This window comes from Salvelinus fontinalis, chromosome 2 (genome assembly GCF_029448725.1).
Source record: "Salvelinus fontinalis isolate EN_2023a chromosome 2, ASM2944872v1, whole genome shotgun sequence".
NCBI classification, from domain to species: Eukaryota; Metazoa; Chordata; class Actinopteri; order Salmoniformes; family Salmonidae; genus Salvelinus; species Salvelinus fontinalis.
The window spans coordinates 50,616,105-50,758,604 of NC_074666.1; the positions used below are offsets into that span (position 1 = coordinate 50,616,105).

Sequence of the window (142,500 nt, forward strand, 5' to 3'; positions counted from 1 at the left end):
TAAGTTTTAAGAAATGTTTACAAGTGAATTAAAAAAAGAAAAGCTGAAATGTCTTGAGGCAATAAGTATTCAACCCCTTTGTTATGGCAAGCCTAAATAAGCTCAGGAGTAAAAATGTCCTTAACAAGTCACATAAGTTGCATGGACTCACTCTGTATGCAATAATAATGTTGAACATGATTTTTGAATGACTACCTCATCTCTGTACACCACATACAATTATCTGTAAGGTCCCTCAGTCGAGCAGTGAATTTCAAACACAGATTCATGCACAAAGACCAAGGAGGTTTTCCAATGACTCGCATTGAAGGGCACCTATTGGTAGATGGGTAAAAAAAAAGTTGACATTGAATATCCCTTTGAGCATGATGAAGTTATTATCATACTTTGGATGGTGTTTCAATACACCCAGTCACTACAGAGATACAGGCGTCCTTCCTAACTTAGTTGCCGGAGAGGAAGGACACCGCTCAGGGATTTCACCATGAGGCCAATGATGACTTTAAAACGGTCACAGACTTTAATGGCTGTGATAGGAGAAAATTGAGGATAGATCAACAACATTGCAATTTATCCATGATACTAACCTAAATGACAGAGTGAAAAGAAGGAAGCCTGTACAGAATAAAAAATATTTCAAAACATGCATCCTGTTTGCAGGCACCAAAGTAAAACGCCCAAAAATGTGGCAATTTTGTGGCAAACTTGATGTCCTGAATACAAAGTGTTATATTTGGTTCAAATCCAACACAACACATCACTCATATTTTCAAGCATGGTGGTAGCTGCATCATGTTATGGGTATGCTTGTCATCAGCAAGGACTAGGGAGTTTTTTAGGATAAAAAATACGGAATAGAGTTAAGCACAGGCATAATTCCAGAGGAAAACCTCTTTCAGTTTGCTTTCCAACAGACACTGAGAGAAAAATTCACCTTTCAGCAGGACAATAACTTAAAACACAATGCCAAATATACACTGGAGTTGCTTACCAAGATGACATTGAACGGCCTAATTACAGTTTTGACTTAAATTGGCATGAAAATCTATGGCAAGTCCAGCAATGAACCAACTTGACAGAGCTTGAAGAATTTTGGAAAGAATAATGTGCAAATATCGTACGTGTGCCAAGCTCTTAGAGACTTACCCAGAAAGACTCATACATGTAGCTGTAATCGCTGCCAAAGGTCCTTCTACAAGGTATTGACTCAGGGGTGTAAAAATGTACGTAAATGGGGCATTTCTGTATTTCATTTTCAATAAATGTGCAAACATTTCTTTAACTTTGTTTTCACTTTGGCATTATGGGCGATTTGTGTGTAGATGGGTAGAACAATTTAAATTTAATCCATTTTGAATTCAGGCTGTAACACAACAAAATGTGGAATAAGTCAAGGGGTGTGAATACTTTCTGAAGGCACTGTAGAGATAGTAATACAAACATAGTGGTGATAAATAATTGTGATATTTATTATAATTATTGTGAGGGCTGCCAATTCACGTGTGTTTATGATTAGTCCCAGAGTCCCTGTTTGACACAACTGATATGTTTGTGAAGCTACAGAATGGGTCAGCACAAAAATGTACACATCCAAATGTTTTTGCTGTCTCCGTAACCCTGTAATCATTTTTGTACAGAAAGGCTCTCCATTGTGTCACAACCGTTATGCCAAATGCGTTGTGCATTATTAAATGTCTATGGGGCCACATAGCCTAGGGACCACAGACAAAAAAAAACACTGGGATTGAAATTTGTGTCTGATGGCGCAGTCTCTATTGAACAGACTACAGAGATGAAATAAGACACAGCGCCTCGGTCTATTCTTATATAGACACTCCACCGCACTGAGAAGCAACATGTTAATCACGGCAAGCCAGATTATAGCCAGAAGTCAGAGCGAACAGGTGAGAGTCAAGCCAAAGTGTTGACAGACACGCTCCAATGGCAGCTCAGCTCAGCTCTGCTGTTGCCGGCGCCAACCTGGGATTGGTACATACATTTTTGTGCTTTTAAATATAACATTGATTCTTGAAGAATTTAACTTAGAACTACTTTCTGATCTTAGTACAACATGTCTTTTACTCTTTTACTCCCCCCAAAAATTATTCTAAACAAATAATCGCTTCAAAACATGGTTAAAACTATCATGTCGTTGTCATGGACTGTCAGTCCTTGCATCTAGAGCGCTGTCTATGAGTTTGAGAGTGGTTACAATTCCCAGCCCCATCTCTCAACTATACAAAAATAACTGGTGGGGCGGCCGGTTTCACAGACTGTCGCTTTAACGAGAGGGAGGAAGTCTCTCCTCCTCCTCGTTAGCTAATCCTCCACAGTAAGACCTTAACGAGGTAACGAGCTTGCACACCCAGTACCTGCTCACCCCTCAGAGGGATAGAGGAAGTGATGGGCGGGAGGGGAGGGAGGGGGGAGGGGATAGGAAAGGAAAGGAGGGGTGAGTGCAGAACTGGACAGAAAACAAGGACACGAAGTCGAACAACACAGATGCTGTTTACATTGTCAGTGCTAATCTGAGGATGGGTTCAATGGGGGCTGTTTCTTTTACAGCGACGGTCGACCGACCGCTATCCTGGACCCCAGAAATAGGGACCCTAGGTTAGGGTCCATTTTATTTTAGATTGATTAACCTCATCAGGCCCGAAGACCCCAGCAAAAACTATTTGAATTTATCTGCATGTCCAGCCCTTATATTTAGCATCACAATGAAGTGTTTTACCATTTGCTCTTCAGAACAACCAGAGCTACAAGTAGAATTCAAAACAATTTGACATAAACAGTTGCATTCATGAGCTTAATTGACAAAATTAATGTAAATAATAAGAAATAGGTCAGCCAAGCAAAAACCTGATATGAATTTATGAAAATACTGTACATAAATTCAACTCCCCAATCCAGACCTTATCCTAACCTTAACCATTAGTGGGGGAAATGCTAAGCTGACACAAAATCAGCGTCTAGGGGCAACTTCACCTTACTTCGGCTCTTACCTGTGGGGAGGGGGTAACCGGCTGGCAGGAGTGCAGCTCATGTCCAATGGAGAGTCCTGGCAATGGCTGTACGGAGACCAAATCAATCAGAACGTCACCCAAATACCGAAACCCAAGTCTGATGCTCTTTTGCGTTTTATTTATGCCTTTCTCCTGCTCTGTTCTTTACACTTATCCCTCTCTCTTCTCTGTCCCTCATACACTGACACACGCATACAGTATGTGCATACACCCTCATGCACACACACAATCCCAAGCCAGCTTTACCGACTGACCGGCTTAACGTCACCTTCAATTAAAAAAGAGCCAGTTACATCATGGGGACTGTATGGTTGCACGGGGTTGGACACATAGAGACCACGAGGCAAATGGCCACCGCAGACAGATAGTCCAGAGTAGTATTTATTCGTGCACAACATAGCAAAACGGTTTTGCAACTAAAAAATAAAACGTGTTTCTTATTGGACAAGTTCACGTCGTCCCTCCCCTTTTCAGCTGGTTTGCTTCTGTTTTGGGTACTCGTGAATACGACCCAGCTAATTAAACACTCTCTCCTTATATTTCTCATCACACAATTGACACAGGGTCTCCTCAAGATAACTGTGTTTGAAATACAGTATAGTATTGAGTGTACACTGAGTGTACAAAACAGCTCTTTCTATGACATACTGTAGACTGACCAGGTGAATCCAGATGAAAGCTATGCTCCCTTATTGATGTCACCTGTTATTAAATTCACTTCAATCAGTGTAGATGAAGAGGAGACAGGTTCAATAAATATTTTCAAGCATTGAGACATGGATTGTGTATGTGTGTCATTTAGAGGGTGAATGGGCAAGACAAAATATTTTAGTGCCTCTGAACGGGGTATGACAGTCGGTGCCAGGTGCACCAGTTTGAGTGTGTCAAGAACTGCAATGCTGCTGGGTTTTTCATGCTCAACAGTTTCCCGTGTGTATCAAGAATGGTCCACCAGCAAAAGGACATACAACTTGACGCAACTGTGGGATGCTTTTGAGAACTTGTAGTCCATGCCCCGACAAGTTTAGGCTGTTTTGAGGGCAAAAGAGGGTGTTCCTAATGTTTGGCATACTCAGTGTGTATATATATTTCTTAATTTCTTTCTTTGTACATTTTTGATTATGTGCGTATTGTTTTGTGTTGCTAGGCATTATTACTGCACCGTTGGAGATAGAAACACAAGCATTTTGCTGCACCTGAGATAACATTTGCAAATCTGTGTACGCAACCAATAAACTTTGATTTCATTTAGATTTGATTTCATTTAGAGTTTCTCAGCCCAATACAGTTCAATTCATGGGTCATTCTTACTTTTGGCCACATGGGGGCACTAGTACATGTGACTGAAACTTGTTGCAATGTACAGTCATGGCCAAAAGTTTTGAGAGTGACACAAATATTAATTTTCACAAAGTCTGCTGCCTCAGTTTGTATGATGGCAATTTGCATATACTCCAGAATGTTATGACGAGTGATCAGATGAATTGCAATTAATTGCAAAGTCCCCCTTTGCCATGCAAATGAACTGAATCTCCCCAAAAACATTTCCACTGCATTTCAGCCCTGCCACAATAGGACCAGCTGACATCATGTCAGTGATTCTCTCGTTAACACAGGTGTGAGTGTTGACTAGGACAAGGCTGGAGATCATGCTGATTGAGTTCGAACAGACTGGAAGCTTCAAAAGGAGGGTGGTGCTTGGAATCATTGTTCTTCCTCTGTCAAACATGGTTACCTGCAAGGAAACACGTGCCGTCATCATTGCTTTGCACAAAAAGGGCTTCACAGGCAAGGATTGCACCTAAATCAACCATTTATCGGATCATCAAGAACTTCAAGGAGAGCGGTTCAATTGTTGTGAAGAAGGCTTCAGGGCGCCCAGCAAGTCCAGCAAGCGCCAGGACCGTCTCCTAAAGTTGATTCAGCTGCGGGATCGGGGCACCACCAGTACAGAGCTTGCTCAGGAATGGCAGCAGGCAGGTGTGAGTGCATCTGCACGCACAGTGAGGCGAAGACTTTTGGTGTCAAGAAGGGCAGCAAAGAAGCCACTTCTCTCCAGGAAAAACATCAGGGACAGACTGATATTCTGCAAAAGGTACAGGGATTGGACTGCTGAGGACTGGGGTAAAGTCATTTTCTCTGATCAATCCCCTTTCCGATTGTTTGGGGCATCCGGAAAAAAGCTTGTCCGGAGAAGGAGAAGACAAGGTGAGCGCTACCATCAGTCCTGTGTCATGCCAACAGTAAAGCATCCTGAGACCATTCATGTGTGGGGTTGCTTCTCAGCCAAGGGAGTGGGCTCACTCACAATTTTGCCTAAGAACACACAGCCATGAATAAAGAATGGTACCAACACATCCTCCGAGAGCAACTTCTCCCAGCCATCCAGGAACAGTTTGGTGACGAACAATGCCTTTTCCAACATGATGGAGCACCTTGCCATAAGGCAACTAAGTGGCTCTGGGAACAAAACATCGATATTTTGGGTCCATGGCCAGGAAACTCCCCATACCTTAATCCCATTGAGAACTTGTGGTCAATCCTCAAGAGGCGGGTGGACAAACAAAAACCCACAAATTCTGACAAACTCCAAGCATTGATTATGCAAGAATGGGCTGCCATCAGTCAGGATGTGGCCCAGAAGTTAATTGACAGCATGCCAGGGCAGATTGCAGAAGTCTTGAAAAAGAACGGTCAACACTGACTGACAACACGACTCTTTGCATCAACTTCATGGAATTGTCATTAAAAGCCTTTGACCCTTATAAATATACTTCAGTATTCCATTGTAACATCTGACAAAAATATCTAAAGACGCTGAAGCAGAAAACTTTGTGGAAATTAATATTTGTTTAATTCTCAAAACGTTTGGCCACGACTGTATGTAACATGATTATAGAGGTTGGAGAGGTTAGGAGGTTGCAGGTTTGAATCGTACGACTGACAAGATTTCAAAATCTGACAAGATTTCAGGTGCCAATTACTACCGTTGTGTCCTTGAGCAAGACATTGAACACCAAACCCACCCCAGGGGCATTGCACTGCACAGCTAACTGTGTGCTACTCCCAGCCTGCCATGTGTGTACAGTATGTTTGTGATTGGTGTCAGCAAAATGTCACATTTCTGTTGTACTGGACATAAAGATATATTCTATTCTATTCTAAATATCTATTCTATTTTCTTATGTTCTCCTCTATTCTGTGTGTGGGGGTGCTCTATAGTAACTGAACAGCACTGCTGTCTCCTGTTATACATTAGACATAGACACAATGTCTCACAGTGTGCGCTTGATAATGGATGCATCCAAAATTGCACCCTATTCCCTTTATATAGTCAGATATAGTGCACCTTGGTTAAAAGGAGTGAACAATGTAGGGAATAGAGTGCCACTTGGGACACCTCCAACAACTCATCGGCTCTACCGTCCGAGTCACATACTGTACTGTGACATTGTGGCTCACGTGTTTAGACGTGTCACTCAAACCTCTCACAGAGCACTAACTCCTCTTTTCAAAATCCTGTCTGTATCTGTGCATTAGCGCCGCCCACTCTGTGCCTAGATAGAACGCTCTGATGACGATTCATGTCGAAACATAAGCTCATTGTTTGTTTCTCCCGTCAATAAATCTATCAGATTTACTGAGTGCTCTTTTTGATTTACTCTCCTGGATATCCTGGGGTAAGTTTTGGGGGATTTTCAAGTCCCTCAGTTGAGCACCTGATCCCCCCCCCTTTTTCGTTTAATCTTGGCTGAAGCACGTTTGGGTGTATCTTTTTTCAGATTACCCTCCCCTAATCCTAACCATAACTATTTGGGTTGAAATGTAAAAACAGATCATAGGTCAGCATCTAGAGGGAACTTCACTTAACTGTTTGGTGTCTGTGTGAGCACCAACCAAGGTTGGGCTCAATTCCATTTTAATTCAACTATCCCAGGAGGTAAAGTGACAGTGACATTTTGTCAACTGAAAACATTGGGACTAGAATTGGAATTTCAGTTTACTTTCTGAGATCACTGAATTGAAATGGAAATGCAAAAACTGACCGTAGATCAGAATTGGGTCTGACCAGGGGGAAGCTAGCTGCCCAGCGTTCTGTGCTGTGCCCTGGCGTGTCCCAGAGTGCCACTTCCTTAGGAAAACATTCCACTTACACTGTCTGCACCACACTACCATGTGGTTATGCTGTGGCTCCCATACACAAACACAGACACTCACATGGACACCACACACACATTCACTAAGTCTGAGATATGCTATGCACACATCAGTGGAGGCTACTGAGGGGACACACATAATACAAACACGCTGTGCACATACTGACATGCTAGATGTGCACCAACAAAAGACACAAATGTATGTAGACATAGGAACGTACGCAGGCACACCTGTGCTCTACATGCACAAACGCCTAAGTGCATGAGCTCAAATACGGATGTACATCAGGGAAAACACACATAGACAAGAAACACACTGTCATATGTGTGCACAACATGCCGGCTTGCACCCACACAGGCACACATGCCCGACACTGTCACAAACACAATTCAAGCACACATATCAATATGGTGTTCAAATGAAACATACATCAATAAAAATCACGCGTTCGGTAGAATTTGCTATGAAAACAATTAAATATTGGAATAAAATGGAGAACAAATTCAAGACAATGAGAGGCCGATTTGAGGCAAGGGAGGCTGGAGCAGTGCATAAACAGAAGAAGAGAGGAAGGGGGCAGTTCAGTGGAGCAGTCAAAACAGAAAAGTTGTGAGGAGAGAGACGGAGAGGAAAGAGGGAGAGAGGGAGAGGGAGAGAGAGAGAGAGGAAAGAGGGAGAGAGGGAGAGAGGGAGTGAGGGAGAGAGAGAGAGAGAGAGAGAGAGAGAGAGAGAGAGGAAAAAGGGAGAGAGAGAGAGAGAGAGAGGAAAGAGAGAGAGAGAGAGAGAGAGAGTAGAGGGAGCAAAGCTTACAGGCACACAATGAGCGACAGACAGCGGGGAAGTGGAGAAGGACAGACAGACAAAGAGAATAAATGTATGGACAGACAGAGAGTGGAGGATTTTCAGAGCCAGTGAGCTGGACAAGAAAAGTGGACAACCACTGTGCCTCTGAAAAGAGTGAGTGAAGGAGGGAGAGAAAAAGGGAGGGAGGAGGGCTGTGGAGACAGAAGATGAGAGAGAGGTGAGATGGAGGGATCTGCAAAGGTTGAGGGACCAAAATAGCTCATGGACCGTGGACAGTTTTGTAACAGTCGTGTGAGAATTGTGGAGACAATAAAGCATGTACTGTACCTGCAGTACAGAGTAGTGTAGGTTTTGGTTTGACCACATACAGTTCTAGAACATGGAGCTACAATTCTGTGAAAGAGGTGAACGATTTTGAACTTTGACGTTTTGGAATGCAAGTATTGACGAATGAGATGGATGAGAGAAAGACAGACTGAAAGACTGAAAGATAGAAGAATTATAGACTGAAAGAGAAGAATTAAGAAGTGGTAGAAGTGAGACAAAAACAAAAACCAAGAGAGGGGGCCAAAGGGTAAGAGAGAGAGAGACACACACACACACACACACACTTTACAGCGTGACGAACGAACAGATGAGAGTGGAGTAGCGAGTGGAACAGAGCAAAGAGAGAGGGATCAAGAGAGAGAGAAAGAGGGAGGGAGAAAGAGAGTGACAGACAGGGAGGAAGAGAGAAAAAGACGGGGCACTATAAACTACAGGAAGCCCCAGTGTCAAACAAACAGGGGACTAGGAGAGCTCCAGTCCAGAACCAGCCACCAGCCTCCAGTCTCCATTGACTTCAGGGAGTCGCAGCGCCTGCTGGACAGCATGTCGGCGAGCCCTGGGCCTCGTGACTCAGACCGACTGCTGTTGGAACTCCAGGCCCCAGGGCCGGTGGGACTGCAGACACTGTTGGACCTGCTAGTGGGGGTGTACCAAGAGTTCCGCTTCTCACCCCTTGCCAGGGAGAAGTACGTTGCGGGCTTCCTGCAATGGGGTCAGTCCCTTACTTACAAAGCCTTACTGTGTGTGTGTGTGTGTGTGTGTGTGTGTGTGTGTGTGTGTGTGTGTGTGTGTGTGTGTGTGTGTGTGTGTGTGTGTGTGTGTGTGTGTGTTTGTTCAGATGTAACCTTGCATGGCTACTCACTGGTTTAAAACCTGCCTGTGTTTCAATTTGCTTACATGCATGCCGGGTGGGCCGAGTTTGCGCTTTTGGGATTATCCATAGGTTCTATTGCCCCGGGTAAACTAAATTAAGCACAAAGTATTTGAATGAAAACGATTACACTCCCCTACGTACTTATTTGTAGAGTGAAGCTACAACATTAAATGTAATACTCCAGCATTTTGGATTTGAGATCAAATGTTTTATATGAGGTGACAGTACAGAATGTCAATTTTATTTGAGGGTATCATACATATATGTTTTACTGTTTAGAAATGAAAGCACTTTATGTATCTAGTCCCCCCCGTTAGAAGGTGTTATAAGAGGCATGGACAAATTCACTTATAGTGTATTAAATGAAGTCAAAAGGTTTAGTGTTTGGTCTCATACTCCTGGATTTGAGATCAAATGTTTTATATGAGGTGACAGTACAGAATGTCAATTTTATTTGAGGGTATCATACATATATGTTTTACTGTTTAGAAATGAAAGCACTTTATGTATCTAGTCCCCCCCGTTAGAAGGTGTTATAAGAGGCATGGACAAATTCACTTATAGTGTATTAAATGAAGTCAAAAGGTTTAGTGTTTGGTCTCATACTCCTAGCGCGCAATGACTACATCAAGCTTGTGACTCTACAAACTTGTTGAATGCACTTTGTCTAGGTTGTGTTTTAGATTATGCTGTGCGTTAATTGAAATGAATGGTAAATAAGGTATTGTGTCATTTTGGAGTCACTTTTATTGTAAAAAACAATATAATATGTTTCTGAACATGTCTACATTAAAGTGGATGCTACCATGACTGCGGAAAATCATGAATGAATGGCCAATGTACAAAGATCATACCCCTCAGAAAATGTGCGTGGTTTTGGAGACATGATCTTTGTGTATCTGTAACTTTTTGTGGGATATGGTTCCGTCTTGACATTAGACGACTTTAGAAGTCTGAAAACATCGGACAAACTTCGATTCGAAAGTGTAATGTCCCTCAAAATGGACAGCATTACGACTAGTTCTATGTTTATAGAGGGCAGTCAACCCTTGGTTGTGGTGAGTGCATGTGACGTGTTCCCCAGAGTAGCGCACTGAGTCATGTTGTGTTCTAGTAAGGGCAGGAGAATAAAGTGTCCTCACAGTGTAAAGACTGCAGTGAAAACACAAGGTCATGTAAGCCAACACCCCTCTGTTAACCTTCTTCCAGCCCTCGTGAGCCCCCATGATATTTCAGCTGGTGTCAGCCTGTTAAGCCCACCAGCAGTCACAAACACGCACACACACGCACACACACACACACACACACACTTTACAGCAGGAAATCACAGGACTATTTGCTGATTGCCTGCCCCCCCGGCTACTAAAACTGAGTACTGTTTGATTGGGAACATTGGCCTCACTGTTGGACATAGACTATGTGAAAAGAACTCCTCACATCTTCACATGTTTCTTTTCAACCTTTCATCGTTTATCCTCCAATTCTGACATGTTTAATTGACCACAAAATCAGTCTCTGGACTTGAACCCTGTTGAAAACCTGTGGTTTGAATTGAAGATGGCAGTCCATAAGACCAGACGAGGATATCAATGATCTGGAAAGATTTTTTATGGAGGAATGGTCTAAGATCTCTCCCAATGTGCACTCCAATCTCATAAAACATTTTCGAAAAAGGCTCAGTTCTGTTATCCCTTCAAGGTGAGGTATTGAAAGATATTGAAAACAGAGGTGGCAATAATTTTGACCCTTATCTTTTAGTGATGTTTTTTATTACAAAATCTTTTTATTTTTAAAATTGTGTATAAAATAATATTGTCACGTTCCTGACCTATTTCTGTTAGTTTGTTGTATGTGTTAGTTGGTCAGGACGTGAGTTTGGGTGGGCATTCTATGTTGTCTGTTTCTATGTTGGTTTAAGGGTTGCCTGGTATGGCTCTCAATTAGAGGCAGGTGTTTGGCGTTCCTCTAATTGAAAGTCATATTTAGGTAGGTTGTTTCACAGTGTTCGTTGTGGGTGGTTGTCTCCTGTGTCAGTGTTTGTATGTTACGCCACACGGGACTGTTCTCGGTTTGTTTGTACGTTCGGTCTTTTGTGTAGTCATTTTCCTGTTCGTGAGTTCTGCGTTGTATGTAAGTTCGCATGTCCAGGTTTGTCTACTCCGTTTTGTTGTTTTGTTAGGTTATAGTGAAGTTCGTGTTTTTGTCTTTTCTGTAAATAAATATGTCAACTTCAGAAGCTGCGTTTTGGTTCAATCCATGCTCCTCCTCTTCGGATGAAGAGGAAGAGGAAAGCCGTTACAAATATGTTCAAATTGTTTTGGGGCATACAATACAGATCAGTATTTGTATTTTTTATTTTATAGTATTTTTTTCTCATTTTTATCAAGGATGCCTTAATGGACCAGACTGTATATTCCATGATACTTCAATAAAAAATATGTGTATACATGTATACTGTAACATATATGGTGAATGGTTCCACATGTCCCAGTATATACTGTACAATGCAGTGGCGGTGAGTGCCGTTTAAGATGAGGGAGGAAGATTTTTTCTCTGGCCTTATTTCTATTACAGCATATTGGATGACACTCATTCATATTCCATTCACCCAGTTCAATGTAACAGCGATAGGTTCAGACTACTACATGATACTGACATTTTCCCTATACCCATCATGCGGTGGCTACAACCCAGCCTAGGTTGAGGTTGCTACAACCTAGCCATAAGGGTGTTTCAGTAGGCTAAACTAGCTTGCTGCATTTGCTAGCTAAGTAAGTGATACCGAAAGTCCGAAATAATGCCAAAATCTCTCTATCAATTTTTCTCTTGCTTCTCCTTCATTTTGGAAGAAATGAATTTGTTAAAAACTGTTCAACTATTGTCTTTCTCTCTCTTTGAGTCAACTACTCACCACATTTTATGTACTGCAGTGTTAGCTAGCTGTAGCTTATGCTTTCAGTACTAGATTAATTCTCTGATCCTTTGATTGGGTGGACAACATGTCAGTTCATGCTGCAAGAGCTCTGATATGCTGGAGGAAGTCCTCTGGAAGTTGTCATAATTACTATGTAAGTCTATGTAAGGGGGTAAGAACCACGAGCCTCCTAGATTTTATATTGAAGTCAATGTACCCAGAGGAGGACGGAGGCTCGCTGTCCTCCGGCTACACCATGGAGTGCTGTTGAGGCTACTGTAGACCTTCTTTGCAAAATAGTGTTTTAATTTGTTATTTTGTGTCATGTGATTATATTCAGGAAAGTTTTATCTAAAAAGGATAACTTTTGAAATGTTTTACAATTAACATTTTAATGAAATTCACTGAGGAGGATGAACAATCCACATCTTGTCAGATCTGTGCTTGAACTTAATTTCTCCTGTGCTCTTTTGAATAAACTCTTAGTGTACAGTGTTTCAAAATGCTTCGTAAATATGTGATGCGACTGAGTGAGTGTGTGTGTGCACAAAATGTTGTGTACGTGCGTGTGCATGCAATTGCTCATGTCCTCCTGCTTCTGTGTTTTGCAATTTAGTTCAGTGGCCGAGGGATATCATATGTCACAGAGATGGAGGTTCCTATTTTGGTCTTAGCATGTGTCCAATCTCGCTCAGGGATGAGTGTACTGTAGAGTGTCAGATGTGGGACGTTGACCAGTGATGCAGCAGGTTCGTGGGATTAGTGTAGGCTGAGTGGGTTAGACCTCAGTTCATCTTTGCTTAACACAGTCAGCAAGGTTCGAACAGGCAGAGAGTCAAGGACACCCTGGTTGGTTGTGGGGATCTAAAATCCCCTAAAGTCCCCACAAAGATAGTAAATCAAGGAACATTCTCCATCGTGTGGACATTTCCCACATCTCTAAGAGGATAAAGGCTATTTTAAGTTTAGGGGTTAGGATTTTGAATGGAAATACATTTTAAGTCCCTATGAGGATAGATTAACATAACATGTGTGTGTGTCTGTCGGTCTGTCTGCCTTTCTTTCTTTGTTTCTCTCACTGTACATCTTTCTGTCTGGATCTGTGTGTATGCCCTTCCCTCCCTCTCTCTTGCCTTTTTCTCTCTCTCTCTCTCTCTCTCTGTCTGTCTCTCTCTCTCTCTCTCTCATGATCTCTCTCTCCATCCCTCTCTTTCTGGCTGGGTTCTGGTCTGGTCTGGTCACTCCCTACATGGCATTCATAACAGAATGAGTTTTCGATGGGGACACGGCCAAAGTCAACATGCACAGGAACGGGCTGTGGCTCAATCACCCTCCTTTTCAGCTTTCAGACTTTTTGGACCTGAAAAATGTAGTTGACAACAAGTGCCGGTCTTGTTGGCGTGTAGCTCAGGTGGACTAGAGCGATGCATGTCTAAATCTGGGTTTTGTGTCTTATTTAACGACTTATTCTTGGTTTTTTCTTCTTTTGAATTTTCAATGTAGACACTGCATGCAACAAGGGGAGAAACATATACCATCATTGCTCACGCTTTGAGAATGCAATGTCATAGTTGCCTGCAAGTGTATTACATGAATCATGTAACATTATATCTCTTGGAATGACTGTGGCAGCAGCTACAGAGGAGCATTAGGAGTTTTCAACTTGGGATAGTTCCTTATCCTCTTCATGATATTAGTCTTTTGCATCATTATTTTGGGTTATTATGTTATCTACCAACAAATCCGGATCTGTGTTTTATGGTGCCAAATAGAGGAGGGTGTAACGGCTTTCCTCCTCCTCTTCATCCGAAGAGGAGGAGCAGGGATTCGACCAAAACGCAGCGTTGTAATTTGACATGATTTATTTTAACAAGACAAAAAACGAACTATACTTGATAAACTACAAAATAACAAAACGATGTAGACAGACCTGGACACGAACTTACATATAACGTGAAGAACGCATGAACAGGAAACAGACTACATACAAAACGAACGAACGAACAAACGATACCGAAACAGTCCCGTGTGGCACAACAAACACTGAAACAGGAGACAACCACCCACAAACAAACAGTGTGAAAACACCTACCTTAATATGGCTCTCAATCAGAGGAAATGAAAACCACCTGCCTCTAATTGAGAGCCATATCAGGTCACCCTATTAACCAACATAGAAACACATAACATAGACTACCCACCCAAACTCACGCCCTGACCGTCAAACACATACAAAATAACAGAAAACCGGTCAGGAACGTGACAGAGGGGTTGCTTAGATGCTGTAAAAAGTCATGTATGCTGTGTAGATGCTGTAAAAAGTCACCTGACTTACCCATATGTCACTCAACCTTATCAAGTCAGCTCCTCCACTTATTTTAAGTTATTAAGAATCTTTCTTTCCAAAACACGTACACAAAAACATAGCAACAGGTGTGACTCACACTCCTCCTCCCTCACACGCTCTATTTCCCTAATTTTCTCTCTCTGACTCTCTTTCTCTTTATCATAGTTTTTTTCTTTCTCTCTCTGTCCCTCTCTTTTCAGCTCCCTGTCTCTCTCTCTTTTCCTGTCTCTGTCCATCTCCCTGGAGGAAAGACATTTACATTTACAGATGTAGGATCTTTGAGCCAATTTGAGCAAGTTTGCTACAGCAGGAATATAATCCTGCAGCAACAGGAAATATGAATTATTATGTGTATTATAATTCATGTACTTTTTTCAGGGGTTGATACATTTTCAATTAGGGCAAATAAAGTCTGAAATGTTGAAGTGGAAATTACTAACTTGATAAGCCTTTTTAAATATTGAATACACTCAAGATAGCAGTACAATTCTCATCAACAAATGATACAATTAAGATCCTACATCTGTATGAGACAGTTGGATGGGTTGGCACAATTTCACCAGTAAAGGACTGGGGTAAACAACACAGGCAGGCAGAGGAGAGGAAAGAATCTCATCCCACTCCATACCATACCTTCCATCAGGGCCCTGTTCTCTGTCAACCTGTGTGTGTGTGTGTGTGTGTGTGTGTGTGTGTGTGTGTGTGTGTGTGTGTGTGTGTGTGTGTGTGTGTGTGTGTGTGTGCGTGCGTGCGTGCGTGCGTGCGTGCGTGCGTGCGTGGGTGCGTGGGTGTGGGTGGGTGGGTGGGTGTGTGTGTGTGTGTGTGTGTGGGTACACAGTGTGTCAGTGTCAGTGTCAGTGTCAGTGTGTAAATGGACCCACAGGAGGCCCTGGACATGTGTCTCCCAAACAAGCATAGGCCTGCTGTGTGCATGCAGAATAAAATAATAACAGAGCCATGTCCATGACTTCTACAATGCCATCACTGAGAGGTTCACCCTGAATGACAGATGAATGGACTTCATTTGCAAGTAAAGGTAGGCCTAAATGGATTTTCCTAGGCTACTGTTGAATGAACATGGGAATAGACAACATCTCTTCGATGCATTTGATCTCATTTTGATGAGACACTTTTGCAACGTTTTGAACTGTTAATTGTTGATATGGACATTTCGTTTGAACCTTATTTATTTTATACAGTATGTGTGTATAGTAACATTTGACATAATAATATTATTGTGTGTGCAGTGCATTGGAAGAATTGTAAATCCATTGTGAATGGAGTTTGCTTTGCCACCTATTCAGATGAATTGTGTCCATATATTGGTCTTTTAGTGCCAACTATTGGTTGTAACTTCGGATGCTACATCGCTCTACAGCTGAGCTGAGTTGAGCAGTGTGTCATTTTGTTGGATGATATGAAATATGCCACCATCAGAGACTATCGCTTGCGTGTCTTTGCTAAATTGGTATTTACATTGGTTGGGAATTGTTTATCAATTTGTATGGTTGTATGGTTAACTTGGGTTTCATCAAGGTTTATTGTGAGTAAATCTGTCTTTGATAATAGCCAGTTCCTACCCAGCCACCGACCTCACCGCATGTCACTGGTGTATGTGTGTGTGGAGACGGATACAGCTGATCAGGATGGGTGGAAATCGAGAATGATGATTTCTGACCTCATATCCTCTCCTGTGGCATTACAGTCATCATCTCTTTTAACCAAGCATGTTCTGCTGACAGGGACACATTCCCTGACACTCCAGAGTGAAGTTTCCCATAGGAACAGATCTGAGATCAGCTTCCTCTCCGCCAATCTGAACCTGAACCATTATTGCAGAAAATGCTAAACCGACCCAAGATCAGCATCCAGGGTATACTTCACCCATAGCCATTCTCTGAGAGGTAGTTAGAGGCTAGTGGGTTCCTACACAGTGAATCATGAGCTTGCCTGGCACAATGGAACATTTGCAAACACGGCACATCTGGCACTCCAGGCTGGCTAAATCAAATGCTGGTGGGTTCAGGATATTGGAACCCCTATGGGCTATTAGTAAGGTTAGAAACTCTATCATTGACCACATTTACAAGCACACCAATATCCTGGTATTATATCCCATTTACAATAACCCGAATAAGATTCCTGGAATATTGAAACAATAGCTGTTGATGACTTTGCAAATGCTATTTAGGCCTAAATAGTCAAATGTATGATATATGACTTATAAAGTATGGTTACGTTTAATTTGTATCTGTTAAACCTACCCTTTGCGGAAAGAAATTATAGCAACAGTGACTATATTTACTTATTAAAGCTGCAACATAACTTTTTGGGCGACCTGACCAAATACACATGAGAGTTATAGATCTGATACTCGCATTGTAAGCAGGTCTAAGAAGTGGTAGATATGTTCTATGTGCGCTATTTCTATGCTTCCTGGCGGCCCGCGGGTGGTTTTATTTGGGACCCCAAGTTTTCTGAACAAAAACATTTTTGTTATCATTTTTTTTAAATTATAATTATTATAATTTTTGGGACATAAGACTGTAAAAACAACAGGAAATGAGCTCCAGGTGATTTTAATTTAAGAAATCTGTTCCCAAGTATTCCCACGCATAATAGAGAGACACGTGATAGTATACAAATGTAAGCAAGGTTTGAAATGGTTATGTTAAAGTCAAACATTATATCTGTTTGGGCTTCTTGCAGTCAATTTGCAGTCTACAAAATATTTGTAATTATAAACTGGGTGGTTCTAGCCCTGAATGCTGACCATCTGCTCAAGATAAAATTGGGTTATTGATCCCTGCTCCAGGAGGTGCTGCCCAGCCAATAGTTTTTTTTCTCTTCTGATAGTGGATATAGTGTTGAAGACATTGTTTCAGAGGTACAAATAAAACACTTTTTTACAAGGTTTTTCTATGTTGAGAATTCATTATAATGATGACATAATCCTGTGGTTGAAATTCCACCCTCAAAACAACAGTTTACATGGATTACTATGCGAAACTGACCCTACGCATACCGCGTAAAACAACAGTAAACGGGATAAGGTGTTTGCATGCCACAGTATCCCCTCTAAGATCAGCATATTCCAGGAATCTTGGTACAGAGTCAATGTGCGAGGGCACCGGTGTCTAAATAATTCAGGTAATATGTACATGTAGGTAGAGTTATTAAAGTGACTATGCATAGATAATAACAGAGAGTAGCAGCAGTGTAGAATAGGGGGGGGGGGGGGTCAATGCAAATAGTCTGGGTAGCCATTTGTTTAGATGTTCAGGAGTCTTATGGCTTGGGGGTAGAAGCTGTTTAGAAGCCTCTTGGACCTAGACTTGGCGCTTCGGTACCGCTTGCCGTGCGGTAGCAGAGAGAACAGTTTATGACTAGGGTGACTGGAGTCTTTGACAATTTTTAAGGCCTTCCTCTGACACCGCCTGGTATAGAGGTCCTGGATGGCAGGAAGCTTGGCCCCGGTGATGTACTGGTGTAGCTGTAAAACCTTTTGAGGATTGAGGACACATGCCAAATCTTTTCAGTCTTCTGAGGGGGAATAGGTTTTGTCGTGCCCTCTTCACTACTGTCTTGGTGTGCTTGGCCCATGTTAGTTTGTTGGTGATGTGGACGCCAAGGAACTTGAAGCTCTCAACCTGCTTAACTACAGCCCCGTTGATGAGAATGGGGGCTGCTCGGTCCTTTTCCTGTTGTCCACAATCACCTCCTTTGTCTTGATCACGTTGAGGGAGAGGTTGTTGTCCTTGCACCACACGGCCAGGTGTCTGACCTACACCCTATAGGCTGTCTCATTGTTGTTGGTGATCAGGCCTACCACTGTTGTGTCGTCTGCAAACTTAATGATGGTGTTGGAGTCGTGCCTGGCCATGCAGTCATGGGTGAACAGGGAGTACTGAGCAGGCACCCCTGAGGGGCTCCAGTGTTGAGGATCAGCATGGCGGATGTGTTGTTGCCTACCCTTACTACCTAGGGGTGGCCCATCAGGAAGTCCAGGATCCAGTTGCAGAGGGAGGTGTTTAGTCCCACGTCCTTAGCTTAGTGATGAGCTTTGTGCGCTCTATGGTGTTGAACGCTGAGCTGTAGTCAATGAACAGCATTCTCACATAGGTGTTCCTTTTGTCCAGGTGGGAAAGGGCAGTGTGGAATGCGATTGAGATTGTGTCATCTGTGGATCTGTTGGGGAGGTATGCACATTGGAGTGGGTCTAGGGTTTCCGGGATGATGGTGTTGATGTAAGTCATGACCAGCTTTTCAAAGCACTTCATGGCTACCGACGTGAGTGCTATGGGGCGGTAGTCATTTAGGCAGGTTACCTTCACTTTCTTGGGCACAGAGACTATGGTGTTCTGCATAAAACATGTAGGTATTACAGACTTGTTCAGGGAGAGGTTGAAAATGGCAGTGAAGACACTTGCCAGTTGGTCCACGCATGCTCTGAGTACACGTCCTGGTAATCCGTCTGGCCCCGCGGCCTTGTGAATGTTGACCTGTTTAATGGTCTTGCTCACATCGGCTACGGAGAGCGTGATCATACAGTCGTACGGAACAGCTGGTGCTCTCACGTATGCTTCAGTGTTGCTTGCCTAGAAGCGAGCATAAAATAAATATAGCTTGTCTGGTAGACTCGCGTCACTGGGCAGCTTGCGGCGGGGTTTCCCTTTGTAGCCCATATTAGTTTGCAAGACCTGCCACATCCAATGAGCATCAGAGCCGGTGTAGTACGATTCAATCGTAGTCCTTTGTGGGGTATTGTCTGTAGATTGTTGAGATTTTTTTAATCCATTTTAGAATACGGCTGTAACATCACAAAACTCAAGAGGTCTGAATACTTACCTAAGACACTGTATAGGGAATAGGGTGCCATTTGGGATCCAATCAAGGAAGCAATAGGACTCTGCAGGATTATGTTGTTTCCACAAGAAGCCTGAAAGGCTAAGTAGGTCTGGAAGTTTCTCTGTCACGTTCTGACCTTTATTTCCTTTGTTTTGTCTTTATTTAGTATGGGCAGAGCGTGAGTTGGGGTGGGCAGTCTATGTGTGTATTTCTATGTTTTGCTATTTCTGTGTTTGGCCTGATATGGTTCTCAATCAGAGGCAGCTGTCAATCGTTGTCCCTGATTGGGAACCATATTTAGGTAGCCTGTTTTGTGTTGGGTTTTGTGGGTGGTTGTCTTCAGTCTTCGTGTGTCTGCACCAGACAGAACTGTTTCGGTTTTTTCACATTTGTTGTTTTTTGTATTTTGAGTGTTCACTTTTATTAAATCAAGATGAACAATTACCACACTGCACATTGGTCCTCCGATCCTTCTAATTTCTCCTCCTCAGACGAGGAGGAAGACGAAAGCCGTTACATTCTCTCTCTCTCTCCCCACTAAAAGGGTTTACAATGTTGCCTTGGTCTTGCAAGCATTCCTCCCCACACAAGAAGGCTTGGGAGAAAAAAAAGAAAAATGAAGGGGCTGAAATACTTGCCTTAAAAAAGTATTAAACGGTGGTGGCTATTCTTAGACACACACTTAGACTACTTCAGACCACAAGTGTCTTAAAGGGGAAGTGGGTGCTTGTTACCGTCATAAGTGCATACATTTTTCGGATGGTGGCCCCAGCAGGAATTAAACCCACAATTCTGGCATTACATGCTCCATGCACTACCAACTGAGTCACAGAAATACATGTGTTGTCTGTCTCTATGTTGTATTTCATGGGAGGCTGGTTGACCCATGACACTTAGGAGTGTTTGTATGAAAGGTAAAAGGAAACGGACGGTTCTTGCCAGCATGCCCGGATGCCTTCTTGTTAACAGTGTGTGTGTCAGGCTTGCTTTTGAAGGACATGTGTTGTATAAAACATTTTCTCCATACAAAACACCATCAATAAAAAATGCTGGCCCTGATTAGCATGCCATTCTTTTTTCTCCAACACCCTCTTTCCTTTCTTGTCCAATAACAACTCTCTATCCTCTAATCCCAGTGGAGCCCCTGGTGAGGCAGGTGAAGAAGACGCGCATCAAGAGGGATGACTTCCACATCTTGAAGGTGATTGGTCGAGGGACCTTCAGTGAGGTGAGAGGACACCGCACAAGGTCAAGGTGCACATTGGACAATTGAATCTCGTCTCCGTGGTGACATGTTTGTGGTGCTGTATTTACAGGTGGCTGTAGCGAGGATGCGTAGCACACAACAAGTGTACGCCCTGAAGATTATGAATAAGTGGGACATGCTGAAGCGAGGAGAGGTCAATATAAACACACACACACAGGAACTTTTGAGTATACTGTATACTCACTACTCACACAACGGACACATTTTGTGTCAGCACCGACTTCCTTCCTTTGTTGCTTCTGGCTTCTACTGTAAAACAACACGTGACGTCATCCTTCTTTCTGTGTTGCGTTTGTGTGTGTCTGTATGTACGTCCTGTAGACAGCGTGTTACCAAGAGGAGAGAGAGGTTCTGCTGAAGGGTGATCGACGCTGGATCACCGAGCTGCACTACGCCTTCCAGGATGACAATTACCTGGTGGGTATCAGTAACAAACTCTCAGTTATGCGGGTCACTTCGACCTTCTAGTCTGACACAGTCTACCTTGTGTGTTTCAATGGCAGATTCTTGTCTGTTCTGTTCATCAGTGTCATTTCAGGGAAACCCCCTGTGTACTTTGACTGAAGCTGTACTGTCCTTTCAGTGTAAATGTAGCTGCCCTCAGTTTCTTTCCCTCAAAATACACCAAGGAAAAAGGAATTAACTTCTCGTTCACTCTCTTTATTGGCACTATCTCTCCCCTTTGACAATATCTCTCTCTCTCTCCCCCTCTCAGTACCTGGTGATGGACTACTACGTGGGTGGTGACCTGTTGACCCTGCTCAGTAAGTTTGGCGACCGTATCCCTGAGGACATGGCGCAGTTCTACCTGGCTGAGATGGTCATGGCCATTGACTCCATCCACAGGATGGGCTATGTGCACAGGTTAGTTAGTCAGATACACCCGGAAAGACGACGTCCTTCCAGCAAAAAAAATTGGTGGTGTTCCTAGAATGACCCCCTAAAGTTCTGAAAACAGTCATGTTTCTGGAAGGAATGTTCGCAGAACACTCAGAAAACAGGGAACATACTCCGAGTTTGGTATTCATGTCATAACAAGGAATTCCTCTTGACCACGCCCACAAATTGGGGAAAACAATCATTCTTTCGCAAAACTCCCACGTAGGGAAATAGAACCTTGTGGCTTCAGGGTATTCAGTGCGCAAGAGTGGGAAATTGTGGGGACCCGGTTTTGGAGCAGACTAGACGTATGTGTGGACCGTGTGGAAAACATTTTATCACAGGTAAGACATTTAACTTGTGTAATATAGTATGTTTGTAACTCCACTTACTACTCGAAGCATTATAGTCATTATTATTTTCTTGTGTACTTTTCTTAAATGTAGCTTTGTAATTGACTTAAAAAAAACAGAGAACAAGAAAATGGTGTTTGAAAAAAGGTTACATTTTTCGTTGTGAGACAATGGGGTAAACAAGGCAACCACAGGTTGTTTTCCCCACAGGTGGGTGGGGCCGAACGTCCATTTAATACCAACTGGGACAATTGTTCCTTACTTCAGAACACCTACAAGGGAAGTTCAGAGAACATTGTTGACTATAGAATGGATGAATATATCAGCATACAATAACTTGAAAACACAATTTTTTGAGTGTGGACCGTGTACTGCATCTAATGGTTAATTTTTGGTCCATGCACCTCAAATGAGTGCAGGATTCCAAGAACCATGGCAACATTAGTTATGCAATCCCATATAGATGGCCTGGGAACGGGAAGACCTTTGAAAGCGCATAGACAGATTGGCATCTTTTACTCTCCCTTCTGCAGGGACATCAAACCTGACAACATCCTGCTGACGGCAGAGGGCCACATCAGGCTGGGGGACTTTGGTTCCTGTCTGAGGGTCCAGGAGGACGGCATGGTGAGAGGCCCCAAAGGGCTGCAAAACACTCACAATTCACTCCACTGTTCACAATAGTGCTTTGCAAAAGTTACAGACTGGGTATCGAACCTGGGTCTACTGTCACAACCCACTGGGCACACCACATCATTTCAATGTGGATAATTGAGCATTTCGTTGAGACATTGATTAATGAGATTACAACCTATATTCACCCACTCAAAAAGACAACTAATAGTTTGTTGAATTCCCAATGCGTTATCACTATGCTTTCAACCATCTAAAAGCACAACCTAATTCCAATGGAAAAACAATATCACGTTTTTGGTGTAGTTGTCACCCAAATGTTTATCACTGCGCTTTTACCTATTTGAAAGCACAGCAGCGTTCAAATGGAAATACGATGTCACATTGTTTATTTACACAGCAGATTGTGTTGTCACTGTGCTTCATTTAATAGCAGAACCAGAATGACCTGGATTGCAGTTGAGATTACACTAAAAGTGCACGATCAATGCCAGCGATCAATGCCGTTTGAGATTCTGTGCAGATCATTAAGATTAAGAAGATCTCTACAGACCTGCAACGACCTATGCATGCTATCTAGAACATGCACGCTTTATATGATTACATAAGAAGACAATTATAGTTACAGGAACCTCAAAATGTGACCATGGATGTGTTAAATAACATGGTACTATGGTATAGATACAGATACTGTGCCTATCGGCATCTTGTCTGGTGACAATGGGGTTACCTTGGCAAACATGGCAGAGCGGTCATGTTGTATATGTGGTGTCCCATATACAACAGGATTTTCCTGATCCCGGTGCAGAATACACAGGGTTTCTCCCTCTCCATATTGACTGATACCATTCAATTCAATAATAAAAAAAGAATACAAGTAAAAGTTGTGTCTAGTAAGTGCCAGGTCTCTCTCCATTTTGAGACATCAGTATCAAGCCCGTCTGTCAGCCTGGACATCTTGCAAGTCTCCATTTGTTGGCTCCATAAATGTTTCTGTGAACACATACACATATGGTCACTGTTCTATTACCAATTACAGTTAGGATTGGTCATATCTGACACACAAACAGGTATTATGTTGAAGTTTGAACAGGTCAGATAAAACCTACCCAATAATGGTTTCCCCATCAAACGGCCAAAGCTGGCATCTGGCAAAAGCATCTACAGTCCTCTCCATCTGTAGAAATAGTCAGAGTAGAGGCAGAGTTCGTCAGTGACACATGGAATGAAAGTGTCACGTCTGCTCCCTCTCCCCCCCTGGCGCTTGAGGGCACCAGGCAGCCCTGCACCACGCACTCCTATCATCCATTACGCACACCTGCCTTCCCTCGTCACGCGCATCAGCGATATTGGACTCACCTGGACTCACCTGTTATTACCTCCCCTATATTTGTCAGTTCCCCAGCTCTGTTCCCCGCTTCTGCATTGATTGTTTTGTCTTTGTTTTCTTTTATGCTGACGCTGTTCCTGTCTCGTTCCATGTCCGTTATATATTAAATGTTTGACTCCCCGTACCTGCTTCGTCTCTCCAGCGTCAACTCATGTGACGGAAAGGATGTTGCAAATACTGGACATTTCTGCTGTGCTGTATTATTAGTAATTACCTTCAGTCCCACATTGTGAATGTGTTGAGTGCTAGGTCTCTCTCCATTCAGAGAAGTCAGTATAAAGCCTGTCGGTTGGTCAGGACTCCATCACATCATCTTGCAAGTCTCCAAGTACTAGCTAATAGATGCATCTATGAACACATACACAGTCACTGTTCTATTACCAATGGCAGTCAGGATAGGTGAAATCTGAAAACATATACAATGTTGAAGTTTGAACAGGTCAGTCTAAACAAACCTAATTCTGTTCTCACCATCGATCACCTTTAGTGAGCAGGCAGGAGGTGAGGCTGGAGGTAAGGTCTTTGCTAGTGCCCCATTAATGGGCATGGCAGCTCAGATCAGCTCATTATTTTAATTTAACAAAAATGTAACCTTCATTTAACTAGGCAAATTCTTATTTACAATGACGGCCTACACCTGCCAAACCAAAGCGACGCTGGGCCAATTGTACGCCGCCCTATGGGACTCCCAAATCACAGCCGGTTGTGATACAGTCTTGAATCAAACCAGGGTGTCTGTAGTGACACCTCAAGCACTGAGATGCAGTGCCTTAGACCGCTGCGCCACTTGGGAGCCCTAGATTAAAGATACTGCTCGGTCACACAAACACACGCACAAAACACTGATTACATTATCAATGGTGGTTATGATTAAAATGGTGGAACCAACCTGATTGCTGCACTCACCTTTCTATTTCACCTCAGATATCATGTGAAATAGAATGGTAAACGCAGCAATCGGGCTGGTTCACCAGACTGAGTCATGAAGGTGAATTGGGACAAATCTCGAAACTATTTTGACCTTTGACCAAGTAAAATGTCACCAACTTGATTCAAGTGTCTGCCCTGCTCACAGCGAGTACATGTCTGCATGATGCTGAGGGTCCCTTGCTGGTCTTGTCTATGTTGTATGTTCGGCTGCAAAATTGACATCTCTCAAACAACTGCAGCAGGCAATCCTCATAAACAATTGACTTTCTCATCTTATGAGGTGGTGTTGACTGAGAGGTCCTGTGACAGGGGGATACAATAGACAGCCAAGTGGTAAATTGCATTTTACTATAAAGAAAGGACAACACTTTCACAACCATAATGATTCTACCCACTAAGCATTTCACATCAGGGGACGCAGACCGTCCTTGATTCAGCTCAAAAATAGATGTCTATAATTGGTTCAGATTTGGTCTGGTCTGGGACATCTATGTTCACAAGTTTGGACAGCACAGTACAGCTCAGTACAGGAGAGCACAGTAGAATACTCTGATTAGGTATAGAAGTAGGCCTAGTCTACCTGGCCTGCGTGTAGATGTAGGCCTATAAATGTGCCCATTTGAGGATCTGATACTATTTCTGATTGTCTTGACTCACCATCACTGTGTTTTTTGTTTTTTATTTTACCTTTATTTAACCAGGTAGGCCAGTTGAGAACAAGTTCTCATTTCCAACTGCGACCTGGCCAAGATAAAGCAAAGCAGTGCAACAAAAACAACAACACAGAGTTACACATAAACAAACGTACAGTCAATAACACAATGGAAAAAATCTTCTCAAAGTAATTTTTTCTTCGCCTCAAACAGCAAGTAAACAAAGTCTGTTTTTACATCCATTGAGAATGAAAATAGTTCCCCTACGTAGCTCTCTCCCTTTCGATAACCACTCAGCATGTAATGCTCTGATCCGGTGGAAACGTCATAAAATAGGTCTACCTGATTACTTCTTATCCCTTGCGCAAATATCCTACAGCTGTCTCTGTCTGTCAGGAGCTCACTGGTGCAGGACACTCTGAGGGCCCAGAATATTTTATACAATGTTGCAAGTTTGCTAGCACGATCAGGCTGGACCAAGTTCATAGTTGAACTTGTTTTAAGTTCCTTGCAGACTGGCCATGCATAGCCAATGTGATTCATAGGATACTTATTTTCCTCAGGATATTTTCTACCTGCAGGCTGCAATGTTTTTATTTGTTGGTTTATGTTGGCAATTGCAATAGAAGTTACTTTTAGATGTGTATCATTTTCATTTAGATAGCATTTTGTTTAACCACATTACATTGATTTTGAGATATGAAGACTTTATTATAAATGAAATGAAACTGTTCCACAAAAATGTGCATATGAAAATCATAACTGGCATGCAGATCAGTAGAAATGGTATGATAACTTGGCACTCCAAATGGAAAAGCTTGCTTACAGCTGGTGTAGCCTATCACCGGCAACTTTTAGGAGCCTAATGTCGGAATCTGCGAAAGAGGGAGGAGATGGGTTGGAACAGGTTTTATTCTTCTGGTTAGGATATATTAATCTCTGTCTCCCGCTTTAGTAATTTTTAATATCAGTGCTTAAAGCATCAGACAAGCTCAGTAGCCTACATATAGTTGATTTTATTCAAACATAGTGTGTTTCTATTATAGAAAAATACACATTTAAACATTTCAACCAATCGATTGGTCGAAAGAACAGATGACTCTCGGTTGACCAAGATTTTTTGGGGTCATTCAGCAGAAGCTCTTATCCAGAGTGACTTACACTCAGTGCATTCAACTAAGGTAGATAAACAACAAGATATCACAGTCATAGCAAGAAAAAAAAGCATCTGTAACTATTACTTAGAATGTTATTGTAGCTGAAGTGGTCTGTTGGTTTATTCTGTATGTTGGAGTACTTTGAACATCATCACTGCCAGTTAAGTGCATGTGATAGATGGGAGTAATAATACATATTTAGTTGCAATCTTCAGTTGTCTCCTCTTTCTAATTAAGAGGTGTGAAAAATGGCGATATAATACTTACGTAAATGAGAATGTAGCAGTTTAAATTTGGCCATAGAATCAATGACAACAGTGAAGAGGCGCCTCCGGGATGCTGGCCTTCTAGGCAGAGTTGCAAAGAAAAAGCCATATCTCAGACTGGCCAATAAAAATAAAATATTAAGATGGCAAAAGAACATAGACACTTGGAACTCTGCCTAGAAAGCCAGCATCCCGGAGTCGCCTCTTCACTGTTGACATTGAGACGTGTTTTGCGGGTACTATTTAATGAAGCTTCCAGTTGAGGACTGTTTCTCAAACTAGACACTCTAATGTACTTGTCCTCTTGCTCAGTTGTGCACCGGGCCCTCCCACTCCTCTTTCTATTCTGGTTAGCATACATAGCGTTGTATGAGATCTTCAGTTTCTTGGCAATTTCTTGCATGGAATAGCCTTCATTTCTCAGAACAAGAATAAATTGACGAGTTTCAGAAGAGAGTTCTTTGTTTCTGGCCATTTTGAGCCTGTAATCGAACCCACAAATGCTGATGCTCCAGATACTCAACTAGTCTAAAGAAGGCCAGTTTTATTGATTCTTTAATCAGCACAACAGTTTTCAGCTGTGCTAACATAATTGCAAAAGGGTTTTCTAATAATCAATTAGCCTTTTAAAATGATAAACTTGGATTAGCTAACACAACGTGCCATTGGAACACAGGAGTGATGGTTGCTGATAATGGGCCTCTGTACGCCTCTGTAGATATTCCAGCTACAGTAGTCATTTACAACATTAACAATGTCTACACTGTATTTCTGATCAATTTTATGTTATTTTAATGGACAAAAAGTGTGCTTTTCTTTCAAAACAAAGACATTTCTAAGTGACCCCAAACTTTTTTTTTTTTTTTTACTCTCCGCTTGTCACGTTCCTGACCTATTTCTGTTAGTTTGTTGTATGTGTTAGTTGGTCAGGATGTGAGTTTGGGTGGGCATTCTATGTTTTCTGTTTCTATGTTGGTTTAAGGGTTGCCTGGTATGGCTCTCAATTAGAGGCAGGTGTTTGGCGTTTCCTCTAATTGAGAGTCATATTTAGGTAGGTTGTTTCACAGTGTTCGTTGTGGGTGGTTGTCTCCTGTGTCAGTGTTTGTCGCACCATACGGGACTGTTCGGTTTGTTTGTACATCGTTCTTTTTGTGTAGTTCTTCGTGTTATATGTAAGTTCGTATAGTTCAGGTCTGTCTACGTTTTCTTTTCGTTATTTTGTTAATTATTCAAGTGTTTTCGTTTTGTGTTTTTTACGTCTTGTTTAATTAAAATATGTCATTTCACAACGCTGCGCCTTGGTTCAATCCATGCTCTTCCTCTTCGGATGTAGAGGAGGAGGAATACCGTTACAGAACCACCCACCAAATAACCAGAACCAAGCAGCGGTGTAACGGGAGGAAGGGACAGCGCAAGAAGGAGGAATGGACATGGGAGGATGTTTTGGACGGTAAAGGTTGCTACACATGGGAGGAGATCCTGGCTGGAAGGGATCACCTCCCATGGGAACAGCTGGAGGCACTGAGGAGAGCAGAGGCAACCGGAGAAGGGAACCGGCGTTATGAGGGGACGCGTCTAGCACGGAAGCCCGAAAAGCCCGTGAGTACTACCCAAAAATTTCTTGGGGGGGGGGGTTAGAGGTAGTGGGCCAAGGGCAGGTAGGAGACCTGCGCCCACTTCCCAGGCTAACCGTGGAGAGCGGGAGTACGGGCAGACACCGTGTTACGCAGTAGAGCGCACGGTGTCTCCTGTACGTGTGCATAGCCCAGTGCGGGTTATTCCACCTCCCCGCACTGGTAGAGCTAGATTGAGCATTGAGCCAAGTGCCATGAAGCCGGCTCTACATATCTGGCCACCAGTACGTCTCCTTGGGCGGCTAGAGCCATTCGTCAGTCAGGATCTGCCAGAGCCGCCAACCAGACAGGATCTGCCAGAGCCGCCAACCAGACAGGATCTGCCAGAGCCGCCAACCAGACAGGATCTGCCAGAGCCGCCAACCAGACAGGATCTGCCAGAGCCGCCAACCAGACAGGATCTGCCAGAGCCGCCAACCAGACAGGATCTGCCAGAGCCGCCAACCAGACAGGATCTGCCAGAGCCGCCAACCAGACAGGATCTGCCAGAGCCGCCAACCAGACAGGATCTGCCAGAGCCGCCAACCAGACAGGATCTGCCAGAGCCGCCAGCCAGCCATGAGCGTCCAGAGCCGTCAGCCAGCCATGAGCGTCCAGAGCCGTCAGCCAGCCATGAGCGTCCAGAGCCGTCAGCCAGCCATGAGCGTCCAGAGCCGTCAGCCAGTCATGAGCTGCCCCTCAGCCCAGAGCGGCCATTAATCCAGAACTGCCCCTCAGTCCAGAGCTGTCTGTCTGTCCGGAGCTGCCTTTCAGTCCGGAGTTGCCCCTCTATCCTGTTTCACAGTGTTCGTTGTGGGTGGTTGTCTCCTGTGTCAGTGTTTGTCGCACCATACGGGACTGTTCGGTTTGTTTGTACATCGTTCTTTTTGTGTAGTCTATTTTCCCTGTTCGTGCGTTCTTCGTGTTATATGTAAGTTCGTATAGTTCAGGTCTGTCTACGTTTTCGTTTCGTTATTTTGTTAATTATTCAAGTGTTTTCGTTTCGTGTTTTTTCCGTCTTGTTTAATTAAAATATGTCATTTCACAACGCTGCGCCTTGGTTCAATCCATGCTCCTCCTCTTCGGATGTAGAGGAGGAGGAATACCGTTACACCGCTTGGCGGAGTCTCACTCTTCCATATTATAGCTGTGCATTTATTGGCTGCAATGACTGCCAATTAATGAATCTGGTTTTGCTACAAATATTAACTGGTAGAACAGAATCATCTCCGAGAAGAATAAGGGAAGGATCTAGTGGTACTGTCATATTAGTGACCTGTGATAAGATCTGAATAATGTCTTTCCAATAATTGCTTAGTTCAGGGCAGGACAAAAACATATGCATAAGTGTGCCCACGCCTGTTTTACACCTTGGGCAAAATGTTGAATATTTAGAATTGATCTTGTACAGTCTCTCTGGTGTGCAGTAGACCCTATGTAAAATATTGAATTGCATCAACTTGTGCCTTGTGTTAAATGAAAGACGCTGAGCATCTAAAAAGAGCGTTCCCCATTTCTCATCCTTAAAAATGAGAACAAAGTCATCATGCCACTTTATGCATGATTTCAGAGGTTCATCGTTCCCCCGACAGAGCTTGAAGACCAGAGTACACCTAGGAAATGAAACCTTTTACCCATTTCCTTTCCAGCAAAAGTTTACCAGTTTTAGGTTTACTCATGGGCTGAATCTTACCTCCCTGCTGAGTGGTAGTGTAATGCCTGTAGGTACATGAAGAAATGAGTTTGAGGTAACTGAAAATGAGATGCCAGTTGTTAAAAGGATAGTAGTTCACCTTCTCTATATAGATTACCAAATGTTTTAATTCCTTTGTTGAACCAAGAAAATGTAATACCATCTCTCAGGGCTTTGGGTAAGATGGTGACCCCAAACTTTTTAATGGTAGTGTATTTTCAACGTCAGGAAAAGACGTCTTCTAAATGTTCATTCAGCACCTGAAGTGTACTTGATGTCGACGTCTGGAAAATAACTTCTAAAAGACATATTTCTAACGTCATTTTGGGTACTACTTGTATCTGCTTGGCTGGTTAAGGAACCTACTAGTTAATTTTTTTGTAAAACTTTTCACATAACCGTTAGCCGTCTGTGCCATCAATGCAGTAACTCTGGTCAAGCTAATTCTTTGCTTTACATTGTACACTGACTGTAGCTCCAGATTGGATTAGATTCAGGCCGGTGACACGGTTACGGTTCGTTTTGTTGCTCCTAGTTCACTGTATTAGTCAGACTTAGACATGAGTTAGCTACCAACATACAGTATCCGCATCCATTATTTAGGTTTGCCCTAGACAATACAGAATACTTTTATGAGCTACAAACTAACTTTCAAATCTGACTTGTAAGCTAACGTTAGCTAGCCTGTAGCTAGCTAGCCTGCCATGCTAGCATTATCCAGTATAGATACTTTTTAGCTTGTGTTGCCTACCACTTCATGGTTGAGCCGTTATTGCTTCTAGACGTTTCCACTTCACAATAACAGCACTTACAGTTGATCGGGGCAGCTCTATCAGGGCAGAAATTTGACAAACTGACTTGTTGGAAAGGTGGCATTCTATGATAGAACGGTGCATGTTGAAAGTCACTGAGCTCTACAGTAAGGCCATTCTACTGCCAATGTTTGTCTATGGAGATTGCATGGCTGTGTGCTAGATTTTATACACGTGAAATAGCCAAATCCATTAATTTGAAGGGGTGTCCACATACATTTGTATATATAGTGTAGATCAATTCTCCAGGAGGAGGTATTGCCCAGCCTATAGTTTTTTTTCTAACAGTGGCTAAAACGTTGAAGATCTGACAATGTTTTAAATGTAAAAATTCAACATTTTATACAAGGTTTGTCTATTTGGACATAATTCTCTGGTTGAAATTCCATTCTCAAATATATTTTTTCAAATCAAATATATTTTCCACGTAGAATCTACGTCACAATACGTTAACAAACCACATAGAAACAATGTTTATTCAACCAGTTTGTGCCCAGTGGGAAGGCTGTGTTAGCCCTCTGAGCTAAAGCCAAGGCTCAGGGAGCTAACGCAAGTCTTTAGGGCTCAGGTAGGGTTACTTACTCACTAAACCACCTCGGTGACACAAAGCTGTACTCCTCTGTGGGACAGTGTGGGACTTCTGTTGCTACTAATGAGTTAGAACTACTACTTTCTGTGAGGGAAGGTTTCTCTCTTCTATAATGTGAACGTATTGCATCCCAAGGATAGAATCCTACTTTTGTCAATGCATTTCTGTGTGTTGACATGTCACTGTGCATTTGCAGGTGCACTCGTCCTTGGCAGTAGGCACACCCGACTACCTGTCCCCAGAGATCCTGCGTGCGGTGGAGGGAGGGGGAGGCTATGGCCCTGAGTGTGACTGGTGGGCCCTGGGGGTCTGTGCCTACGAGATGCTGCAGGGGACCACACCCTTCTACGCAGAGTCCATCTCGGAGACCTATGCCAAGATCATGAACTTCCAGGTAAGATGGCGACTGAGAGAAAGTCACTTCACAAATTGAACAGGAGAACATGTTTTAGAGTCATCAGAAAATGTACATATGTATCTGTACATATCGGTGCCAAGAGTGGTGGGAAATCCGAGGAGGAAGGGATGTTTAAAATGTAGCTAATATTCAATAGGGCTCAATCCCAAATCGACCCCTAAGCCCTACACTCTATGCACTTGTGGAGATCTTAGATAATTTGATAAGCAATATTGTGAAACTTCCACCTAGCTTCCACTTATCAGAGGGCAAGGTTACGATAATACGATATTGCTTACACCTGTCAAATCCAATCAGGTCTACACAAGTGCATAGAGCGTAGAGGTCGATTTGAGATTTGGCCATAGTAATCTTTGTGACCATCTTCTTATACATCTGCAAAGACTGCAAAAATGTATATATTGAGCTCAAACCTAAAGAATTGTGAAGAAGAGCTGCAAGCTTGAACTGTAAGGAACTAACCATTATGTCCCTCCAGGAGCACTTTGACTTCCCCCCGTCTGGCCCCAAGGTTTCAAACATGGCCCGTTCCCTCATCATGGGGCTGATCTGTGAGAGGGAGGATCGTATGGGGGCTGGGGGCTCAGGGGACTTCAGGGGCCACCCTTTCTTCTGTGGACTAGATTGGGGCTCCCTGCATGAACTTCCAGCACCCTTCGAACCTGAAGTCTCCAACGCCACTGACACCTCAAACTTTGACGTGTTGGACGACTGCCTCAGTGAAATGGTATGAATCCGAAAAGCCCAGGATCGAATATGATCACACTATAATGTAATGACACCAAGATGTTGTCTGTATCATGTAGTTTACAGATCATAAAGTCTTACAGGAGGTGTATATACGCCTTAAAAGTGCCTTAAATGGTTTGTGATACAAATGTATAAAAGCATGTCAAACATCCTTCCTCACAATGAAGTTTCTATGTGAGAATTCCCATAACAATCTGAGATACCAAGAATATTATCCGTCTGCGCTGGCATGGAATTGCCCATTCCTGACATGCATATAAAGCACACTAGATGTAATGCTGTCTTTTGTCCTGCAGGAAACACTGAGTGACGTGATGGACAGGGCCCCTATCGGTGTTCACCTGGCTTTCGTTGGCTACTCATACACAGCTACAAGGTCACATTCATATCATATACTGTCTCAGTATCAACGTCCCTCAAATGAATGGGGTATCATACAAAACTATGTCAAAACAGTTATGTTTGTTCCGCCAATTGTTCAATCTCTTACAGACAGACAGGTGCCTTGGACCGCAGTTGTGACATCATGATGGAGATTGACCACCAGCGGCATCAAGGGTTGCCAAGCCTCAATTTCCAGGACAAGCTGGTAGGTTGAATATCCACACTAGCGACTTGCTGAGATGAGTTGTAATAGTCAAAACTAAACTAAATACTAACCACTAGCTAGGCTAGTTAAGTCAATTGGAGTGGTCTCATGTAGCCGATATGGAATCGCTAGCTAGTTAGCTGTAGCTCTGTTACACATGTACATGTCAGTTTGTTTATTCAGGAATACTAACTGCTATAGTTAACCTCATCTCAAGTGTGCCAGTCAGCTGTGACACAAATGCTTCGTGCTTCTTGAGCTAGCTGCATCTTGAATGTCTGATGTGTTCTGTGGCATGCGTCAGAGAGTTAGGCATGCAAGAGATATTAACGGCTGCTAGATTGTTATTTTCGGGGAACTGATATGTTTTACTTTACCATGCCGTGTATTTTTGACACTGAGTGGGGTGGTGTGGGCTTTCAGAGTCAGATGTGGCAGCTCAGAGACGCTCTGACATCAACTGACAGCCTGCCTGCCCTGCTTGAGCTCCCCCTAGCCTTGGAGCAGGGTACTGCAGAGTCCACTCACACCACGATAGAGGAGGACGAGGAGGAGACAGACCAGAATTCAGGACTTGATGAGGACCTGCACAGGTTAGATGAACCCTGAGTGTGAGGACAGACAGACAGACAGACAGACAGACAGACAGACAGACAGACAGACAGACAGACAGACAGACAGACAGATACAGGTACGTTGATATGGGGCATTTATTGCAGTATTGCTCTACTGCTAAAAATGGGTCTCCCTCACCTTTCCCTTCAGACTTGACAGCTCTGACATCTAGGTAATGTACATGTATGTTATGATGTAATTTGATATTCAGCTACATATTCATAGCCAATACCAGAGCTGACCGTATCCACTTATCTCCATAGACGGCTACATGAGGCAGAGAAGAGGAATGGAGAGCTGGAGAAAGAGATGGAGAGTCTAAGGGTTGAGATCGGGGGCCTGAAGTCCTCCAAGGAGACAGGCAAGGGACACAGCACTCATCCCTCCTCATCTCTTCTTAAAAAAAACAAATACCTGAATCATTGCCTGTTCTATCATCCTCCCTTGGGTTTCTGTTCCATCCATTTGACAGATCATTTTGAACCTGCGGCCTCTCTCGTCAAGTTCAGTAAGATAAGGTCTGGGTTGTGTTTATGAAGGCACACAACGGGAAAAGTTTTAAATCGCTTTGCAACGGAAAACTAAAATGAACATTTATTTTTGGACACATCCAACTAGCCCCTCCCTTTTTCAGTAAGTGTTCTTACATTTGATGCCTAATGAACACAACCCTTGTATTGTGTACAGCATTAACTCATCCTGTAGACATCTATTGGATATAGCATCTCTTCACAAGCAGCAGTGTCTAACATCAAGACAAATGTGAGATGGTAGAAATTCCAGACCATATGAGCCACATACTGTGAAAAAAGAGTGTTGCATAGCAGGAGCATAGCAGGAGCAGCATCTGCTTATGTTGGAACCTTTGGCCAGAACAAAACGATAAATATCCCTTCTAAAAATAGGTCTGGTATGCAGTCGTTGGCCCTCCCTGACAATAAATCAATGCAGCATTATGAGCTTTATAAAGAAGCAGTATTAGGGGGTCTCCCTCCTCTCCGGGGAAGGTTTCTAATGGATGAATGGCTGGTGGGGCAGACCTTTGGTAGGGCAGGTGCTCAATGTGGAAAAAGCTCCCCCCCACACACACACAAAACAAGTTCCATTCATAAAAAAAATAGTTTTCTACTACTCCTGTAGCCAAGATCTCCAATATTTTTAACCCATCACATATTGTAGGCTAAGCAAGCTAGAACCACCACAGTAGCTCTCAAACTCTAGGCGGCATTCTGCCTTCTCCCTACAGTTTTCAGCCATTAGCTTCGCCCAAGACTACCTCATGTGAACTACAATCCCAACGCTGTCTAGAAACGTCAAATAATCATCACTTGCGATATGGCTTTCGAAACACATGGCCCTTATCTTTCATCAGCAGGAAATAATCCTTCAAATAAATAAGAGGTGTTCAAAGCATGCTAGATAGCTAATTATCACGGGTGGTCGCCTCTTGTCTTCCGTAAAAAAAAGCGTTGTAACATGGAGATATGGCCGTGTGGGAACACTAACCCTATAAAGGTGTGTATAAATTTAACCTTTAGGTTTTTTTTTCGTTTTTTTCTCTCGCTTATATGAAAGATAAGGTCCTTCTGCTTACAAAACCGTACCGCAAGAGACGTGTGCTAATGTTCAGATTCAGCGATGTGGCTCTTAACAAAACTCCCCCGTACAGAAGACGCCTTCGTCCAATGACTCTTATGTGTAATGTACTAGAACTGAGTGGCATGATCGGTGGGCTACAGCTGATGTAGCCCACCACAGTAGTGTTTCTAGCAAAGATCGTTTAGTTTAAACTAACTTGCTTTTACCTGTGGTTCTAGCCCTTGATCATGACTCTCAATTCCACTACATTCCACATAAGAGTCATTGGTAGAGGTCTTCTGTAAGAGGGAGTTTTGTTAAGAGCCCTGACTGCCACGCCCTGACCTTAGAGAGCCTTTTTATTTCTCTATTTGGTTAGGTCAGGGTGTGATTTGGGGTGGGCATTCTAGTTTGTATATTTCTTTGTTGGCCGGGTAGGGTTCCCAATCAGAGGCAGCTGTCTATCGTTGTCTCTGATTAGGGATCATACTTAGGCAGCCCCTTTTCCCACCTTCAGTTGTGGGATCTTGTTTTCTGTTTAGTGTCTGTGCCTGACAGAACTGTTCGCTTTCGTTTTTTTTTGTCTTTGTTATTTTGTTTTGGTGTCATCAATAAAAAGATGACACCATGTACGGACGATGTACGCCTACCACGCTGCGCCTTGGTCCACTCTTCCTTCTACAAACGAGAGCCGTTACACCGACGCTCAATCTGAACATTAGCATACGTCGCTTGCAGTTCGGTTTTGGAAGCAGAAGGACCTTATCTTTCATATTAGCAAGAAATAATTTTCAAAACACAAAAGGTTGAATAGATACACACCTTGATAGGGTTATGGTTTCCACACGGCCATATTTCCATGTTAGAGCGCTTGTTTATGGAAAACAGACAGAAGGCAGAGTGGACTACCTGTGCTAATTGTAGCTCTGTGTCTCCGAACACCTGTGTGTAAATGAACGGACACCACAAACGTCTTGTCACTGAAAAATACTGTCGGTTGTAACTAGGTTAAAACTGTGCAGTAAGTGTGTGTTTTGCATTGTGAAATAATTCTGATGTGATATGAAAGTAAAGGGGTTTATGTTTCTAGAATCGTACCGCAATTGAGAATCAATTCACGTTTAGATGGAGTATTTGGCTGTTTTGGCTTCCAGAGCCAAATCGCCTTTAAACAGAACATGTAAGGGACTATAAGGAGTAACGTTAGGCTCCTTCGTCCATTATTGGGACACATCTGCTGTTCATCGCGAATGTAGGCTAGATGAATCAGCTTCCCTGTCCCTTACCATGAGACAACATATACGTAGGTACTAGCAACTCCAAAGTAACCTACTACTGAAGATCACTGTGTGGGGATGAATGGAGATAAGATGAAAGAAGATGGTGGACAAGGAAAAACTGAAAAAAGTGGAACATATTATGAATAAATATGGAGTGGGGGATTACATAAGCCTTCTGGAAGATCTGGTGAAGGAGAAGATGGCAGATAAGGAGAAATGTGGAATGTGTTTTGAGGGAATGTGGAATGGAGGATCGCACAGAACTTTTGGAAGAGCTAGAGAAGGAAAGTGAACGTGAAGAGAGTGAGGGGGAATCCATTGTGGTGACAGGTGCAGTGATGACCGCCGAGAAGGAGCTGAGTGTAGAGGGAAGCAGTGTGGTGTGGAAGGTTGGCACCAAGTGCAAAAAGAGGGATACGTGCTCCAGTAGCTCATAGATGGAACCTGCGGTGAGTAAGAAAAGTGCTAATATTATTTTGATGAGCTACTGACATTGACTTGGCTGTAGCAAGCAGCCTGGCAAGACACATGTTAGCCAAATGATTTATCAGGGACTAGAGTGGCTAACGTCACTTAGCTAACATTAGCTGGATAGCTAGCTAGTGACATCAACATGCAAACATAGATGTGGATACTGTAGTTGAAATGTCAAACACAGCTGGGAAACCATCATTTCTGGAGACATGTAGGAATGGCGTGTCGCGTTGAATGACAAAGGAGCTGATTAACGGGCACTGCCATTCCAAAATGGCTGCTGTTGCTTCTGCACGAGGACAAAAAGGAAAGTTTTCCAGTAAAAATAGCATTCCTTCAAGTCCGTCAATCATCTCAGTGTAACAGTTGGGATAATGGGACAATTCGGAGTACAACGCATTTCTCATCCCTGGATTGAGGCATGTTTTTCAAGCCATCCGTGGTGTCTTAATATACACAGTAATGCTGTCCGGCCCTAGTACAGCTGTAAGCAAGTGGGTCAGATCTGCTGGCTAGCTATATTATAGGTTACTGTGCAGTGAAGTTAATCCATATGAAGTAGAAAAGTTCATATATACCTCAGTGTGTACAGTAAATCTCTGCTTTACCAGTACTATCTAATGCTACTGCACAGCCTTTGTTACCAAATGCGAAGCTGTCTCCAAAACTGTCTCTACAGTAATAATCCTAAGTGATCAAAGCGAGTGTGTGCTTGCTAGCCAATGTGATACAAAATCCTGCAAATTAAAATCAAAACGTGCAAACTACAGTTCAAATAAAGTTGTAAGTATACAACATAATTATGTTTTAATTAGCTAGCTAGCTTGCTTTCAAATATGATAAATTGGGTGTATATAGCTAGTGAAATTAGTTTATCCCTCAATTTTGCACTTCTGTGTCTAGCAGAGTAGCATTCTGTGCTATCTAACAGACACCAAATGTGAGAACTAATATTATAGTTGCCTATATGGTATTTTGTCTTAGGCTACCCATCCAAGCCCCCCTCTGCTCTGCATGGCCACAGAAGGGAAACCATGGTCAGACAGACTCCATGCAAAATCTTTTCAGCCTCTTGAGGGGGAAGAGGCGCTGTCGTGTCCTCTTCACAACTCTATGGGTGTGTGTGGACCATGTTAATTCCTTAGTGATGTGTACACCATTGAACTTCAAGCTGCATACCACCAACTGCTGGCTTGCCTCTAAAGCTAAGCAGTGTTGGTCCTGGTCGGTTCCAGGATGGAAGACCAGATGCTGCTGGAAGTGGTGTTGGAGGGCCAGAATGAGGCACTCTTTCATTTGGTAAAAAAAGATATAGATATCCCAATGACCCAGGGCAGTGATTGGAGATGTTGCCCTGTGTAGGGTGCTGTTTTTCAGATGGGATGTTAAACGGGTGTCCTGACTCTCTGTGGTCACTGAAGATTCCATGGCACTTATCGTAAGAGTAAGTCCGTTAACCCCAGTGTCCTGGCTAAATTCCCAATCTGACCATCATACCATCATAGCCTCCTTATTATCCCCAGCTTCCAATTTGCTCATTCATCCCCCCTCCTCTCCCCTGTAACTATTCCCCAGGTTGTTGCTGTAAATAACAATTTATTCTCAGTCAATTTACTTGGTAAAATAAGAGCTAAATAAAATGAAGCTCTCGACCCGCTCCACTACAGCCCTGTGAATGGGGGCGTGCTCGAAGTCCATGATCAGCGTCTTTGTCTTGCTGACGTTGAGGGAGAGGTTGTTGTCCTGGCACCACATTGCCAGGTCTCTAACATCCTCCATATAGGCTGCCTCATCATCGTCTGTGATTTGTTCTACCACCTTCGTGTCGTCAGCCATCTTGATGATGGTGTTGGAGTCATGCGCGGCCACTCAATCGTGGTTAAACAGGGAGTACAAGAGAGTTATAAGCACACAACCCTGAGGGGCCCCCGTGTTGATGGTCAGCATGGCGGATGTGTTGTTGCCTACTCTCACCGCCTGGGGGCAGACGGCCCGTCAGGATGTCTAGGATCCAAATGCAGAGGGAGGTGTTCAGTCACATGGTCATGGTCCTGAGCTTGGTGATGAGCTTAGAGGGGACTATGGTGTTTAATGCTGAGTTGTAATCAATGAACAGCATTCTTACATAGATATTCCTTTTGTCCAGGTGGGTGAGGGCAGTGTGGAGTGCAATAGAGATTCAGACATTTTCCGTTAGCGAGCCAGAGAAATGTTGAGCAACATTAGCCAACATAACTGATAAAATAATTGAGTTTATTGTGTGAAAATTAGCTGGCTAATAAAGTCAGACAGCTAACATTAGCTAGCTAACGTTACAACATCAGATGAGCTAACGTTAACATTAGTAACTTACAGTGGCTTGCAAAAGTATTCATCCCCCTTGGCGTTTTTCCTATTTTGTTGCATTACAACCTGTAATTTCAATGGATTCTTTTTTTGAATTTTATACAAAATAGTCCAAATTGGTGAAGTGAAAGGAAAAAAATTACTTGTTTCAATAAATAAAAATAATATAAAAAATGGAAAAGTGGTGTGTGCATATGTATTCACCCCCTTTGCTATGAAGCCCCTAAATAAGATCTGATACAACCAATTATTTTCAGAAGTCACATAATTAGTTAAATAAAGTCCACCTGTGTGCAATCTAAGTTTCACGTGATCTGTCACATGATCTCAGTATATATACAAATGTTCTGAAAGGCCCCAGAGTCTGCAACACGACTAAGCAAGGGGCACCACCAAGCAAGCGGCAGCATGAAGACCAAGGAGCTCTCCAAACAGGTCAGGGACAAAGTTGTGGAGAAACAAACTTTGAACATCCCACAGAGCACCATTAAATCCATTATTAAAAAATGGAAAGAATATGGCACCACAACAAACGTGCCAAGTGAGGGCCGCCCACCAAAACTCACGGACCAGGCAAGGAGGGCATTAATCAGAGAGGCAACAAAGAGACCAAAGATAACCCTGAAGGAGCTTTAAAGCTCCACAGCGGAGATTGGAGTATCTGTCCATAGGTCCACTTTAAGCCGTACACTCCACAGAGCTGGGCTTTACGGAAGAGTGGCCAGAAAAAAATCCATTGCTTAAAGAAAAAAATAAGCAAACACGTTTGGTGTTCGCCAAAAGGCATGTGGGAGACTCCCCAAACACATGGAAGAAGGTACTCTGGTCAGATGAGGCTAAAATGTAGCTTTTTGGCCAATAAGGAAAATGTGATGTCTGGCGCAAACCCAACACCTCTCATCACCCCGAGAATAACATCCCCACAGTGAAGCATGGTGGTGGCAGCATCATGTTGTGGGGATGTTTTTCATAGGCAGGGACTGTGAAGCTGGTCAGAATTTAAGGAATGATGGATGGTGCTAAATACAGGGCAATTCTTGAGGGAAACCTGTTTCAGTTTCCAGAGATTTGAGACTGGGACAGAGGTTCACCTTCCAGCAGTACAATGACCCTAAGCATACTGCTAAAGCAACACTCGAGTGGTTTAAGGGGAAACAATCAAATGTCTTGGAATGGCCTAGTCAAAGCCCAAACCTCAATCCAATTGAGAATCTGTGGTATGACTTAAAGATTGCTGTACACCAGCTGAACCCATCCAACTTGAAGGAGCTGGAGCAGTTTTGCCTTGAAGAATGGGCAAAAATCCCAGTGGCTAGATGTGCCAAGCTTATGGAGACATACCCCAAGAGACTTGCAGCTGTAAATGCTGCAAAGGTTGACTCTACAAAGTATTGACTTTGGGGGGATGAATAGGTTTGCATGCTCGTTTTCAGTTTTTATGTCTTATTTCTTGCTTGTTTCACAATAAAAACATATTTTTAATTGTCAAAGTGGTAGGCATGCTGTGTAAATCAACTTTAAAAAATCTAATTGTATTCCAGGTTGTAAGGCAACAAAATAGGAAAAATGCCAAGGCGGGTGAATACTTTTCGCAAGCTCTCTCTCTCTCTCTCTCACTTTCACTCACGCAATCACTCACTCCTGCTGAAATTGTTGTTGCTATGTCTTTTTCACATGGATGGCAAAGTCAGCTGGCTCATCAGCCGTGCTCCCACCCAAAACAGTCGCCTGCAACAGTGACGCTACATAGTCCTTTGCCACGTCCAGTAGGCAAACGTTGTGGAACGTTGCAGATAGAAATGTCATGAATAGAGCTGACACGATAGAGCTAATCCCCAATTCTGGGTGACAGACAACCATATCTGTTCTATAACGTTCCTGTAACGTTTCACCATCCTGAACAGGCCCCTGCTCTCTTGGTCTGTTCTAATACACCTCTCTCTTCTCCAATCACAGAACTGCGTGTCTGCCCGTCATCTCTTTCTCTGCCTGCCCACTGTCTGGACAATGTAAGCCTTACTCACGCTCTCTCTCTCACTCTTTCTCTCTCTCCCTCTGAGATTATCAAAGGCTTTCTGAGGGCATACAAAACACATGTTTGGCTGTCTGTTCTGTCAGTTTGGAAACGTCTTGTTTTATCAAGTAATATTAGCCCTGTTTGGGGTATATACAGAGAATGTGTGTACATTTTCATGAGGATATAGAGGTAATGTAAAGAGAAGAAAACAAGCTCTTTCCTTCCTCACAATCGACACCAACCCCTATTTATGCTCCTGCAATGTATCCCACTTTATTTGGATAGTCCTCTATAGATGGTTCATACAATTTGCTGGTCTGTACCACTTGATGGTGTTAGGGGTAGGGTGAGATTGGATAAATGTGGCCTGTAAACCATCTGTAGGGTACTATCGAAATAAAATGTTACAAATGCAGTCTTTTCCACGCGTCACAGCATAGCATGCCACACTCGCCTGGGTCTAAATTGCCTGGGGGAAAATATTTTGCAGCATTCAATTGAATTCACCATTGCCACGTGTCTTCATCATCCCCAGGGAAATAAAAATATATTTTGTGTCTGCCTTTCTTTCACGGATTTTGTCCCAGGCGAGTGCGGCATGCTGTGCTGTGCTGTGCTGTGACTCGCACACAAAAAAAGACTGCATCTGTACCCTGGCCTGCAATCCTGTTCAGTGGCTGACTGTGAGTGTGTTTCAGGGGAAAAGATCACCCCCTGCCTGTCACTACCCGCTGGTGATCCCTCTCCACCGCCACCTGCTGCTGTTCCACAGGGTAGGAAATTCTAGTCTACATGGGGACTAGAAACAATGCTTTCATCCTAAATGATACCCTATTCCCTATTTAGTGTGCTACTTTTGACCAGGGCCCATAGGCGTCTGGTCAAACGTAGTGCACTATATAGGAAATAGGGTGCTATTTGGGACACACAGTGATTCAAATCTTTAGAGTGATATATGCTTGATGAAAAAATGACTTATTTTCTCTTGTTTCCTCTTCATGTTCTCTATCCCTCCCTTACTGACTGCATCTTTTCTTCTCTGCGCTCACTTGCACTCTCTCCCCATCCTTACCACAATGTCTCCACCTTTCTCTCTCCCTCTTTTCTGCCTTTCCCTCATGTTTTTCCCCTTGTATGCCCCCCTCTCCCTCCCCCCTTCTCCTTTCCCTCTCTCGCCTCCTCTCTCTTCATCTCATTCTCTCTCTCAGGTGCGCTGGCCACAGGAGAGGACTGAGTCCTACCTGTTGGTGTGTGCGGAGGGGGGAGAGCCCCAAGCTTGGGACAGACACTGCTGTGCTGAAATCTCCTGAACCCCCCACCCCACCACCCCCACCCTCACTATAGTGGGGAATGACAGACTTCTCTATTCCAACGAGGAGTCCTATTACAGTATCTTGGAATGAGAGAGTTTTGAGTATGGTGGGTGGGTGGGTGCTAAAGAAAATGCTACTCATGGCACTGAGCAGAGTACTGGGGCATAAATAAACTGAGAGCAATGGGGACAGCAGAACTGGAAACTTGCAGGCAGTTGGACAGACATGGGAAAACTAATGACTGTCACTAGAAGGAATGAGGAGATGTAAATAATAAAATGAAGGACATCTCCTGAACTACCAATCGGACAGAGGTAAAAGTGAACACTGAAAACAAAGAAAACCCCATAGGAAAAAGACATTGCTGGTTTGAGTGACAGCCAGAGGGGCCAATCAGCCTCCTCCATAAGCCAACACTCTCCAGCCCACCTGGACATTGATGCATTTTGCCCAATATTAGTGGCATGACTTATTAACAGCACCATCTAATGGTTATTCACTGTTTGAGTTTTCCTTTGTACTTTGTATCTATGCATCTAAGAGTGGATTGTGTTGAGTCTGAGAGATATTTGTTGCACTAATCTAGAGGCTCTGATTTAAAGGCATTTTAGATAAGCCTGTTTGGAGTACATAAATCACAGCTACAGTACAATATTGAGCAAGCGCTGACTGAAGTTTAAGGATAGAGTAACCTTGTCCCCAGGCTATTGGGAGCAGCGCATGTAAGCCTGGGATATCAACGAGACTTAAACACCGCGAGACTTCCGGGAATGCTTGCCAAACAGACCAAACAAACCAGGCCGGGGGTTGGGGTTTGAGAAGAAAATGATTTCTTAGTTGTTCATTTTCTCGAAATCTAAAGGCACAACCTAGATTCGAGCCAATGCCTTAAGTAGTTGAACATGTTACTAATCCAACCTTATGAAAATGACAACTTATATTGAAGGAGTGGCTTTGATTTGACAGCCTGCACATGCAGTTCAGCCCGAGACGACCTTTAGACCTGGGCTGCGGTCCAAACACTTAAAAGATACATCCTCGTCCACTTACCCTCGCCTTAAGCCCTTGGGGGAATCCCTGTCGCCCTGTCGTCCGAATGATTAGCAAAGCAAGGGAAGTTTGCATCGTAAGCCCCTCAGCCCTCGTTTTTAGTCGGCTTTGCGAGTGTACAATTGTGTTCACTCCGGGCCCTGAAACTCCCCATAATTCAATTTGTGACGTTTACACATCCACTAAGAAAACTTAAAAAGAAACATCAATGGAGAAGTCGACATAAAAGTGTAAGTAAAAACGAATGCAAATAAGTTAGAAATTCTGCTACTAATGCACATGACGGCACAAACACGTCTCGTAAAAAGTAAATATGTTTTTGTTTGGTTATCTTTTGGAAATTGTTGAAATAAAACATTTTCCTTCAGAAGTTCCAGCCAGGTTAACGTTAGTTAGGTATTCATTTGCTAGCTATTATACAGTAGGCGTATATTAATAATTATATATTTAATATACACTACCGTTTAAAAGTTTGGCGTCACTTAGAAGTGTCCTTGTTTTTGAAAGAAAAGCACATTTTTTGTCCATTAAAATAACAGCAAATTGATCAAAAATACAATGTAGACATTGTTAATGTTTTAAAGGACTATTGTTGCTTGAAACAACTGATTTCTTATGGAATATCTACTGAGGCGTACAGAGGCCCATTATCAGCAACCATCACTCCTGTGTTCCAATGGCACGTTGTGTTAGCTAATCCCAGTTTATCATTTTAAAAGTCTAATTGATTATTAGAAAACACTTTTGCAATTATGTTAGTACACTGTTCTGATTATAGAAGCAATACAAGGGCCTTCTTTTGAATAGCTGAGTATCTGGAGCATCAGCATTTGTGGGTTCGATTACAGGCTCAAAATGGCCAGAAACAAAGAACTCTCTTCTGAAACTCATCAGTCTATTCTTGTTATGAGAAATGAAGGCTATTCCATGCAAGAAATTGCCAAGAAACTGAAGATCTCGTACAACGCTGTGTACTACTCCCTTCACAGAACGGCGCAAACTGTCTCTAACCAGAATAGGAAGAAGAGTGGGAGGCCCCGGTGCACAACTGAGCAAGAGGACAAGTACATTAGAGTGTCTAGTTTGAGAAACAGAAGCCTCACAAGTCCTCAACTGGCAGCTTCATTAAATAGTACCCGCAAAACACCAGTCTCAACGTCAACAGTGAAGAGGCGACTCCGGGATGCTGGCCTTCTAGGCACAGTTCTTCTGTCCGGTGTCTGTGTTCTTTTGCCCATCTTAATCTTTTCTATTTATTGGCCAGTCTGAGATATGGCTTTTTCTTTGCAACTCTGCCTTTTGGGTGGAAGTGTCTGGGAACGAGGTTAAGGATAGAGAGATCTGAGGCAAGTGTGTCTGTTAACATTTTCTGGCGTTGTCAAGTTAGAATTAGGTCTGGACCAGGATGTTACATGCAGCTTGCTGACACTGAGCCTTCCTACAAACAGGAAGGCTAAGCACCATAATGACCTGGACCAGAGATAGGTTACACTATAGATGATGTGTACTAAAAATACATGTTGGAGAGCTATGGGACATAAGTCCAGTATAGCCAAGTAACCAACACAAGGCTATTGGTTTGAATCTCAAACTATGTGTCCTGTGCTAGCTATTATGCTGTCAAAATACTTGTGTATACACTCCTTGCTGTTTGGTAAGCCATTTTAAATCATATAGGCCTAAAATGTTCCTTTGGACATTGAGGCATGTAAGAGAATTATACTGGATTTTGAGAGAAACCGTATAGAGTACCACAGTATGAGTCATAATACCCACAAAACCTAGTGGTCAAATAGGGAAATGGTTCCAATCGTTTTTTCCACCATTCGATTTTAGAAACACTTATAATAAGGGCTGTGTTTTGTGTAGGTTTACCCTGGCGAGACTTTTTGATAGATGTGTAAATCTCTCTAGGACAAGGTGACTTTTATCTTTCTATTTGCCTGTTTGACATCTAGGTTTGTGGGTATTATGACACCTTCATCGTGGGGCTGTATACTACAAAATATGCACTGTATACTGTAGGTTGCAAGGCCTTTTGTATTTGAGCAATACTTGAGATGTACATGAGGAAGAGCACGATTGTCACTCACTGGGTACTATAAAAGGTCATACATTTGTGACTACATTTTGTTTTCAATAGGTGTCATTATACACGGAGTATACAAAAGATTAAGAACACCTGCACTTTCCATGACATAGACTGACCAGGTGAATCCAGGTGAAGGCTATGATCCCTTATTGATGTAACTTGTTAACCTGTCTAGCCCCGGGTTGCCGCTAGCGGCACACCCCCCCCACCCCCACTGAAAAGGCAGAGCCGCGAAATTCAAAAAAAATATATTTTTTTAATATTTAACTTTCACACATTAAAGTCCAATACAGCTAATGAAAGACACAGATCTTGTGAATCCAGCCAACATGTCCGATTTTTAAAATGTTTTACAGGGAAGACACAATATGTAAAGATGTAAATCTATTAGCTAAACACATTAGCATAATCCACCATCTTTTCTTTGTCCACCAACACCAGTAGCTATCACCAATTCGGCTAAACTAAGATATTGATAGCCACCAACCAAGAAAAAACCTCCTCAGATGACAGTCTGATAACATATTTATGGTATAGGATAGGTTTTGTTAGAAAAATGTGCATATTTCAGGTAGATGTCATAGTTTACAATTGCACCCACCGTCACAAATGGACTAGAATAATTACAATGAGCAACGTGTTTACCTAACTACTAATCATCAAACATTTCGTAAAAATACACAGCATACACTAATCGAAAGACACAGATCCTGTGAATACAGACAATATTTCAGATTTTCTAAGTGTCTTACAGCGAAAACACAATAAATCGTTATATTAGCATAGCACATGTGCAAACATTACCCCAGCATTGATTCTAGCCAAAGAGAGCGATAACGTAAACATCGCCAAAATATATTAATTTTTTCACTAACCTTCTCAGAATTCTTCAGATGACACTCCTGTAACATCACATTACAACATACATATACAGTTTGTTCGGAAATGTGCATATTTAGCCACCAAAATCATGGTTAGACAATGAGAAAAGTAGCCCAGCTGGTCAGAAAATGTCGTGCGCCATATTAGACAGTGATCTAGTCGTATACATAAATACTCATAAACGTGACTAAAAAATATAGGGTGGACAGCGATTGATAGACAATTTAATTCTTAATACAATCGCGGAATTACATTTTTTAAATTATCCTTACTTTTCAATACAGTTTGCGCCAAGCGAAGCTACGTCAAAAAAGATGGCGTCCTAAGCCACTAACATTTTTCGACAGAAACACGATTTATCATAATAAATTGTTCCTACTTTGAGCTGTTCTTCCATCAGAATCTTGGTCAAAGAATCCTTTCTTGGGTCTAATCGTCTTTTGGTCGAAAGCTGTCCTCTTGCCATGTAGAAATGCACATTGCGTTCGGCATGAACTGGAACGGTGCCCAGAGATTCACAGTGGCTCAGAAATAAATGTCCCAAAATCGCACTAAACAGATATAAATTGCTATAAAACGCTTTAAATTAACTACCTTATGATGTTTTTAACTCCCATAACGAGTAAAAATATGACCGGAGAAATATAACTGGCTACACTAATGCTTGGAAAAACAGTAGGTCGGTGTCCTCCGCGCGCCTGACGCACCAAGAAAAGAGTTCCTACCTACAGGATTTTTTCATTTATAGTGGCTGTGATTGGGCAATCGATACCATTCAAAGCGTCATCACGTAAAGGCATCCAGGGGAAGACGTAAGCAGTGTCCGTATACTCATAGGAATAACAGTGGCCTTAAAACTGACTCCAGAACAGGGGCCAAAATGTGTGAAATCTGACTCCATGTCAGGGAAATTGCTGTAGAATGAGTTCTGTTCCACTCAGAGACAAAATTTCAACGCCTATAGAAACTATAGACTGTTTTCTATCCAATAATAGTAATAATATGCATATTGTACGATCAAGAATTTTGTAGGAAGCCGTTTCAAAAATTACACGATTTCCATAAATAGTGACAACAGCACCCCCTAGCCTTAACAGGTTTTAAATCCACTTCAATCTGTGTAGGTGAAGGGGAGGAGACAGGTTAAAGAAGGATTGTTAAACCTTGAGACAATTGACACAGATTGTGTATGTGTGCCACTCAGAGGGTGAATGGGCAAGACAACATATTTAAGAGCTTTTGAACGGGGTATGGTAGTAGGTGCCAAGCACACCGAATTATGGCAAGAACTGAAACGCTGCTGGGTTTTTCACGCTCAACAGTTTGCTGTGTGTTTCAAGAATGGTCCACCACCCAAAGGACATCCAGCCAACTTGACACAACTGTGGGAAGCATTGGAGTCAACATGGGCCAGCATCCCTGTGGAATGCTTTCGACACTTTGAGTCCATGCCGCAACGGATTGCGGCTCTTCTGAGGGCAAAAGGGAGGGGGGCGGGTTGCAACTCAGCATTAGGAAGGTGTTCCTAATGTTTGGTATGCTCAGTTTATATATATGTTGTATTACTGAGATGCCTTAACGTTCAATTGCACATATTTAATCATCTTTTGGAAACAATATGAATTATACTAATAAAATCTTTATTATGGATCTATCTCGCTTGGCTCATGAATGAAGTACGACATAGCCTATAGTGCCCCTATGTGGTCGAACAATTATGAAACGCTTTGTCAAGCATGCATATTTTTAAGGGAATTATTACTTTTTGCTGTGATAACTACAACACATGGCCAAAAGTATGTGCAAAAGCACCCCTTCAAACTAGTGGATTCGGCTATTTCAGCCACTCCCGTTGCTGACAGATGTATAAAATCAAGCACACAGGCATGCAATCTCCATAGACAAACATTGGCAGTAGAATGGCCTTACTGAAGAGCTCAATGACTTTCAACGTGGTGCCGTCATATGATGCCACCTTTCCAACAAGTCAGTTCGTAAAAATGTATGCCCTGCTGTAGCCTCCCCGGTCAACTGTAAGTGCTGTTATTGGGAAGTGAAAAACTCTAGAAGCAACAACGGCCCACCCGAGAAGTAGTAGGCCACACAAGCTCACAGAACGGGTCCACAGAGTGCTGAAACGTGTGGCACGTAAAAATCGTCTGTCCTCGGTTGCAACACTCTCTACTGAGTTCCAAACTGCCTCTGGAAGCAACATCAGCACAAGAACTGTTCCTCCGGAGCTTCATGAAATGGGTTTCCATGGCCAAGCAGAGGAGTAGCCTAAGTAGCCTAAGATCATCATGCTTAATGCCAAGCGTCGGCTGGAGTGGTGTTAAACTTGCCGCCATTGGACTCTGGAGCCGTGGAAACGCGTTTTCTGGAGTGATGAATCACGCTTCACCATTTGACAGTCCGACGGACGAGTCAGGTTTGGCGGGTTGTCACCTCTCAGTGTCTGTGGACCATGATTTATGAGCATGAAGAAGAGCAGGGAAGAGCTTAAAACGTAGATGATAGTCCACCGACGCTAAGACGTGATAGTCCGGCTTCCCATTGTAACATAGCTAGTGGCTCTGAGACCATCATCCATGGGGGATACACAACCCGAATATGCACCTCCCCATAATCCCCAACCAACGCGCCTGCGGTATGCGTCCTCTATTCATTTGAATGTGTTGACAGTTGAAAACATTGCTTGAGCTTTACTGAGAATTTGAAAAGTATGAAAGCCAATTATGCAATATTCTAGAACACTGCTGTGCGTATGCGTAGGATGAATTCGGATTTCCTTCTTCTGTAACCTGTTTCGACATCTATCCAACATATTAGCACACCACATTATACATTTCTGAAATCTTCAAGATGTTTCCTATGAAACATAATATTGGCAACTTTTTTAAGGATTTTGATGCACCAGTACATAAAATGCACATTTACATCACAGTTTGGCACAGTGCATTATTTATGTCAGTTTTAGAACCTTCTATAGAAAGGTTTGTGGTCATAGGCACATCCTTACAAATGTAGATGCTGGGGTAATAAAGAATACTTGCAAAGAAAAACTAGGAAGAAAATTGCCAACCATGTGGAAGTCAAAATGAATAGGTCTTTAATGTCTGTCTCAGGAAAGTCCAGGACTTCCCCCAGCCATCCTATGAGGGAAGAACCACCCTCTTTCTCCTCTGGGTCCCCAATGAATAAAGTGCATTTGGAAAGTATTCAGACTCCTTGACTTTTTCCACATTTTGTTACGTTACAGCCTTATTCTAAAATTGATTAAATAGTTTTTCCCCTCAACAATCTACACACAATACCCCATAATGACAAAATAAAAACAGGTTTTTAGATTTTTTGCAAATTTGTATTAAAAAGAAAATCTTGAAATATCACGTTTACTTCAGACCCTTTACTCAGTACTTTGTTGAAGCACCTTTGGCAGCAATTACAGCCTTGAATCTTTTTGGGTATGATGCTACAAGCTTGGCACACCTGTATTTGGGGAGTTTCTCCCATTCTTCTCTGCAGATCCTCTCAAGCTATGTCAGGTTGAATAGGGAGCATTGCTGCAGAGCTAATTTCACGTCTCTCCAGAGATGTTCTATCGGGTTCAAGTCCAGGCTCTGGCTGAGCCACTCAAGGACATTCAGAGACTTGTCCTAAAACCAGTCCTGCGTTGTCTTGGATGTGTGCTTAGGGTCGTTGTCCTGTTGGAAGGCGAACCTTCGCCCCAGTCTGAGGTCCTGAGCGCTCTGGAGCAGGTTTACATCAAGGATCTCTCTTTACTTTGCTCTGTTCATCTTTCCCTCGATACTGACTAGTCTCCCAGTCCCTGCCACTGAAAAACATCCCCACAGCATGATGCTGCCACCACCATGCTTCCCCATAGGGATGGTGCCAGGTTTCCTCCAGACGTGACGCTTGTCATTCAGGCAAAAAAGTTCAATCTTGGTTTCATCAGGCCAGTGAATCTTGTTTCCCATGGTCTGAAAGTCTTTAGGTGTCTTTTGGCAAACTCCAAACAGGCTGTCATGTGCCTTTTTCTGGGGAGTGGCTTCTGTCTGGCTACTCTACCATAAAGGCCTGATTGTGGAGTGCTACAGAGATAGTTGTCCTTCTGGAAGGTTCTCCCATCTCCTCAGAGGAACTCTGGAGCTCTGTCAGTCACCCGTGTGTTCTTGTTTACCTTCCTGACCAAGGCTCTTCTCCTCTGATTGCTCAGTTGGCCTGGCGGCCAGCTCTAGAAAGAGTCTTGGTGGTTCCAAACTTCTTCCATTTAAGAATGATGGAGGCCACTGTGTTCTTGGGGACCTTCAATGCTGCAGAAAGTTTTTGGTACTCTTCCCCAGATCTGTGCCTCGACACAATCCTGTCACAATCCTGCAATTTCAACTTCTCCCTGACCGTCTGTATTACCTACATGTTTCAAGCCGACCACCATAGTCGCTGTGCCCAAGAATACCAAGGTAACCTGTCTAAATGACTATCGACCCTTAACACTCACAGGAAATGCTTTGAAAGGCTGGTCATTGCTTACATCAACACCATCATCCCAGACACCCTGGACACATTCTAATTTGCATACTGCCCCAACAGATCCACAGAATCACTGGTCACTTTAATAATGTTTACGTACTGCTTGACTCATTTCATATGTATATACTGTATACTATTCTACTGTATTTTAGTCAATGCCACTCCGACATTGCTCGTCCTAATATTTATATATTTCTTAATTCCATTCTTTTACATTTAGATTTGTGTATTGTTGTAAATTGTGAGATACTACTACACTGTTGGAGCTAGGAACACAAGCATTTTGCTACACCCGCAATAACATCTGCTAAAATGTGATTTGATTTGATTTGAGATGACGCAATCTCTACTACACTGTACAATGCCCTTTCCCACCTGGACAAAAGAAACACCTATGTGAGAATGCTGTTCATTGACTACAGCTCAGCATTCAACACCATAGTGCCCTCGAAATTCATGATTAAGATAAGGTCCCTGGGACTGGATCCTGGACTTCCTGAAGGGCATCCCTAGGTGGTGAGGGTAGGCAACAACACATCTGGCCCCTCAGGGGAGCGTGCTAAGTCCCCTCCTGGACTTCCTGTTCACCCACGACTGCGTGGCCACGCACAACTCCAACACCATCCCTACGTTTGCAGACGACCCGACGGTGGTAGGCCTGATCACTGATTATGAGAAAGCCTATATGGAGAAGGTCAGAGACCTGACAGTGTGGTGCCAGGACAACAGCGTCATCGTTAGTAAGACAAAGGAACTGATCGAGGACTACAGGAAACGGAGGGCCGAGCATGCCCCCATTCACATTGACGGGGCTGTAGTGGAGTGGGTCGAGAACTTCAAGTTCCTCTGTGTCCACATCACTAAGGATCTATCATGGTCCAAACACACCAACACAGTTGTGAAGCGGGCATGACAATGCCTCTCCCCCCTCAGGAGGCTGAAAAGATTTTGCATCGGCCCCCAGATCCTCAAAAAGTTCTACAGCTGCATCATCGAGAGTATCTTGACTGGCTGCATCACCTCTTGGTATGGCAACTGCTTGGCATCCGATCGCAAGGCGTAACAGAGGGTAGTGCGTACGGTCCAGTACATCACTGGGGCCGATCTCCCTGCCATCCAGGACCTCTATACCAGGCGGTGTCAGAGGAAGGCCCAAAAATGTGTCAAAAACTCCAGCCATTCAAGCCACAGACTGTTCTCTCTGCTACAGCACAGCAATTAGTACCAGTGCTTCAAGTCTTCAAGTTAATTACTTAAAAATCATACAATGTGATTTTCTGGATTTTTGTTTTGGATTCCATCCCTCACAGTTGAAGTGTACCTATGATAAAAATTACAGACCTCTACATGCTTTGTAAGTAGGAAAACCTGCAAAATCGGCAGTGTATCAAATACTTGTTCTCCCCACTTTATATACAGTACCAGTCAAAGTTTGGACACACATACTCTTCAAGTACTTCAAGTGATTTTCTTTATTTTTACTAGAATAGTGAAGACATCAAAACTATGAAATAACACATATGGAATCATGTAGTAACCATTTTTTTTTTAAACAAATCCCCAAAATATATTTTAGATTTTATATTCTTCAAAGTAGCCACCCTTTGCCTCGATGACAGCTTTGCACACTCTTGGCATTCTCTCAACCAGCTTCATGTGGTAGTCACCTTTCAATTAACAGGTGTGCCTTGTTAAAAGTACATTCGTTGAAATTCTTTCCTTTCCTGTGTTTGTTCCAATCAGTTGTGTTGTGACAAGGTAGGGTTGGTATGCAGAAGACCATTTGGTAAAAGACCAAGTCCATATTATTGCAAGAACAGCTCAAATAAGCAAAGAGAAACGACAGTCTATCATTACTTTAAGACATGAAGGTCAGTCAATAGGGAAAATGTAAGAACTTTGAGTGCAGTTGCAAAAAAATTCAGGCACTATGATGAAACTGGCTCTCATGAAGACCGCTACAGGAAAGGAAGACCCTGCTTAAGACTTGTTTATCTAGCCACTGCCAGCAACCACTAATAACTGTAAAAATAGTAATATTAGTGGTCATGTCATTAAGTTTTACAATCTCTTTCACATACTTTGAGATGATATGGGGCTGAAATATAAAAAATATGCTTTGTAAATAATCCCAAAGAGTGGATTGTAGTCTGTGTTTAGACTACTTTCATTGTAAGGAAACAAACAATATTTTTTGTTTTGTTAGGGTGAACTCACCCTTTAAGCACAATAAAACTTGGTAAGGAAACATAAGTAATTAAAACATTTGGGGAATCTACCTCATCAAGCTAAATTAAATGTTACAAAACCATAGTGGTTACAGAACAAGACCAATCCCATGATGCCTCACTACTAGCCTCTAGTTATGAGCTTCAGTCCTTGATTAGAGGGAACAATAAAACAAAATGCAGTGGAAATGGCTTCGAGGTCCAGAGTTGAGTTTGAGGGCTTTAGAGGAATGCTGTAAGAATCCCATGTTTTAGGATTGTTCAACTTCACGTTCTAGTTCAAAACCATATTGCCCATTCTTGTTAGGAGTGTTTCCTGGTTACAGGCAAGTGGCTCATGCATATAGCAAACAGACAGAAAACATATGACCACCGTAGTGTGTAATGTGTTTGTATATGGATATATATTATTATTATTATTATTAAATCAGTGTACAGGTGTGGTTGGAAGTACTTGTTTGAACAATGTTTTATGTTGGACCCCAGATGAGCTTGACTTTAGTTACTATGGATGCAGCGAAATTAAACATCCAATTTGACAAGTTTTATGTTTCAGTCAGACCCTCCTCACTTTTCCTCAAACTCTACTGGTATCTAGAACTGTACCTGTCTCTCCCACTGGTCAAGCAACTAATCAGCTCATTTGTATACTAGTGATATATACAGATACTGTAGTCTTTCAAAACATGTACCCCACCCTCTAAAGCAGTGGTTTTAGAGGGTAAAGTCCCATCCACTGGGATTAGAATTATACTGAACAAAATATAAATGCAAAATGGAACAATTTCAAAGATTTTCCTGAGTTACAGTTCATATGAGGAAATCAGTCAATTTAAATTAATTAAATAGGCTGTAATATATGGATATATGATATATGGATTTCACATGACTACAGATATGCATCTGTTTGGTCACAGATACCGTAAAGAAAATGGGCCTCACAATGGGCCTCGGGATCTTGTCAAAGTATTTTCTGTGCATTCAAATTGCCATCGATAAAATGCAATTGTGTTCGTTGTCTGTAGCTTATGCCTGCCCATACCGTAACCCCACCGCCACCATGGGGCACTCTGTTCACAAAGTTGACATCAGCAATCTGCTTGCCCACACAACGCGTGGTCTGTGGTTGTGAGGCTGGTTGGACATACTGCTAAATTCTCTCAAATTAAGTTGGAGGCGGTTTGTGGTAAATTAGAAATGAACATTCAATCATCTGCGACAGCTATGATGGACATTCCTGCAGTCAGCATGCCAATTGTACGCTCCCTCAAAACTTGAGACATCTGTGGCATTGTGTTGTGTGACAAAACTGCACATTTTAGAGTGGCCTTTTATTGTCCCCAGCACAAGGTGCATCTGTGTATTGATCGTGCTGTTTAATGAGCTTCTTGATATGCCACACCTGTCAGGTGGATGGTCACTAACAGGGATGTAAACTAATTTGTGCACAACATTTAAGAGAATTAAGTTTTTTGTAAAAATGGAAAATTTCAGGGATCTTTTATTTCAGTTCATGAAACATGGGACCAACACTTTACATGTTGCGTTCATATTTGTGTTCAGTGTTGAAGGCCTTTATTTTATTATAATTTTTTTTTTTTAATCCCCTTTTCTCCCCAATTTTCGTGGTATTCAATCGCTAGTAATTACTATCTTGTCTCATCGCTACAACTCCCGTAAGGGCTCGGGAGAGACGAAGGTCGAAAGCCACGCATCCTCCGAGGCACAACCCAACCAAGCCGCACTGCTTCTTTAACACAGCGCGCCTCCAACCCGGAAGCCAGCCGCACCAATGTGTTGGAGGAAACACCGTGCACCTGGCCCCCTTGGTTAGCGCGCACTGCGCCCAGCCCGCCACAGGAGTCGCTGGAGCACGATGAGACAAGGAAATCCCTACCGGCCAAACCCTCCCTAACCCGGACAACGCTAGCCCAATTGTGCATCGCCCCATGGACCTCCCGGTCGCGGCCGGCTGCGACAGAGCCTGGGGGCGAACCCAGAGACTCTGGTGGCGCAGTTAGCACTGCGCTGCGGTGCCCTAGACCACTGAGCCACCCGGGACTGAAGGCCTTTATTATCCAAAGCTTGGGAAATCCTTTTGGCATTTTAAGCTTCACAACATTTCTTAAAACAAAAAAAATCACCATGAAACGTCAAACATGCTGTATAAATAAACATCATGCAAAGAAAAAAGAAGCAAGTCAATAAAACGTGGGGGATTGTACAGGTAGGAGGATGGACGGCAAGGACAGGAGGAAAAAGCCTGTGGGCCAGGGATACAGTTCATTTTAAAGCACACATTGATAAGGCATCACTCCACAAAAACATACCATTAACCATTTCCACTGACAGCCTTTTCATCCCTGTACGGGTTGTGAATGGTACATTTTGTCATTGATAGGAGCCTAAATTGGAACGCAGTGGCTGTACAGTAACATGCTAGGTGAACTCATATAAGTCCCTGGGGGTCCACATTGACAGTGGGCTGTGCTTGCACACCCATGTGGAGAGTGTGTGCTCACGCATTCATTCCAACAGTACTTGCACTTCCTGCGTCGACTCCGGGTTGTTACATGGTTTGGTAACCTGACGGTGCAGCTCAAAGCCCAAATCTTGAGACTGACCAAGACAGCACGGAAGATTATAGGCATGACACTTTCCTCCTCTTTCCAGGACATTTTCGAGGAGACCATCATCAGACAGGCCAGAAAGGTCATATGGGACCCCACACATGCACTCGACAAAGAGTTCCAGCTGATTCCATCGAGGAGGCGTTATAGGGCTGAACAGATAAAAACGTTTGTTTGTGCCCGTCAATAAAACTGCTTAGCAGCAGGGGAGACATTAAGGCAGACGAGGGAGAAAGCAATGACGGACAAGAGCCTGGCCTGTAGGCCTTCATCATGTGGAACTGCCACCTAGTCACAGCCATGAACTTATGAACTACTTGTATGTGTTGGGTGCGTACAGTATGATGGGGTGTTATTCTCAAATATTCTATGTATTTATGTGGAAGCAGCAGCACTCTCTACTGTTCAAGTCATTTACGTAGTTGACCATTGACTGACTCACCTTTTCCTCAATCTCTCTGCATTACCTCAACTGGACACAAGGAGGCAGTGCTTTTCAAATGGTCACTGATGTGTTTTTTTTAATATAATCAAATCAAATTTTATTGGTCACATACACATATTTAGCAGATGATATTGCGGGTGTAGTGGATGTTATTGCGGGTGTAGCGAAATGCTTGTGACGCATTTAGCTTTGGTGCTAGACTGTCTCTACTTTGTGGCAAGGTAACAACAAAGGAATTTGCCTAAGGCAGAAACAAGTAAAGTTGCCTGTAGACGCTAATATAAATTTTGCATCTTCCCTACTAATGGTTAAGGTTCGGGTTGGGGAATGGGAAGCTGATCCTATATCTGTTCCTAGGTGAAACTTAGGTGAAACTTCACTCCAGCAACACAGCATTAATCAACCCATATAATACCCAGCTGTAGTATACATAAAAAAGGGGCTGGGTTTGTGTTGAGAGGGCATGTTGTTGGCGCCCTCATGTGCCTGGCGGCGGTAGTAGCGGCGCAGGGCTTGGCTGCCCGGGTGGCACTGGCACATGTGGAGGAAGTACTCGTCGGGCTGGTTGGATGTGTAGCCGCAGTCCTCGCACACGAAGATCTTGGAACGACGCTGGCGGTAGGCATACTGCTGGAAAACGCCATGGATCTTCCTCAGGTGGGACTCGAGGGAGCAGCGCTGGGTGAAGGCCTTGTCGCACAGCTCGCAGCGGTACGGACGGATACCTGGCGGGAGGGGAGAGAGGGTGAGGAGGGTGTGTGTGGGGGGGAGGTGGAATATGAAATAGTGTGTGTCAGGGCCGTGCACAGACCTTTCAGGGGGCAGGTGCTCAAAATGAACTCCCCCTGCTTGAACATGCGTTTTATTTCATAATGCATATCTAGAAAATCATAACATTCCAAATGCCTCTGTTGCTAATTTTTATTTTTTTTACCATGGGCAGGCTGGGTCATTCCTGTTATACAGTGCCTTTTCTGTTCCCATGAAATAACACCTCTTATTTAGATTAAAATATTTCATTCCAAAGGGCTTAAAATATCAAGTTATGTGTCCCTTACCATAAAAAAAACTAAGATATGACTCTCAAAAGGGAATTTTATGCATTTTGACCATTTTGTTTTCAGTGGATGTAGGTGTTTTTGCCATGTCCCCGCATGCTATTTATCCACTTCTACGATATTTATAAGTCATAAAATAATAAAATATTCAACATATGTATTCATTATTTTATAGTCCTACTTTTTTAAATATCTGTCATCAATTTTTTCACGATTACTGTATTTATTGTTACTGTATTTAAGATTTTCTGTGTTCCTGATTTCTACTCATTCCAGGGTTTTTCTTTGTTTGTACTATTTTCTACATTGTAGAATAATAGTGAAGACATTAAAACTATGAAATAACACATATGGAATCATGTAGTAACCAAAAAAGTGATAAACAAATCAAAATATGTTTTAACATTTTAATTCACGGAGGAGGATGGTCCTCACCTTCCTCCTCTGAGGAGCCTCCACTAGTGTGTGCGTGTGTGTATATGTTTACATGCTTGTCACCTGTGTGTGTGCGTGTTTGCAAGTTCCCCATCTCTGTGTGTGTGTGCATGTGTGTGTTTTCACACATCTCACCTGTGTGTGTCTGTGTCTGTGAGTATTGCATGCCTCACCTGTGTGAGTGCGCATGTGCCTCTTTAGGTCGAAGGTGTCGTTGAAGCCCTTGCCACAGTAGCGGCAGGGGTGTCTCTTCACCATGCTGTGGCACTTGAGGTGGCGCGTCAACATGCACTGCAGGGGGAACACCTTGTCACATTCTGAACACATGAAGTCACCCGAGCTGGGGGGGACATGTGGAAGGGGCTGAGAGAGAGAAGAAAGGGACGTGGAGGTTATGACACAGACACTGCCTCTGACACTGATTCAATGTACTGTAGGGGACCTTGGACACATTCAATCAAACATGATAACTCCAAAACACTTCAAATAAGTTGTAAGTTGCGAACTCTCCTTTTACAGTATATCACACAGAAATAAATTATATTTCTAATCAACAGGTAACTTCCAAAATAAAGGAAATAACCAACATAAAGTGTAGATACTGACTGGTTTTCTGATCCATGCCCCAACCAAAAGGTATTGGTGACCAACAGATGCATATCTGTATTCCCAGTCAAATGAAATGCATAGATTAGAGCCTAATGAATTGATTTCAATTGACTGATGTCCTTATATGAACTATAACTAAGCCTAAAACATCTGGTTCTTGATGGTTGCTAGTCAGCGACAGGTACTACTATACTCCGGCAGTTCTAAACTCTGCCAGGCATGCCACTTGAATCACCCATCTCTTTGCATAGCCCAGCCATCACATGCATTTTTGTTAATTGATCCATAAAAAATTTCATGAATATCTCTGAATGATTTTGAAATAAAGTTGGCTAATGCAATTGAACGGCCAAAAGTATTGCTTATTGAAACTCCCAAAACTATTAAATTATTATAATACATTTGAAGCGATAGCCTACACGCGTGTGGTCAACTATTTAAGCATCATTGCGCACTGCTTTGAGACAAGCGTGGGGTCTCTTGAAGAATCAATCTATGTCAGATTTTTATATTCACTGAATCTCCGTTTGGATATTGCTTAGGCTACAATTAGGCAGAAGTGTAAAGTACTTAAGTAAAAATACTTTAAAGTAAAAATACTTTAAAGTACTACTTAACCTTTTCACTCGTGAGTTCCAAATATCTCTAACCGTCGCCCCTGCGTGAGTTTCTTCATGCATGTGATGTCAGAATGCTCTCACTGTTCCAAAATGTGATTGTTACGCAACAGGAGAGTTACCAGCGCTGCCCTCAAATCAAGGCACGCTGCCTGCTAATTATCTGTAGGCTATGTTTCAACTTGTTAATATCCTCCCACGATACCGTCCCTCATTTCTACCCACCATCTACTTGAAAACCCCCCACAAATGAAATGACTCCCCCCACAAACCCCCCCCCTAAAATGGTTTAATCCCTGTTTAGATTTCGCGCTACGGTTAGGCTAGGCAGTAAACTTGTATTTGGTGTGATAATCTGTGAGGTGAAAACATTTTATTTGCTTTGTGATTTGTCAAAAATGGTAAACAACTTGTCAAGTCATGTGCTCTGGTCCTTGTATGCACTGTAACAAGTACATCGACAATTTGTAATATGCTGAAAAGTGACTAAACTAAGTTCATATTTTTCAGCCAATAAAAGCAGACATCTTTGACTTTGTTTATTTGCGCCTTATAGTGAATTGCATTCTGGGATTAGGGAGTTTTGGCCAAGTCAAACATAAACAAACAGGGCTGCCATCATAAAGAATGTAGCTGCTGTTAGCTGACACGCGTTTATTTTCTAAACGACATTACATTAGTCTCTTGTGCTCACCAGAGATGTGGTACATTATAAACTAGTCTAGCAGTTAGGTCGTTAACTTATGTTTAGTTCTTTGTTTGCGAAACCTGTTATTTAGACTGGTTCGTGGAATGAGTTGGGCTGTGGATGTGTTCCGTGTGATGCTTGGATGATGAAGTTCACATTTATCTTTTAAGATGTTCTGTTCCAAATGTATAAAAGATAAAAAAACTGAAATATCACATTTACATTGTGTGTAGATTGATAAAAAAAAAACATATCTATTTAATCAATTTTAGAATGAGGCTGTAACCTAACAAAATGTGGAAAAAGTCAAGGGGTCTGAATACTTTCTGAAGGCACTGTGTATATATCTGTTTGTCACCGATACCTTAAAAAAAAAGGTGGGGGAGTGGAACAGAAAACCAGTCAGTATCTGGTATGACCACCATTTGCCTCATGCAGCGCGACACATTTTGTTCTCATAGAGTTGATCAGGCTGTTGATTGTGGCCTATGAAATGTTGACGCACCTCCTCTTCAATGGGTTCTATATGGACCCCAAAAGGGTTCTATCTGAAACCCCAAAATGATATCCTATGGGGACAGCCGAGGAACCCTTTTCTTAACCCTTTTTTTCAAAGAGTGTATCAGCCTTAATTTGGCATTCCAAGACTATCTATCTATATGTACTGTAGGCATAAAACTGTGGTTTTACAGCAATTTTTTGGTAAGATTACATTTTTCAAACAATATTAACATACACAGACGAACACAAACATCAACGAATATCACCTGCCCAGACCCACATGCTCCCACCGCCTCCATCTCCACCGTCTGCAAGTCTCGATGCCACATGACCTCAAAGTTGCCCACACCATTTCAATATTCAAATATAATGCATTTGATTCTTACACCATCCCATTGATGGAGGATCACTTGATTTCCAGTTTTCAAGTAAAAGTTTAACAGACATTTCATAGGCAGCATAGCTCGTAAAAGTTTACCTTGGCTCGGGAGACCAGAGCCAGTGCAGCAGGATGATAACAATGATTCTGGCCCATGGTCCGAGACAGGAGATTAGACCAACCATGGTCCCTGTCTGGCCCTAGCCCTGGTTCTTCCCCTGGTACTGGTCCTTGTCCACTTATTGGCCCTGCCCCAAGTGCTGAAGTCAAGGAGGAGGTATGTGGCTCTGGCAGAGCCACAGGTTTAGGGTGGTCAAGGCAGTTGACTGTTGCAGACCGTACCTCAGCATTCTCACTCACTGAAAAGGCAGGGAGACAGACTCAGAACATGCACAGACATATTATTCATGAGAAATAACCAGCATATGAGGCAACGTCAGTATCAAACTGCCTGTGAGGCTATTCTATAATATTCTATCCTCTGATTAAACAAACCTGTAACTTTCCTAAAAATTACAAGACTACAATTCAAACTAAATGCAAATACTGATCATCTTACTTATAAATATGAATTGATCAAAGCAATATGGAAATAAATACATTGTAATAAATACAGTAATTATAGAGCAAAATAATTCACATACACTGTTTGCCTCAACAACGCAGTATCTATTTTCTTCTCCCTTATTTTTTGCATTTTTACCATTTTCTAAGATACTGCTATTTACAAAATTATAAGAATACTTGTCTTTTTGAACAATATGAATAAATATAAACATATCCAGAACTGACCTGATCTGTTGTCCTCTTTCCAGTCTGTCTGCTCAGGGTCTCGCCACCTCCATCCTCCACAGGCCCCCTGTTTCTTCTTTTTCTTATACAATAGGAAGGACCGCGGCATCCTCTCTCTCTCTCTTTATTTTTCTCTCTCTCTCTCTCGTCTCTGTATGAATCTTCAACTTTCTGATCCTGAGACTACTGTTAAACGCTCCTGCGTCCCACCACTTTTGGTTTTGTGTTCAGCTACAGGACCGGGTATCACCTTACACCCCCCCCTCCCCCCACCCACCCACCCACACACACACCCTTGGTCCTTCCATCACCACCCTTCCTATACCCTCCAACCAACGTCCGTTGTCCAGGTAGCTCAAGAAAATCACAACGCTCATTTCCATAACACTCATTGCGATGGTAGGAGCGGGGGGGAGAGAGACTTTTTTTTACTGGTGCGCACCTGCGTTGACTGTGCGCCTGGGCCTCTTTTAACTGGTCCCACACTTGTTTTACATCCCAGGCTGTGAGAATCTGGCTTCCACATTCAAGCCATGCAAATGTGGGCCGGCAGTGCCTGGACAGAGGGCACGGTCGGAGTAAGAGGAGGATGCATAGAAGAGCCACAGCCTGAACTGCTAGGAAAATCTGCCTTTTCTTTTCCACCCTGCTTGAATTGTCTGGCAGATTTAGGTCGCTCAAAAAACACAGACAATGATCATTCAAATGCAATAGGAAGGGTTAATTACTCTACTGTATGCCCTCCGTTGACTGCTTGGTTTAGAGAAACGGATAACACTTGTATGCTTTACATCCCCACTCATGGCTGTTGATTTCTTGAGTGATTCTGCTTTTGGAAACAGACAGTAGAATGTGGCATGTGAACGCACAGAGATTTCTCCATTCAAACCACCTCCATTCAAACTCCCATGACTTTTCCAATGACACCCAAAAGTACTCAGTACTCGTAACACTCGTTACGCACCTATCAATATAAGACGTTGTCAACCCTACTGCCTCTTAACTGGCGGACACACTAAACACAAATACTGCGTTTGTAAATTATGCCTGTGTTTTGGAGTGTTCCCCTGGCTCGCTGTAAAAAAAGTATACAAATAAATACAATTGTGCTGTCTCGTTTGTTTAATATCAACAATTTGATGTGTAGCATTTATTTTTATTCAAGTATGACTATTGAGTACTTTTTGCTTAACTGTACTTAATGCTTTAAAATGTACTTAAGTAAATTTAAAACTAGATACTTTTAGACTTTTACTCAAGTTGCATTTTACGGGGTGACTTTCACTTTTACTTGAGTCATTTTCTATTAAGGTATCATTACTTTTACTCAAGTATGACAATTAAGTAATTTTTCCACAACTGGTCCTTCACTCGTAGAAAAAAAGGTTCCAAAAGGGTTCTTCGGCTGTCCTCATAGGAGAACCCTTTTTGGTTCCAGGTAGAACCCTTTTGGGATCCATGTATAAACCCTATGTGGAAAGGGTTCTACATGGACCCCTAAATTGTTCTACTTGGAACCAAAAGGGTTCTACCTTGAACCAAAACGGGTTCTTCAAAGGGTTCTCCTATGGGTAAAGCCGAAAAAGATAGCACCTTTTTTTATATAAGAGTATATAGGACCAACACAGAGAGAGACACAGAGAGAGAGAGAGAGAGAACTCACGGCTCATTTCACTGGATTCTGAATAGCAAATACAGCTGCAGCAGCCAGACATGAACAACATGCAAATGCCATAGAGGTCAACAGAAGAATATCCCAACACAACAGCAAGAGAATATTTACATAGCTAAAAATGGTTTCCAATTGTCCTCAGGAAACTGTCAGTGTAAAAGTGTAAGCCTCAGAGGTTATTACTATAAGGTAAAAGCTAAAAAGGGTTGGGACATCCTGGGCGAGGGGGTAGGATGGGGTTGTTGGTTTATTTTGCCCTTCGTCGTAAAGTGCATACAATTTATGAATAATAAAAAATAAAAAAATCACACGCAAAATACCAAAACGTTTTTAATTAATTTCAATAGCTGAGTCTCCCTCCCTATTCTTCAGACTTACTAAAGGGGAGAATCTATTGAAAGTATTGTAACGAAAGGGAAGTGAACCCGAGTCACTGGCATGAAAGGCAAACACCCTACACATCCCACCAATAGGGCTAAAACACTTACTGGGAAGTGTGGCTCATAGAGCTAGTATGGATACAGTATGTTGTTTGAAACATTCACATAATGGTCGTAGAGTTTATGTTTGTGTGAAAATATGTAGTTCTATATAATGGAATATGATGACATTTCTACGGACTCCTGGAGACAGGTTTGACAGACATCCCACTGGGCACAAACGTCAGTTCAAGGTCTAATTTTGATTTGTCAACTAATGTGAATTCAAAGTGAAATAAACAAAAATGGAACCATGTCATTGGATTAAGGTTAAATGTTTTGTGGATAAAAGAAATTCATGAAACGTCTTTACGTTGATGACTTCTTTCAAGTCCAATTAGTTTTCCATGTTGATTTAACATGATCGGAAGGATTAACATAGATTTATTTTTGATGAAATGACTTAGAAACAACGTTGATTCAGCCAGTGTATGGGAATGGCTGCCTCATTCGGACAACCAGGATACTGTTGACTGTACTGTGTCCTAATGTCCTCGGGAGCTGCGCTGTAACTGTATGCAAATGTATGCTGCAGCATGGAAATCAGAGAGAGCTAGAGAGAGAGCGCTCGAGAGAGAGAGAGAGAGAGAGAGAGAGAAACCTTTTGACCCAAGCTCTCTAAAATGTATTTTCTGATTTTAGAAACATTTGAAAATGTTGCCATATTTCCTAATTCAATTCAGTTATTAATCATCCGACCGCTCCCCTGAATTAGCTAACAATTCAAACAAGGCATGAAATGCTTCCCAGTCCGCTTGGGAACCACTATGTTTGATTACATCCTGAACCCGAGCCTTCCCGTCATCCGAAGTCCCACGTTCAGCCCGTCCAGAAGAAGCCGACATTCGTCTTTGCTCCCCGATGCCCTCACAAACACTTCAGTCAGATCCTCGACATCCAAGCACATGCACCTGCTTCACTCTCGGACTGCAACAAAGCATTTCCAGTCCTTTTTCTCTGCTCGGCTGATCCACGTAGCTAGCCACCGTAACGTTAGTCAGCTAGCTAGCTCAAGTTTAGTTTTTACTTCTGACACCAATGTAATGACCTCGATAGATCATGAATAAAAGAATGTCCATGACAGTGGATTGTGTTCTTGAATCAAATGGTTTATTATACAACTCGAACAGGCTACTACTGTATGACCGTAGTCTACTCCAAATAAATCGTTATACACAAATAACAGACCACCATCTCTGAGAGCTCATTGATCCAGGATGTAAGAGAGAGAACAATGTCAGCATGGAAAGATAACAGAACCTGTACCCAGCCCCCCTGTCCAGCCCACTGCTGTTCCACCAACCACAACGATGCCTGGCACCAAAACATTCCAGGAATTCCTTTGATTGGCAGACAGCAGGTGGACTGGCTTGCTGGACCCCGTGAAATACTAACTGCTAAACGTGCCGTGATAACAACACAACAACAGAACGTCAGAACACAGGCACACATAACTGTCCAAGCGGTCACTACAATATGTTTGGTAAAGTAATAAAGAAGGTGAAATATTTTTGGGTGGGCAATACTTCATTATTCAAAATTTGCCTTCTTGCTAGATTGATGAATACAGCCATAGTAAAATTGTGTAAATGTGGTGTGGGCCACGCGCTTCACTAATTATTTAAGTGAAAGGGATTAGAAACTCAAATAGATAAGTGACACCTGCACCTGTGTGTGTGTGTGTGTGTGTGTGTGTGTGTGTGTGTGTGTGTGTGTGTGTGTGTGTGTGTGTGTGTGTGTGTGTGTGTGTGTGTGTGTGTGTGTGTGTGTGTGTGTGTGTGTGTGTGTGTGTGTGTGTGTGTGTGTGTGTGTGTGTGTGAACACTGTTTGAAAAGACATGCCAAAGAATGATCTTCCTATGTTGTCAACTTTGTGTCTGTAGAAGTGTCGAGGAAGGTGTTTTGTGTTATAGAAGTTCCCAATACTTCTTATATCTTGTTGTTCGGTTAATCATGATCAGTCATACAAATTATCACAAGATGAGTAGTCACAATGACATGCCATTCAGTACAATGCTAACCATAGGGCAAGGAATGACTGCAAAATAAGTTATGCTAGACATGCAGGCTGTATCACATCCGGCCGTGATTGGGAGTCCTATAGGGTGGCGCACAATTGGCCCAGTGTCGTCCGGGTTTGGCCGGGGTAGGCCGTCATTGTAAATAAGACTTTGTTCTTAACGGACTTGCCTAGTTAAATAAAGGTTCAATTGAAAAACAATTCAAAAATATTGTTGCTATTTTGAGATCACTACAAAGCCTAAATTGAGATTTATATCTCAATCAATGACTGAAAAATATTAGGAAAACATTTATGAATGAGCTCTAATGGTGTGTAGTGTAGTTTACGCTCCTTGTCAGTAGATGGCACTGCATTTTGTCCATTGTTAGAACTGCTTAGGAGCCCTTTTGTTTACCCGGAAGTAGTTGGGATTTTTCGGCTTCCACTAGATAGCACAGCCACAAAATTACATTATTGTAAACATTCATAAAAACAAACATTTGCTTTTTGTTCTTAATTCAAAGTTAGGGATAGGCATATGGATAGCAGTGTGGTTAAGGTTAGGATTAAGGTTAGGGTTAAAACAAACTTTGAAGAAGATAAATTAAATCGATTTGGTCCTGCCGTACATACCTACACGTACGCTACGGTCTACGGTCACAAGACGCAGGCCTCCTTACTATCCCTAAAATTTCTAAGCAAACAGCTGGAGGCAGGGCTTTCTCCTATAGAGCTCCATTTTTATGGAATGGTCTGCCTATCTATGTGAGAGACGCAGACTCGGTCTCAACCTTTAAGTCTTTATTGAAGACTCATCTCTTCAGTGGGTCCTATGATTGAGTGTAGTCTGGCCCAGGAGTGTGAAGGTGAACGGAAAGGTACTGGAGCAACAAACAGCCCTTGCTGCCTGGCCGGTTCCCCTCTCTCCACTGGGATTCTCTGCCTCTAACCCTATTACAGCGGCTGAGTCACTGGCTTACTGGTGCTTTTCCATGCCGTCCCTAGGAGGGGTGCGTCACTTGAGTGGGTTGAGTCACTGACGTGATCTTCCTGTCCGGGTTGACGCCCCTTGGGTTGTGCCGTGGCGGAGATCTTTGTGGGCTATACTCGGCCTTGTCTCAGGATGGTAAGTTGGTGGTTGAAGATATCCCTCTAGTGGTGTGGGGGCTGTGCTTTGGCAAAGTGGGTGGGGTTATATTCTGCCTGTTTGGCCCTGTCCGGGGGTATCGTCGGCAGTGTCTGCCACAGTGTCTCCTGACCCCTCCTGTCTCAACCTCCAGTATTTATGCTGCAGTAGTTTATGTGTCGGGGGGGTAGGGTCAGTCTGTTATATCTGGAGTATTTCTCCTGTCTTATCCGGTGTCCTGTGTGAATTTAAGTATGCTCTCTCTCTTTCTCTCTTTCTTTCTCTCTCTCGGAGGACCTGAGCCCTAGGCCATGCCTCAGGACTACCTGGCATGATGACTCCTTGTTGTCCCCAGTCCACTTGGCCGTGCTGCTTCTCCAGTTTCAACTGGGGCTATGAAACCCTGACCTGTTCACCGGACGTGCTACCTGTCCCAGACCTGCTGTTTTCAACTCTCTAGAGACAGCAGGAGCAGTAGAGATACTCTGAATGATCGGCTATGAAAAGCCAACTGACATTTACTCCTGAGGTACTGACCTGTTGCACCCTTGACAACCACTGTGATTATTATTATTTGACCCTGCTGATCATCTATGAACATTTGAACATCTTGACCATGTTCTGTTATAATCTCCACCTGGCACAGCCAGAAGAGGACTGGCCACCCCTCATAGCCTGGTTCCTCTCTGGGTTTCTTCCTAGGTTCTGGCCTTTCTAGGGAGTTTTCCCTAGCTACGGTGCTTCTACACCTGCATTGCTTGCTGTTTGGGGTTTTAGGCTGGGATTCTGTACGGAACTTTGTGACATCAACTGATGTAAGAAGGGCTTTATAAATAAATTTGATTGATTGATTGGTAAATTGTAGAAATAGAGGGGCTGACTGCAGCCTGACCTAGCTAGCTAGCTGGGAAGGGAGGAAAATGACGGAAGCGGATGTTCCCTTTGAATCAGATGGCATTCGCGTGTCGAGTGAAGATGAGAGTGAGAAGAACTGATTACAGTGGAGAATGCAAAAGGAATTAAGATCAGTAAAGTGGTAGTGGAATCTAGTGAATTCAAGCCTAGTTCTGATTCTTTTTTGGTCAGAGTAAGGGATTTGCCAGCTACCTAGTAAGCGATGTTGTTACCTCTATAAAATTGAGAATGCGTTTGATTAGAATAATGAGAAGTGGGCTAATTTTGTTTTTTTGTGTATCTATGGAACAGAAGGAGCATGCTCTGGGCCTCAAGAAGATATCGGAGTGGAATGTGTTGTGTGCAGATCTTCGAAGCAGGGTGCCTATCAAGGGTGCCTATCAAGGGGTGGTGCTAGAAGTAAATACAAATTATATATGTGAAGAATTGTATCAACTGGTTGGTGCACAGCCACTGACCCACATGGTGGATGGAGTGAGGAAGCCCACTCCATCCATTCTATTGTTTTCGATTAATAGTCTCTCCCTTTTTACGTGTTTTGGGGGTTTTATGAGCTACCCTGTGAGAGCCTTCGTGCCCAAACCCATGCAGTGTGATGAATGTAAATAATTTGGTCATGTGTCAAGTGTATGTAGACGGGAAGGGTATTGCATGCCAGCTGAGCCTAAATGCTGCAATTGTTGTAGTGAACATGCACCTGCATTTCTTTCCTTCTGCCGCCTTATGGCCCGCTGCAGGTGCACATGGGCGGTGTCCCAGGTCTCCTCCGAGCGCCTAAACCATTCATCCACCGCAGGTGCCTCGATCTGGCTCTGATGCCACGGTGCCAGGACCGGCTGATAGGTTAGTGGAGGAGTGGCGGAGTGAATTTTGGGCCATCTCTGCCCAGGGGATGAAAGCCGACCACTCCCCCGGCCGGTCCTGGCAATAGGACCGCAAAAACCTACCCACATGCTGGTTAACTCTTTCCACCTGCCCATTACTCTCGGGGTGAAAATCTGAGGTTAGCCTGACCGAGACCCCCAGACATTCCTTAAACGCCCTCCAGACCCTGGACGTGAACTATAGGACACCGATCAGAAACTATGTTCTCAGGCACCCCGTAGTGCCCGAAGACGTGGGTGAACAGGGCCTCCGCAGTCGGTAGTGCCGTAGGGAGACCGGGAAAAGGAAGGAGATGGCAGGAGTTAGAAAACCAATCCACAATGACCAGGATCGTGGTGTTTCCCTGTGACGGTGGAAGAGCCGTCAAGAAATCCACCGACAGGTGCGACCACGGCCATTGTGGAATGGGTAGGGGTTGTAATTTCCCTCAGGGCAGGTGTCTAGGTGCCTTGCACTGGGCGCACACCGAGAAGGAGGAAACATAAACCCTCACGTCCTTAGCCAAGGTGGACCACCAGTACTTCCCACTAAGACAGCGCACTGTCCGACCGATGCCAGGATGACCAGAGGGTGACGTGTGGGCCCAATAGATCAAAACGTACAGACGCCCAGCTGGACACTGGGTGGGAGTGGGCTCTGTACGTAACGCCCGTTCAATGTCCGCGTCCAGCTCCCACACCACCGGTGCCACCAGGCAAGAAGCCGGAAGTATGGGAGTGGGATCCATCGGCCGCTCCTCTGTGTCATACATTCGGGACAGTGTGTCTGCCTTAGCGTTTTGGGAACCTGGTCTGTAGGATAGGGTGAAAACAAAACGGGTGAAAAACATGGCCCACCTTGCCTGGCGAGGGTTCATTCTCCTCGCCACCCGGATGTACTCCAGATTGCGGTGGCCAGTCCAGATGAGAAAAGGGTGTTTAGCCCCCTCAAGCCAATGCCTCCACGCCTTCAGAGCCTTTACGACAACCAACAGCTCCCGGTCCCCCACATCATAGTTTCGCTCCGCCGAGCTGAGCTTCTTCGAAAAGAACGCAGTGTAGTGAACTGGCAGAGCTTTCACTGGCAGAGCTTTGGTGGCGTACCTGAGCGCTGAGACAGCACAGCTCCTATCCCAGCCTCGGACGCGTCCACCTCCACTATGAATGACAAGGAGGGATCCGGATGAGCCAGCACGGGAGCCGAGGTAAATAGAGCCCTCAGATGACAAAAAGCCCTGTCCGCCTCAGCTGACCACTGCAGTCGTACCGGTCCCCCCTTCAGCAGTGAGGTAATGGGAGTCGCTACCTGACCAAAGCCCCGGATAAACCTCCGGTAGTAGTTGGCAAACCCTAAGAACCGCTGCACTTCCTTTACCGTGGTTGGAGTCGGCCAATTACACACGGCTGAAATGCGGTCCCTTTCCATCTCCACCCCGGACGTGGAAATGCGGTACCCTAGGAAGGAGGGTTCTCAGCCTTGACGTACAGGTCATGCTCCAACAGTTCTCAGCCTTGACGTGCAGGTCATGCTCCAACAGTCGACCAAGCACCAGGGACACATGCTCGGCGCATGTAGCGTAGTATATCAGAATGTCGTCGATATACACCACTACACCCTGCCCGTGCAGGTCTCGGAAAATCTTGTCTACAAATGACTGGAAGACTGATGGAGCATTCATCAACTCGTACGGCATGATGAGGTACTCATAGTGCCCAGAGGTGGTACTAAATGCCGTCTTCCACTCGTCCCCCTCCTGGATACGCACCAGATTGTAAGCGCTCCTGAGATCCAATTTTTAAAGAAGCGCACCCCGTGCATTGACTCGATCGCACTGGCTATGAGAGGCAGTGGGTAGCTGTACCTCATAGTGATCTTATTGATACCTCGATAGTCAATACACGGGCGCAGACCTCCATCCTTCTTCTTCACAAAAAAGAAACTTGAGGAGGCATGTGAAGTGGAAGGCCGAATGTATCCCTGCCCCAGAGATTCGGAGACATATGTTTCCATAGCCGCCGTCTCCTCCTGTGACAGAGGATACACGTGACTCCTGGGAAGTGCTGCGTCGACCAAGAGATTTATTGCACAATCCCCCCGTCGATGGGGTGGTAGTTGAGTCGCCTTCTTCTTACAGAAGGTGAGAGCTGAATCGGCATATTCTGAGGGGATGTGCACGGTGGAGACCTGGTCTGAACTCTCCACCAGAGTGGAAAAACCTACACACCTCCCTGAGCACTTACGTGACCATCCCATGAGAGCCCTCTGTTGCCACGAAATAGTGGGGTCATAATGGGCCAACCAGGCCCAGCACCACGGAAAACGCAGGAGAATCAATAACGAAGAGACTAATTCTCTCCTCATGACCCTCCTGCATAACCATGCATAGTTGAGCGGTGGCCTCCCTAATCAGCCCCGGCCCTAAAGGTCGACTATCTATGGCGTGCACAGGGAAAGGCATATCAACAGGAAAAATAGGGATCCCTAAACTATGTGCAAATGAATCTACTAGCACCTTATGCTGGGAATGCAGGGAAAACTCAGGAAATTCTGTAAACACAAACATGTGAGCAACAGGGAGCTCTGGGTGAGTCTGGTGCCTACTCACCTGGGGTGACACGACAGTGCCCTCCCTGCCTGCTGCCTCGACTCCCTGAGGAAACTCCCCAGCACCGACCAGCAGTGTGCCTTCTGCGTCCACAGATGGTGCAGGGAATGGCCCCCCCTCCGGTCACCCTAAGAGCAGCACCTACTAGTTCCATAGATGTCGGAGCGGAGGTACTGGGGGATGGAATTGACGGACCCCGATCCGGACGTCCGTGGATGGCCAACAGGTTATCCAGCCGGATTGACAGGTCCACCAGCTGGTTGAATGTAATTGTGGTGTCCCTGCAGGCCAGCTCCCGACAGACGTCCTCGTGCAAACTGCACCGGTAATGGTCGATCAGGGCCCTGTCATTCCATCCCGCGCCAGCGGCCAGGGTTCGGAAGTCCAAACAAAGTCCTGTGCACTCCTCATCCCCTGTCTTAGGTGAAACAATCGTTCCCCCGCTGTTCTACCCTCAGGCGGATGGTAAAATCCTCATAGTGGTCCGAAAACCGTCCACCCGGCTCCTTCGGAACGCGAGAGCGTGTCCGCCCTCGTCTCCTGTCTATCCGGGAAAGCTCTTGAGTGGGCGAACGCCGTATGGGGAGAGGGTGACGCGGCGTTGGCCCACTCAAGAGCTTTCCCGGATAGACAGGAGACGAGGGCGGACACGCTCTCGCGTTTCGAAGGAGCCGGGTGGACGGTCGCCAGGTAGAGCTCCAGCTGGAGTAGGAACCCCTGGCACCCGGCAGCCGTCCCATCATATTCCCTCGGTAGCGCGAGCCGAATCCCACTTGGACCAGGTGAAGGAGGGGTGGACAGCGGTGTGGGTTGATGTGATGATGATGAGGGCGCTGGAAAACCTCCTCTCTCCCATCGCTCCATTGTTTGCAGCACGCGAACCATGACTGTGCCGAGACTTTGCAGCATTGTCGCGTGCTGCTGGACGCGCTCCTCTACTAGCAAAGGAGGGCTGTGTGCACCTGCTGACTCCATTTCGAGGTGCGTGTTTCTGTAAGGCGTCTAGGTGTAGCAGGTAAGGCGGAGTCAGGCGCAGGACACAGAGATGAGTAATAAACGTAACTTTACTCATAACAACAAATATTCCAAGAAGGAAAATAATCAAGCTCACAAATGAGACCAACAATGAACAAACATGCACAAAACCATGGGGAAAACAGAGGGTTAAATAAGGAACAATTCATTATGGGAATGGAAATCAGGTGTGTACAATGAAGACAAAACAGATGGAAAATTAAAAGTGGATTGGTGGCGGCTAGTCAACCGCCGAACGCCGCCCGAACAAGGAGAGGGACCAACTTCGGCGGAAGTCGTGACACAATGTTTGACTACTAAACGTGGCCCTGGGTCAAGATCTGTAGGCATGATATAGAAGAAAACATTTAGAGCTGGTCTACTTACTTAAAAATATATATAAATATATATATCTGTTTTTTCCTACTAATCGTCACTGTTCCAGATTTATCACTGCACCTGGATCTTGTTAAAAAATGCTCAAGTTCCTAAAAAAATTGAAATTACTTTGAATGGTCTGCAAAGGGACATCAACTTAATCAGATTTTTTTGCTGCCAACCTGTTAGTGCTGGATGTTAGTTTTAAAGGGTGATTGCACTTTCTGATTTGGCCTCATACTGAAAATTGCTCATTAAGAAATACTATTTGGAGCGCGCCAAATTCAAATTATAAAATGGTAATATTAAACATTCATGAACATACAAGTGTCTTACATCATTTAAAAGCTTAACGTGTTGTTAATCTTACCGCGTTGTCAGATTTCAAAAAGGCTTTACGGCAAAAGCATACCATGCAATAATATCTGAGGACAACGCTCCACAACAAAATATTTTTTCAACCAGCACCGGTGTCACAAAAATCACCAATATCGATAAAATAAATCACTTACATTTGAAGATCTTACTCTGTTTGCAATCCCAAGGGGCCCAGCTACACAATGAATGTTCGATAAAGTCCTTCTTTATATCCAAAAAGTCTGTTAAGTTGGTGCCATTGATTTCAGTAATCCACTCCTTTAACATGCATACAAAGGAATCCAAAAAGCTACCGGTAAACTTCATCCAAACAAGTCAAACAATGTTTCTAATCAATCCTCAGGGACCCTAATATGTAAATAAACTATAATATTTCAGACGGACAGAACGGCGGTCAATAGAAAAGGAAAATAACGAAGAGCGCGCCCTCGTTCACGTATGAGTGAAAAGTCTACCTTTCCTGGTGAGAACAACTTGGATAAACTACAACTACTTGTTTGTTTTTCAAGAACAAGCCTGAAACCCTGTCTAAAGATGTTGACATCTAGTGTAAGCCATAGGAACTGCCATCTGGGAGCAAATCTTTGTATATCCCATAGGCTAGCATTGAAAAGGCCCGTGACCTAAAAAAGAAAAATTGATTGGATTTTCATCTGGTTTATGCCTGCCATATCAGTTCTCTTATACCCACAGACATTATTTTAACAGTTGTAGAAACTTCAGAGTGTTTTCTATCCAATTCTACCAATTATATGCATAACATAGCTTCTGGGCCTGAGTAACAGGCAGTTTACTTTGGGCACATCAGTCATCTGGAAATCAGGATACTGCCCCCTAGCCTTAAGAAGTTTAACGAGGAATTTGTGAAGTGGTTGAAAAACAAGTTTTAATGACTCCAACCTAAGTGTATGTAAACTTCCGACTTCAACTGTAGGTATTCCTCTTGTCCAGGTGGGATAGAACAGTGTGCAGTGCGATTGCGATTTTATCGTCTGTGGATCTATTGGTACGGTATGCAAACTGAAGTGGGTCTGGGGTGTCAGGTAAGGTAGAGGTGATATGAGCCTTAACATGCCTCTCAAAACTTCTGCGGGAACGGGGGCTGGGATTTTAAAAATTATAATTAAATAAGATATAAATATAGGACAAAACACACATCACGACGAGAGACAACACAACACTACATAAAGAGAGACCTAAGACAACAACATAGCAAGGCAGCAACACATGACAACACAGCATGGTAGCAACACAACATGGTAGCAGCACAAAACATGGTACAAACATTATTGGGCACAGACAACAGCACAAAGGGCAAGAAGGTAGACCTTAGCATAGGTACTTCCTGTTTGAGTTTCTGCCTATAGGAAGGGAGGAGCAAAATGGAGTTGTGATCTGATTTGCCGAAGGGAGGGCGGAGGGCCTTGTAGGAATCCTGGAAGGGGGAGTGTAGCAGTGGTTGAGAGCGTTTTCCAGCAGAGTACAGTCAGAGTACAGTCAGTGTGTTGATAGAACTTCGGTAGCCTTTTCCTCAAACTTGCTTTGTTAAAAGCCCCAGCTACAATAAATGCGGCCTCAGGATATGTGGTTTCCAGTTTGCACAAAGTCCAGTGTAGTTCCTTGAGGGCCGTCGTGGTATCGGCTTGAGGGGGAATATTCACGGCTGGGACCATAACCGAAGAGAATTCTCTTTGGAGGTAATACGGTCGGCATTTGATTGTGGGGTATTCTAGGTTGGGTGAATAAAAGGACTTGAGTTTCTGTTTGTTATTACAATCACACCATGAGTAGTTAAAAACCTCTTTGGGCTGAGATCCCGCTAACGGGATCGATATGACAACAGCCAGTGAAAGTGCAGGGCGCCAAATTCAAACAACAGGAATCTCATAATTACTCATATTCCTCAAACATACAAGTATTTCACACCATTTTAAAGATACACTTCTTGTTAATACCACCACAGTGTCCGATTTCAAATAGCCTTTACGGCGAAAGCACCACAAACGATTATGTTAGGTCAGAGCCAAGTCACATTTTTCCGTCCAAAGAGACGAGTCACAAAAATCCGAAAAAGAGATAGAATTAATCACTAACCTTTGATGATCTTCATCAGATGACACTCATAGGACTTCATGTTACACAATACATGTATGTTTTGTTCGATAATGTTCATATTTATATAAAAAATCTCAGTATACATTGGCACGTTATGTTCAGTACTTCCAAAAACATCCGGTGATTTTGCAGAGAGCCACATCAATTTACAGAAATACTCATCATAAATGTTGATGAAAATACAAGTGTTATACATGGAACTTTAGATACACTTCTCCTTAATGCAACCACTGTGTCAAATTTCAAAAAAACTTTACGGAAAAATCAAACCATGCAATAAGTATGGCGCTCTGAGACCAAAACAACCCAAACAGATGTTGGAGTCAACAGAAGTCAGAAATAGCATTAGAAATATTCACTTACCTTTGATGATCTTCATCAGAATGCACTCCCAGGAATCCCAGTTCCACAATAAATGTTTGATTTGTTCGATAAAGTTCATCTTTATGTCCAAATACCTTCTTTTGTTAGCGCGTTCAGTTCACAAATCCAAATTCATGACGCACAGGCAGACGAAAAGTCAAAAAGTTCCGTTACAGTCCGTAGAAACATGGCAAACGAAGTATAGAATCAATCTTTAGGATGTTTTTAACATAAATCTTCAATAATGTTCCAACCGGAGAATTCCTTTGTCTGTAGAAATGCAATGGAACAGAGCTCGCTCTCACGTGAACGAGCTTCACGAGCTCATGGCACTCTGCCAGACACCTGGCTCAAACAGCCCTTATGAGCCCCCACTTCACAATAGAAGCATCAAACAAGGTTCTAAAGACTGTTGACATCTAGTGGAAGCCTTAGGAAGTGCAACATGACCAATATCCCAATGTATCTTCAATAGGGAATGAGTTGAAAAACGACAAACCTCAGATTTCCCACTTCCTGGTTGGATTCTTTCTCAGGTTTTTGCCTGCCATATGAGTTGTTATACTCACATTCATCATTCAAACAGTGTTAGAAACTTCAGAGTGTTTTCTATCCAAATATACTAATAATATGCATATCTTAGCTTCTGGAACTGAGTAGCAGGCAGTTTACTCTGGGCACCTCTGGGCACCTTGTTCATCCAAGCTACTCAATACTGCCCCCAGCCATAAGAAGTTATTAATCATGAAACATACACCACCGCCTTTCTTCTTCCATTAGAGTTCTTTATTCCTGTCTGTGCGATGTACTGAGAACCCAGCTGCCTGTATGGATGGGGAATGTATATCCGGAGAGAGCCGTGATGGTCTCACCAGTAGGCCTATGGTCTCATGAGTCTTCTCAAGGACACCCTGTGGATAGGCCAAATACTCCCATGAGTCTTTGTACCTCTGGCTGGGAACCACTGGGCTACAGCACTCCTACTGTATGTACAGAATGATATTTCAATGCCCTCTAGTGGTAGGCTCCTCTGCATGATTTCACTGAGGATGTTGGGTTTCCTACTATTGTTAGGCTTGGTGAGCAGTGCAGCAAAATGTTGGTTTGAAAATGTCTTATATACACGTATTACTCGTAGCTACATGTTAAGTGATTTTTGTCAACCTAAAATTCTCAGTAAACAGGAAGTAGAGCAATGATGTGAAGGTGTCCAGGGAAGGATATGAAAGCCTCAAATGTCATAACTGAAACCATTGTTGTTACAATAGATTTGACACTGTTGCAGAGCATTGTCATAGACAGTTGTCTGCACTAGAACAATCTCATTCATGGCTACACAGTCTTCCATCTCTTTTGCCCATATGTGACTCCAGGCTTGTAAATTGTATTTTGATTTGGGGACAGAAAGTGTGAAATGTTAACTTCCCAATCGGAAAATGCATAGGCCTATATGATAGATACAGGAAGGGTGTGTCTTCATGGAACGGTTTTCATCTGTGCAAAGTACACACTGCATTTATGGAAAGCATGCATGTAAAGTTGTGTAGCATTCAATGCATGTCAGATCTACATGGGAAATAGTAAGATTAACACAATGCATATCTTCAATTATTGTAAAGTATTCATGCTTGCAGAATGTCAAGGGAATTGAATAGCCTCCCTAACATTGGAATACATTGCAGACCAATATGCATGTGTAGATTGAAATGCAGGGCAAATATCACGATTTTCACATAATACATGTGTGAGCTAATACATGACTGATACTGCTACATACATGTTGATAAAACTGTGCTATAGACTGGAACCGAAAATAAACTACTGTCCTGTAGCATGATAATGTTACTATACTGTACTACTGTAGGCTATCACATGCACACGATTTTACAACTTTACAGACATGTCATAGCATACAACAAAGCACATATTTAAGTGGTAGTATTCATTTAAATAGCTATGATTGTACAAATATTATTGAAAATACAGACACGTGGTGGCTGATTCTACCGGTAGCTAACGATTCCGAAACCAATGCTAGTATGTGCATCAATTGTAAACATTATTATACTGTGTGATCTCTGGTGTCTTTTGATTTAATTTGATTTAACCTTTTTTTAACTAGGCAAGTCACTTAACACTCTACTCAACAAATTGGATGCAGTCTATCACAGTGCCGTCCGTTTTGTCACTAAAGCCCTCCCTCGCTTCATACTTGTCGCCAAACCCACTGTCTCCAGGTCATCTACAAGTCTCTGCTAGGTTAAGCCCCGCCTTATCTCAGGTCACTGGTCACCATAGCAGCAACCACCCATAGCACGTGCTCCAGCAGGTATATCTCACTGGTCACCCCCAAAGCCAATTCTTATTTTTTCCGCCTCTCCTTCCAGTTCTCTGCTGGCAATGACTGGAACGAACTGCAAAAATCACTAAAGCTGGGGAACTACATTTTTAAAATAAATGATATCTAATTATTTATTATCCTATTTTAATGGTACGGTCCATGGCCCTATACCCTAGACACCCACATGAATGGCCCAGATACTAAGGAGAAGTCCCTAACTGTTTTATGTGCATGCTGTAAGCGGTCTGTATGCAGCCAAAATGAGGTCAGAGACCAAGAGCAGCACTGCCCCCTCAAGATTCTGAGCCTGCTTGGCAGGGTTGGTCCTGCAAAGCCAAAGCCCCCTAAAGGAAGAGCATAATAAACAAGGAAATTCTCAAAGCTGCTAATGAGAACCTTGACGACCTTGTACCTAGCCGGTGGGGATTCCGTTGGGGTGCCTCCACCCAGGCAGTGGCAGTGCTGGCAACACTAGCTGCAGTAACCCATGGGGAGGGGGTCACACTCGGACATTCAGAGAGGGGGTATATTATTGTGGCCCTGGTGGCACGAAATCAAAGTCGGACTGCATGGAGATGCTTGGGAACATGGTCATGACGGATGACCGTATTGTGGGTGTTTCAGGAAGAAGGTGTACATTTGACCTCCATCATCTAGGATGTGACAATGGTAAATAAATCTCTACATTTATGCTCATTTTTTGCACGGTCTTGCAGGCCTTCTCATGCAGCTGCAACTGCAAGTACATTTGTAAATCATGACCTATCTTGAGTTGGGCTCTGGGATGGTGCAATTGTTGAGAAAGTGAGCTTATGGTTGTGTGGGGGTAAGGGCTGAATGTGTGTGGGTGTATGTGTGTATCCCACAACTGTTGCGAAGGAAGAAGTAAAAGATGTTAGGGACTATAGAGGATGCAATATATAATAAAAATCGAGGTGAGGGCGATGGAAATGCATTTGGCAATGGATCTACTTCAATTCGGTAAATGGCACTGTGTGCTCTTTTCAAAGGATGGATCCCAGTCGGTCCAGGGCTATGGGATACAGGGGGTCGAGGGTGGTCTGCCGGGCATTGGGATGACAACCCAACTCGAGATGAGGGCTTTTAGCGGGTGGAATAGTAGGGACCAATTGGAGGTTTACTTAGTAGAAATGCAAATATCATGGTACAACTATATAGACACTCAATCATTATGTTACTTTTTAATAGGACGTTTACAAACATATATTTTGATAAAAATAATTGAAAGGTGTGTCTCATTATGGTAAGTGGTGAAATAAGTATAGCCAGTTACAATTGTAATGGCTTAGCAGATAATAAGAAAAGATGATCAGTATTTACCTGGCTAAAAGAGAAGGATTATAATATCTATTGTTTACAGGAAACCCATTCAACAGTTTTAGATGAAGTTTTGTGGAAAAAGAACTGGGGGGGGCGAAATATATTTCTCCCATGGGCAAAGAAATTCAAAAGGGGTGATGGTTTTAATTAACAATAATTTTGATCCAAATGTGCAACTTGTCCAAACAGATCCTCAAGGTAGATGGATTATTTTAAATATGTTATTGGACAATAAACAGATATGGCTTATTAACCTATACGGTCCGAATAATGATGATCCAAGCTTCTTTGAAAATATATATAAGAATGTATCAACTCTACAAGCAACACTAGACTCTATTTTATAGTGGGAGATTTTAATACGGTCTTAAATACCTCTATGGACCGGAAAGGAAATCACACTACAAACTATCACCCTCAGGCACTTAAGGAAATCAGAAATGTCATGGATATATTGGAATTAGTGGATATATGGAGACTTAAATACCCTGACCTAGTGAGATATACATGGCGGAGGCTTAATCAAGCTAGTCGCCTTGACTACTTTCTTATATCATTTTCTCTGGCACCAAAAGTTAAAAAGTGTTTGATAGGGGACAGAATGCGGTCGGACCATCACATAATTGGAATATATATTTCTCTTACAGAATTTCCACGTGGGCGAGGATATTGGAAATTTAATCAAAGCCACTAGATGATAAATTGTTTAGAACTAGGACAGAATAATTTATAACTGACTTGTTTAGACATAACATAGGTACAGCAGATCCCCATATTGTATGGGACACTTTTAAGTGTGCCTTTAGAGGCCATGCAATTCAGTACTCATCTATAAAACAAAAGCAATTTAGATCAAAAGAGTCCATATTAACAAAGGAAATTGAAGGACTAACAGTACAGTTAGATAACAATAAAAACGGTACCATAGAGGCACAGAATAAGTTAGAGAAAAAACAAAAAGAAATGGAGGAACTTATTCAAGAAAGATCCAGTGTAATATAGTATAAAAATAAAGCGAACTGGATGGAATATGGAGAAAAATGCACCAAATTCTTTTTCAATCTTCAATATAGAAATGCTACCAAAAACAACGTATTAAAACTTGTTACAAATGATGGAGTCACGCATGATTCACCAAATGATATTTTGAAAGAGGAAGTAAAGTACTTTAAGAATATGTTTTCGTTTCAGGCTCCTCCATCTCCACTAACTGAAACTAATTGTATGGATTTTTTTCCTAATAATAATGTAAAATTAACATCTGTACAGAAAGACTCATGTGAAGGCCTAATTACAGAGGAGGAACTACTTGATGCAATTGGGGCCTTTAAGGATGGGGAAACTCCAGGGCTGGATGGCATACCAGTGGAAGTATACCATTTTTTTTTTAATATACTCAAAGGACCATTATTAGTTTGTTTTAACCACTCCTATATAAATGATAGATTATCAGACACGCAACAAGAAGGTGTGATATCATTATTACTGAAACAGGACCCAAGTGGTATATATAAAGATCCAGTCCATTTAAAAAATTGGAGACCTCTTACACTTCAGTGTTGTGATGCAAAAATCCTAGCAAAATGCTTGGCGAATAGAATAAAAAAAGTTTTTTCAGATATTATTCATCCTAATCAGACAGGTTTTTTACATGGACGATACATTGGAGTAGGCAAGTACTGGAAAAAATAGAACACTATGAAATATCGGGGACACCAGGTCTGGTTTTCATAGCTGATTTTGAAAAGGCTTTTGATAAAGTACGACTGGAGTTTATATATAAATGCCTAGAATATTTCAATTTTGGAGAATCTCTTATAAAATGGGTTAAAATTATGTATAGTAACCCTAGGTGTAAAATAGTAAATAATGGCTACATCTCAGAAAGTTTTAAACTATCTAGAGGAGTAAAACAAGGTTGTCCACTATCGGCATATCTATTTATTATTGCCATCGAAATGTTAGCTGTTAAAATTAGATCAAACATTAATATTAAGGGATTAGAAATCCAGGGCCTAAAAACTAAGGTGTCATTGTACGCTGATGATTCATGTTTTCTTTTAAAACCACAACTAGAGTCTCTCCACGGCTTCTTAGAGGATCTAGATACATTTGCTATCCTCTCTGGATTAAAACCAAGTTATGATAAATGTACCATATTACGTATTGGATCACTAAAAAATACACATTTTACATTGCCATGTAGTTTACCAATTAAATGGTCTGACAGAGATGTGGACATACTCGGTATACAAATCCCAAAAGATAGAAATGATCTCACTCCAATACATTTTTATAGAAAGTTAGCAAAAATAGATAAGATCTTGCTACCATGGAAAGGAAAATACCTGTCTATTTGTGGGAAAATCACCCTGATTAACTCTTTAATCATATCACAGTTTACCTATTTGCATATGGTTTTGCCTACACCTAGTGACCTGCTTTTTAAATTATATGAACAAAAAATATTCAATTTTATTTGGAACGGCAAGCCAGATAAAATTAAAAGGGCCTATTTATATAACGAATATGAATTCGGAGGGCAGAAATTATTAAATATTAAAGCATTAGACCTCTCACTAAAGGCATCAGTCATACAAAAGTTATACTTAAATCCAAACTGGTTCTCTAGTAAATTGGTACGAATGTCTCATCCTATGTTCAAGAAGGGCCTTTTTCCCTTTATTCAGATTACACCTGCTCACTTTCGGTTGTTTGAAAAGGAAATAATCTCCAAAATATCTTTATTTTTTAAACAAGCCTTAGAAAGTTGGTTGCAATTTCAGTTTAATCCACCGGAAAGGACGGAACAAATAGTACAACAAATATTGTGGTTAAATTAAAATATAGTAATTGATAAAAAACTGTATTTATCAAAGAAATGTTTAAAAAAGGTATAACTTTTGTGAATGATATCATAAATAGGGCTGGTGGAGTAATGTCACACATGCAGCTAACACAGACATATGGAAATGTCTGCTCTACCCAAAATTACAACCAATTACTTGCAGCATTACCACAAAAATGGAAGAGGCAAGTAGAAGGGGAAAAAGTAAGGAACTTGTATGTCGGCCCTATATTAAAGAACATAAATGGTTAAAGAAAAGTGTGATAAATAAAAACATATACCAATTTAATTTAAGGACCAAAAAACTGACAGCTGTGCCATATAAATTGCAAAATAGTTGGGAAGAGATTTTCGATGTACCCATCCCATGGCACATGGTTTATGAATTGATACGCAAAACAACGCCGGATTCAAAACTTCGAATTTTTCAATTTAAATTACTGTACAAAATTCTTGCAACTAATAGAATGTTATATATATGGGGGATACAATCTTCCCAGCTCTGCAGATTCTGCTGTGAGGAGGCAGAGTCACTAGATCATTTATTTTGGTATTGTCCGTATGTAGCTCATTTTTGGTCACAGGTCCAGGAATGGCTGAAGAATTGCAATATTTGCGTAGAACTAACGCTACAGATAGCAATACTGGGGGATTTGAAAAGCCATAGTCAATCAATCAATAATATAATAATTATTTTAGCAAAAAAATTTATTTTTAATTTACAATCCGTAGATTGGTAATAATCTGAGAAAGATTTAGGACTTGGTCGGGTAGTTTAAGCATGTCCCAGTTTAGGTCACCTAGCAGGACATATTCAGGCTTAGTTTAAGGGGCCAGGAGAGAGATTAGCGCATTTAGGGTACAGGCTGGTGCTGATGATGGACGATAACACCCAGTAACAGTCAACAAAGAGCTATTTGAAAGTTTAATGCTTAAAACCAGCAAATCAAATTGTTTGGGGAGAGACTTGGTGGAGACAACTGAGCACCGAGGGCGTTCTTTGGTAAAGATTGCCACTCCACCACCTTTGGAAGATCTGTCTTTCCGAAAAATGTTAGAACCAGAAAGGTTAACATCAGTGTTCAAAACACTCTTTCTTAACCACGACTCAGTGATGACCAACACGTTTGGATTTGAGCTGTGAACACACACTTTCAATTGATCAATTTTAGGTAATAAGCGTCTCGTGTTAACGTGCAGAAAACCCAGGCTTTTACACGAGTAGAAATCAGTGAAGCAGAAATCAGAATTCTGGCTAGCAACATTAGATGGGCCAGGGTGTACATGCACATTTCCAGATATCATATATCATCAGCAGTAATACAATCAGGGCATGACAGAGGACAGGGAGAGCTCTGCAGTGTTGATTTATGACATTTGAATGTGCATTAGATGGCAACATGATCATATTGTACAGCAATTTTTGTAGAAAATCTCAGCTAGCTAGCTTACGTAGCTAGCAAGTCTCTGTCCACTGTTTTTTTCCACATGGAAAAGGAGGTCGTTATCTAGCTATATCTCTTCAGTTTTTGCGAATGGTCCTTTACGATGTTCAAAAAAAGTTGTCCTCTGGCTGTTGTATTTTGGAGATTGCGAGGAGTATATCTTCTGATGTGATCAAAGCAACAATATTGTTTCTTATTGGGGTAATTTACAATTGAAGTGTCCTGGCTGTATATCAGTTAATAATAGAGATGAATCCAGGGGGTACTGTATTGTAATGACATCTGCACCAATGGAGGGGGCTTCAAAGGCCTCTGGGTGGGGGACGCTGTGAAACTCTCCTGCCATTGTTGGGCTCAAGGGCTTTGACACCTCTCACTTCACACCTCAGTGCTAATTGATCTGATCTGTTCTATGATCATAGGTAGTGACACCAGGGATCGCACAGTATAATAATGTTTACAATTCACTTTTCCATTGTAACAACTTCACAGATGTAGCAATAACATTACAATCGATTACATACAAGCTTATAAAATGTACTTACTCTGTAACTATCTCTCCGTGTGACGTAAACAATGATCCGATGTGGGGAAAGTGTTGCCGTTTAGATTTTTATTTTATTTGAGTTGGGGCCGGGACTTAAGTCAAAGGGCAAATACGATTGGACCACACGTCAGTGGATTTTCAAAACCGTTGGAAAAGCATTCCAGGTGAAGCTGGTTGAGAGAATGCCAAGAGTGTGAAAAGCTGTCATCAAGGCTACTTTGAATAATCTCAAATATAACATTTATTTTTATTCATTTTTTAACACTTTTTTGGTTACTACATGATTCTATATGTGTTATTTCATAGTTTTGATGTCTTCACTATTATTATACATTGTAGAAAATAGTAAAAAATAAAGAAAACCCTTCAATGAGTCCAAACTTTTACTGGTACTGTATTCATGAATGAAGTTACTGTTATTCCCATCATATTCCCCCATTAATTTAGAATGTTTGGTTATGAAAATGTTTATAATTCATTAAATATAATATACATTCATATCATTCTCACTCCAAGTGGAAATGTTGTTTGGAGAGTTCACCAGTAGTGGTGCATGGGTAAAATCATTGGGGAAGCCAAGCCCCCATCTACCACCAAACCATTTTACAGCCTATGTGTTGTGATAATTGCATTGTCTGCTCTATAACCTGTTGATTCATATGCCTTGTGACCATGATATATAGTCCTAAAGGCCGAGATAATAAGAAGACACAGTGGCAGAATAAACGTTAGCTAGTTAAGATTAGCCTTCTACATCTAGCTACATATTGAACTTCCATCCTCTCAGGCAAGGGGCATAACAATGTATGAATTAATGGTTGGATCAGAATTTGCCAGTACGTTATAGTCATTGGCCAGTACGGAGAATTAAGTAAAACTACAAGTCCAAATCCTTATCTCCATTCATGGCTAATTTAGGAAAGGGACAATTTTAGCTAGTTAGCGACCTGAGGACAACAACACAATGAGATACAACAATTCAAGTTGTTTCTGTCAATGACGTACTGTATGCTCTCAATGCGATTTGTAAGGAGTGACACAAATCCAAGCTGGCTTCCCTTGACCCTTTTTTTTGGTGCGCCAGGACCATTCACAGTTGAGCTCGCTCAGTTTAGCTCAACGCTGATTGGCACATTTTTTAATACTTTTTTTAATCGAGGCCAAATGCTCGCTGGCTTCTCTTGCGTTCATTGGTACAGGCGTCAACAATGTCATACTCGTTTGGACCAGACAGCATCAGATAGATGGCCTACACGTAGAGGGACAGAGGGGCGCTATTTTGCTCGCTTGGATGCTTTCAGCCTCTTGCAAATTGAAGGAAAACTATGAAACACAGAGATGAAAGATATATATTATTTTATGTTAAAAAATATATATATTATAATTTTGGGGGGGAAGCCTGGCTTCCCTTGGTATCCATGAATACACGTCACTGGAGTTCACAAACTGCGCAACACTTGTGATAAAGAACATTTGTCTTATCTGATTACATTTAACTAGTTTACTGTCAATTTCTTCCTTGTCTTTGTTTGGAGAGCATGTGTTCGGCTTCTGACATCCCTCTTTGTCAGGGGTGTCAAACTCATTCAATGGAGGGCCTATTGTCTGCTGGTTTTTGTTTTTTCCTTTCAATTATGACCTAGACCACCAGCTGAGGAGAGTTCCTTCCTAATCATTGACCTTAATTAATCAATCAAGTCCAAGGGAGGAGCAAATCCCGCAGACACTTGGCCCTCCTTGGAATGAGTTTGACACGTGCTATATGTGCAAACTTTTTTTCTTCAAAATATTTAATTTGATATCAGTGTTGATGACTTTATTAAAAACTCTTAATCTGATGGATTTTGGATGTCTTTGGTCTCATTTATTATTTGTTCGAGGTCCTATTCACCTTATTTAACCTCTACGAGATCGGTGTCCCCGCACGGGACGGTTGAGCTAACGTGCGCTAATGTGATTAGCATGACGTTGTAAGTAATAAGAACATTTCACAGGACATAGGTCTTATATGGGCAGAAAGCTTAAATTCTTGTTAATCTAACTGCACTGTCCCAATTTACAGTAGCTATTACAGTGACAAAATACCATGCTGTTGTTTGAGGAGAGTGCACAACAACAAACTTTTATCACGGCAACTGGTTTGATACATTCAACTCTGAAGGTAAATAATGTGCTTATATTCAGTAATCTTGCTCTGATTTGTCATCCTGAGGGTCCCAAAGATAAAATGTAGCATAGTTTTCTTTGATAAAATCAATTTTTATATTCAAATGTAAGAACTGGGTTCTATAGTTTGAACCCCTGCAATACTATGGAAGGTAGATAGCTCGCTGGCTTTTTGTTTATCATAACTTGCCCTTTCTATGACTGATACGTTTGATGTTAACTAGCTCGCTAATTGTGATGATACCATATCACTGACCAGAACTGATAACTATTACAACATGCACACCCGGTTCTTGGTTTCCGTGGCTCATTGTGTAAGTAAATCAGTCTAATCTCAAATGGCAATGAGGTAGGTACAGAATCAAGGTAAGCTTTACAGGAAAAAAATAGGAAATTACCAACAACCCAAACCTATTACCGGTAGTTAAAAGGGAACTATGTAAACTAGTCAACTGTGAACACCATGTAAAGTAGTGTGCTGTACTGCAAATTACTATTCTAACAGTAGGTTTTGGTTGAAGGTGCAGAATGCTGTGTATGGAGGTTTGACAGGGGTGTCCTGTACAGATGAGCAATGCCAGTGGAACTCGGAGACACAGCGGTATTTAGCTCCAAAAAGGTTGACCAAGATCTGTTTCAAATGTCACAAACTAAGTGATGAGTTCTCTGACAGCACCCTGGCCGCTTCTACATCTCTACCTCCAACTCCTGCGTACCACTCCCACAACACACTTAAGAAGAGTTTGAAAGGGGCCAATGTTCTAGTGGCGAGCCTTCTGCACAAGTTTATCAAAGCTAAACCAAACAGTCATCAAGTTTCAGAAGCAATCACACAGCTACGGCAGCCTCATGGTGAACATGGCATCAACATGCAGTGTCATAAATGCTTGTCATTTTATAATGTTTAGGGAGGAGTGTAAATGTGCCAGCTTGGAGGAGGTCACTAATGCACAGGCTGCCTCCCATGCGTGGTATGACGCACGTAAACTTCAGATCACTGCTAGCTCCGCAAAGAAGGTTCCTGTGCGCCCCTCAACCAATCCCGACAAATTTGTGCGGGAGCATCTCTTCCCCAGGTCCCATGGGAACTCAGAAACCACATATGGTAAGGAGAATGAGCAGGTGGCCTACACATGGATGGAGAGCTGTGGGTTTAGTCTTTAGAGTAGAGGCACAGTAGTGAGCGTCAAGGAGCCATGGCTTTCTGCAAGCCCAGATAGTGTTAGTAAACTCTCAAGAACATTTAGACATCAAATGCCCTGTTCTGAGTAAGAAGTGTCAGTCTCTGACTGAACTGTTCTATGACAAACTCACTGATAACAATGTAAAGCTGATGGATGGGGTTCCTCAGCTGCAACCTAATGGAGCCCGTGGGTACTACATGCAGGTGCAAATGGGCATGTTCTGCACAGGACTGGAGAGATGCAAACTGCTGTCTGGGCTCCATCCGAGCAGGTTGTTATTGATGTGCCGTTTGATCTAGAATGGCGTCAACAATTTATAGATGGTTACCGTTTTACGTGCTCCTAACCAATTGTGCTATTTTCCGTGTTTTTTTGCATTGTTTGTAACTTATTTTGTACATAATGTTTCTGACACAGTCTCTTATGACTGAAAAGTGCTTCTGGATGTCAGAAAAGCATTTACTCACCTTGAACTGGACAAATATTTTTTCTTTAACGAGTCGGACGCAAAGGATTTACTGCTAATACCGGACCAGGCCCAAATCCCCGACATTCTCATGAAGAAGAGATGCCGATACAAGGGACGCAGGTCCAGGGACCCTGTGAGAATTTGTTGGGGAGTGGGTAACCCGCCTCTACCATTTGTCCTATTGGTCAACGTGCAATCAATGGAGAATGAACTGGATGAGCTCCGTTCAAGACTATCCTACCAACGGGACATTAAAAACTAATATCTTACATTTCACCGAGCTGTGGCTGAACGACAGTGGTGGAAAAAGCACACAACTGTTATACTTGAGTAAAAGTAAAAATACCTTAATAGAAAACGACTCAAGTAAAAGTGAAAGTCACCGAGTAGTTCCTACTTGAGTAAAAGTAAAAACAAGTATTTCCCGAGACCTCAACTACATCTCTTATTAATATTATTCAATTATTCAGCGAATTCTCAGGCTACAAGATTAACTTAACTAAATCAGAGGCTATGCCACTTGGTAGCCTTCACTCTGTACCTAATACTTCTCCCCCCTTGTCACACCCTGGCCTTAGTATTCTTGGTTTTCTTTATTATTTTAGTTAGGTCAGGGTGTGACATGGGGAATGTTTTTGTTTTGTTGGTTTTGGGTGTTGTTTATGGTAAAGGGGTTGTGTATAGTATATGGGTTTGTGTGGAGTACATGTTTCTAGTATTGTCTATGTATGTTTAGTTGTCTAGGAGAGTCTATGGTTACCTGAATGAGTTCCCAATTAGAGACAGCTGATTTCGGTTGTCTCTGATTGGGAGCCTTATTTAGGGTAGCCATAGGCTCTCATTGATTGTGGGTAATTGTCTATGTAAGAACGTTAGTAGCCTGTATGTTTGTGCACAACGTTTGTAGCTTCACGGTCGTTTTGTTATTTTGTTGTTTTGTTAAAGTGTTTTTGTTTCGTGTTTATTTTTGTCATCTTTTAAAATAAAAGAAGATGGCATATTTTCCAACTGCTGCATTTTGGTCCGTTAATCCGCCACACGATCGTGACAGAATTACCCACCATAGGACCAAGCGGCATGGAAGGCGGCAACAGGACCTACCTACACAGGATTTCTGGAGATGGGAGGAAATTCTAGACGGGAGAGGACCCTGGTCACAGCCAGGGGAATATCACTGCCCCAAGGCAGAGATGGAGGCAGCACGGAGACACGGGAGGAAGCCCAAGAGACAGCACAAAATTTTTTGGGGAGGGGGGCACTTGGAGCAGTCGGCGAAGTTGAGGGGTGAGTCTGAGTGTGTCGAGGAGTTATTGGACAGATTGGAGGAGAGTGAACGAAGGGGAGATTATGAGACATTCGAAGAGTTGTTGACGAAATTGGAGGAGAGTGAAGAGAGAGAGCTGTTGGTTTGGCAGAGTATGCAATGCATTCTCCCTGAGGAGCGTATTAGCTGTCCGATGCCACCTGTGTCAGTTCCTCGTACTCAGCCTGAAACTCGTGTTAAAGTTCCGGAAGATTTGATGCCGGCTATACACACCAGGTCTCCAGTACACCTTCACAACCCGGTGTGTCCTGTTCCTACTTTTTGCACTCATCCTGAGATGCATGTCCCCAGCCCTGTACCACTAGTTCCGGCACCAAGCACTAGGTCTAAGGTGCGTCTCCAGAGCCCTTTACGCACTGTTCCTGCTCCTCGCACTAGCTTTGAGGTGCGTGTTTCCAGCCCATTACCACCAGTGCCTACACCACGCATCAAGCTTCCTGGGTGTCTCCAGAGCCCTGTTGTTCCTCCACGTACTAGCCCTGTGGTGCGTGTCTCCAGCACATTACCACCAGTGCCTACACCACGCACCAAGCCCTCTGTGTGTCTCCAGAGTCCTGTACGCACTGTTCCTTCTCCCCGTACTCGCCCTGATGTGCGGGTCCTCAGCCCGGTACCACCAGTACCGGTACCACGCACAAGGCCTATAGTACGCCTTGAGAGTCCAGTGTGCCCTGTTGTTGCTCCCCGCACTAGCCTTGAGATGCGTGTCCCTAGCCCGGTACCACCAGTTCCGGCACCACGCACTAGGCCTAATGTGCGTCCCCAGGGTCCAGTATGCCCTGTTCCTGCTCCCCGCACTAGCCCTGAGATGCGTGTCCCCAGCCCGGTGCCACCAGTCCCGGCACCACGCACCAGGCCTACAGTGCGCCTCAGCCGGCAGGAGTCTGCCGTCTGCACAGCGATGACTGAACTGCCCGTCTCCCCAGCGCCATCTGAGCCATCCGTCTCCCCAGCGCCATCTGAGCCATCCGTCTCCCCAGCGCCATCTGAGCCATCCGTCTCCCCAGCGCCATCTGAGCCATCCGTCTGCCATGAGCCTGCAAAGCCGCCCGTCTGCCATGAGCCTGCAAAGCCGCCCGTCTGCCATGAGCCTACTGAGCCGTCCGCCAGACAGGAGCCGCTAGAGCCGCCAGCCAGACAGGAGCCGCTAGAGCCGTCCGTCAGACAGGATCTGCCAGAGCCGCCAACCAGACAGGATCTGCCAGAGCCGCCAACCAGACAGGATCTGCCAGAGCCGCCAACCAGACAGGATCTGTCAGAGCCGCCAACCAGACAGGAGCAGCCAGATCAGTCAGCCAGCCATGAGCAGCCAGATCCGTCAGCCAGCCATGAGCAGCCAGATCCGTCAGCTAGCCATGAGCAGCCAGATCCGTCAGCTAGCCATGAGCAGCCAGATCCGTCAGCTAGCCATGAGCAGCCAGATCCGTCAGCCAGCCATGAGCAGCCAGATCCGTCAGCCAGCCATGAGCAGCCAGATCCGTCAGCTAGCCATGAGCAGCCAGATCCGTCAGCTAGCCATGAGCAGCCAGATCCGTCAGCTAGCCATGAGCAGCCAGATCCGTCAGCTAGCCATGAGCAGCCAGATCCGTCAGCTAGCCATGAGCAGCCAGATCCGTCAGCTAGCCATGAGCAGCCAGATCCGTCAGCCAGCCATGGGCCATCCCTCAGTCCGGAGCTGCAGTCCCTCAGTCCGGAGCTGCAGTCCCTCAGTCCGGAGCTGCCATTTTCCAGTCCGGAGCTGCCCCTTATCCTGGTGCTGCCCCTTACCCTGGTGCTGCCCCTTACCCTGGTGCTGCCCCTTACCCTAGTACTGCCCCTGACCCTGGTACTGCCCCTGACCCTGGTACTGCCCCTTACCCTGGTACTGCCCCTTACCCTGGTACTGCCCCTTAGTCCAGAACTGCCCCTTAATGCAATGGGGTTAATGTGGAGAGGGGTCATTTTGAAGAAGCTAAGGAGGTGGTTAGGGACTGTGGTGAAGTGGGGACCACGACCAGAGCCGGAGCCGCCACCGTGGAGGGAAGCCCACCCAGACCCTCCCCTAGACTGTGTATGGTGCGCCCGGAGTTCGCGCCTCAAGGGGGGGGTTATGTCACGCCCTGGCCTTAGTATTCTTGGTTTTCTTTATTATTTTAGTTAGGTCAGGGTGTGACATGGGGAATGTTTTTGTTTTGTTGGTTTTGGGTGTTGTTTATGGTAAAGGGGTTGTGTATAGTATATGGGTTTGTGTGGAGTACATGTTTCTAGTATTGTCTATGTATGTTTAGTTGTCTAGGAGAGTCTATGGTTACCTGAATGAGTTCCCAATTAGAGACAGCTGATTTCGGTTGTCTCTGATTGGGAGCCTTATTTAGGGTAGCCATAGGCTCTCATTGGTTGTGGGTAATTGTCTATGTAAGAACGTTAGAACGTTAGCTAGTGGTGGAACATTGAAGATAACTTTCAATGATATTGAGTTTTTATATTGTTTTATTTGTGCACAACGTTTGTAGCTTCACGGTCGTTTTGTTATTTTGTTGTTTTGTTAAAGTGTTTTTGTTTCGTGTTTATTTTTGTCATCTTTTAAAATAAAAGAAGATGGCATATTTTCCAACTGCTGCATTTTGGTCCGTTAATCCGCCACACGATCGTGACACCCCTTCCCTTTTAAATGGTCTCCCTCAGGCTTTACGTATCTGGGTATATTTGTAACTCCTAAATTCCAGCAAATGTACAAAGCCAATTTTGTTCCCTTGTTTTATACAATAAGACAGGATCTGGAGCGCTGGAACTCTCTCCCGATTTCTTGGTTGGGTAGAATATCCCTCTTGAAAATGAGCATTTTACCTAGACTACTTTACCCAATCCAAATGATCCCAGTATTACTCTCCAATAAGATAATAAAGGATGTAAATGGATGGCTAAGTTCCTTCATATGGAGTAAACGCAAGCCAAGGCTTAAGATGGCAATATTGCAGCTGCCAAGTTCTATGGGGGGCTTGGATCTGCCCAATATCAGGTTCTATCAGTGGTGTGCCCACCTATGTTATATTTCTGATTGGATCACAAACGATGACTCCTCTATTTGGTTAGACATTGAGACTTCTCTTTCAAAATACCCCTTACAGGATCTTTTATTTTTCAGAAGTTTCAAGTCTGTAGAAGATCACTGCAATAATCCTATTACACTTAACACACTCAAGGTTTGGAGGTCAGTTCAGCGCTTCTTGGGAAGGTCCAAACTAACCTCTGCTCTTACCCCAATTCTTAACAACCCAGATTTTGGTCCAGGATTGCTGGATGCTGGCTTTAACTTTTGGCTTAATAAGGGCATACGCAGACTAAATGACTTATTTGCTGATAAGATTCTATTGTCATTTGAGCAGATGGTGGAGAAATATCGACTCCCAAAGCAGGACTTTTTCCGCTTCCTACAAGTAAGACATTATATTGTGAAGAGCACCACCTTAATTGGTAACCCTGATATGTCTGTCATTGAGAGAATGCTTTTTTTTCCACAAAGGAAAATGTCTGTAAGTCTGTTTTATGATGCTTTAAGGTCCTTTCCTGCTGTCGACACACGGAGGGTGAAACAAGTGTGGGAGAAAGAATTGTCTGTGACTATTGATGAAGAGATGTGGGAGGACATTTGGAGATATGCAAAAACAATATCTATATGTAATCGTACTAAAGCAATCCAATTAAGAATAATACACAGATTGCATATATCCCCAAATCGCAGACATGCCTTTAGCCCCTCTTCCTCTTCTCCTCAGTGTCTTAAATGCAAAACTGATACAGGCACCCTAACACATTGTTTATGGTCATGTACCAAAATACAACGATACTGGTCTGGTGTTCTGTAAGAAATTGAAAAGATCCTAGGGGTCGATCTAGAATTGGACCCAGTTTCGTTACTGTTAGGTCTCCCTAGTAGGCATGTTACTTCTGTGAGTAAGAGGAGGCTTTACAACATCCTTACCTTTGCTGCAAGGAAAAACATCCTTTTACGGTGGATTAGTGATAAGGTTCCTTCTATTAAAGATTGGCATATGATACTTTTTGAATGGGTGCCTCTGGAATATCTGACATGTACATTGCATTCTAAAACAGATCAGTTCTACAAAGTGTGGGAACCCTATCTAAATTACCTAGAACCTGAGGTATCAGCTATTATGCTGCAAGGATTCTCTTAGAATGGTGGTGATCTATGTATTCAGAATTACACTATGTTCCATGTGTGGAACCTAACTTCTTAGTTTAAACCGAGCTTTTTTTGTTTAATTTCTGTTTGTAAGTTTGTTTAAAATGTGTGTATTGAGAGACGCAATGATGGGGTTAGGGTGGGAGAAGCGGGGGGAGGAGGATGGTGTGCGTATGTGTGTGTATGTATATGTATATGTGTATATATATATGTATGCGCAGGTATGTGTAGGCGGGTGCTGTTTTTCCTTGTTGTTTTTTTTTGCCTGGTCTCTGTTGTTGTATCTCTTTAATATGGGTGAAAATTGTGAAATTCCAATAAAAATACTGTTAAAAAAAAAAAAAAAAAAAGTATTTGTTTTTTAATTTTGTATACTTAAGTATCAAAAGTAAATGTAATTGCTCAAATTGACTTAAGTATTAAATGTAAAGTATGAATCATTTCAAATTCCTTATATTAATTCAAATCAAATTGTATTTGTCACCTGCACCGAATACAACAGGTGTAGGTAGACCTTACAGTGAAATGTGTACTTACAAGCCCTTAACCGACAATGCAGTTTTAAGAAAATACCTAAAAAAGTAAGAGATAAAAGTAACAAATAATTAAAGAGCAGCAGTAATATAACAATAGTGAGGCTATATACAGGGGGTACCGGTACAGAGTCAATTTGTGGGGGCAGCGGTGTCATGGTAATTGAGGTAATATGTACATGTAGGTAGAGTTATTAAAGTAACTATGCATAGATAATAACAGAGAGTGGCAGCATTGTAGAAGGGGGGGGGGGGCAATGCAAATAGTCTGGGTAGCCATTTGATTAGATTAAGCAAACCAGACGGCATGATTTTCTTGTTTTTTTTTTTATCTACGGATAGCCAGCCACTCCAACACTCAGACATAATTTACAAACAAAGTATTTGTGTTTAGTGAGTCCGCCAGATCAGAGACAGTAGGGATGGCCCGGGATGTTATATTGATAAGTGCGTGAATTGGACCATGTTCCTGTCCTGCTAATCATAAAACAGTACTTTTGGGTGTCAGGGAAAATGTATGGAGTAAAAAGTACATTATTTTCTTTAGGAATGTAGTGTAGTAAAAGTTGTCAAAAAATATAAATAGTAAAGTACAAATACCCCAAAAAACTGTTGAAGTAGTAGGTCTACTTTAAAGTATATTTGAAAGTGTAGAATGTGTCCCATATGGTCCAGCGGTTAGGATTCCTGGTTTCACCCAGGCAGCCTGGGTTCGACTCCTGGTATGGGAACGAGGGTTTTGGGCTCCCGAGTGGCGCAGCGGTCTAAGGCACTGCAAGAGGCGACACTACAGTCCCTCGTTCGAATCTATGGCTGAATCACATCCGGTCGTGATTAGGAGTCCCATAGTTCAGCGCACAATTGACCCAGCGTCGTCTGTGTTTGGCCGGGGTAGGCCATCGTTGTAAATAAGAATTTGTTCTTAACTTACTTAAAAAATATATATATTTCATAAGTACTTTACACCACTTCCTGAAAATCACTGACGTCATGATTTGATCTCGATTTTTTCCGAGTTCCCCGTTATCTTGAAAGCACCAACAATTCTATTCAACCTCCTCCTCCCTTGAACCAGGAAATTGTCGTGGTGTGCCGGGTGTCTAGATTGATAGGGTGTCTAGATTGATATATGTGTGTATCACATTTTTACCATCGTTGTATCTTATGTCTTCTATTTTCTACTCCGGCTACTCATCCAAAACCACATATCTAGCTTGGGAGAGAGGATTTGCAGTCTCGCCAAACAATGAGGTAAATTAAGTCCGTGGAAAATCTGTTTTGTGTAATTGCCTGTTTTTGTTTCAATATGCTACGTTACAATGTCGCGCTTTAAACATTGGTGTTAATTGTCCTGATTCTTTATTTAAATTCGAACAAGGGTAGATTAATGTTTGTCATAGTTTTTTTTCTCAAATTGACGAAATTCACGACAAAGAGCCTACGAACATGATTTATGGTTGGGCTATGCATTTGTGTGTAAAATAGTGCGAACGTAGACTACCGGTGTTTTATAGCTGTAGATAAAACATGGCCATACTCAGATGTATTTACCATATTCAGATTACTAGTTTTTGAACGTAGACATGGAATAACATTTCGTTTATATGTAAGTAGATTTTTCCGAACCTTTTTTATAATTTTGTTTATTCTACTGGCTAGTAAATAACTATTCTGCTGTTCTCAAAATTCAAATACATTGTTCAGACTATTTATAGACCTAGAGTAGCGTAGCAATATTGGCAGATTCAGAGGTTTCGAGTAAACATTTTCCAACACCAATTAGCTACAGTAGACCCATGCAGTTTAGTTTTAATTGCAAAATAGTAGTCTACATTCCCTCTTCCAGGTTAGGTATAATTGCTTTTCTTATTTTTTATTTGTTTAATATATTTAACCTTTATTTATTAACTAGGCAAGTCAGTTAAGAACAAATTCTTATTTATAATGACTGCCTACCAAAAGGTCTCCTGTGGGGACAGGGGCTGGGATAAAAAATAATAATTAAATATATATATATATATATATACATACATGCATGCATACATACATACATGCATACATACATACATCAATCACTCTCTCTACCGGTCAAAAGTTTTAAAATACCTACTCATTCAAGGGTTTTTCTTTATTTGTACTATTTTCTACATTGTAGAATAATAGTGAAAACATAAACAATGAAATAACACATGGAATCATGTAGTAACCAAAAAAGTTGAAAAACAAATATATTCTTCAAATAGCCACCTTTTGCCTTGATGACAGCTTTGCACACTCTTGGCATTCTCTCAACCGGCTTCACCTGGAATGCTTTTCCAACAGTCTTGAAGGAGTTCCCACATATGCTGAGCACTTGTTGGCTGCTTTTCCTTCACTCTGCGGTCCAACTCATCCCAAACCATCTCAATTTGGTTGAGGTCGGGGGATTGTGGAGGACAGGTCATCTGATGCAGCACTCCATCACTGTCCTTCCTCGTCAATTAGCCCTTACACAGCCTGGAGGTGTGTTGGGTCATTGTCCTGTTGAAAAACAAATGATAGGCCTCCCGGGTGGCGCAGTGGTCTAGGGCACTGCGTTGCAGTGCTAGCTGCGCCACCAGAGACTCTGGATTCGTGCCCAGGCTCTGTCGCAGCCGGCCACGACCGGGAGGTCCGTGGGGCGACGCACAATTGGCCTAGCGTCGCCCGGGTTAGGGAGGGTTTGGCCGGTAGGGATATCCTTGTCTCATCGCGCACCAGCAACTCCTGTGGTGGGCCGGGCGCAGTGCTCGCTAACCAAGGTTGCCAGGTGCACAGTGTTTCCTCCGACACATTGGTGCGGCTGGCTTCCGGGTTGGATTAGTGAGCAACATTAGCCAACTTAACTGATCAAATATGGTGTGAAAATTAGCTGACTAATAAAGTCAGACGGCTAACGTTAGTAACCTAACCAATTGGCTATAGTATTGACTTGTTTATGACTCCTTGCCGTTCCTCAAGTTATAACGCAACACGTTAGTTGCTTACTGGACCCTGGCAATCTGTGTGAAATGTTTACTTGCTAACGAATGAGAGAATTAGGTGAAAAAGAGCCGTTGCTTGTTAAGCAAGTGGATTCAGGGATGAAGTGTAGCTGGAGCTGATCCTGGTTTAAGCTGGATGCCACCAGAGGTGAAATGAACACCACACACTTTCCCTCTTTCTCACTTTTTCAATACAGAGCAGTGGAGAAAAATGGGTATGTCAGGTGTACTTAGCATTTAGCTCGATTTTTTTGCATCACAACACTGAAGTATAAGAGGCCTCCAATTTATTTAATGGACTGGATCTTTATACATACCACATGGATCCTGTTTCAGTAATAATGAAATCAGACCTTCTTGTTACGTGTCCGATCATCTACCATTTACATAGGAGTGGTTAAAACATGCTAATAATGGTCCTCTGAGTATATCAAAAAAGTTTGATATACCTCCACTGGTATGCCATCCAGCCCTGGAGTTTTCCCAGACTTAAAGGCTTTCATTGAATCAAGAAGTTCCTTCTCTGTAATTTGGCCATCACATAAGTCTTTCTGTACAGATATTAATTTTACATTATTAATAGGGAAAAAATCCATATAATTAGCTTCGGTTAGTGGAGATGGAGGAGACTGAAACGAAAACATGCTTAAACTACTTTACTTCCTCTTTCAAAGTATCGTTCGGTGAATAATGAGTGACTCCATCATTTGTAACAAGTTTCAGTAAAACATTTTTGATAGCATTTCTATGTTGAAGATTGAAAAAGAATTTGGTGCATTTTTCCCCATAATATATTACACTGGTTCTTTCTTGAAAAAGTTCCTCCATTTCTTTTTGTTTTTCCTCTAACTTACTCTGAACCTCTATGGTACAGTTTTTATTGCCATCTATCTGTACTGTTAGTCCTTTGTTAATATGGACTCTTTTGACCTAAATTGCTTTTGTTTTATAGATGAGTACTGAATTGCATGTTCTCTAAAGGCACATTTAAAAGTGTCCCATACAATAAGGGGATCTGCTGTACCTATGTTATGTCGGGAAAAGTCAGTTATAAATTCTTCTGTCCTAGTTAAAAACAAGTTATCATCCAGTAGGCTTTGATTAAATTTCCAATATCCTCGCCCACGTGGAAATTATGTAAGAGTACTATAAACTCAGCAACAAAAAGCAGCGTCCTCTCACTGTCAACTGCATTTATTTTCAGCAAACTTAACATGTATACGAACATAACAAGATTCAACAACTGAAACATAAACTGAGCAAGTTCCACAGACATGTGACTAACAGAAATGGAATAATGTGTCCCTGAACAAAGGGGGGGATCAAAATCAAAGTAACAGTCAGTATCTGGTGTGGCCACCAGGTGCATTAAGTACTGCACTGCATCTCCTCATGGACTGCACCAGATTTGCCAGTTCTTGCTGTGAGATGTTACCCCACTCTTCCACCAAAGCACCTGCAAGTTCCCGGACATTTCTGGGGGGAATGGCCCTAGTCCTCACCCTCCGATCTAACAGGTTCCAGACGTGCTCAATGGGAATGAGATGTGGGCTCTTCGATGGCCAAGGCAGAACACTGACATTCCTGCCTTGCAGGAAATCTCACACAGAACGAGTAGTATGGCTGGTGGTATTGTCATGCTGGAGAGTCATGTTAAGATGAGCCTGCAGGAAGGGTACCACATGAGGGAGGAGGATGTCTTCCCTGTAACGCACAGCGTTGAGATTGCCTGCAATGACAACAAGCTCAGTCCGATGATGCTGGGACACACCACCCCAGATCATGACGGACCCTCCACCTCCAAATCGATCCCACTCCAGAGTACAGGCCTCGGTGTAACACTCATTCCTTCGACAATAAACGCAAAACCTACCATCACCCCTGGTTAGACAAAACCGTGACTCGTCAGTGAATAGCACTTTTGCCAGTCCTTTCTGGTCCAGCGACGGTGGGTTTGTGCCCATAGGCGACGTTGTTGCCGGCGATGTCTGGTGAGGACCTGCCCTACAACAGGCCTACAAGCCCTCAGTCCAGCCTATTGCGGACAGTCTGAGCACTGATGGAGGGATTGTGCATTCCTGGTGTAACTCGAGCAGTTGTTGTTGCCATCCTGTACCTATCCCGCAGGTGTGATGTTCGGATGTACCAATCCTGTGCAGGTGTTGTTACACGTGGTCTGCCACTGCGAGGACGGACAGCTGATCGTCCGTCTCCCTGTAGCGCTGTCTTAGGCGTCTCACAGTACGGACATTGCAATTTATTGCCCTGGCCACATCTGCAGTCCTCATGTCTCCTTGCAACATACCTAAGGCACGTTCACGCGGATGAGCAGGGACCCTGGGCATCTTTCTTTTGGTGTTTTCAGTAGAAAGGCCTCTTTAGTGTCCTAAGTTTTCATAATTTTGACCTTAATTGCTGACTGTCTGTAAGCTGTTAGTGTCTGTAATGACCGTTCCACAGGTGCATGTTCATTAATTGTTTATGGTTCATTAAACAAGCATGGGAAACAGTGTTTAAACCCTTTACAATGAAGATCTGTGAAGTTATTTTACGAATTATCTTTGAAAGACAGGATCCTGAAAAGGGGTCTTTTCCCCAGGCTTTTAACCGTTATTTCATCGTTAAAGCAAGCAAATTTGGCAGCGATTGGGCGTTCATACCTCTGCCCTCTCTGTCCGAAACGGTGTACACGTTCAAGTTATTTTTTAACGACAGCTTCACGTGGGATCTGAAATGCTGTAAGGAGGAACTCTCTAACTACACCTTGAGGAACTTTTCCTTATTTCTCTTGGATACCTGTAAGTACCAGATTCTCTCTCATGGATCTAGTCTGTATGTCAAGTAAGTTTTCTCTCAGAACGATGTTCTCCTTTTTAAGTTCATTAACTTTGGTTTCAATCTTATTGACTGTCCCTTTTAACTTGTTTGTGTCTTTCTCCAATGTCGCAGCTTTTTCGTCACTCATCTCGAGGCTTGCCTTAAACTCTTTTATATCTTTGCTGACTAGTTCAAGTATGCCCAGTTTGTCATTTATTGATTTTAACAGATCGGTTTCGACCTTTACCATTCCCGGTGGTGAAAAGATTAAATTGTGTCTGCAGAAGAGTCAAAGGGAAAGAAGTACAAAGGGGAAATGGAGGTTGAGAGACCTATGACTTGAAACGATCACTTTACCGTTTTAATAAAGGCTTCATAAACTGAAGTAGCTGTATGTGTGGAGAACAGAGAGATGCGGAAGGATCAGGAATGTGAGGCTGATTGTGAGAGATGTCAGCACATTAACGTTACTTATAGCTGTCTTTCAGTATGTGGCTGTCAAAGAGCGGTGACAGAGTCCAGCTGTCTTTCAGTATGTGACAGTGGTTATTAAGCATTGTTGTCACTCATGCCTCCTCAGGACTGGTGTCTCTCTCATACACACCAGCAGTACTACAGACAGACGGTCACTAATGCCACTATACAGTATTATGGACACACATTTACATTGACATTTTATGTTATTTAGCAGACGCTCTTATCCAGAGTGACTTACAGTTAGTGCATCCATCTTAAGGTCAGACAACCACATATCAGTCATAGTAAGTACAGTTCCCACAAAGTAGCTTTCAGCAAAGTCAGTGCTAGTGCAATGAAGGTATAGTTTCTTGTGGGGTGGGGGTTCAGGTACTAATCAAGGTACTCGTTGAAGAGGTAGGTTTTCAGATGTTTTTTGTGATCTATTAAGGGACTCAGCTGTCACACACCCGACCGCAAGGGGACATCGTTGTTTACACCCAAGTTTCCTGTAGACACTAGCCAGGGCATGATGGTGTGAGGCGCTTGCATTCACAGAAAGTCTAATTTTAAACTTGCCTTTGTTCTATGCTTCTGCTTATTTTGATGCCTTCACTTTGAGTGTGTCTGTGCAATTGCACCGTGTTAGCCACTGACCTGTAGGGCAAGACTATCACAAATAGCTCTCGTCTGTATCAGGGTTCATTAGCTCTGAGAGCCACCTGCAGTAGACAGGTCTTGGTCGCCTTCCCCTGCTCAGACATCAACCAATGATTGCATGCCACGTCAATTGCGTGTGGTTATTGTTTTTATAGCGATAGTCTTTAAACTGGTAGCTAGCAAGGTGCGCTAGCAACTGTATTACTCGCTATCCATTTATAGTTGTATACAGAAAGCATGTCTTGGTTGAAGGTGGGAGTTTTTTTATTACGCTCTGCATGTATTTGTGTCTGTTTTCAAAGTGAGTGAGAGTCTGTGGCTGGAACATTGTCACCCAGGTCACATTCATGGTTGACTATAGGAGTTGGATACGCAGCACAAACCGTTCAGGGACCTGTCTAGAGTGAGTCAGGGTGTGAGTCGGCTAATTCAATGCCTTTTTCTGGGGTGAGCCTCAATAATTTAAAGTGGCTTCATTTCCTTGTCTTTTTTCCATCAGCACTGAAAGTATTGGAGAGGCGTAAACGCGATATGATGGATGCCCTACGAGGGTCAACTTGTTAATTAGAGTACGCAACGGAATACATTGTAAAATGTCTTGCAGCAGATAACTAAAATGAGCATTTCTTATTGGATATAGTAGTCCCTCCCTGTTTCAGTCCATTCTCTGCCGTTTTAGTGCATAACAAACACAAACCAGGTATTTCTAGTCCAGCTTTCTGAAATGCAAACGAAAGGAAGGAGATAATGAAAGGAAACCTTCAGGCTAATGAAAAACACCACTGGGAACCTCTACAAAGGGTCATTTCCATGTAAAAAGACCCATGAACACCAACAAGAAGTTTATAGGATCATATCAAATTTGGAGTACATTTTCTTTTGTTGAGTTGACTGAGAACACATTCTCATTTACAGCAACAACCTGGGGAATAGTTACAGGGAAGAGGAATGAGCCAATTGGAAGCTGGGGATGATTAGGTGGCCATGATGGTCAGATTGGGAATTTAGCCAGGACACCGGGGTTAACACTCCTACTCTTACGATAAGTGCCATTGGATCTTTAGTGGCCACAGAGCGTCAGGACACCCGTTTAACGTCCCATCCAAAAGATGGAACCCTACACAGGGCAAATGGGATATTATTTTTTTAGACCAGAGGAAAGAGTGCCTCCTACACCACTTCCAGCAGCATCTGGTCTCCCATCTAGGGACCAACCAGGACCAACCCTGCTTAGCTTCAGAGGCAAGCCAGTCGTGGGATGCAGGGTGGTATGTTGCTGGAGTCTATAACATACTTTAGACTGGGATCAAATGTTTTGTGGCAAAGTAACATTTTCTGTTATTTTACTGTGCACACACAGAGAGAGTCTGGACTGCAGTGAGAGAACACAGTCCGAAGGCACCATGGGTTCTGTAAACAAACTCAGCCCCAGATAAGGCTCAACTCCTAGAAACAAAGAGGGAGAGGGAGCAAAAAGTTGGGAGAGGTGAGAGTGAAAGGAGAGAGGGGGAGGTGTGAACATTTTGAAATGGAGGAGGAAACTGACTGTGGGAGTGGAAAAAATGATAACACCTAAGAACTGAGAGAGACAGGCTGAGGTGGTTACTGTGAAACAATGTAGTATAGACGGATGTGGGGAGGGGTGACAGAAAAATAGCGGGTGCATAAAGCAATTGAAAGTGATAGAAGGCAACAGATGGAGGGATTGTGCTAGAGTAAGAGTTGGTGAAGAGAGGGAAAATGGGGTGAGTAGAGGCAGACACACACATTATAGGCAGATCTGAGCATCAAATACTGCTTCTAGTTTTCAACCCTTTCATATCTGACTGCGTGTTACAGTTGCATACTCGTGTCACCTTGTTGTTTTTCGGGTAGCCTTTTAGGGAAAAGGGTGACTTTGAAACAGTTATGCTGTCATGTCATGATTTTTTGTTAAAGAACATGGCAGAATTTGGGTTTATGTCGTGATTTGTTTTTGATCTCTGAACTCACCAAAATGCTCGTCAGATAACGTAGATTAGTAGACGAGAGAAAGGCTCTCCTAATTGAGGTGGATTTAAATGCACACAAGATTAAATCCCAAGATCTCGGGATAACACCTCTTATGTGTGTGCCTGTTTGCATGCTTTTTATGTGCGTGATCTGGGGCGTATGTCCGTGTGTGTGTGTGTCCGTGCGAAGCGTGCATGTTACGCCTGCACCCGTGTGTGTGTAAATTTGCACTTAGCCAGCCATATTAGGCAGCAGTTTGTGAGAGCAGGAAGTGGTCAGGGCTCAGATGCCCCAGTTAAGGAACTCAGATTCTTTCACTTCTCACACCACCGACACCGCAGAGGATGCGGAAGCGGCTGGGACTTACCGTTTCAAGCGTTACCTTGGCAACGCCGCATGCGACCCCTTTGAATCAAATCAAATCCAGGTTTATTGGTTGCGTACACAAATGTGCAGATATCGCAGGTTCAGCGAAAATGCATGTGTTTCTAGCTCCAACATTGCAATAATACCTAGCATTAAAATACAATTTTTAAAAAATACACACAATCCAGAAAAATTAAGAAATATCAGAATGAGGAATGTCAGACTAGAATATAAATATATACGTGTGTGTAAATGAATACCTTTTTGTTTGTATGTATGTATGTATGTGTATATATATATATATATATACAAACAGGTATTCAGACCTTTTGCTATGAGACTCGAAATTGAGCTCAGGTGCACCCTGTTTCCATTGATCATCCTTGATGTTTCTACAACTGCATCGGAGTCCACCTGTGGTAAATTCAATTGATTGCACATGATTTGGAAAGGCACACACCTGTCTAGTTAAGGTCCCACAGTAGACAGTGCATGTCAGAGCAAAAACCAAGCCATGAGGTCAAAAGGAATTGTCCGTAGAGCTCCGAGACAGGATTGTGTCGAGGCACAGATCTGGGGAAGGGTACCAAAACATTTCTGCAGCATTGAAGTTCCCCAAGAACACAGTGGCCTCCATCATTTTTAAATGGAAGAAGTTTGGAACCACCAAGACTTATCCTAGAGCTGGCCGCCCGGCCAAACTGAGCAATCGGGGGAGAAGAGCCTTGGTCAGGGAGGTGACCAAGAACCCAATGGTCACTCTGACGGAGCTCCAGAGTTCCTCTGTGGAGATGGGAGAAACTTCCAGAAGGACATCTCTGCAGCACTCCACCAATCAGGCCTTTATGGTAGAATGGCCAGACGGAAACCATTCTTCAGTAAAAGGCACATGACAGCCCACTTGGAGTTTGCCAAAAGTCTCAGACCATGAGAAGCAAGATTCTCTGGTCTGATGAAACAAGATTCTCTGGCCTGAATTCCAAACGTCACATCTGGAGGAAACCTGGCACCATCCCTACGGTGAAGCATGGTGGCAGCATCATGCTGTGGGGATGTTTTTCAGCAGCAGGGACAAGTCAGGATCGAGGGAAAGATGAACAGAGCAAACTACAAAGAGATCCTTGATGAAAACCTGCTCCAGAGCGCTCAGGACCTCAGACTTGGGGTGAAGATTCACCTTCCAGCAGAACAACAACCCTAAGCACACAGCCAAGGCAATGCAGGAATGACTTCGGGACAAGTCCTTCAGTGGCCAAGCCAGAGCCTAGTTTCGAACCCAATCTAGCATCTGGAGAGACCTGAAAATAACTGTGCAGCGACGCTCCCCATCCAACCTGGCATAGCTTGAGAGGATCTGCAGAGAGAAAAATGGGAGAAACTGACCAAATACTGGTGTGCCAAGCTTGTAGCGTCATACCCAAGAATACTCAAGGCTCTAATCGCTGCCAAAAGTGCTTCAACAAAGTACTGAGTAAAGGCTCTGAATACTTATGTAAATGTGGTATTTCTGTTTTATTTGTAATAAATTTGCAACATTTTCAAAAAACATTGTTTTTGCTTTGTCATTATGGGGTATTGTGTGTGGAAATAGTTGAAGTAACACATTTCTTGTTAACGAACTATAGTTTTGGCAAGTCAGTTAGGACATCTACTTTGTGCATGACACAAGTAATTTTTCCAACAATTGTTTACAGACAAATTATTTCACGTAATTCACTGTATCACAATTCCAGTGGGTCAGAAGTTTACATACACTAAGTTGACTGTGCCTTTAACCAGCTTGGAAAATTCCAGAAAATGTGATGGCTTTAGAAGCTTCTGATAGGCTAATTTACATCATTTGATTCAATTGGAGGTGTACCAGTGGATGTATTTCAAGGTCTAGCTTCAAACTCAGTGCCTCTTTGCTTGACATCATGGGAGAATCAAAAGAAATCAGCCAAGACCTCAGAAAAAAAAATTGTAGACCTCCACAAGTCTGGTTCATCCTTGGGAGCAGTTTTCAAACGCCTGAAGGTACCACATTCATCTGTACAAACAATAGTACGCAGGTATAAACACCATGGGACCACGCAGCCGTCATACTGCTCAGGAAGGAGACGCGTTCTGTCTCCTATACATGAACATACTTTGGTGCGAAAAGTGCAAATCAATCCCAGAACAACAGCAAAGGACCTTGTGTAGATGCTGGAGGAAACGGGTACAAAAGTATCTATATCCACAGTAAAGAAGTCCACAAGCTTCCCAACAATTTAAAGGCAATGCTACCAAATACTCATTGAGTGTATGTAAACTTCTGACCCACTGGGAATGTGATGAAAGAAATAAAAGCTGACATTAAATTATTCTGACATTTCACATTCTTAAAATAAAGTGGTGATCCTAACTGACCTAAGACGGGGAATTTTTTACTAGGATTAAATGTCAGGAATTGTGAAAAACTGAGTTATATTTGGCTAAGGTGTATGTAAACTTCCGACTTCAACTGTAGATGAGGGAAAAATAAAATGTAATCAATTTTAGAACAAGGCTGTAATGTAACAACATTTGGGAAAAGTCAAGTGGTCTGAATACTTTCCAAAGGCACTGTGTAGAAAACAATGCTGGGCTAGGAGTGTAAACATATTTTTCTTTTGGGACCTCTTTGTACAGTTGAACTGACTGGCTTGAACAATTTTAGACTGACTGATCTGAGGGGTCTGAATACTTTCCAAATGTGTTGCCGTGAAAAAGTTTTTGCCTTTTGGATTTCTCTATTTTTGCAAATGTTTGATACTGAAAGTCATTAGATCTTCAACCAAACACTAATGTTTGATAAAGGGAATCTGAGTTTGCAAATAACAGAAAAAAAATTATACTTTGTTGATAGAATTACCAAAGTTACACCACCCAATTCCCCCTGTGTGAAAAGGTAATTGCCCACTTACACTCTAACTGGTTGTGCCACCTTTTAGCCTCAAAGACTGCAACCAAATGCTTCATGTAGTTGATTATAAGTCCCTCACATCACTGTGTAGGAATGTTGGCCCACTCTTGCATGCAGAACTGCTTTAACTCAGCGACTTGTGGGTTTTCAAGCATGAACTGCTTAATTCAAGTCCTGCTACAACATCTCAATTGGGATTAGGTCTGGATATTGACTTAACCATTCCAAAACGTAACATTTTGTTGCCTTTTTAGACATTTTCATGTAGACTTGATTGTGTGTTTTGGTCTTGCTGCATGAACCAGCTGCGCTTCAGCTCACAGACGGACGGCCTGACATTCTCCTGTAGAATTCTCTGATACAAAGCAGAATTCATGGTTCCTTCTATTAAGGCAAGTCATCCAGGTCTTGAGGCAGCAAAGCATCCCCAAACTATCACACTACCACCACCATGCTTGTCCGTTTTGGTATGAGATTTTTACTGTGGATTGCAGTGTTTGGAAATTTTTGCCAAACGATTTCCGAGAGCGTGTTCACATGCGGTGTTGAGCTGTTTACAAAGTGATTATTTGAGAGGTCCTCCTCTATGCTTTAATTTAGTTGCAACTTTAGTTGTGATACAAACCTTAGGGTTCTGAGGCTGCATGATGCAACTCGAATGATGATTTGAAAAAAGTTGCATGTAAGGCATGAGCTCTGCTCTGTTTCTTGTGCAGGCTGCACACACTTCATCAGTGTCTCATTCACAATTTGACAAGCACTTGATCATTTTTTCAGAATATTCTCAATTGAATCTGGTCTTTACATATAGCTTAAGATAATACAGTTTGTGTGGAATTTATTTTTCAGTCTGCACTCAAATAGTGAATGGAGGTTACCTGCAGTTACATTTTTAATATGCCAGGTAGGCTGCACCAGTTGGAAAGCAGAATAATGTGGTTAATTGTAAGAATTTAACAAATATAGCAGCACTAGAAAGCTGGGATCCTCTTTTAAATAGTGGCCAGTCAACTCTGTTTTCACACGCGATTGAGCAATGACTCGGCTAATAAGAACAAGTTTCACTCTGTAGGCTATGGGCTCTCGAACCCTGTTTCAGGTGTCCTAGGCCTGTAGATTATGGTTTATAGATTACGCTTAGAATTAATTGGCCACTAGTTTTATTAAAAACCTTATCAAAACATTGAGCTAGGCTACATGATGCATGTGACTATGAGTTGAAAAAGTCGCAAAAAAAGGGGGTAGGGGGGTGGGGGTGGAACAGGGGCAGAGGGGAAATACATGTCATTCGTATGCACTTGAAAAGAGAATGGATGATTATTTTCCTGCGGTTCATTTTCATGCCAGCCAGGCCATCTACTCCGGTTGTAACGAGAAGCGATGTGCTTAATTTGAGGAAAGTTGAGATTTAAATATAGTAGGCCTATAGAAAGCTGATGGGATCCTCTTTTTAATAGAGGTCATCAAAATTGTTTCACGAAATTGCATGGCCTATAGAGGATGTTGCGCAACATGGGGAACCAATGTTGAACATTTTGGTTCCCCCCAGCAATGAAGAGCCGGCTCTCGCTGCGCAGCAGGTGGTCCTATTCCGCTGAAACGCCAAATGCCAGGGCTCTCATGAAGTGTTTGATTTGATTTTTGATTCCATTTGCATTGCGATTAGAGGGACAATAGAACACTGAGTACCAGACCATTAGCGACTGGCCGTTTAGCAAGTAGTTCTAATGACCATCAGTGGCATCAGAGCGCAGTTTTGGAGAAGCCTAGTTACGGTGACTCAGCGGTCACGTGAAATTTAACTGCGGCCATGACTGGTGACTGTCGATGTAGGGCTAATACAGTCACTGTAATAGCCCTAGTGGTGTCGAGTTTGACTTGAGCTCATCCCACAACTAATTTCACTCAACTTCCGTTATTTGGGTGACGTGTTACTGCTGGTCACAATTTTTTTCATAGAAAAAAGCGTGCTAAAAAGGCAGAAGTGACCATATATCTATTTTAAAACATTGCTTTGTGTTATGCATATCTGTTTTTGCCATCATGAATTTCCTCATCTTTGTGCCATAAAGCAACATGAACAACAAAGCAATGTCCACAGTTGTGCATTGCACTCCTCATGGGGTAACGAGGAGTTAGTGTTAATTCAGTCATCCCAAACAGGGAAATAACTCTCCTCTGCCTCCTCATCTGTTTTGAACTTCCCGGACTTTCTTCCCCTTCTCACTCTCCCTGTTTCTCTCTCAACGCCCTCCCTCTCTTGCTTTCTCAGTGAGTCCAGTATCTGCCAGGTGCGAGCCACGGTCATGCAGTATGATGATGGTAACAAGCGCTGGGTGCCGGCGGGTGAGGGGGGCCAGGCCATCAGCAGGGTCCAGATCTACCACAACCCCGTAGCCAACACGTTCCGAGTGGTGGGACGCAAGATGCAGGGTGACCAGCAGGTAACTAGTGTACACACACACAAACACACACACACACCATGAACAGAGAAATTCCGAAGATGCACTGTCTAATAATCAATAGAGCAAAATATGAACACAACATGTATTGTTGGTCCCATTTTTCATGAGCTGAAATAAAGTATTCCAGAACTTTTCCATACACACAAAAAACGTATTTCTTTCAAATTTGGTGCACAAATTTGTTTACATCCCTGTTAGTGAGCATTTCTCCTTTGCCAAGATAATCCATCCACCTGACAGATGTGGCATATCAATAAGCTCATTAAACAGTGTGATCATTACAGAGGTGCACCTTGTGATGGGGACAAAAAAAGGCCACTCATAAATGTGCAGTTGTGTCACACAACACAATGCCACAGATGTCTCAAGTTTTGAGGTAGCGTGGAATTGGCATGCTGACTGCAGGAATGCCCACCAGAGCTGTTGCCAGATAATTTAATGTTAATTTCTCTTCCATAAGCCGCCTCAAACGTTGTTTTAGAGAATTTGTCAGTACATCCAACCGGCCTCACAACCGCAGACCACGTGTAACCACGCTTGCAACAACTACGGTGGCTCATCAAGATCAGTCGCGACCCGACCAATATGTTGGCTAATAAAGATCAAACGCATTTTACAGTTCACGTCACAGAAATGGGTAAACGGCAAGTACAGTAAATTCCGATATGATATCAAATGGAAAAATGCAACTGATATCGATATGGACATTCCATATTGGTGACTACCACTAATACAGTGTGTGTGTATATACAGTACCAGTCAAAAGTTTGGACACACCTACTCATTCCAGAGTTTATTTTTTACTATTTTCTACATTGATTTCTTCACTATTATTCTACAAACTATGAAATAACACATGGAATCATGTAGTAACCCATAAAGTTTTAAATCAAAATATATTTTATATTTTTCAACGCAGCCCCTTTAGCCTTGATGACAGCTTTGCACACGTTTGGCATTCTCTCATCCAACTTCACCTGGAATGCTTTTCCAGCAGTCTTGAAGGAGTTCCCACATATGCTGGGCACTCGTTGGCTGCTTTTCGTTCACTCTGCGGTCCAACTCATCGCAAACCATCTCAATTGGGTTGAGGTCGGGAGATTGTAGAGGCCAGGTCATCTGATGCAGCACTCCATCACTCTCCTTCTTGGTCAAATAGCCCTTACACAGTCTGGAGTTGTTTTGGGTCATTGTCCTCTTGAAAAATGAATGATAGTCCAACTAAGTGCAAACCACATGGGATGGCATATCACTGCAGAATGCTGTGGTAGCAATGCTGGTTAAGTATGCCTTGTATTCTAAATAAATCACTGACTGTCACCAGCAAAGCACCATCACACCACCTTCTCCATGCTTCACGGTGGAAACCATACATACAGAAATCATCTTGTCACCTTCTCTGCGTCTCACTAAGACACGGCAGTTGGAACCAAAAATCTCAAATTTGGACTCATCAGACCAAAGAACAGATTTCCACTGGTCTAATGTCCATTGCTCGGGTTTCTTGACCCAAGCAAGTCTCTTCTTATTATTGGTGTCCTTTTAGTATTGGCTTTTTATTGGTGCCTATTTATTTTTGCTGCAATTTCTGAGACTGGTAACGCTAATGAACTTATCCTCTGCAGAAGAGGTAACTCTGGGTCTTCCTTTCCTGTGGCGGTCCTCATGAGTGCCAGTTTCATCATAGTTCTTGAAATTTTCCACATTGACTGACCTTCATGTCTTAAAGTAATGATGGACTGTCGTTTCTCTTTGCTTATTTGAGCTGTTCTTGCCATAATATGGACCTGGTCTTTCACCAAATAGGTCTATCTTCTGTATACCACCCCTACCTTGTCACAACACAACTGATTGGCTCAAATGCATTAAGGAAAGAAATTCCACCAATTAACTTTTAACAAGGAACACCTCTTAATTTAAATGCATTCCAGGTGACTACCTCATGAAGCTGGTTGAGAGAATGCCAAGAGTGTGCAAAGCTGTCAAGGCAAAGGGACTGTACTTGGAAGAATCTCAAATATAAAATATATTTTGATTTGTTTAACACTTTTTGGGTTACTACATGATTCCATATGTGTTATTTCATAGGTTGATGTCTTCACTATTATTCTAACTCTTGAATGAATAGGTTTGTCCAAACTTTTGACTGGTACTATATACCGTGCCTTTGAAAAGTATTCAGAACCCTTGACTGACAGAAATACGTTATTTATATACGTATTCAGACCCTTTGCTATGAGACTTGAAATTGAGGTCAGGTGCATCCTGTTTTCATTGATCATCATTGAGATTTTTTTACAACTTGATTGGAGTCCACCTGTGGTTAATTCAATTGATTGGACATGATTTGGAAAGGCACACATCTGTCTATATAAGGATCCATAGTTGACAGTGCATGTCAGAGCAAAACCCAAGCCATGAGGTCAAAAGGAATTGTCCGTAGAGCTCCGAGACAGAATTGTGTCGAGGCACAGATCTGGGGAAGTGTACCAAAAAATGTCTGCAGCATTGAGAGGTCCCCAAGAACACAGTGGCCTCAATCATTCTTAAAAGGAAAACGTTTGGAACCTCCACGACTCCAACTGAGAAACAAGATTCTCTGTTCTGATGAAACCAAGATTAAACTCTTTGGCCTGAATGCCAAGCGTCACATCTTGAGGAAACCAGGCACCATCCCTATAGCGAAGCATGGTGGTGGTGGTGGCAGCATCACGCTGTGGGGATGTTTTTCAGCTGGAGGGACTGGGAGACTCGTCAGGATCGAGGTAAAGATGCACGGAGCAAAGTATAGCGAGATCCCTGATGAAAACCTGCTCCAGAGAGCTCAGGACCTCAGACTGAGGTTAAGGTTAACATTCCAACGGGACAACGACCCTAAGCACACAGCCAAAACAACGCAGGAGTGGCTTCAGGTCAAGGCTCTGAATATCCTTGAGTGGCCCAGCCAGTGCCTGGACTTGAACCTCATCGAACATCTCTGGAAAAACATAAATAGCTGTGCAGCGACGCTCCCCATCCAACCTGACAGAGTTTGAGAGGATCTGCAGAGAAGAATGGGAGAAACTCCCCAAATACAGGTGTGCCAAGCTTGTATACCCGAGAAGACTCTTTGCTCTAATCGCTGCCAAAGGTGCTTCAACAAAGGACTGAGTAAAGGGTCTGAATACTTATGTAAATGTGATATTTCAGTTTATGTTTTTAATTATAAATTTGCAAAAATGTCCAATCCTTCGTTATGGGGTATTGTGTTTTAGATTGAGGGACAACAATTTGGAAAAAGTCAAGCGGACGGAATACTTTCCGAAGGCACTGTATACTGTGTAGAGAATAATGCTGGGTTAGGAGGGTAAACATTTTCCTTCTGGGACCTCTTTGTACAGTCGAGCTGACTGGTTTGAACAATTTTAGACTGACTCATCTGTAAATCTTGTGAGAGTTAGTACGTGGGTGCTATAACACCATATGGGAACCAGTCCCCTGTGCGTTTCCTTGCTGTCACACTCAGAGATTGTGGGTTAGGCTTTGTCCTTTTCTCTGTTGCTGCAGAATGTCAACATGCAGCCAGCAACCTCTGCTCATCAAGATTAGTCTCATTAGTATTGTTGGGGCTTTATGTGTCAGTAGTCTTCCTCTTTCTTTCAGTCTTCCCTATCTCACTTCTGTTTACTGTGTGACACTACCTCTGCTCTCGAGCTAATGCCTTCCTCTCACACTTGGGTAGTGGAAGACCCACACTAGCACTAGAGAGCCCTAACAAAGCCTAGCCCACGGTGTTGGGAAAAGTACTCCATTGTCATACTTGAGTAAAATTAAAGATTCTTTAATAGGGAAAATGTATTCCAGTCAAAAGTACATTTTGTCTTTAGAAATGTAGAGGAATTAAAGTTGTCAGAAATATAAATTGTAAATTACAGATGCCCCGAAAAACTACTTAAGTAGTACTTCAAATGATTTTTTTTATTCATTACTTTACACCACTGCTAACCTAAAGGCTGCTTTAGTTAAACTTATCCTAGTGTAGCATCTTTTTCAAAAGATCTGTTGCTTTGGAAAGGCAATGGAAGGTCCACACTAGTAGCACAAGACTTAGCCTCGCCTACCATAGTAGCTCAGTTTCACTAAAGGCTCTTGTTTTTTTTAAATTCACCACTGCGTCACTGGTTCCACAGAGAGGATTTATACTCATATTGGACCAACATGTATAATCCGATAAATAGAAATAGATGAACAAAAAGGGATGTGAGGGGAACGATCTTGAAATTCAAAGGCTATAAAGACTATCTAGGTTCCACACACACACACACACACACATTCTCGCAGTGAACGCATAATGTCATTCCACTTGTAGTTTCTCATTGCCTTTTTACTTCCTGTTTGACACTCCTAGGTGGTGATCAACTGCCCAATCGACAAGAGGCTGAAGTACAACCAGGCTACCGCCAACTTCCACCAGTGGCGGGAAGGCCGGCAGGTGTGGGGGATGAACTTTGGCAGCAAGGAGGAAGCTGTTCTCTTTGCCAACGGCATGATGCATGCCCTGGAGGTGCTGAGTGCACTCACTGACTCAGGTAGGATCTATAATATAGGATCAAATATAAAAAACATTTTGCAAAATAAATGGTACTTTTTGTCCTGGTTCCTTTTTTTGTCTTTTGTTTCTCGCTGCAATCATGGATTGGATTGCTTAAAGATTTAATCTGCAGTAGGTGAAACAGTGCCATTGTCCACCCCACCGCTTTTGTCATTGTGTTTGTTTAGTTGACGAAGCGGCGCGTCGATGGTAAAACAAATTGCAGTATATATTCTGCTGTTCTATAGCGCATGCAATGATGTCAGAGAAGAGGAAAAAAGTTGCTGTTTGCAGTAATATCGCAAATGGACTTGGAAGTTTCACTATTAAGGATTCCAGCTTTAATCTATTTAATGGTGTTAGTTATTGCCAGAAGGAGAAGGGAAGGATGCATTTTGTAAAGTATTTTAACAGGACTGCTAAAATACTCACTCACTCAGTCTGTTTCTCTCCTCAGGCTACTCCTCTCTCCCCCGCCCTGCCCAGAATGGACCCTCCCCAGAGGAGCTGGAGCAACAGAGGAGGTACCATTCACATGATTTTAGTTGGAGGTGGGGGGGTGCAGATGATCTGGTTTCTGTCAGCAGAGGGGAGATGAAAGTATTGCAACTGTTGTTTTTTTGTTATTGTTTTACTAAGACCGGTGAAAGGGAACTTGGCTATTGCCTATCTGACTGTTGTTCAGTAGATAATTTGTGTATTTTAAGTATAAGTCTCTATACTTATTTACATTTTGCTAGGGTCCAATATTCTGTACTTGTTGCTGGAATTCTAGGGGGCAGCGTTTTAGAATGGTCTATCTATACTGAGCATTGTGAGAGTAAAAACGTTGTGAACACCATATATTGGACGGTGTTCACAACGTTTTTACTCTCACAATGCTCAGTATAGATAGACCATTCTAAAACGCTGCCCCCTAGAATTCCAGCAACAAGTACAGAATATTGGACGAGACCAGTGCTTCTCAATTATTTTCTGTTACGCCCCCCCCCCTAGGAAGAAATAAACATTTTGCGCCCCCCAACTCTCCGCCGCAACTGTAAATAGTATCATTTGTCTATAAAATTGTTATAAGTACACCTCTGCATAACATTGTATCCTTATTAACATTAAAGAAAACAAAAAATAAATAAATATAGATCAACTTACAACAAAGAATAACTTTATTAACATTGTTTTTTAGTCTGTAACAGAAAAGACTTAAAATGCATCAATTTGCCTGAAATGTAAAAAAAAAAATCAACCTTATTTAAACTGTAAACATTTTTTGACCATTTGATACTGAACAATAAAATTAAATATAATCAATAAATAATAATAAATTCAAATTGATCAGCAACATTAACTCAGGAGCACAGCATATGAAACACTTTGACCTATAAAACAAAAATTAATAAAACAATTTGTGCTGATTTAAAAAAAATCTAAATGATGAAGTCAGGATTAATGGCTACAACGAGCACGTTTTACAGAGCACAGCTTTTCGAAGCGGGGTTTGAAGCATGATACTGCAACTCTCAGCTCCTGCTCAATGTTTAGCTGGGACCTGTACTTGGTCTTCAGTGCAGCAACAGCAGAGAAGCCAGTCTCACAAAGATAAGATGTTGCAAAAGGAGGAAGAATGCCCATGGCCCTCTGCCCTAATAGTGGATACTGCCTCGCTTCACTCAGCCAGAATTCACTCAATGTCTGTGATGTGAACCTCAGTCTCAATGTGGAGTCGGACGTCATATCAATGAACTGGTCCTCCTCTGCAGAGCTGAAACCAGTTGGAGCTGGTGCATTGAAAGGATCTCTCACCCAGTCATATTGGGAACTGTTTTCAGGGAAGTACTTTTTAAAGAATCCCATCAGTGATGAACTATGCTCCTTAATATATGGAATCACCGAGGTGGCATCATAGTCAGTAGTGTTCACAAATTCATGCAGGTTCTCGAATGAATCAGTATTTCCTTCATCAAGTCGCCTGCCCCACATTGCAAGCTTTCGAGTGAAAGAGCTGATCTTGTCTGTGACCTGAGGGAGGTGTTTATCTTTCCCTTGAAGCTGTAGATTTAGTTCATTTAGCTTTCCAAATATGTCACTCAGGTAGGCCAGTTTTGCCAGGAAGTTCTCATCACAAAAATTTTCTGCAAGGTCATACTTATCTGCTCTCTGAGCTCAAACTCGGGACAAGACTTTTCCTCGTGACAGCCACCTTGCTTCACTGTGAAACAGCACAGCTTGATGTTCAGCTCCCATCTCCTCACAGATAGCAGAGAAGACTCTTGTTTTTAGTGGTCTGGTCTTTATAAAATTGACTACACTTACAATGTCAGTCATAACCTCCCTTAATTCAGAGGAAAGGTGCCTTGATGCCAGTGCTTCTCTGTGTATAACACAGTGTGTCCACTCAGCATTAGGTGAGGCCTTCTTGATGAGTGCCCAAAGTCCTTTTCTCATCCCTGCTATGGTCTGTGCACCATCACTGCAAACACCAATGCAGTTCTCCCACTTTAGCCCATTCTCAGTCAGGAAGCAGTCCAGCATTTTGAATAGCTCTTCAGCTGTGGCTCTGTCTCTGACATATTACAAAAAAGTAGATCCTCACACAGGGAGTTTGTCATGTCAAAACGTACATAAGCGATAAACAAATAGTCTTTGTTGCTGTCAGTTGCTTCATCGAACTGTAAGGGAAAACGTTTGTTTTTGAGTTTATCTACCAGCTGTTCTTTAAGATCGTTAGCAATGTCATTTATACGTCTGGCGACAGTGTCAGTGGACTGAGGGATAGTTTTTATTTTTGCAGCACTTGCGTCATCCAGCATGACAGAGACCATGTCTAATGCTGCAGGCAGTATCAGCTCCTCTGCTATGGAGTGTTTTTTTGTTGTTGCACTGAGCAATTTGGTACGCCACCTTATATGATGCTAACAGTGCTCGCTGGTTTACTGAAGTAGCATTCACAAAGCGGGACGATTGTTGGCAATATTCGGCACGTTTTCGCTGAAAGAACTCAAGCGGCTTATCAGCGTGATTGGGGTGTAATGTCTTTAAGTGACGCCTTAATTTATTTGGCTTCATGCTGTCCACTGCCAACATTTTTAGACACAGTAAACATACCGGTCTTTCCTCGTCTCCCACCGTAGTCACAGTGAAGCCAAGCGCTACATACGCTTCGTCATATTTCCTCGTCTTAGCTTTCGGGAGACACGTTTATCTCCGTATCTCTCCGCCTTTCTTTTCATCCCTGTTAAATATTTTTCCATGGTGTCTCTTAAGGGTTTGTTATCTGCACTTCTTATCTCCTGCTCTGTGCTTTGTGCTCTTGTTCGGTGCAAAAAAAACCTACTCCCTGCGGCAAAAAAAAGCATGTTCCCCGGGGTCACACGCGCCTCCCCTGGCATCGCTCCGAGCCTCCCCTAGGGGGGCGCGCCCCAGTATTTGAGAAGGACTAGACTGTAGACTGAATCATCCCAATCAGTTCACATGCCTACAATTCTGAACATTACAGATGGGAGAGTAATGAACAGAATAAACATGCCTTCAGAAAGTATTCATACCCTTGACTTATTCCACATTTTGTTGTTACACCCTGAATTCAAAATGGATGAAATAAATAAAAAATGCATGCATCTACACACAATACCCCATAATGACGTAAAAACATGCTTTTAGAAATGTTTGCTAATTTATTGAAAATGAAATACAGAAAGATCATGTTTACATAAATGTTCACACCCCAGCCAATACATTTTAGAATGACCTTTGGTAGCGATTACAGCAGTGCACCTTTCTGAGTAAGTCTCTAAGAGCTTTGCACACCTAGATTGTACAACATTTGCCCATTTTATTATTTTCAAAATTTGTCAAGCTCTCTCAATTGGTTGTTGATCATTGCTAAACAACAATTTTCAATTATGTCACACATGCAGCTCACAAAAATATATGGAAATGTTTGCTCTATCCAAATTTACAACCAACTAATTGCAGCATTACCGCAAAAATGGGAGAGGCAAGTGGAAGGGGGAGAAAGTAAGAAATTTGTCTGTCGGCCCTGCATTAAAGACCAAAATGGTTAAAGAACATTGTGATGAATAAAAAAGTATACCAGTTTCATTTAGGGACCAAATGATTTACAGCTCTCCATACAGATTGCAAAATAGTCAGGTAGAGGTTTCCGATGTACCAATTCCATGGCAACTGATACACAAAATTACGCTGGATTCAAAACTTAAGTTTTTCAATTATAATTATTTTACAAAATTCTTGCAACCAATAGAATGTTATATACAGTTCATTCTGAAAGTATTCAGACCCCTTGACTTTTTCCCCATTTTGTTACGTTACAGCTTTATTCTAAAATGTATTAAATTGTTTGAGAATGAGATGGGCAAAAGATCACAGACACTGGACAGAGGAACTCTGCCTAGAAGGCCAGCATCCCGGAGTCGCCTCTTCACTGTTGACGTTGAGACTGGTGTTTTGCGGGTACTATTTAATGAAGCTGCCAGTTGAGGACTTGTGAGGAGTCTGTTTCTCAAACTAGACACTTCACTGTACTTGTCCTCTTGCTCAGTTGTGCACCAGGGCCTCCCACTCCTCTTTCTATTCTGGTTAGAGACAGTTTGCGCTGTTCTGTGAAGGGAGTAGTACATCGTGTTGTACGAGATCTTCAGTTTCTTGGCAATTTCTTGCATGGAATAGCCTTAATTTCTCAGAACAAGAATAGACTGACGAGTTTCAGAAGAAAGGTCTTTGTTTCTGGCCATTTTGAGCCTGTAATTGAACCCGCTTATGCTCCAGATACTCAACTAGTCTAAAGAAGGCCAGTTTTATTGCTTCTTTAATCAGAACAACAGTTTTCAGCTGTGCTAACATAATTGCAAAAGGGTTTTCTAATGATCAATTAGCCTTTTAAAATGATTAACTTGGATTAGCTAACACACGTGCCATTGGAACACAGGAGTGATTGTTGCTGATAGTGGGCCTCTGTACGCCTATGTAGATATTCCATTAAAACTCTTCGGTTTCCAGCTACAATAGTCATTAGCTACAATAGTCAATAGTCATCACAACATTAACAATGTCTACACTGTATTTCAGGTTTACTGGGGAGTATCGCCTGGTCATTGATAATGGGATAGAGCAGACTGGTATAAACTGGTGTCTGAACAAACATGTTAGGTGTCACTTAAACCTAATACTGACTCTTACACACTCAGGTCCTGTGGCTCAGTTGGTAGAGCATGGGCGCTTGCAACACCAGGGTAGTGGGCTACATTCCTGCTGATGCCATCCATATGAAAATGAATGCAAGCACTACTGTTAGTCTAACCTACAATACACTGATCTCACATTGTACACGAACCTTTTGTGTGTCCCTGCGTTTATACTTGTGTGTGAACATTATTTTATAAAGAACTCTGTCTCCCTCCTCGCAGACTGGAGCTGCAGAGGCAGGAGCAGCAGGAGAGAGAGCGGCTGGAGAGCGAGAGACAGGCCGCACCCATCCCCCCTGCAGCCCCGCCTGCTCCTCCCTCTGCCCCCGGTGGCCCCCCGGCTCCCCCAGGACCGCCTCCACCCCCAGGCCCCCCACCTGCTGGCCCCCCACCCCCACCTGGCCCCCCACCACCCCCTGGGTCTGGGGCCCCACCTGCCCCACCTCAGTCTGGTGGAGGAGGAGGAGGGGGCGATGGAGGGGGTCTCGGTGGGCCCGGGGGACTAGCTGCAGCCCTAGCAGGAACCAAACTACGCAAATCGGCCAAGGTGAGACATGGCCGTTTTCCAGGTTGCATTTATCGCAGTCATACTGCACCTTTGACCAGATCTTACAAGGCTTGGAGAAGTGTTTAACGCAGGGCACTGCAAACCGGTTCCTGGAGCGCTACCGGCCCGGATGTTTCTCGCTCCGAACCTAGTCTAACACACCTGATTCAAATAATTAGCTGGTTGATAAGCTGAATCAGGTTGGTCATAATCTGAGGTTGGAGCGAAAACCTACAGGAGGGTATCTCTCCTGGAACAGGGTTGGAGAGCCCTGGTTTAACGTCTCAAGAACCACTCCAATATGATATAGTTGTCTTTTTTTAAAGACGCCTGCACAAACACGCCTCTTTTACTCCATATTCCATTGTTGATGCCTGATTTTGATTTGATTTTTATAGTGTCATGCATCTTCAGGGTACCCAGGGAACATGGGTTTATGAGACACTGTATTTGCTGTAGCAGAATAAATAAATCATGTTTACTGTGTCTAGTGAAAGTCTATACACCCTTAGCACAGTCTACACATTAGCTGTCTTACAAATACATCTAATAAGGACTGGATCTTTCCCCCTACAGATCTATAGAACCTGCCCACACTTTTCAAGGTGAATGGAAATGATAGAACATTTTCCAAATGAATAACAAAAAAACGAAGATGTCTTGATTGCATATGTCTTCGCACTCCACAGTTGATACAGCTATTACAGCTGTGAAGTTTTTTTATTTTTTTATAAGACTACCAACTTTGCACAACTCTTAGGGCAACATATATCTATTGTTTTTGTCAAAATTGCTAAATCTAACTACAATTGTTTGGGAATCATTGATGGACAGCAATATTCAAGAAAAAATAAAGACTGTACTGGACCATTCAAGAACACTCTATTCTGGTGTGGCTCACGCATTAAAATGTGTGTAATTGTCCCACTGAAAAATACAAATCTGTCCCAAGTTTAGCTATTCAGAAGTCTGAGGCAGGTTTTCCTGTAACTTTTTACCTGGACTTCTTTCATATTTTTGATCCTGACATACAGTACTCCCCAGTCCCTGCCTGTGACAAGCATACCCATAACATGATGCTGCCACCACAATAATTGGCAATACAGAGTTTCACTCGTGTTGTATTGGATTTGACCCAAACCTCTCGTTTTTAACTCGGGTCAAATTAAATATGAAAGGAGCAAAGTCCAGGTAAAAAGGTTGGCAGAAACCCTGTCATAGTCTTCTGAAACCTAACCCTGCGATAGTTTCATTTTTCAGTGGGACAATTACACAAAAGTTAATGCCAAAGACATACGTGAATGACTTTCCAAGCGGTGTTGAGTGATCATGAATGGTTTAGTCTCAGCCCTGACTTAAATCTGCTTGAAAATCAGTGACATCAATGATTCCCAACCAAATCTTCTGTACATACAGAAATGAAACACAAAATAAATGCCTTTTTTTCATTTACAACTTTAATTTATAATCATGTCACATCTTCCAAGCTTTGGAGACCAGGAACACTTATTTCCTAAATAGCCGTTCAAGTTTTTCTTAACAGGAACTATTCTGGCTTAGTGATTTTCGTTACAACATTGTTGTATATTCAGTGAGTTGGACACCTTTCAAATGCTTCATTCCTTCCTCCCTTGAGGTAATCACTGGTCTGTAAGTGAGTGGATATAGGTGAAGACATGGTTTCCATCTTTCACAAATCTTTGTCATATCAGTGATTTCCTTAAAGAAGGAAGGAAAGAAGGGAAGAAAAAAATGGCATCTTGAAAGAGCCTGTTTATCTCTGTAGGAGGATGGTGGTGCGGCAGCGCCTCCTCCATCGGGAGGAGGAGGAGGAGGTGGTGGGGGAGGAAATCTGATGGGGGAGATGAGTGCCATCCTGGCCCGACGGTGAGCCACTGCCTTAGCCTTTGTTACATGTGGGGCTGGACGACTGTGTGATGAGTGTTTACGTCAAGTGTTTGTGTTTGGCGAGTGTGTGTGTGATTACGATCATATGGCTTTGCGTGCGTAAGATTGCAGAGGCTAAGCTGTTGTCTTCTTCATTGTCTTTTTGTACAGGAAGAAAATGTCAGATAATCCAGGCGTAAAGAAGGATGTGCCCAGCAATGTAAGTCTATTGTAAATCATCTTTAGTAGAGACAACAATCCTCTCATAATGAATCCTTAAGAGAGAGTGTGTGTGTGTGTGTGTGTAAGCTGCAAGTCACACTGTGGTAAAGGGATGAAGCAATGTCATTTTATGCTTTTAGGAAGACTCCTCAAAGTCCTCAGGCCAAGGTGGTGAGTAGATCCACTGAAGTCTTCATTCACTACTGTATTTGACTGGGTGTGCACATGGGGGCTGTTCCAGAAAGCATATATTTTCAAGAAATATTCATTAGGCACCACCAAATGAACAAAAACGCACCGAAACGGGGATGGACTAGCTGAACTTGTCCAAAAAGAAACAGCCCCCATGTGCATACTCATTTTTGGTTTCTTTTGCTTTTTTTTTTTCTTCTGCGGTGTGCACTAATGAATATAACCCAGATCTCTTGTCTCATATGAATTTTCTTCTCTCCTTTGTCTGATTTGAAATGCTGTGAAGCATTTTTTGGCCTTTTTATTGACCAAAATATCATATATATTATTTGATGTTTCATAATTCTCATGATCTCCTTTTGCCAAGACAGACAGCCTCAGGAGACCGTGGGAGAAATCAGCCACCATTCCAAGGTAGGGAACTCCCTGGTCAGTTGAACATCAACACAATTAACACCACCACACTCTCGTCTCTGGTACCTGTGGTGCAGGAAATTACAGCCCAGTTCACCTCCCCCCTGTTCATTACTTTTCTACAATAATTGTTTTTATGTTTTCTATGGGGGGACAAAACTAGGCAGGCACAAATTCTATCTTTTTCTATCCCACCTCTGTAAAGAGAGCGTGTTTTTAGAGAATCTTGCATGTCTCAAACAGGACTAACTCAACCACCAAGACCCAGCTGCAGGAGAGCAGCCCCACCTCCACCACCCCTGCTCTTCCTCCCGCCCCCCCATCTCCATCCTCTGCCCCATTGCCCAGGTACACCCTATTTGCCCCACCCTACCCTTATCCCTAGACCCTAATGCTGGCGCTCCATGTCTGTCTACAACTTCTCCGCAGCTACTCCACTGGTGTAGGGTGAAGTTGCCCTTAGACACTGGTCTTGGGTCAGTTTTGAATTTCCCCCCACTAATGGTTAAAGTTAGGATTGGGGAGAGGAAGCTGATATTAGATCTGTATCAAGGGGAAACTTCACCCTGGAGTGTCCCACTAGGGAACTACCAACAGCCCTGTGTGCTGAGTGTGGGCTCTTGTGCCAAGGGATTAAGCAACACAATGCTTTGAACATTTTAGTTTTTGCCGTAGCACTAACACATCTGATTCTATTCAAAGGCTTGATGATGATGATTGATTGGTTGAATCCAGTATGTATTTTAGTGCAAGGGCAAAACCTAAAATGTGCACCTCTCCAGGACCAGGATTGAGAAACACTCTGCTTTAGGTCCTAGCAATCCTCAAGGCCTGGTCATGTATTTGGTACTCTCTGTTTTTGTATTTTTGGTCTTGTTAAGGTATAAAAAACTAGCGCAAGAGATGGTTTAAGTCAACAGTGTCTTTTTGCCGCGGCTTTGCACTGAGCCTGCTGTAAGTGCCTTTACTATGACCTCTGACTAAGCATGTTTGTCCTGCTCCTGCTAATGACAAGGCCCAGCCCAGAAACGACCCTCTATACACCCTAGGCCCGCGGGACAATACCGGCCCGCAAGTTATTTATTTAGCCCCCCCCCCCACACACACACACACACAAAAAAGTTATATTTATTATTTTGGGGGGGATTTTCATTTTTGGTATAAAAAATAAAATACCAAAAAATCACAGGGACACATTATTTTCCGGCCTCCCAACCATTTACCCCAAAAAATCTAGTTTCCTACACCTGCCCTAGGCATTGGTGTAGATTTGAAGGGATTGGATGGGTATAAGCAATATGGTTAAAAAAAAAAATCCACTTAGCCTATCAGAGGGTAAGGTAGGGAAACTAGCATATTGTTTATAGTACCAGTCCAATTCTTTCATATCTACATCAAGTGCCAAGAGGTTAGGGTCTGTGTCTGGACTGGTGCCTCTCTCAAGTCGAATAATTGTCTCACCCCCTCAGATTTGGAAACAAAATGGATTAACTCAAGATCAGTAGCTATGATAAGTTAAATCTGGTGTACTAGTACATAGTTGAAAAAACCCCTATTGCAAGTAATGTAGCCAAAGTCACGCCACACTGACCATTGAAAATACTTTCTATGTCTGTACAACACCAGCAGAGGGGCATTATCCACTCCTCATTGGTCTGCTATGGCTGTTACCACAGTGACAAGATGGCTGGATAGCAGCCGTGGCAGCGTGTTTAACTAGGCAAGTCAGTTAAGAACAAATTCTTATTTACAATGACTGCCTACACCGGCCGAACCTGGGCCAATTGTGCTCCGCCCTATAGGACTGCCAATCAAAGCCGGATGTGATACAGCCTGGATTCGAACTAGGGTGTCTGTAGTGATGCCTCTAGCGCTGAGATACAGTGGCTTAGACCACCGCGCCACTCAGGAGCGTAACAACCCGCCCCTTTTGGCCAAACTGAGCTTCCATATCCTTGGTCTTTGTTGTTGACCTCCCGCTCTCTGCCCATCTTGTCCCACCATTCACTCCTTTTTTTCCCATTCTCTACCTGTCTCTCTCTCATCTCTCTCCTTCTCCCATCGCTCTTACACCCGTCTCGCCGCTCTCTCTCTTTCTCCCATCGCTCTCGCTCCTCTCTCCCTTTCTCCTCCTCCCATCGCTCTCGCTCCCATCTCGCTCCTCTCTCTGTCTATATGTGTTTCTATCAGGATGAAGGCAGTGAACAACACCACGGCCAGCACAGGCAGTGAAGACACAGAGATGGAGAGAATCAAGCAGGTAAGCTCCACCTTTGTCCTGTTTATGTTGGGTTTTAAAGGATTACTGTCATGTAGACTAGACATAACAGGAGGCCATTGCTCCTCTACTAATGGTGTCAGATAAAGACAATCTAGTGGCATCATTCTCAGATGATAATACTATTTTGATTTGTGTGTTTTAGGATATCCTTGAGGAAGTGAGAAAAGAGCTCCATAAAGTGAAAGATGAAATTATCGGGGGTGAGTTCCTGATTTGGCCCATCCCATTCAAGAAGCACTCCCTAGCGTTTTCTTATTTTGTTACTAGCAGTACAGTCAATAAGAATCGCAATACATTTTTGCTCCAGCCAATGCAGTATATTTATCTACCTTTTACACACATTATTTATTTGGTTTAATATTATTTTCTCAATTCTCATTATTACAAATCTCAGAATAAGTCATACTGATATATATGATGAGAATTGAGAGAATAATATTAATCCATGAGGTATTTAAAATAAATAATTTGTAGGTTCGGAAAATATGTGAGGAATTTTGGAGCCTCTCTCTTTCTCACTAATTCCCCCCCTCTTTCTCTTTCAGCATTTATCCAGGAGCTGCAGAAGAGAGGCCCAGTATAGTCTCTCAACATATAGCTACTGGCACCTGGACAAAAGATGGTGGGGAGGGGAGGATGAATCATACTATTTCCTGCACTGTTCAGGTTGTTCTCCCTCAATGTTCTACTCACCACACACCTATACGTTTAGGATTGTACCAATCGGCACTCTTCCGAAATTCTGTTCGCCGTTATTTTTCTCGTTTCAAGAGCTTTGCTGTGCCTCTCTTGCTCCGCCATCACTGCCTACCTTACTCTACTCACCTCCCAAGTCAACTCCCAAATCTTACCTGTGTCCATTTCTGGCCTTACTCTTCACTAGAGAAAACAATTCAGGGAATATCATCGACCACACCATCGAAACGCAGTACATTTCCAACAGTTGCACATTTAAAAGTCAACCTAACTTTGGTCGCTGCAGCAGAAGTCATTTTTTTTGTATATTTTTGTAACAAGCTGCAGTAGTTGACCACAGGGGGGCACTGTGAATCAGGAGAATTGCACATGAAGCCTATCTCTGTAGTTTCTGTACTACCCAGGAGCAGTTAGGGAACTACAAATCCCAGCTCGTAACAATAAGGGAGTTCTCCTGGTTAAATGTCTGTCTGTCCGTCTACAGCTATTAAAAGTAAGGTGTTGATCTTGGGTCAGTTTTGCATTTTCCCAACTAGTGGTTTATGTTAGGATTAGAGGCGGGGAACCTGATCCTAGATCTCTACCAAGGGGAAACTTCACCCCGGAGCCACTTTATACTGGTTGTCCTCTGAGCTCTGGCTACACCTCACATCAACTGTTTTTTTTTCACCTCAGGGATTAGCGGATGCATATCAGTTAGGACCGTCTGCACCGGGTCCTATTCCAGTTACGGGTCCTATGCCCACTTTTCCATGTAGCACAGACAACCCCAGCAGACCACCTATAGATGACAAACGGGCCCAATCCCAAATCAACCCCTAGCCCCTGCAACCTCTGCCTCACTAGTAGAGATGTGAGAAGATTGGTGTAAGCAATATGGAAAAATGTCATTCAGCCAATCAGCGCAAGTTGGAGCTATTACCATATTACTTACGCCTGTCTTATCCATTCAGATCTCCACAAGTACATATGGCTAGGGGTCGATATGGGATATGATGATAGTTTGCCACCTGAAAACAAACATAGTTATTAGAATGGGCATTGTCCTCTAAAAGCAATGAACAATTGTTGATTGGATGTTAGGTGAACAATTTTATCTATTTAAGAATGAATAAATATTTTTTTAAGCACTTTAATGCCTGGCATTTCCTAGCTCCCTGTGAAGCACGTCCAATAGGTTGCCAACCATATCCATTTCCCAATGACATGGAGAACTATGCCTGTTCTGTCCATTCTATTTCTACGTTCCTAACACTGCCTACTCTTCTAGTCGCCACATAAGAGGAGGGGAGCAGGTTGGGGACTGTACCTGGTATGATTCTGCTGCAGTGCAGGTAACTGCAACGTATCACTGTGCAGTCCAGGGACGTGTACCTGACTGTGTAGGATCTTCTAAAGACACAGTGCCTCCAGAAAGGATTCACACCCCTTGACCTTTTCCACATTTTGTTGTGTTACAGCCTGAATTTAAAATGGATATATGTCACTGATCCACACACAATATCCCATAATGTAAAAGTGGAATTTTGCTTTTAGATTATTTATTTTTTACAAATGAATACAAAATGAAAAACTGAAATGTCTTGAGTCAATAAGCATTCAACCCCTTTGTTATGGTAAGTCTAAATAAGTTCAGGAGAAGAACATTTGCTTAACAAGTCATGTAAGTTGCAGAGACTCACTCTGTGCAATAATAGTGGTTAACATGATTTTTGAATGACTACCCGATCTCTGTACCCTACAGAGCACAGCGGTCTAAGGCACTGCATCTCAGTGGAAGAGGTGTCACTACAGTCCCTGGTTCGAATCCAGGCTGTATCTTATCCGGCCGTGATTGGGAGTCCCATAGGGCAGGGCACAATTGGCCCAGCGTCATCCAAGTTTGGCCAGTGTAGGTCGTCATTGTAAATAAGAATTTGTTCTTAACAGACTTGCCTAGTTAAATAAAGGTTAAATATGCTGCCACAGCCACTATCCAGCCATCTTGTCACTCTCTTAACAGCCATAGCACCACGGAAAGTTGCAGACCAATGTAACTGACTTGCCAAGTTAAATAAAGGTCAAATATTAATACAATTATCTGTAAGGTCCTTCAGTTGAGTAGTAGGGAATTTCAAGCACAAAAACAGGGAGGTTTTCCAGTGCCTCACAAAGAAGGGCACCTATTGGTAGATTGTATAATAAAATATACCATTGAGCTTGGTGAAGTTATTAATTACACTTTGGATAGTGTACCCAGTCACTACAAAGATACAGGCATCCTTCCTAACTCAGTTGCCGGAGAGGAAGGAAACCACTCAGGGATTTCACCATGAGGCCAATAGTGATTTTAAATGACGGTTATGGGAGAGAACTGAGGATGGATCAATGACAATGTTACTCCACAATATTAACCTAAATGACAGAGTGAAAAGAAGGAAGCCTGTACAGAATAAAAAATATCCCAAAACATACATCCTGTTTGCAGTATGGCACTAAAATAATAATGCAAAAAATGTGGCAAAGAAATCAACTTTTTGTCTTGAATACAGTGTTATGTTTGGGGCAAATCCAACATCACTGAGTACCACTCTTCATATTTTCAAGAATGGTTGTGGCTTCATCATGTTATGGGTGTGCTTGTATCGGCAAGGACTAGGGAGGTTTTTTCAGGATAAAAATAAACGTAATTGAGCTAAGTGCAGGCAATCTGGTTCAGTTTGCTTTCCAACAGACACTGGGAGACAAATTCACCTTTCAGCAGGACAATAATCTAAAACACAAAATGTGAAAAAAGTTAAGGGTTGTGAATACTTTCTGAGGGTACTGTACTTAATAATACTGGCAGCTAACATGAGAGATGCCAATCTTCTGACAGAGACGCCAATCTTAGCTAATGCAACTCTGCCTTGTCACCTGAATGCACTTACAATCGTATAGATTCGTTATTAAGCAAAAAGAATAGTACTTAAATTGCATATGGTTTTCTATTTCCATTGGAAATACTGTGGTAATGACAATGGAATGTATTTTTTGATTAATTGTAATTGTTATTTTGGATTTATTAAGGGTGATTTTTCTATTAGAGAGAATGATATTTACACTCATATTTGTGAGAGAAATTGCCTTTAACACACTTGATTGGAGATGCCTTTCTGGTCAAATACAGCTGTTTCTTGTATTAAACTATGGTCTGTCTCATCTGTTGTTTTGGGTGGGTGGAGAGACTAGGGATGTATTAATCAGTTTTCATAGTGGCAGTTATATTTACTTGAATGTACACCATTATATACCGCAAGAATATGCAGTGTTTTGTGTGAATGTGCATCACCTAGTAGAGGGCTAGTGATTTCTGTTCAATGGCCTGATAATAGGAGCAGTTTTTTAGTTTCTCTGTCTTAGCTCTGATGCACCTGTACTGTATCCGTCTGTAGGACGGTAGCTGAGTGAACAGTCTGTGGCTCAGTTGACTGAGGTCCTTAATGATCTTCTTGGCCTTCCTTTGACACTGGACGCTGTAATGTCCTGGAGCGCAGGCAACGTGCCCCCAGTGATGTGTTGGGGTGCCCGCACCACCCTCTGGAGAGCCATGCGGTTGAGGGCGGAGCAGTTGCTGTACCAGGCGGTGATGCAGCCCAACAGAATGCTCTCAATGGTGCATCTGTAGAAGTGTGTGAGGGTCTTAGAGGCCATGCCGAATTTCTTCAGGTGCCTGAGGTTGTAGAGGCACTGTTGCGCCTTCTTCACCACAATGTTGTGGCGGCCTTGAAATTATATCAGCCGGTTGTCATGCAAAAGACAGTCGGTGTTATGGTAATTGTCCGTTAATGAACAAACGCACCATCGCCAGGCCTCCATGCATACAAGCCCCTGATGCGTGCGTTTCCTTTGGAACATTTACATTTAAAAAGTTGAATAATCAATTTAATATACACCATCACAATGAATACATTATTCATTTTAGGTAGGTCTAAAGAAACATTTTGATATGAAGAAAATGTTTTTCAGAAGAGCAGAATACGAGTTGGCCTACTGTATGTTTTCTGGCTATGCCCCATGCTGTAGGCTTGTTCATTTAGCAGACAAGTGCCATTATTTTATATGATTGAATAGTAAGAAGAATATAATTGAACTTGATTGAATAAAATATAATATTTTGCCCATCCCGGAGCAAGTGTGCAAATGAAGTGGTTATGTTGAGCGTAAAAGTGATCATTTGAAACAGGTCCTATATGCTAGATTCAGAGTTATTTAGCAACTTTAGTTGTGACTGATATACGCTGTTCTCACTGTGAATGTTTAAACGATGTAATCATTATAGACAAGAAAAATACAATAATTTGTGTGTTATTATTTTTAGCAAACTGTGTCTATTGTTGTGACTTAGATGAAGATCATATAACATTTTATGACCAATTTATGCAGAAATCTGTGTAATTCCATAGGGTTTACATACTTTTTCTTGCCACTGTGTGTGTGTGTGTATATATATATATATATAATATATATATAGTAGGGCTTTAGCTGAGATTGTTCTTTACAGAGTCAAGTGCTGCATATTTGTCCATGCCTCAATTGTTCCTTTACTAGCATCATTCATTCGCACTGTCGATAATTATGTTATAACTTCTAATAGTAACTGTATCTCCTGGTTAAATGTGAGAGAGGGGGGTAGTTGCCATCTTAGAGCCAACCTTGTTTTCATAACAATACTGCCTTCCAACAGTAATCTTCTCCGATTGATTAAGAGATTCAAGGGGCTATCACCATTAAGTAACATAATGGTTGAGTATTGAGTATTTAGAATGATGATATTTGAATAATTGTGAAACTTTGTCCAAAAGCATTTAACTGAAGGGTCCTCCCATATAGGGCTGTGGTGTGATTGGGCCCTTCTCACAGGCATCTCAGCTAGAAGTAGGCTACAAGTGAAGACAGACACATCAGGGATGCAACTGCGCGCATCCTTCTTATCCAATTCCGAGGCGCATATTGAACTCATTCTTTGCAACCACGTACCTATGTGAGAGTGGATTCTTGGCCCTCACGAGCATGAAAACTAAATACAGGCACAGACTGTGTGTGGGAAATGATTTAAGACTGAGACTCTCTCCAATACAACCCAACATTGCAGAGTTATGTGCATCATTTCAAGCACACCCTTATCATTATTAACCTGTGGTGAGTTATTCACAATTTTCGATGAACAAATAAGGTTTTATATGTAAGATGGCTAAATACAGAGCAAAATGATTGATTATCTGTGCCCTGGTCCTATAAGAGCTCTTTGTCACTTCCCAGGAGCCGGGTTGTGACAAAAACTCACACTCATTCTTATGTTTAATAAATGTATCGTATAGTGTGTGTGTGGCAGGCTTTCAATGATGGCAAAAAACAACATTTGAGAGTGCGCTGACCCTGTTGATAGAGGGGGTACGCAGCTGGAGGTTCAATGTTTGAAGTGGTACGGGGACTATTAAAAGTTTGGGAACCACTGACATACAGTATGTAAAGGATGAGTTGTTAATAGTTTCCTTGTTTTTTGAGATATCATTACCAAATTCAGAGTGGTCCATCTTAGGCACGTCCATGATAGCAGTGACAAGTTTAAAGTTGATAGACCAATGTGGAGTGGATTTACAGTGGTTTAAAGGACCAATCCCTTAGATTTTCTCAAACTAAGTTACAGCATGTACCATGGGCCTGCATTCCACAAGTGGTGTCCTTTGGTCCTATGGTTCATAAGGAGAAGAATTTAAAGGTTTTCAAAAATGTCCAAGATGGAGGAAAAGTCCTAACAGACCTCATGGGTCCTTGAGGCAAATTGTTCAGCACGAGGAAAGACATCTACGCGCAAATGCTCAAATCTCTAGGTCCAACTGGGCGGCTGGGTATGAGGGCCAATCAGTGCCATTCTTTTTGATCGAAGTTGCATATGGCTTCTATTTTCTGTCTGCAAAGCTAGAAAATAAGTTACCAATCCATGCTTGAGTTATTTTACCATGTCAAGGGAACTCCTGAACTCCTGATGTGAACTCCTGATTAAAGGTATTGTGTTTACATCCTACTTTTCACTGGTTAGGCTTTGCAATGGCAAAAGCTGCCACTTAAGAACATTCTTAAGTCCTTGGAAGTCCTCTCCATTACTCATATACGCGCCGCTTTGCTTTGCCATCAGCTTTGCATCAATGTGATGTTTGTTTTGAGAGCAGAGAGGAGGAGCTACTTCCCCTACTGTACTTTACCATATTCATTGATTATGCATAAGTACAAAAGCTTTGGTCCAGTTTTTCACAGATACTCTAAATTGTTGCTAATGGTTGTACTAAATTATCCTCTAATTTCACAACTTGCTTTTTTTTGTACATTGTGAACCTAGCTGGTCAATGTAGCTAACTAGCTAGTAGTAGCTTCTTGACTTCATCAAATCGAATTAAAAGATTTTGTCACATCCTTCGTATACAACAGGTGTAGACTAACAGTGAAGTGCTTACTTACTTCCCAACAATGCAGAAAAAAAGAAAATAAATTGTAGAAAAATTTAAACGAGGAATAAATAGAAAAAATTATAACACAAGGAATAATTACACAATGAGTAACGAAAACTTGGCTATATACACAGGGTACCAGTACCGAGTCAATGTGCAGGGCTATGAGGTAATTGAGGTAGATATGTACATATAGGCAGGGATAAAGTGACTAGGCTACAGGATAGATAATAAACAGTAACAGCAGCGTATGTGTTCAAAAGAGTTAGTGCAAAAAGGGTCAATGCAGATATTCCGGGTAGCTATTGGTTAAATATTTGACTAACTATTTAGCAGTCTTATAACTTGGGGGTAGAAGCTGTTCGGGGTGCTGTTGGTTCCCAGACTTGGTGCATCGGTACCGCTTGCCTTGCAGTAGCAGACTGTCCACGCAGTAGTGCTGAATTTCGGCCTCAGCTGAGCTCCAATACTCAAAGATTTTCCTTTGTACTTCCTAATTTTTGCCATTTGTTTGCAATGCGTCTTTGATGAAAATAACCTATGCCTATATACCAATACATTCAATTTATCAGTTGATTTATCATGGTTTGCTTTTGTCAGTCAGCTGTTTAGAGCACTCTTTGCTTTGTTTTTCAGGTATTCTCCGTGTCATCCATTGACAAAAGTAGTAGACCATTTATTTAGCTTTATTAGTTTCGATCAATATTTGTTTTCTTTCCTGGATCAGCTGATGATGGTTGACAATATCACTAGACAACTAGCCTACAGCTAGACGCCAATTAACATTCAATAAGTAGGTTATACATTAATGACAGTAGGCCTATAAGGTGTTAGAAGAGGTTAACGTTCGATTAGAAGCATTCGATTTTACAATGGCATAGGCCTACATTACTTGGGATTTGTGTACCCATGAGAACTGTTTTCACGGTGAAACATAATGAAGTGTTACGTCAGCATAGTTACACTTACAGTGCCTCTTCCGAGATCTCCAGGATCCATGATTCATTGCATTCCTGGACACAGGGACTATGGCGGTCTGCTTGAAACATATAGAGTACATTTGACATTTTCTGTATTTTGTTACGTTATATACAGCCTTATTCTAAAATGGGTAAAAAAAAAAAATCAATCTACAAGCAATATCCCATAATGACAAAGCAAAAACAGGTTTTTGCAAATGTAATAAAAATAGATAAAAACAGACATGATTTGGAAAGAACACACCTGTCTATAAAAGGTCCCACAGTTGACAGTGCATGTCAGAGCAAAAACCAAGCCATGAGATCGAAGGACTTGTCCGAGACAGGATTGTGTCAATGCACAGATCTGGGGAAGGGTACCAAAAAATGTCTGCAGCTTTGAAGATCCCCAAGAACACAGTGGCCTCCATCATTCTTAAATGTAAGAAGTTAGCAACCACCAAAACTCTTCCAAGATCTGGCCGCCCGGCCAAACTGAGCAATCGGGGAGAAAAGCCTTGATCAGGGAGGTGACCAAGAACCCGATGGTCACTCTGACAGAGCTCCAGAGTTCCTCTGTGGGGATGGGAGAACCTTCCAGAGGACAACCATTACTGCAGCACTCCACCAATCAGGTATATATGGTAGAGTGGCCAGAAGGAAGCCACTCCTCAGTAAAAGGCACATGACAGCCCGCTTGGAGTTTGCCAAAAGGCACCTAGAGGACTCAGACTATGAGAAACGAGATTCTCTGGTCTGATGAAACCAAGATTGAACACCTTGGCCTGAATGCCAAGCGTCACGTCTGGAGGCAACCTGGCACCATCCTCACGGTGAGGCATGGTGGCAGCATCATGCTGTGGGGATGTTTTTCAGCGGCAGGTAATGGGAGACTAGTCAGGATCGAGGGAATGATGAACGGAGCAAAGTACAGAGAGATCCTTGATGAAAACTTGCTCCAGAGCGCTCAGGACCTCAGACTGGGGCGAAGGTTCACCTTCCAACAGGACAATGATCCTAAGCACACAGCTAAGACAGCGCAGGAGTGGCTTCGGGACCAGTCTCTGAATGTCCTTGAGTTGCCCAGCCAGAGCCCGGACTTAAACCCAATCGTTCTGAATACTTATGTAAATGTGATATTTCATTTTTTAAATTTGTAATACATTTGCAAAATGTACTAAAAACCATGTTTTTCTTTGTCATTATGGGGTATTGTGTGTAGATTGATGAGGGGGAAAAATAAGGCTGTGTAGTAACAAAATGTGGAAAAAGTCAAGGGGCCTGAATTATTCCCGAATGCATTGTAGTAGGTATTACAGACTGGGTCAGGGAGAGGTTGAAAATGTCAGTTAATACACTTGCCAGTGCATGCTCTGAGAAGGCATCCTGGTAATCCGATGCTGGTAGAAATGAGGTGAAACAGGTTTCAGTTTTCCTGCATTAAAGTCAATGCTAGGAGCACCGCCTCTGGGTGAGCATTTTCTTTTTTGCTTATGACCCTATGCATCTCGTTGAGAGTGGTCTTAGTGCCAGCATCAGTTTGTGGTGGTAAATAGACAGTTACAAAAAATATAGATAAACTCTCTTGGTAAATAGTGCGGTCTACAGTTTATCATGACGTATTATAGCTCAGGTGACCAGAACTTCGAGACTTCCTTAATTTTAGAGATTGTGCACCAGTTGTTAACAAAGAGACACACATTCTCTTCTGAGCTTTCCCGACGCAGTCATTCTGTCCTGTATAGATTTTTATTTACCATGTCGTTGTTTAGCCTCGACTCAGAGAAACAGTTCTTCAGATCACGTTGATAGAATAGTCTCGAAGGGAGCTCATCCAGTTTATTCTCCAGCACATTCACCAATAGACTGGAGGGTAGAGGCTATTTATTCACTCTCCGACGTAGTCTGGTCAGTTATCCTGTACACCGGCCTCTATAGCGCCGTCTCATCCTCCTCCGAGTGTCGGGGATTTAGGCCTGGTCCGACTCGTTGAAGTAGAAATCCTAGTCCAAATCAAGGTTAGTGATAGTTATTCTGATGTCCAGAAGCTCTTTTCGGTCATAGGAAACGATGGCGGAAACATTATTTTCCAAAAAGTTAAGATGAGCCCCCAAAAAATACACAAAATAGCAAAATTGGTCAGGGGCCCGTAAAACGTCCGCCATTTCCTCTGGCGCCATACTATTATAAATCTTAGTAAAATAGCCAGTGGTGAATAGTCAAGGCCATATGCAACCAAAATAAACTTTATTTCAATTCACAAGATAGAATGAATGCGCGAGCGTTAGCCATCGAGAATTGAACCTCAGCTTAGACACTGGCCATTGGACGTGACGCTACACAAGCTCAACACGGGCAGTGAAGCAGCTTTCACTGATTTCAAAGGAAGCATTTCCTCAATGGCTGACGGCAATTGCGGACGTCCGACGGCTATAGTGTACCAGGGCCGTTAGGGGCATATTCTCATTTCACTGCGCACCACATCATCTGGTTCTGCACTACAAGTGTGTGCGTATCTCCAAAGTCACCCCAGTCCGCGCCATTGAGCCATCAGTATCTTCACAGGTGATGTTTATTTCAATGTGATACCTTAATATTCCACAAATTATAACAGTATAAAAACATCTTAAATAATGTAAGCACTATTGTGGAACATTGAACTTGTGATAGGCCTTGTGAAACGAATTAATAAAGTATCAAACTCATAAGAAGCCTGAAAGTTGGAGAAAATAAATATGCTTTAAAACTGTGTAATTTCTGAACTATGCCACATAGGCATTTATACAGGCAGCCCAAATCTGATCATTTCTCACATATTGGTCTGAACAAGAGCTGCTGTGATTGGTCAAGACTAATTAGTGGAAAAAAGATCAGAATTGGGCTGCCTGTGTAAACACAGCCTTGGGAGCAATTCTTCACGTTAAGATGCTTTGTGAATACGGCCTTAGACTTGTGGGCTCACCACAGTGCATTACTATCAGTCCTCAAAGGACTTGGGACCTCCAGAGCTTGGGACTATAAGGTTCGATCTGAAAAAAATATGAGTCTGAGATAATTGGCCTCAATGTTACGAACGCTAATGGGTTTGAATGGTGTCAGCAATTTATATCTAGTATTCTTTTGAATTTAAAATGAATTGGGCTATTAAGAGTGCTATATAGGTAGATAAGGCTTATATAGGTTGATAACAAGGCTATGTCAATAACAAGGCTATGTCAATAATTTTGACAAAAATGCAGATGGAACCTTATATTCCCAAATTCTGTAGTTTTCCATTTACCCAGCATCACCAAATATACAGTGCACTGTCAAACAAGATACATTTTTTCAAATAAAATGTTTAATCAAAGTTATACATCTTTATAATAAATATTTTCTGTGCTGTTGTGCCCTCTCAAAGCATTTCAACAATAATTGTTTTTTTATGAAAGAATCCGCAAAATAAACAATACAGTTGAGGAAAATTCTTATTCAAATTAAAAATGTCCAACAAATCTGGATTCACAACATAATAAAATTAATACAAAATAACAATGTAAAAATAGCAGGAGTATGATGAACTGTGTACAAGGGCCATGTGAGTGCATAGATGCCAAAGTCACACAAAATGTCAACTATTGATGTGAGGTGAGCGTCAGAGGACACAAAGTCTAGCTGTTGGGTGGAGAAAAGCAAAAGAAGCTGATATTATTTCCTTCCCCTCCTTTGTTGGTGTGGCAATGACTTGTGTATCTGCCATCTTCTAAAATTCATTTCCTTAACATTTTTCTTAAAAATAAAAATCATTAAATATACAAACAGTAACATTTCTTAGGCCAAAAATGTTTCTTGAACTTTGTGGTGTACATTCAGGAACATTCATATTGAAAGTGAAAAAAAATAAAATAATCAATAACAAAAAAAAATCATATTAATTGGCTATAATTATGAACAATATAAATTGCCATTACAATTGATCATATGTTACAAAGTATTTTGTTTCTAGCAGTCCAATCTCCCTGCCAAAGTGGTGTGTTCTCATAATTTCTCCTTTGACGGGATCCAGATGTAGGGTCCTGAATGCTCTTCTACCACCATTTTGCAGTGGTTATAAATTTCCTCTAAGGTGTCCCCTTGAACAAGGGCTGCAAAACAAGGGGAGACATTCAGTACAGACAGATTTAGCCATTTAGCAATTATTTTTAAAGAATAAAATTGCTCAATGTCAACTGAGAAGAACATTGTTTTTAGTAATGTACATACTGTTCGTGAGAATATTGTGGTGACATTTACTACCACAGGTTAGGTTGAAAGAGTCAATGCAAAAGATTAAAACATTCTGCTAACACTTCTAAAAAAAATTATGAAATGTACTAGTGGCTTAGTTCCAATTGTTCCTTGTCATACAGCAAATAAGGGTGTTATTTGTCACCATAAAAGTTGAATAAAGGGCATTATCCAGGCAGGGTTGTAATGCTCGTGCACATGCTGTATCGTTCCTGACCTATTTTTATGTTATTTTGATTATGTTTAGTTGGTCAGGGCGTGAGTTGGGGTGGGCATTGTATGTTGTGTGTGTTTGGTTAGTCCATGGGTGTTGTATGTGTATGGGATAGTGTTTGTTAGGTTGTCTAGTTATGTCTATGGCTGCCTAGATTGGGTCTCAATCAGAGACAGCTGTCATTCATTTGTCTCTGATTGGGAGCCAGATTTAAGGTAGCCATAGGCAGTAGGCTTTTGTGGGTGTTTGTTCCTGTGTCCTCACAGGACAGTTGAAGGTTAGTCTCATTTGTTGTTTTGTAGTTTTGTAGTGTATTGTTTTGCTGTTTTCATTAAAAGATGGCTTATTTCCCTCAATCCGCATCTTGGTCCTATCCATGCTCCTCCTCGTTTGAGGAGGAGAACAACATTGACTGCCTTTACACATGCACAGAATTACAGTATGGATCTGCTTTATCATTTGATAAACACCAATAATTTGTGGCGTACAGTATGCAATGTTCCCACTAATTGTAGGATCTCGATGTGCACCAAAATTGTGTGAAATCTATAGAAGGTTGAGAAATGAGGCCTCATAACTGTATACATCAACACAGGTGGCACTGAAATCGACAAGACTACAATTTTTCACAACTCTTTTGTCTAAAAAGAGCAACATTGTGCATCTTTAACTCATGGATACTGTACCTGTGAAAAACTCGGCAAACTCCTGCTCCAGCTTCATGGCCCGGTCAAATGTCTTCCTGGCCTGCTCTTCAGTTAGCCTCTTATTCATCTCCCTGGGAACAGATGTTTGTTGTGAGGCCTCAGACTTCATGGGGAGGTTTCCCAGACACAGATTAAGCCTAGTCCTGGACTATAAAGCAAGCTCAATGGAGAATCTCCATTGAAAGTGCCTTTTAGTCCAGGAATAGGTTTAGGGCTGGATTTAATCCGTAGCGCTGAAGAGCTGCGCTATAGGGCGATATCAATTTAAAGGCAATGTTTGCGCATTAGCAGAGACTGCATCCATTCTAATCGCTATATATGTCGGCTAAATCGAAAATGACCTTTATATTTAAATCGCTGATCTTCAGCACTTAATCTGTGTCTGGGAAACCAGACCGATAAATTCTACTGTCTGCAACTGTTGTATTTGTCAATTCAACTCCCATGTTAACTTAATTGCCCGATTTGCCCCCTGCCCACTTTGGAGACCACATAAAATACATTTTGCACTCACTTGATGTCAGCGCCTTCTATTGTATTGCATATCCGTTATAAACACATTTGCTATGTAATAATATGTTCATGAGTTGGGAGATGAGAACTCACATTAATGAATCGATGGATCTAGGCTTTATAAAGATGGCAATGGGATAGAGTTGTGCTACTTGTAGTCGTTTAATGGCATTCCCCGACACGTCAAGTATGCAGTGTTTACCCTGCTGAAAGAAGAAAGAAACAGTTTATGTACAGTGCATTCAGAAAGTATTCATGCCCCTTGATTTATTCCACATTTTGTTGTGTTACAGCCTGAATTTAAAATTGATTAATACCCCATAATAACAAAGTGAAAAGATGTTTTTAGAAAATGCTGCAATATATTTTTGCAATATTTCTCATTTAAATAAGTATTCACACCCCTGAGTCAATACATGTTAGAATCACCATTGGCAGTGATGCTATGAGTCTTTCTGGGTAAGTCTCTAAGAGCTTTGCATACCTGCATTATATCACATTTGAACATTATTCTTATTTTAATTCTTCAAGCTCTGTCAAGTTGGTTGCTGATCATTGCGAGACAGCTATTTTCAAGTCTTGCCATTGATTATCAAGCCAATTTAAGTCAAAACTATAACTAGGCAAACTCAGGAACATTCAATGTCGTCTTGGTAAGCAACTCCAGTGTATATTTGGCCTTGTGTTTTAGGTTACTGTCCTGCTGAAAAATGAATTTGTCTCCCAATGGCTGAAGACTGAACCAGGTTTATCCTCTAGGACTTTGCCTGTGCTAAGCTCTATTAAGCTCTATGAAGTGTTACTGAGTGATGTGTTTAATTGGATTTGCCACAAACATAACGCTTTGTATTCAGGACATTGCTTTTCCACATTCTTGGCAGTGTTACTTTAATGCCTTATTGTAAACAGGATGCATATTTTGGAATATTTGTATTCTGTACAGGCTTTCTTCTTTTCACTCTATCACTTAGGTTAGTATTGTGAAGTAACTACAATGTTGTTGATCCATCCTCAGTTTTCTCCGATCACAGCCATTGAACTCTGTAACTGTTTTAAAGTCACTATGATATCCATGAGCGGTTTCCTTCCTCTCGGGCAACTGAGTTAGGAAGGAAACCTGTATCTTTGCAGTGACTGGGTGTATTGATACACCATCCAAAGTGTAAGTAATAACTTCACCATGCTCAAAGGGATATTCAATGTCTACTTTTTATTTTATTTTTAGCCATCTACCAATAGGTGCCCTTTTGTGCGAGGCATTGGAAAACCTCCCTGGTCTTTGTGGTTTAATCTGTGTTTGAAACGCACTGATTGACTGAGGGACCTTACATATTGTGTGTGTGTGATAAAGAGATGAGGTAGTCATTCAAAAATTATGTTAAAAACACTATTATTGCACACAGACTGAGTCCATGCAACTTATTATGTGACTTGTTAACCCATTTTTACTCCTGAACATATTTAGGCTTGCCATAACAAAGGGGTTGAATACTTATTGATTCAAAACATTACTGCTTTTCATTTTTTATTAATTTGTAAAAATGTCTAAAAACATAATTACACTTTGACATTATGGGGTATCGTGTGTAGGCCAGTGACACAAAATCTCTTTTTTTTTTACTCAGGCTGTAACAACAAATCACAAGGCACTGTACATAATCATTGAATTCACATGACGTCCTTGATTCAGTTAAATTACTGTTTCTGACAAAGAATCTGGTATTACTTTACTAGAAGGGGTAAACAGTACATACTGTATAAAGGGATAGTTATGCTTGAAGACCAATAACACACACAGACTTAAAAATTCAGATATCGATCAAATAATTTAAAAAAATCTTTGTGTGGTTGCAACATACAGGAAACCACATTTTGTATTTCTCAGCCAATTAAAATCGTTGACGTAGTTGCACGTGATTAAAGGCGACATGTTAGCTATACTAGTTACATAACCTGGAACATTTAGCCACATGCTAACCTTACCAGGTGGCCGTGATTATATCCTGTTCGTAACAGCCAATTAAAATCGTCAACATAGTTGGACGTGAGCCAACACTTGTTCATGGAAGTGTCCTTAATAACAATTATTAATTATTAATAATCAAAGCAACTACATCACGTGTAGTTGAGTGACTGGTCAAATATCTCTCTGTGTAGTGCCTAGCTCCCCGTAATTGTCGCAGATTGTGGCAAGGGTTAGAATCACATGAGTCTCCCCTTCATTTTTAAATGTAGAATAACATTTACTGTGTTAGTGTATTAAGATAGGAACCGTGTTGAAAAGTAGTGAACTACATGTATTTCAACTTGTAATATAATTACATTTTGCAGTAGCTTTGTGGTAGTTGAACTAAATTAAAATATTGGTAGTTCAGGAGTTATTTTTGACAACTTTTACATCACTACATTTCTTAGGACAATAATGTACTTTTTACTCCATACATACAAAAGTACTCATTACATTTTGAATGCTTAGCAGGACAGGAAAATGGTCCAATTCATTCACTTATCTTTGGTCATCCCTTCTGCCTCTGATCTGGCGGACTCATTAAACACACATGCTTCGTTTGTAAATGATGTCTGAGTGTTGGAGTGTGCCCCCGGCTATCCGTAAATTAAAGTGAAAATGGTGCCGTCTGATTTGCTTAATATAAGGAATTTGAAATGATTCATACTTTTACTTTTGATACTTAAGCATATTTAAAACCAAATACATTTAGATTTTTTATTCAATTTTACTGGGTGACTTTCACTTGAGTCATTTTCTAATAAGGTACTGAATCTTTACTTTTACTCAAGTATGACAATTTTTACCACCACTGACTACACACAATTTTGTTTAGCAAAAAAAACAAAATATGGGTGAAGTAGGCAAGAGTGTCCTTTCTTTTTCAGAAATAGACCTGCCTAATTATCACATGAAACATTTGTTTTGTGTTTAATGGGCCAAAATTACACATTCTGTTAACATCTGACTCCAGAGTAATCTTTTCTTGCAATTTGTAGTCTATGACATTTTAGATTTAGATATGCTAATTTATCACAAAGTAGTTTGGATGTAGTGAACTACCTTTTTCAAAGTAACATTAATGAAGTAAACTATATTTTTCTTAAGCGTAGCTTGAGTGCAGCTTAACTTCTTCCGGTGTTAAGTAATCGATGACTTGCTAAACTATATGTTCAGAGTGGATTCCCCAAGACTGGGAGGAAAATACAGATAACAGCTTGAAAATGAATTTAATAAAGGAGCTATGGCCTAATAATCATATTGCATCATAATCATATTAATAAAGGAGCTATGGCCTAATAATCATATTGCATCATAATCATATTGCATAAGCAGACCTATAAGCAGACCTATATATATTTATTTATTTCACCTTTATTTAACCAGGTAGGCAAGTTGAGAACAAGTTCTCATTTACAACCTGAGCAAGATAAAGCAAAGCAGTTTGACACATACAACAACACAGAGTTACACATGGAGTAAAACAAACATACAGTCAATAATACAGCAGATAAATAAGTCTATATACAATGTGAGCAAGTGAGGAGAGATAAGGGAGATGAAGTAAAAAAAAAAAGAACAAAAAAAAGAAAAAAGGCCATGGTGGCGAAGTAAATACAATATAGCAAGTAAAACACTGGAATGGTAGATTTGCAGTGGAAGAATACGCAAAGTAGAGATAGAAATAATGGGGTGCAAAGGAGCAAAATAAATACAGTAGGGAAAGAGGTAGTTGTTTGGGCTAAATTATAGATGGGCTATGTACAGGTGCTGTAATCTGTGAGCTGCTCTGACAGCTGGTGCTTAAAGCTAGTGAGGGAGATAAGTGTTTCCAGTTTCAGAGATTTTTGTAGTTCGTTCCAGTCATTGGCAGCAGAGAACTGGAAGGAGAGGCGGCCAAAGGAAGAATTGGTTTTGGAGGTGACCAGAGAGATATACCTGCTGGAGCGCGTGCTACAGGTGGGTGCTGCTATGGTGACCAGCGAGCTGAGAAAAGGGGGGACTTTACCTAGCAGGGTCTTGTAGATGACCTGGAGCCAGTGGGTTTGACGACGAGTATGAAGCGAGGGCCAGCCAACGAGAGTGTACAGGTCGCAGTGGTGGGTAGTATATGGGGCTTTGGTGATAAAACGGATGGCACTGTGATAGACTGCATCCAATTTATTGAGTAGGGTATTGGAGGCTATTTTGTAAATGATGTCGCCGAAGTCGAGGATTGGTAGGATGGTCAGTTTTACAAGGGTATGTTTGGCAGAATGAGTGAAGGATACTTTGTTGCAGAATAGGAAGCCAATTCTAGATTTAACTTTGGATTTGAGATGTTTGATGTAAGTCTGGAAGGAGAGTTTACAGTCTAACCAGACACCTAGGTATTTGTAGTTGTCCACATATTCTAAGTCAGAGCCATCCAGAGTAGTGATGTTGGACAGGCGGGCAGGTGCAGGCAGCGATCGGTTGAAGAGCATGCATTTAGTTTTACTTGTATTTAAGAGCAATTGGAGGCCACGGAAGGAGAGTTGTATGGCATTG

At 42.4% G+C, this 142,500-nt stretch overlaps 4 protein-coding genes across 38 annotated transcripts in view; 2 read left to right on the plus strand and 2 right to left on the minus strand.

Annotated features, from left to right (window-relative positions):
- Window positions 1-8,708: 8,708 nt before the first annotated feature.
- Window positions 8,709-48,587, plus strand: LOC129820306 (myotonin-protein kinase-like). The gene is made up of 15 exons (XM_055877376.1): window positions 8,709-9,027; window positions 20,435-20,526; window positions 20,615-20,698; window positions 20,887-20,982; window positions 21,281-21,429; window positions 22,331-22,424; window positions 31,730-31,927; window positions 32,430-32,678; window positions 32,998-33,077; window positions 33,194-33,290; window positions 33,714-33,883; window positions 34,169-34,266; window positions 41,540-41,592; window positions 42,188-42,373; window positions 42,809-48,587. Exons 1-15 carry the CDS (start codon window positions 8,859-8,861, stop codon window positions 42,908-42,910), a joined length of 1,917 nt encoding a protein of 638 aa, XP_055733351.1. The 5' UTR covers window positions 8,709-8,858; the 3' UTR covers window positions 42,911-48,587.
- An 8,585-nt stretch (window positions 48,588-57,172) lies between these two features.
- Window positions 57,173-61,961, minus strand: LOC129867112 (putative transcription factor ovo-like protein 3). Its single transcript, XM_055940301.1, has 4 exons — window positions 61,853-61,961; window positions 61,403-61,419; window positions 58,440-58,629; window positions 57,173-57,498 (listed from the first exon to the last, which is right to left on the minus strand). Exons 1-4 carry the CDS (start codon window positions 61,959-61,961, stop codon window positions 57,173-57,175), a joined length of 642 nt encoding a protein of 213 aa, XP_055796276.1.
- A 33,215-nt stretch (window positions 61,962-95,176) lies between these two features.
- On the plus strand, window positions 95,177-128,979 carry LOC129820315 (vasodilator-stimulated phosphoprotein-like). Of its 3 annotated transcripts, none has more exons than XM_055877387.1 (13): window positions 95,177-95,394; window positions 108,635-108,806; window positions 113,215-113,395; window positions 113,855-113,921; window positions 118,821-119,145; window positions 120,932-121,032; window positions 121,204-121,252; window positions 121,395-121,425; window positions 121,818-121,860; window positions 122,104-122,208; window positions 124,051-124,120; window positions 124,284-124,341; window positions 124,687-128,979. In XM_055877387.1, exons 1-13 carry the CDS (start codon window positions 95,390-95,392, stop codon window positions 124,722-124,724), a joined length of 1,245 nt encoding a protein of 414 aa, XP_055733362.1. In that variant the 5' UTR covers window positions 95,177-95,389; the 3' UTR covers window positions 124,725-128,979. The 3 variants fall into 3 exon arrangements, with proteins under 3 accessions (XP_055733362.1, XP_055733372.1, XP_055733367.1); XM_055877392.1 differs by lacking the exon at window positions 95,177-95,394 and adding an exon at window positions 102,704-102,823; XM_055877397.1 differs by lacking the exon at window positions 122,104-122,208.
- A 6,602-nt stretch (window positions 128,980-135,581) lies between these two features.
- dlg2 (discs, large homolog 2 (Drosophila)) overlaps window positions 135,582-142,500 on the minus strand; it is a 358,090-nt gene continuing 351,171 nt past the window's right edge. For 23 of the 33 annotated variants that reach the window (XM_055877462.1, XM_055877417.1, XM_055877478.1 and 20 more), the window contains 3 exons: window positions 138,057-138,169; window positions 137,430-137,521; window positions 135,582-136,387 (listed from right to left, as the gene is read on the minus strand). In XM_055877462.1, coding sequence (XP_055733437.1) covers window positions 136,281-136,387; window positions 137,430-137,521; window positions 138,057-138,169 — 312 coding nt within the window. In that variant the 3' untranslated portion in view covers window positions 135,582-136,280. The remainder of the gene's footprint in view (window positions 136,388-137,429; window positions 137,522-138,056; window positions 138,170-142,500) is intronic. The other 10 variants (XM_055877409.1, XM_055877498.1, XM_055877496.1 and 7 more) reach the window with 1 other exon arrangement.

Coding starts and splice junctions, on each gene's coding strand:
- LOC129820306 (XM_055877376.1), top strand. CDS start 8,859: ATGTCGGCGAGCCCTGGGCCTCGTGACTCAGACCGACTGCTGTTGGAA. Junction 32,679..32,997: donor ACGACTGCCTCAGTGAAATG/GTATGAATCCGA, acceptor TTTGTCCTGCAG/GAAACACTGAGTGACGTGAT. Junction 33,291..33,713: donor TCAATTTCCAGGACAAGCTG/GTAGGTTGAATA, acceptor GTGGGCTTTCAG/AGTCAGATGTGGCAGCTCAG.
- LOC129820315 (XM_055877387.1), top strand. Junction 113,396..113,854: donor GAGTGCACTCACTGACTCAG/GTAGGATCTATA, acceptor TTCTCTCCTCAG/GCTACTCCTCTCTCCCCCGC. Junction 122,209..124,050: donor TCCTCTGCCCCATTGCCCAG/GTACACCCTATT, acceptor TGTTTCTATCAG/GATGAAGGCAGTGAACAACA.
- LOC129867112 (XM_055940301.1), bottom strand. CDS start 61,961: ATGCCGCGGTCCTTCCTATTGTATAAGAAAAAGAAGAAACAGGGGGCC. Junction 57,499..58,439: donor GCACATGCGCACTCACACAG/GTGAGGCATGCA, acceptor CCCTCCCGCCAG/GTATCCGTCCGTACCGCTGC.